Below are 105,982 nucleotides of genomic sequence, written 5' to 3'. Positions count from 1 at the left end.
GAGGACCATACTCCTCAGATACTGTCTAAGTTAGGGTTTTACTGCTGTGAACAGACCCCAGGGCCAAGGCAAGTCTTATAAAGGGACAACATTTAATTGAGGCTGGCTTACAGGCTCAGAGGTTCAGTCCATTATCATCAAGGGGGAAGCAGGGCAGCATCCAGGCAGGCATGGTGCAGGCAGAGCTGAGAGTTCTACATCTGAAGGCTGCTAGCAGAATACAGGCTTCCAAGCAGCTAGGATGAGGGTCTTAAAGCCCACATCCACAAGGCCACACCTACTCCAACAAGGTGATCAGATAATGAAGGGTAGGGTTCTGGGGACTAAGTTGACTTGTCAGCATTGGACAATGCTAAAAGTAACACAAAGGCCACCATATCGAGTCCCCAGTATGAAAGATAGGAAGCTTGATGAAGTTGTGTTAGACCAGGAAAGGATCTTCATTCACACAGAGATCCCAGTAGCAGGTGTTTACAAAGGCAGATCTTTAGTGTTTGATTCCCTGAGACAACAGCTCCTTCTAGATGCCAGACTGGCTTCTAACTTGCCATTCTCTCAACTCACTCTAAGGTATATCTATGTGGAGATTGTGCTACCCACATCTCCACTGTGTAGGAGCACATTTGAACTTAGTCATGAAGTGCATAAGTACACAAAACAAGGCCAGAAGACTCAGGTTCAATGATAAGCTGTTTAGAAGTCTGGTAGGGAAATAGAATGTTGTCATGGAAGACCAAACAGGCAATAAAGGCAAGTTACCAAACCACTACCTTTGTGGGTGGCTGAGCCCTCATACTGCAAGAGAGACTGGGGAGTAAAAGAGCTGACCTGGGAGTTTAGCATGCTTGTAGGACAGGGCTCTTGTTGAGGGAAGGAGGTCATTCTGGAAGGATAGTGGAGTATGGATACAGATTCCGAATGAGACCACTGGGGCCTCAGTAGAAAACCTTGGATTAGAGTCGGGTGTGGTGGTGCAAGCCTTTAATCCCAGCACTTGGGAGGCAGAGGCAGGCGGATTTCTGAGTTTGAGACCTGCCTGGTCTACAGAGTGAGTTCCAGGACAGCCAGGGCTGCACAGAGAAACCCTGTCTCGAAAAACCAAAAAAAAAAAAAAAAAAAAAAAAAAAAAAAAAAAAAAAAGAAAGAAAACCTTGGATTAAAGGAAGAGCAACCCATTACTGAGATTTCATGAGTACGGAATAATAATGTCCCAAGCTAGGATGGAAAGCAAGATCATGGAAAGATATCAATGAGAAAAATCAGTCTGAAGAAAGAGCAAGTAGGCAGAGGGCCACCTGTGAGTACAGACATTGGCTGAAAGTACCAAAGACACAGCTCAAAACGCTTCGTAGGACATGCTTCGTACACACACTCACACTTGTAATCAGATCTCAGGGTCACAGCAGCAATTGTGTGTTCACATAGTGGTTGCTCCGCAATGCCATCAGACACAGTTGGTGCAGCTGGGCGGGGGTTGGAGGGTGCGTGACCGGGGTGGGGGCGGGAAGGGACGGTACGAGGTGGGGTCAGGGCGAGTGGGGACAGGGGCAGGCCCATGGAACCCCGTGTCTTTATGGCCCGCACTTGTCTTAAAGCGCATGCGCTCATCCAGGCTTAGTGGCATGCTCCTTTAACTACAGCACTCAGGAGGCAGAGTCAGGCTGATTCCTGTGAATTCAACATAGTGAATTCCAGGCCAGCCAAGGCTGCAGAGTGAGACTCTGTCTCACACACACGTGCTGCATGAATTCCCCTTCTGCCCATGTTCTTTTCCCGCGGGTGGGGGTGGGAGGCAGGAGGAAGGGTGTGGGGTCGGTGAAGGGAGGATCAAGACAGGGTTTCTCTGTGTAAGCCCTGGCTTTCCTGGAATTTCTTTTGTAGAACATGCCGACCATGAACTTACATTCCACCCCTGCCTACTGCAACTAAAGGCACGTGTCACCACATTCTGACATTGTTTTTAATCTGTGAATGTGTGTCTTGTTAGGGGAGTATGACGACTTGGACCTCAGCTCCCGACAGAGCGGCACCTTCACCTACTCCCCTGATCCCTTCATGTATCTATAGTCAAGCCCCCTTGCGGATACCTAGATGGATCCCAGGGAGTTGCTACACCTCGATCACCTGCCCGACTTTGCCTCCTCCCTTCAGCCAAGTTCAGAGTCGCCCAGCAAGGAGCCCCCAGCGCCTCAGAGTGGTTGTGCTTGCCTGGAAGTAGCTGCCTGCCAAAGGAAATGTAGTATTGAAACAGGCTGACTCCATGACAGGTTTCAAATTGGCAGTCTAGGAGACTAGGCCTAAGAACTGGGCAAGCCCAGGCAAGTCAGCTAAAAACCCCCAGGCTTCAGGCAGCTAGTCAGAAACTAGAAAGTGCTCAGCCACCTAGCCTGAAGCAAGGACAATGGGGTCAACAAGTTTCCAGACCTCCACAGTAACAGATTCCAGCCCCCAAGCCCCGTAATGGAATGTCTCTAGAGATGGAGTAAGATAAAGGCCACCTATCCTGGACTTCCTCAGTAACGATTTCCAGCCCCCACGCCATGGTGATGGATGCCCTTAGAGATGGAGTAAGATAAAGATCACCTAGCCGGGTGGTGGTGGCGCACGCCTTTAATCCCAGCACTTGGGAGGCAGAGGCAGGTGGATTTCTGAGTTTGAGACCAGCCTGGTCTACAAAGTGAGTTCCAGGATAGCTAGGGCTACACAGAGAAACCCTGTCTCGAAAAACAAAACAAACAAACAAACAAATCAGATAAAAATAAAAGGTCACCTAGCCTGGTCCCCTAACTGCATTAAATCTAGCCTGTGAGCTCATTTGGTTGTCTCTCTGTCTTGGTAATGGGGAGATCCCAGTATGCTGGACTTCTGCAGAATAAAATATTCTTTGTGTTTACATACTATTTTAGTTTGGAGCATCATTCTTCGGCTAATCACAGACTCTTACAGTTTTCTGTAGCAAACCAACTCTCACTTCCAGCTAAGGGAGCATCCACTGAAGCAGCAAAAAGCTTTAAATGCTAGTGTCTCCAACAGGACTTCAGTTTGTTTTGTGTTGTTGTTTTGTTTTGTTTGTTTGTTTGTTTGTTTGCAATAAGAACCCCACATTTTCATTTTGCAGTGGGCTCTGTACACAGTGTGACGTCCCAGGGCAGCAGTGGTCACTGAAGCAAGGGGCAGTATTACAGAAAGAGGCGATACCAAGGCTTCTTTGCTAAATGGATAGAAAGAAAACATGAAAACCTTACATGTTTATGGCCAGTGGATGGGTGTGGGCTCAGGAGTCAGTGTCTTGGGTTCAAGCAGTCATTCTGTGACTTAGCAGTGGACCCTCCTAGACAAGAGGTCCAAAGCCACCAGCTTCTTGCCCTAGCTAGCCCCGTAAAGTAAAGGAAACAAATAGGTCAGTGGTACCTTAGGGTTAGTTAGGGTTTCTATTGCCATGAACAGACACCATTACCAAGGCAACTCTTATAAAGGACAACATTTAATTGGGTCTGGCTTACGGGTTCAGAGGTTTAGTCCATTATCATCAAGGTAGGAGCATGGCTGGTTCAAGGCAAGCATGGCACAGGAGGAGCTGCGAGTTCTGAATCTTGTTCTGAAGGCGAATAGGTGACGACTGCTCCCACTTGGCCAGGGGGATGGTCCCAAAGCTCACCCCCACAGTGACATACGTCCTCCAGCAAGGTCACACCTACTCCAACAAGGCCATAACTCCTAATAGTGCCATTCCTTGGGCTAAGACTATTCAAGCCATCATGGCCTCCCACGTGCTGGGACTAAAAGTGTACTTCACGTTGATGCTTGGGCCTGCTAACCACAGCAACTTTCTTTCCGATACCTTAAACCTTATATCCTGAGCCCTCCTCCTTTGCTGAATATGTGTTTGTTTCTTTGTTTCTTTTGAGACAAGATTTTATTTTATTTTTTTAATTAATTAATTAACTAATTTTTACACTCAGATTTTATCTCCCCCCCCCACTCTCCTACTGCTCCACATTTCATATCTCCTCCGCACACCCCTGTCTCCATGTGGATGTCCCCACCCCCCAACCCCCACCTGACCTCTAAACTCCCTGGGTCCTCCAGTCTCTTGAGGGTTAGGTGCATCATCTCTGACTGAACACGGACCCGGCAGTCCTCTGCTATATGTGTGTTGGTGGCCTCATATCAGTTGGTGTATGCTGTCTGTTTGGTAGTCCAGTGTCTGAGAGATCTCCAGTGTCCAGAGTAATTGAGACTGCTGGTCCTCCTACAGGATCGCCCTTCTCCTCAGCTTCTTTCAGTCTTTCCCTAATTCAACAACGGGGTCACCTGCTTATGTCCATTGGTTGGGTACAAATAACTGCCTCTGACTCTTTCAGCTGCTTGTTGGGTCTTCTGGAGTGTGTCATGCTAGGTCCCTTTTTGGGAGCGCTCCATAGCCTCAGTAACAGGAGACAAGATTTTATTATGTCTCAGGCTGGTCTTAAATACGTCATCCCCTTAACTCAGCCTATCAAATGCTAGGCTTACATATATGAACCATCATGCTTGACTCTCAAGTATTCTAGTGGGCACAGTAGGAGGCCTTTTTCACAGAGAGCTGAAGGAGCTCATGTCAATGTCTCCGTACTGGCTGGTTGTGTGTCAACTTGGCACAAGCTAGAGTCATCAGAGAGGAAGGACCCTCAATTGAGAAAATGCCTTCATGAGATCCCCCTGAGCTGGTGGTCCTGGGATTTATAAGGAAGCAGGCTGAATAAGTCATGTGAAGCAAACCAGTAAGCAGCACCCTCTACGGCTCCTGCATCACCCTACCGCTAGGTTCTGACCCTGTTGGAGTTCTTGTACCAACATCTTTCATTAAGGAAGAGCAATATGGAAGTGTGAGCTAAACAAGCCATCTTCTTCCCAGCTTATTTTTTGATTGTGGTGTTTTTGTCATAGCAACAGAAACCCTAACTAAGGGTTGTTCATGACCAGCCAGGGTCACAACAGCAAGATGTTGTCAGAATACCGCCGCCATGCAAGGTGAAAACTGTGAGCATGGACAGCAAAGGAGACCAAAAACAGCAGCAGCGCTCTGATAAATGACAGTTTTAATACTAATGAGATAGAACTGAATTGAAGGATCGAGACTGTACGTGTTTCTACTTCACTCTGTCCTAGACTGCTGTGTGTGCCACAAAAACATCTTCTCAAATGAATGCTCATGCTAAACCCAGTCTGGAATTGCTAATGTTCTGATTGGCGTACTTGCAGGAAGAAAGCAAATCATAGTTCTGGGAAAGCCGTGGGGACCCCACCCAGCACAGCAGCCCTCAGTCTTGCAGTTGAGGAAATTAAAGGCTACAGAGGTATAGCATCTCGCTCAGAATAACAGAATGGACACTGCAGTGCTTGTCTGTCATCTTAACTAAAGTGCCTGCCTGTCATGTGCTTGAGAGGAAAATGCAGGGCAATCGCACTTTTGAGGGCAGCCTACAGAGCAAGTGTGAGTCCAGTCTGGGTGCCATTCAGGGCTCCACAGTGACATCAAGTCTCAAACATGTAGATGATAGATAGATAGATAAGCAACTGAGTTGTTAAGAACACTGGCTACTCTTCTAGAGTCCTGGGTTTAATTCCCAGAACTCATATGGTAGCTCACAACTATGTTCCCAGCCCAACACGTTTGGCCTATAGAACAGTATGTGATGTTCACATACATATGGAAGGAGACACTCATACCCATAAAATAAGAATAAACCAATCAATAAAGAGTTAAAGGTAGGTAGGTACAGCTGGTAGACACAGCTGAGAGTTTAGACAGTGTGGGCTGCTAGACATGTGACAGAAGAACCCTTCAGCAAGCATCATCAGCTGGCCAAGCAGGCACATTGCCTCTTCTGACTTCTGCCATCTGGTCTTCTCAACTCAGCCCCAGACACTGTAGGGCAGAGGGCAGCCCCTCGAACTGTGACCTGCCTGAATACCTGGTCCACTTCATGTGTAAAAAAAAAATGACCACTTCATGGTGACTTTCAATTCCGAAGTCGGAATAGGAAGTGGCTTGTATTTCTTCCTACTACAGACTTTTGGATGGTGAGCTAGGAAGAAAAAAAAAATCCATTCCCAGTTTATTTTATCCTTACTCCAGGCCGATGAGTGCCAAAATACTCTGTTTGATTTCAAAAGAGAAATGAAATAAAACCTGGGTCTGAGTTTTAGATGGCTGCGGCATAGACTTTTTGAGGGGCGATCACTTGGCAATCTCAGGAGGACTTGTTAAATGCCATACAATTTCAGAGGGCAGTAAGCACTTGTGTAGTAGTGCAGTGGCCCAGGGAAAATCTAGGTAATTAATCACACTCATCCCTTCTTTCTGCCTCATGTACATTTTCTCATCAGGAGGTTTTTTGTTTGTTTGTTTTTTGTCGTTGCTAAAAATAAAAATATGACAAGAGACTTTATGTATAAAAATGTGGATATTTTAAAGTGTTTTTTTTTTTTAAATAAAAGTAAGCTATGTGTTTCTCTGATCTGAAGACCAACCTGGCTGACTCACTTTCAGTGTGTCCTACCTTAGCGCCATGCCCCTGCCTCACGATGTAGATGTCCTCTAAGGGCCCTTCTGTTGACGGCTTGCTCCCCAGACTGATGCACCTGAAAGATGGTGGAAGTGTTAGGAGAGGGAGTCTAGGAGAAGCCTGAAGACCACGGCGGTGTACCTGGGGGTGGGGGAGATTCCTGCACCTGCTCTTCTTCACCTTCACTTCATGGTCCTATGTTGTGTTGTTTTTCTATCATGTGCTCTGCCAATGGGATATGTGTGCCAATCCCATTTTACCAGAGCAAACAGGATCATGAATTATGGCTGCAACCTCTAACATAAATATTTTCTCTGTAAATTGATTATCTCCGGTACTTGCTATAGTAATGAGTAGCTTACTGTCCTAGTTAGGGTGACTATTGCTGTGAAGAGACACCATGACCAAAAGCAACTTTTTGGGGGAAGGAAAGGGCATATTTCCTTGTTTGTCTAAATGTAAAACAAACAACAAAACTCACGCAGACCTTAGAATGTCTCTCCTCGATACAATAAGAACAAGCTGAAGAAACAGAAAATCAGTGAGTTTTCTTAGCTCCATCACAGGACTGTGGTCACTGGATGAACCACACACGACACCTTGAAAATGGAAGAGGCCCTTCAACATAACAGCAGCCACGTCATATCTACAAGGACTCACACCAAATGCTCCAAATGATTCATCAAACCACACTACAACACTCCTATATATACTATGCTTTCCTATACATAGTGCATACCTCTAGAGGGTTTAACCAAGATGGCTACTAAGTAGTTGGGGTAGGCGGCTTCTGCTGTATGGGTCCCCTGAACAAAAAGATGATTTGCATGCAGGGAGGGTGAAGTACAAGACCTTATCCTGCTCCTCACAGCACTGTGCTGGTTCCAGCCTGAGACCCATTTGCTTCTGAATTTTCGGTAGAATGTGCTTAGACTGCGGTGGACCTTGAGACGGCTGAAGCCACGGGTGTTGGAGGGTTAGGTAGAGAATGCAGACTACTTTGCTTGAGGCTGAAGCCCGTGATAGGTGGAAAGACTTTGATGGCTGCTGGAGACGAGGCACAGATTAAATTGAGTTAAAAACTCCTGGGTGCCCTGTTGGTGTGGCGCACATTTGCTTGTTTTTTTTTTGTTTGTTTGTTTGTTTTTTCCTTCTGGGACTTTTACGGTTTCTCACTATAAAGACAGAAGAAAAGTCCTCTCATGGTTGCCTCAGCCTGAGAGACACTTGTGAAGGACACAGCCCAGGGGCACAGGCTCATGCCTACAAGGAAACCTGAGTATAGCACACACTTCCACATCACCCCAGTGAGCTTCTGCGAAATAATGGGACTACAGGTAAAGACATGCCAGGGCCAGGAGCTATGGAAGGAGGAGTTTCCAGGAAAACCTAGACCCTGAGAGAGACTAAGACAGAGTCCAGAAGGAAGGCAGGGTGGGAAGGAAATCAAATGGAGATGGGGGAAGGAGCCTGGCTGAAGCGGAGAAACTGAATTCCAACATGGGCCAGCTAGCAAGACGGCTCAGTGGGCAAAAGGTGCTCGTCCCCAGCCCTATAACCTGGGCTCTCCTTCATACAGCCAAAGAAGAATGGCACTCCCACAAGTTCCCTCTGACTGCCTGCCATACATGTACCATGGCAGGCACACGTGTGTGTGTGTGTGTGTGTGTGTGTGTGCATGTGCATACACACGTGTACATGCTAAATAAAATAAAGGGAAAAATTCCAGTAAAGTTATCATTTTCATGAGGCCCCCTTTCCAGCTACAAACCTAGTTTCCTAGGAAACCATGAACAGTAAGACATATTCTAAACCCTTCATTGAGGCTCCCCCTCTATCTTATCAGACTGCAGAATCCTTTAACCCTGATTCTAAGGAGAGGCAGGTGAATCTCTGGGAGTCCAAGATCTGACTGGGCTACAGAGTGAGACTTTGTCTTAGAAAGAAGAGTAAGAATTAAAAAAAAAAAAAACAGAAATATGAGGGTGGTATTCACATCAGAGTCCCTAGAACCACAGCTGGCTGTCAATCACTTCAGTAATATCCCCCTCTCTGACTGAGAATTGAAAGAGGGACAGCCCCCGTATCTGTCCTTCCCTGGGAAATCCCTGTCAGACCTACGCCTGGCACACGGGAAGCACTCATCTAACATGAATCAGTGGGCATATTCTAAACTACAGAACAGCAAAAAGAGATACTCTTGGAGGACCTGACGGTGGGGATGATTTTGCCCATTGAGCAAGAAGAAAAGGCAACACAGGGGACTGCCGATCACTCATCGGCATTCAAAGTTTTGAAATGGGAAAACTCCCTAATCAAGAATTTCTCATCCAGCAAGGTGATTGTCCAAATGCCCTGGAGAAGCAAAGACACCATTAGTAAACCAACACAGGAGAAAGTTACTAAGGAAGCGACTTTACAAGGAATGGTGAAAGCAGGTCTCCAGAGGGAAGGAAAATCTCTATAGAGAGGGTCGGAGAATGTGGAAAAGAACGCTATTCAGCTGTCCTTCCAGTGCCTTCCTGTTGGCAGAGTGGACTTATATCCAAGCCGGGTGCCCCCAAACCACGGGGAAGGTCCAGAAAATGTCCTACCTTTTGCGTTCAGGATATGGCTGCTTGCAAAGACAGCCCCCTTCCTTATGTGCTTCAAATTAGGTTCTCTGAAGCGCTCTTGCTTTCTGTGATGTGGCTACACACAGGCCCTTTATGGTCTTTTCCTTGCCTCCTTCATGAGCTGACTTCTTTTGTCTTCAGGGAGGAATGAGAATGTGTTTGCTAGTCGACCTTTTAGTTAAGTTCGCCTCTCTTCCTGGTGTCTGTGGCCTTGGCCAGCCTCCTACTCAAACCTTCTGGGTGCTATCTCAGCTCTCCTTCTCTGCACCAGAGCTTCCAGAAATACTGTCTTGAGAAGGACCGCCTTTTCCCTAACTCTAAAAACTCCCTAACCTGATCGGTACAGATGAGCTGGCCAGGGCTTCTCTGTGCTGCAGTGGTCCACAAAAGCCTTCTCTTATGATGTTTACATTTACATTTGCTCTAGATTTGGCCTTGACTTTGGACTGGTTACTGGTCCCAGCTCTCAGGGATCAGCCCGTGTTACCACCTTGTCACTGTTCTGTGATCCTGTGCAATTCAAACAAATTTCTGGGAAGGAAGTCCTGTGCCTTTCAACCTGGTACCATCAACAGCTCTTGCTCTGCCATTTGAACAGGATGGTCCCAGATCCTTGCATCTCATACTTGTGTGTGCTTTTTGCACACAGAAGAGCCTTTCCCTTAGTAAAAGATTCTGTTAGTTTCTTCCTGAAGCACAGGAGAGCCTTCTTTTTTGTTTGTTTGTTTGGTTGGTTGGTTTGGTTTTTCGAGACAGGGTTTCTCTGTGTAGCCCTGGCTGTCCTGGAACTCACTTTGTAGACCAAGCTGGCCTTGAACTCAGAAATCTGCCTGCCTCTGCCTCCCAAGTGCTGAGATTAAAGTACCATGGCCGGGCTGAGAGCCTTCTTTTGTTCTGAATACACTTAAAATTAACCTGGGATGGTATTAGATCTCCCAGCCTCCATTTCAGATGAAGAATTAGATATCTGGTCATTTATCTTTAGGGGAAAGGCTGTTTGCATTGTTCAGAAAAGAACAGTTTCAGACTGAAACAAAAGGTAGTTTTTGGAAGTTAGAGTTCTCCAGATTCAATGACCAGAGAGAGCTGTGATGAAAGTGGCTTACTCTGGGTTGAAGGTGTGCAAAATCCTGTCATTTAAAATTCTCTAGAAAGCTGTTTTACATTACTATGGAGGCCAGACAAGATTGTTGTATTTATTTACTGATTCATGATGCTAGCCAAATGTCCCCTCACCCTGTGTTCCAGGTGCTGGGCCTGGCATGGGTTCACTGCTGAAAGGCAGATCAGGGGACTGTGCCTCTCTCAAGGGGAATTTCTCAGCAAGACAGAATATTGCTAAAGTGACTGACAGCCAGCTAAGGTACTGAAAGTCTGATGGTGGTGTTACCCTCAAACTCCTGTCTATCTTGAAACACAGGATGGAATGTCTGCAGATGTCATGAAGATGAGGGTGCTCTGGAGCCTGGAGGGAAACTACACTCAACTCTCATAAGAAGGTGGTACGGGCCAGGGCACTTGCTCAAGACCTTGGTTTATGCCGGGCAGTGGTGGCACATGCCTTTAATCCCAGCACTTGGAAGGCAGAGGCAGGCGGATTTCTGAGTTCGAAGCCAGCCTGATCTACAAAGTGAGTTCCAGGACAGCTACACAGAGAAACCCTGTCTCAGAAAAAAAAAAAAAAAAAAAAAAAGACCTTGGGTTACATCCCCAGCACCACACACACACATAAAAAGAAAGAATGAGGCTACGATGGTGATGGTGTACGCCTTTAATCCCAGCATTTGGGAGGCAGAGGCAGGCAGATCTCTGAATTCCAGATCAAACTGGACTACAAAGCTAGTTCCATGATAGACCACAGAGCTGTCCAGGGCTGCAGAGAGAAACTGTCTCAAAAAAACCTACACATACACACACATACAGAGAGGTAGAGTGGAATCCTTACTGCCTTTGAACCTCCAGAAGAACCCTTCCTCTAAACTTCATGAATTGGACCTAATATGCAATGTTTCAGCATTAAAAGGTGGGCCCTTTGGGAAAGAGAGTAAGCCCTGGGGCTTTGGTTTAAAAAAAAATGCAACTAGTGTGTTTTGTGTGTGTGTGTTTTGTTTGGTTGGGGTTTTTTTGGCCTAGTGTTCTTAAGATGTTTACAAGGGAACCCTTATCTTATGCATTCTTTTCCCCTCCTAAGGTCTCCTGCTGGAAGCTCAGACAGAATCCTTAGCACAAACAGATCCACTACTTAATAGAGTTCTCAGCCTCCAGAACTGTAGGAAACAACTTTCTCTTGGGTATAAAATAATGAGTCATTGGTATTTTGCTATAGCAGCTCAAAAACTAAAAGACTCATTGAGATAGGCCACTACCCATTTTTCTTTTCGATGTCTTTAAAGAGAGCTATTGCTCTCTGGGACTAGGCCTTGAGCTCATTATGTAGTCCAGGCTGGCAAAATCCACAAAACTGTAACCTTTTAAATAAAACTTTATTAAGAGCATTTAACTGGCTCTAACATATACATTCTTAAGAAAACTTGGGACTCCTCTGGGCATTGTTCTAATTTATTGTTTGTTTACAATAAATTATTAACAATTTATTAATTGTTCTGGTTGGTATGTATGCATGCATGTATGTATGTATGTATGTGTGCAACCCCAGCTGGCCTCCAACTTACTAAATAGCCAAGGCTGACCTTGGACAACTGGTCCTTCTGATCCATCTTCTAGGGGCTAAAATTCTGGGCATGTACCACCACATCCAACTCACAATTGATACATTCTCAATGCTGGCTAAGGAAACAACAGGACTTTCCCAATTACTCGGGCCTTATCCTGTCTTTCAGCCAAGGCTCATCATAAATATTCTCCAACTCCTAAGGTTTTCGTGGGTCTTGTTGAGGTGAAAGTTAAAGACCTGAAGGCTGGCCAGCATTCTTCTCTTTAGTTGCCACGCAGCGGCGGAAAGAGCCGAGCGCGCTCGGCCGCATTCGCCGGCCCTCCTAGGCGACGTCGTCAGGGGGCGGGGCTCGTGCCGGCACGCTCGGCGCGGGGCATTGTGGGAAGGGCGGCCGGTGCTGCCACAGCTGCCATCTTAGGGACTCCGGGCCGGGCCTGCTAGGCCTTCGCGGCGGAGGCGGCCGTGTGCGTGGCGGGTGCGCTTGGGGCGAGGCGGAGGGTCCGCGGGCGGGGGGCCGCGCTTCCCAGCGGCGAGGGGGCGGCCTGCGGCGGGCAGCGGGCGACAGGCGGCGGGCGCCGCGCGGCGCGAGGATGGGCCGGTCGCGGAGCCGGAGCTCGTCCCGCTCTAAGCACACCAAGAGCTCCAAGCACAACAAGAAGCGCAGCCGCTCGCGCTCGCGCTCGCGGGACAAGGAGCGGGTGCGGAAGCGCTCCAAGTCCCGGGAGAGCAAACGGAACCGGCGGCGGGAGTCGCGCTCCCGCTCGCGCTCCACCAACGCGGCGGCATCCCGGCGCGAGCGGGAGCGCGCCTCGTCCCCGCCCGACCGCATCGACATCTTCGGGCGCACGGTGAGCAAGCGCAGCAGCCTGGACGAGAAGCAGAAGCGCGAGGAGGAGGAGAAGAAGGCGGAGTTCGAGCGACAGCGAAAAATGTGAGGGGCGCGCGGCTGGAGGCGCGGGGCGCGCTCACGGGGGCCGGGTGGGGCGGGAGCGCCGGCCCGGAAGTCCGAGTTGAGGGCGCGAGGCGGGAGGTTGGCGGGGCTGCGGATCCCCGGGCCCGAGGCGTTGGAGCGCAGGGCACCTGTGCGGGGGTCCGTCCCGGGGCGCGCCCGGCTTGAGAGTGTGGGCCCTTTCTGAACCTCCTTTCATACGGTCGTTCAAAGACAGATGCACAAAGTTGCAGCGGACACCCGGGGTGCCTCTCCGGCCCCTCTCTTTTTTGTCTTGGCCTCAGCCCCTCTAGTGAGCATGCTTGACCCTACTGTTGACCCTGCTGTTTGCCCGCCTAAATGCTTCTAGTTTCAGAGCGCTCTTATCCGAATTTTTCACTTAGGGCAAAACCGGTTCCCATCAGGGGACTGGACTTGAAATTTGGGGGAAGATCACGTGGTTTTGAGTGAGGCGGCTTTCGATGTGAAAGTAGGTGTTGATGACCCAACCAGAGTAAACTTGAACGTTGTGAAGTACTTTTTTAAAAAAGATGTGCCCAGCCCCCCTCCCCCCCCCCGCCCCAGCCACGTGGAGCAATAATACTAAGCATATGTGTTCCCTGTTAAGCCAGCCATCGTTTCCGGAGTAATTAACTGAAGACTTGAATAAGTGGTTATGAAGCAGGAACTAGGTAGTTTGTGTATATGACTTGTGTAGGGGTTTCTATTTTCTGCAAAAAAATAGAAGGCAGATTTTTGTGGTAGGCAGGTTTTCCAGAAGCCCCTAGGAGGGAGGTAAGGGATTGAACACAGCGAAGCACTGTAGTGGAACTGGGGTCTTGGCTTGTACTGTTTCTCAGTACACCTTGGCCACATAGAATCCTGTTAGGATCTGGAACAAGCCTGTAGCTTAGTAGAACATAGACATAGTTGTGTGTGACAGTTGACAGTTCTCCACGTGAAAACAAAGGAGTCATCACATTGCACGTGGACAGCATAGGATGAAATGAAACATCGATAGAGCTGTGTTCAACTATGCCATTAGCATTGAGAAGGGAAAGGGACAGGGCTGGCAGCCAATGCTAATACTAAATTCTCCATATCCACTAGACACTGCTCCAACGTGGTCTAATGTTTTGCAGAGAATACACTGAAAAGACAATGGAGATGGTGCCTTGGGAGTGAGGGAAAGTAGTTTGCTTACAAATATTGGTTGGCTAGTTCATTCAGCTAGTTTACTGAACCTTTAATAAGTGCCAGGGTCAGTTGATAGGAAGATGATCGATTTGCTCCTTCTGACATGCTCTAGCTCAGATGGCTGGTAATACTATAGTAAATTCAGCGGGAGTATCTCATCAGGAATGCAGGGTAGGCGATGGTGAGGCTGTCAGGCCTGTAGGGTGTGTGTGGACCAAAGGAGTAAGCTGTCTTCCTGGTTCCCTGAGAGAACAAAGTGGAAGGAAGAATGGAAAAGGAACTGACTGAAAAAGTATTGAGTATTTGTATTCGTACAGTTGGGTGTGGGATACAGGCAAAGCACTGGAGTTAGCTGTCAGGTTTATAGTGTTATTACTGCAACTGTTCTCTACCTTCCGTTGCTTTAAATGAGACCAGACTGTCAGGCAGTGTAGTTGAGAGGGAAAAGCAGGAGTCTGCCCTTGACACACCTAGGTTCTGTATATAAGAAAGAGCTTAGCTAACTAAGGTGGTGACAGACAGGGCTTTACTCTGTTAATAAAACCTGGGGAATAGATAGAGTGCCATGGGGACTATATAAAGAGAAGAGCAGTTGGTTCCAAGGATTGAAAAAAACATCAGGGAATGTATATTTGCAGTAAAAAAAAATAGTCCAGGGTGGGACATGGTGATGCTAAAAGTCTGTGAGTGCCTGGAATGTTTTCATGGAGTCTGGAGTTAGATGAGTAGACTAGTATAATTCCAAGGCCTTAAAGAAATCATTTGAGTTCGTCTGTGAAATGGAGTCCCATTTTATTGTGAAGATTGGAGATGCTATCAAGTACTTAGTTCTTTTCCTGAGAGTGAGTCAGTCAGTGTTACTGAGTATAACTGACCATGCTTCCAGGCACAGCTTGCTGAATAATTCAATAAGAAATCCAGTAATTATAATCTTAGTTCATTAAAATAATTCAATAACATAATTAAAAGGTGGGCTTTTACATTTTCACATTTTTTAAAAAAGATTTATTTATTTATTATATGTAAGTACACTGTAGCTGTCTTCAGACATCCCAGAAGAGGGCTTCAGATCTCTTTACAAATGGTTGTGAGCCACCATGTGGTTACTGGGATTTGAACTCAGGACCTTTGGAAGAGCACTCAGTGCTCTTAACCTCTGGGCCATCTCTCCAGCCCCCTTATTCACATTTTTGAGGAGCTAATTCACATGGCTCAAAATTGAATCAGATCTTCCTCTTGCCCTTGGATCTCAGCCAAGTATCGTGATCTCCCATCCATGTACTATACCAATATTAACATTTCCTATGTATTCTTTTAAGTTGTGCTAACTGCTGAAAAAAGATAACGAATAACCTGTAGCAAATCATATCATTGGCCTGGTAACTTCCTCCAGCCAGTGACGTCTGAGTTTCAATTCTTAGTGTTACCTGAATTACAAATCAGGAGCCCAAGAGTATCCCAGGTGAACTGGAATTCATGATTCTTAGGCAAATAAGCAGAGCTCATGTTTGAGGGTAAAGAACTTTGGAATGAATTTACTCCGTGAGCCTATATATTTCTGGAGCTTAGAGCTTTTAAGACAGTGGTGGAGCAGCACCAAGACCTCTGCGTCACTTTGGTACTGGTTCTCTTCCCATCCTTGCCTCACCTTTTTCCTGGAGAAACTGCTGGGTACAAAAGATTTAAGCCCATTAGATTGCGGGTCTGTTAAGGTTCATTATGTCACCACACAGCATTCATCCTGTTCAGTAGAGTGGCTATAATTTACCTCAGAAACAGGAGTTTTAAATAATGGCATGCTACATAAACACAAGTGGCCCAGTGTTTAGTACCTTGTTAGGTATGAAGTAATTAGTGTTTACTAGTAATTACTAAGCAATTCCTACAGGTTCCAAGATCTGAGTTTCCTTGTTTTTAGGATGTCTTAAAATACAGCATCAGTTCTACCTAGCGAGCAGTGCCCTCACTTAGCCAACCCTGGTTTGGTTTATTTAATCAATTACCATCTTTGAAATACATGAGAAAAATGAGGACCTGTTGCCACTTGATAAAACCTTGATCTTGATTCAATAACTTGTCCTAGGAGTTTCTTTAGCTAAGCACTGGGCTCCAGGGATGAGACAAAGATTAGAGAAAGGCAAGATTGAACAACCTCTCTTCCCCTTCCCAAGGAACCCGTGAGCAAGGCACTCTGGCACTGAGGGCAGCAGCTTTTGAGGAGAGGCTTCAGAGAATCTGTGAGTCTTTCTGTGAGATCAGGACCAGGGTTGCTTTGGCTGCCTTTTGAAGAACGATTGTTGGTTTAATGGAAGGGTTGGGCTAATGGTGTTGTTATTGTTGGCTTCCTGTTAACTTTGGCCATCAGTGAAGATGATGTACTCTAGTTGCCTAAATTGGTTGTCTGTGTGCCTGTTGGTTTTCTGAGTTTTATGTAGAAAGGGAGTAAGATAATATGGCCTTGAACTTTTTTTTTTTTTTTTTTTTTGCCACAGACTCTAGAAACAGATTCGATATTTATCTCTGGGTCCTGAAGATGCATTTTTAGTCTTTTTGAGAATAATAACCAAAATTATGTTCTGTGAGGCTTGTAGCAGTGCTGAGAAGCCCGGACCTTGCCCACTCCTCATTTATGGTGCATAAATAAGGTTATTGGAGGCATGCTGGGGTGCCTTACAGTTCCCCCAGGAACAAAGGGAGACCAGCAGCCCTGCTTTAGACTATAAAACCTCTGAGCTACACTTAGATAGATCTGACACCTTAGTTGAGCAGCTTATTACCTGTCACCTGCCCTCTGGTGTGATCACTGGGAATAAAGACTGCCATAGCTGACAGGTAAAGCTGCTTTGACTCTTGCTGAAAGTAAAAAGTTGAATGGGTTTGGCTTTTCATACCAGCCACATCTGTGGGTGGCATTGCTGTCTCTTGCTCTATTGCTTAGGGGGGGCTTGACTGCTTGTTCCAAAAAAGGGTCTTTTGCACTTTTACCAAATACCTGGTAAAGTGACTGAGAGCTTCCTGTTCTTCTGATGAGCTCTCCTAGGCCTTTATCTGCCTGCCTGCCTCCCTCCCAGCCTGTCTCTGTCATCTGAGTCTTGATGGGAGCTGCTTAGCACTCTCTGCCCCACCTCCCCCTGATAACTAAGTGGAGTTCCTTAGGTTTTACCACATTGAGCGTCATGATTTTATAGAAGGAACGGAAACTTTGCATGTGCACAGTAATCTTTGTTATCCTCATGTGGCCCAAAATACAGTTTAAAGTTGCTGTCGTAGTCCATCGTTCTTTTTCCTTTTCAGTAGATAGGAAAACCACTCTATATGATTGCTATTAAATTGAGATATGTGTTCATTGTCTTTGTTTCTCATGGGTAGTTTGTCATTTTAGAGGATATCTGCTGTTTCTTACCAGGTGGCTTGACAAAGGGCTTATTCTAATTATTTCTTTATTTGATAGGAAGTTAAAAAGGAGGGATGTGTTAAACCTTAGGCTTTCATACACTGTTGGAAAATTGTAGTTGGGAAGGAAATATTAAAATTACAGATAAGTCCTTACACTGTTGGAAATAACTAAGACCTTGAGGAAAACCAGACTTACTGTCCTACCTACTCTCTCTCGTAAAAAGGAGAGGTAAGTGTAGAAACTGAAATGATGGGATAAGCCCTTGGGTAGGAATTGAGTCGAAATATATCAGAGTGTTTAATGCTCATGTCACATGAGACTACAACATCTTATATCAGTTGAATGACTCTCATACTGTATGTCATACTCTCACATTGTATGTCAAATAGATTCTAAAGGTAAAAGTTGTAAGGTTTTTTTTTGTTGTTAATTTGATAATTTGGGGGAAGTATTAATAAATTGCCCTCTTTTGGTTTTAGATACATCATTAAGAACCTTTGAATTTGTTCATTCTTCACATAGTACTGCTTAGCCCACTGCTAGGTAGAAACATGTGATCAGAATGTGTGTCTTACTACTCTCTAGTAGCTATACTTAAAGGTCAGTGTGGTGTTAACGTGCTTCCAGTCTACCCAAAATATTTACATTTAACATCTGATTAAAAATGGAAGATCATTTCAGGTTTTTCCTCCTACCAACCTCAAAATAGATGTATGGGACCAGTGACTATCAAAATGTACAATTTTTCTATGACAGTCCTTTGGTAGATGTTTTAGAAAAAATTTATTTCCAGTCAATAAGCACACTGTGTCAATGGAATTAAAATAGTGAGAATACTAATATACTTAATTTAGCTTTGATAATACAATAGATTTTTACCTTTCTATTCTGACCTCCAGAACAACTTTAAAATATCCAAGAGGGAAAAGGCACAGCAGGATTAGAAGTTCAGAACCCAGAGTAAAGGCCACAGCTGTTAGTGGGTAGTCTCTGTTGTCTGCTCTTCACTTACGGAGCAGGCAAAGTGAGTGCAGCTTCCTGCAGCTCGACCTTGGATAGAGCCGCTTAAGTGCACCATGGGCTCTAGCAGAGGCAGATGCTGTTTCAGATCTACTGTCCCTAATAAATCTAATGATTTAGATTCTTTTATGCTAACTAGCTTTTCTAGATTTAAAATGTGTGGACTCCCCCCCAAAGATTTTTATCTCCATTTGAATTTCTGTATTACTTATCCTGGCTGCAGTTTTTTATCCATTCATTTATTTATTTATTTTAGTGTGGTGTGAAAACAAGCTATATAATTATTAAGGCTATAAGAAATGAGACTCAGTTTAGTAGTAGGTTTAAAGTTAGTTTTCTAATTCTTAGGTTCTTTAAAATATTAAGTTGTCTTTTCTACTTTTATTTGCTAGTCGGCAGCAGGAAATAGAAGAAAAACTCATTGAGGAAGAAACAGCACGAAGAGTGGAAGAATTGGTAGCAAAAAGGGTAGAAGAAGAATTGGAGAAAAGGAAGGATGAAATTGAGCGAGAAGTTCTCCGAAGGGTTGAAGAAGCCAAACGCATCATGGAAAAGCAGTTGCTCGAAGAACTCGAGCGACAGAGACAAGCTGAGCTTGCAGCACAAAAAGCCAGAGAGGTAACGCTCGGTCGTTTGGAAAGTAGAGACAGTCCATGGCAAAACTTTCAGTGTCAGGTGTGCCTCCTGCTCAGTCCAGAACGAGATGGAATGCGACTATCTTAATTCCTTTCTCATCTAAACTTACATGGCTGCGAAAGATAATTTTTTAGCCAGAAGTGCTGACTGGTACTTAAAAGTTACTTTCTTAAAACTTATTCAAGGATATTTTTGATCCGATGGAACTGGCTTACATATTTGAGAAGTGTTTGAAACTTTTGCCATGGCTGCAGGACTACATTCTTTTTTGGGAGGGTAGGGGGAACCAGGGAGTGGTAAAGGGAAAAGGCTAAAGATCCACCCGCGGTTGCATTTTCTTCTCTGTTATCACTCTGCTACCTAGACTGTGAGAGGCTTTGCCTTCAGTCAGATTACAGAGAGCAGGGTCTGACATTGAGTGACAGCACCTGCTTTTGATACGTAGGTTTTCTTACTGTTCTTTTTTCCTTCTGTTATCCTTCATCCTCTCCCTCAATCCTTTCAACACAGTGGACTAATCTAGCATTCTGATTATAAGGCCCTCCATTCTCCTAATGTGTTTCAAGGAATCTTTTAAGGAAAAATGTCCAGATTGTTCATCTTTTTTATTTATTTTTATTTTTTATTTTTTTAAAGTACCTACTAACAACTCCTTTTTTTCTCTAGAGAGTTTTGAAGGAACAGGTTGTCCTTGTCTGGAGTCAAGCTAAACACATGATTTGTTTTATCAGCAGCTGGAGCAGAAGTTGAAAATGTCTTTCTGTGAGACAGTAATTTGCTACTGAAGCTTTATGGCTTGTTTGCACTGATTACTCCAGGATCATAAAGTGTGGCGAAAGTCACAGAAACACTCAGGGCTAATTGCTTCCCAGCCCTGAGTGTCCATTCACAGTTTGTTAATAAACACACAGATCCCATTTGTGTGACACAGGGAATCTGTAGTTAATGTTTTCTTGAACATAAATTTGTAAATATTCGGCTTAAACACATGATTTACTGTCATTTTTCATCCTGGCGTTACTGTGGACAAGTTGACATTGTGTTAAATCTCTGCTTTCTAGTAAGCTTTGCTTGTACAGTGCATTTCCCTTGTCCTGTCTTAACTATATAGACCTGTCTGTAGTTTGTTTCACAGACTAAAATTCAGTGTATGGTATTTTTATTTGTATCAATGCCCTTAATAATGGAGATATTTTTGGAGTAATTGTGCTATCTTGTAGCGAGTTATTAATCATAGCAAGATTTTTTTCTCTTCATTTGCTTTTTGTTTCATATTAACATTTTTTTTTAACACGGACACAATCCTCTACAGTCTTTCCAAATACTAAAATCATTTGAGTATGTCTGCTGTGATCTGAACACTGCCCAAACCATCAAGCAATCTTCATATAGTTTGCATTATAAAACTTCATTAAATTCTCCAAGAAAAAAAAAATGACAGAATTTTATTTCCTGACTGTGCATCCCCTGGATTCCTGAATTTGAGTGCAGATTGTAGATGAACAATATAAGCTGCCTTTAGTGATTGTCAACATCTGATGTTAAGTCCATGCCCCATGGAAGCAGTCCTTAGTATGGATTACATTTGTATTTTTCACTAACAGTAAATGTATTTTTCTTATGAATTGTTTGCCTTAGGAATGATGAATTACATTTTTTGTTCCTTCTTACCATAAACATCTGCATCCCTCAGCTCAGCCTCCCTTGTATGTTGTTTCTTTATAAATGGTTGAGCTGCTGATGCAGGTATTGCCAAGCTAACAGTACAAATCATTTTAAAGAGGAAGCTGGCGCGTATGGCAGCCGAGGAGCACACTCTGCAGGACACTGGACAAGACAGTAAATACTCAACTTTTAATGCTGATTAAAGGAGTATAGGTAAAGAATACGTAGGTATCCATAATTGGTGAGACAAATATTCACTTTATTTATATTTTATATATATTTTTAATTTGGTAAATACTATCCAGTTTTGTAGTTGTCCTTGTTGATTTGTGTGATATTAAAGTATTAGTAATAATTGCCCGGAGACTACTAGGGAGGGTTTAGTCGGTTGCTGTTTTGGACTGGGAGGGGTGATTTAAATCTAGTGTTAGAAACCAATTTTTTAGTGGCTGCACAGTATATCATTGTCAGACAGAAAGGTGGCTGTAGAGCTGCCCTGTAAGTCAGATCAACAGAGCTGAGAGGAAGATTAGTAAATATTTGCTGTAGAGGCAAACACTTTATTTTTCTAACATCGCAACATGTCCTCCCCTTTAGGAGGAAGAGAGAGCAAAGCGTGAGGAACTGGAGCGGATATTAGAAGAAAATAACCGGAAAATCGCAGAAGCACAAGCCAAACTGGTGAGTGCTGTGCATTTGGGAGGCCATCTTCCATATCGAGTGGATTTGTGCTGAGTCATTAGATGAACTTGAAGAACCTTGAGGTTGAGTTTTGGAGAGAATTATAACATTTCAGTGCTTTAAAACATTTCCTGGAGGAGATATACTACTCAGTCCTAACACTGACATTTCTTAGACCTGGAAACCAACCATCAGGGAAAACAAAGCAAAACACCCAGGTTCTTTAGATAGCTGACAGATACGCGCTCCATCACTGGACAGAAGGAAGACTGTCCATTTAATCAAAGAATAGTACATTCTAGCCTCTGCACTCCCTCCGCCCCCCAGCCTTAGGTCTATATCTCAGGCTGGCCTTGAATTCCTGATCCTTCTGCCTCAACTTAGGTGCTGGAATTCCAGGTGTGCTATATACCAATTTATGTATTTTACTTCTTTTGAATTTATAATCTAAACAGAAGTACAGACTAAACATACCATTTAAAAACTATAACTGGCCAATATAAGGAGAGACTGAGTAATATACGTAGTTCAAAACTCCAAGAAAGATAGTAGTCCTGCAAGTGTAGACAACGACCCAAGAGACATTCTAGAAAAGTCTGAATTGAATGCAGTAGAAATAACAAGATCAAGAAATGTATTTGCTGCTGAGACTTCTGTTTAGGGGGAAGAGCAGGTTAGTTTCCTTAGAAACTGACTATTCAGAAGAGCACAAAGGGTATTTGGTCCTAGAGCATCTGTGACTGCAGGCAAAAGGAAGGAGAGGGCTTATTTCAGATTTGGGAGATGGACTTTAGGGTAACTGTCTGGCACTTTAGAAGATAGGATTGGGAACTATTTCTGTGAGGACATGGGAAAGAGAGCAGGTGGCTGCGGTAGGTTGTGCTTGACAATGGCCTAGATAGGCCTCACCTTGGTGTGGGTCTACCCATAAGAGTTACTACTTTACCCATATGAAGACTACGTTTTCTCTAGTTTTGTTGTTGTTGTTGTTGTTGTGTTTTGTGTGTGTGTGTGTGTGTGTGTGTAGATCGGTGACCACAGTCTAGAGGAAAAGCTACTGGCCAGTTTTCATTTTTTAAAGCCTGTTTATGAGGTCATGTTTCTGTAAGCCCTCTAATGCTTTTTTCCTATTTGTGGGTTGATGTGCACAGTTCTAGATGTCTGCTGGTAGATTGTAGGGAATGACATCATTCCCATGAATTGACAGTAAAATTCAGTTGAAAAATACCTGGACTTCTAGTGACTTTGATAAAAACTTTGGATATAACTCATTTATGGCCACTCCAATAATGTTGGGCTTCTTAGAAATGGCTGGTGAAGAAAATTTTGCTTGTAGAAAGTGGAATGTCCTTCCTGAGAGAGTCAAAGATGAATTGTCTATGAAGCACTTGAGAAAGGGAAGGAGAAGCAGTAGGTCATTGCATACACACAGAATTTCCCAGCTACATCAACTGTGGCGCTTGCCTGGCTGAGAAAGCAGCTGTGCCTGCTGGAATTTGTAATGAATATGGTTGTTCATACACTGTAGATAACAAGAAATAGGAAACATTCTAGCTGAGGAAACCATTCACTAAAATCTGTTGACAAAAGTTCATTGGAAGGAAGATAAGGAATTATGTTCTTGTAAATCATTTAACATAATTTATTGAGGAGACAGCTGATTGTAAGAAAAAGTTAATGGTTCAGGAATGTTTAAATGGTATAGATAATAGGATATAATTGACCTGATTGTGGTGGGGTGGTGTCCAGAAACTTTTCCAAGCTATCTTTTTCCGAGTTAGACCTTGGATAGAAGGAACATAAGCTAAAGAAGTAAAGTAGTCAAGGCATTGAGGTCAGTTAGGGACTAGCGTGTGGAGTCTCTGAGGACAGGTACAGAAAGGGCCTGATGCCTGCCAAGAAGTGTGTGTGTGAGAGCAAGAGGCAGGCCAGAGGAGACAATGGACCTGGTACTTATATTTCTGAAAGAATAACCGATTGTGAAAACTGAAGAGACCAGCTTCCTGATAACGCAAAAACATTCACATAATTATTTACATATGACATGATAAATTAACTATTCTCTAGGAAATACTCTGCGTTGACTAAGATAGAGTAATGGAAGCACTTACATGGTGATCCTGCAGATGTAGATGGGAATATGCAAGGTTCAGAGAATGCTTAAGTACATAGATATATACTACAAACCTTAAATTCTGCTTCTAGAAATGTATTTTGTAAAATTTACTCATGTGAAACTACATTTGCACACAGTACTTTTTCTTAAGAGTGAAAGATGTCCAGTCAAATAAGACTTGTTTGTTTGTTTGTTTGTTTGTTTCTCAGACAACTTTTCTAAACAGGAAAGACATAATGTACAAAGTGGCCAGCTACAATCTATTATAATTGGACATTAGCTCACAAAAAGCATATTCATACCTTTTAGAAGGAAGAAAGATGAGCCAATGTGTTGCTTTAGTTGGTATTTCCAAGTATAATTTACATCTTTTCTCCAGTTTGTACTTGTTTTTTTGTTTTTATAAGTAATGCATTTCATTTTTACGGCCATGTAAAGGTAGTTAGCAAGGGACGTACATTTAAGTCATCCTTTTGGTTAACTTTATCTTGGTGCCCTCATGGTAACAGTTAATTATGGAGTTAGTTCAGTGAGGAGTAAGAGGGATATTTTAGAGTTAGTCAGGTGGAATTTCTGAAAGCCACTGTTAACTCTTGTCTGTGCATTGCTTTCTCACGGGTTTTTCTATTAAAAAAAAAAACCCAAGTAACTAACATACATATTTGATTGTAAACTCCCAAATCCAAATGTGAGCTGGCTTCATTAAGTAGGTACACTCCTAGTTTTTGACCTTGAATTGACAACCGACTGTTTTCAAATGGTTTGAGTTATTAATGCAGAATTTTCGTTCCCTCTGTCTGTGTGTGAATGTGCATGCACTGGTGGGGACCAGAGGGGGCGCTGCTTGTTTTTCCCCAGTCACTTTCAGGTTTTCTGTGTTGTGTTTGTTTGTTTGTGATGGGATTTTACAGAACCTGGAGCTTAATCATTTAGCAGACTGGCTGGGGAAAGCTCTTGGGATCTGCCTGCCTCCACCTTCACCCTCAGTTGGAGCCCACAAGTTTGAGATGAATGCATACCACCAGGACCCACTTTGACATGTGACAGAGATGTGTGCTCCGACCCTAGTGCTGTGCAGCCACACTGAACATTCTCTCCAGCCCATTTTATTTTTTTTTTAAAGAAGCATTAACATTTTTTTTGATGTTTTCTCCGGGTTTTATGCTGTGCCTATAAAATGTAAGGTATTGTGCTAAGGAAGCAGAATTTTATGTTCTAGTTCTCTCTTTTTGAGGTGGATCTCAGTATCCCAGGCTGGACTTGAACTCCTGTGTGCAGTGTTACAGGCATGCTACCAGCAGATTTAGCTGTTGCTGTGGAGAGGGATGTCTTCTGTCTGGTTACCAGGAAGAATCCCAGCATCTGCCTATGCCTGTGTAGTATCCATGCAGTGTAGAGATTGACCTGCGCCGTCTCTGGGTCACTGTAGCTAGGAGTCATTAGGATAATGCATTTTGAGTAGGTGGGTGTTCAAGGTTTGAAATCAGTGCAAAGGACACGTCGACAGATATTTTTAATACTGAAGCAGGTTACTTCTTACCCTTGTGAGTCTATCACTGTGAGAGGTTTAAATCCCATGTTTGAAAGGCTAAACGATGTACATACTTAGGTATAAATTATTGCTCACTTTGCAATGGATAACTCTGAAAAGACTTCTAAGGAAAATAAAGGGTTTTGTTGTTTTGTTTTATTTCTGAGTGTATGTGATAGTAGACTGAGAAATTCACATACCTACCTAGTTCTTAGAATGTTTGGATGTTGCTTTATATGGTCAAAAACATGGGGAGTGCTTTTTGCTGGTGTGATTTAGTTATCATGAGAATAAGACTATTGTCAATTATTTCTTGTATGTCATCACGTGTGTCCTTTTAAGAGTAAGGTAGAGGGAGATTTTTCTTTACCTTATGACATAAATCAGAAGCTGAAGTAAGGACAGAGCAGAATGAGATTTCAAAATGTTTTCTTTACCTGTGTATGGTGGTGCATAGCAGTTCCAGGACATCCAGGACATTAGGGAGGTCTTAATCTCCATTTTTAAAAAAAAGTGGATTTAAAGATTTATGTGGTTAGACGGTGTCGTCCCTGGAGGCTACAGAAGCCAGAAGCATTCAAGGGCCTCCTGACATTTCCAAGGGAGTGCATTTCTGATAACATGCTGTGATGGTTTGTATATGCTTGGCCTAGGGCACCATTAGGAGACCTTGTTTGAGTAGGTGTGTCACTGTGGGCATGGGCTTTTAAGACCCTCATCCTAGTTATCTGGGAGCCAGTCTTCTCCTAGCCTCCTTCAGATGAAAATGTAGAACTCTCAACTCCTGTACCTTGCCTGCCTGCCTGGATGTTTCCATGCTCCCACCTTGATGATTGATAATGGACTGAACCTCTGAACCTGTAAGCCAGCCTCAGTTAAATGTTATCTTTATAAGAGTTGCCTTGGTCATGGTGTCTGTTTCCAGCAGTAAAACCCTAACTAAGACAGAAGTTGATAACCCGGGACTGGGCTATTGCTGTGATAGGCCTGACCGGGCTTTTTGGAAGAATGTGTGTGGACTTTGGATTTGGAAATTCTTTAACTGGGGCCTAATGGAGAGTCCTAGTAGGACTATGGAATACTTTGTTGCTGAGAGCGATTTGATCTGTGGAAACCTGGTCCTAGAGGTTTCAGTGGCCCAGAGACTGTTTCTGTGGTATTTTGGTGAAGAATATGGCTGCTTTTTGCCCTTGTCTGAAGAGTCTACCTGAGGCAAAAGTAAAGAGATTTTTATATGCATTGATAAAGGAAGTCTCAAAAAAGCCCAACAGACTTTGTTCTCTGGCTAAGTCTCATGAAGAGAATTTTGAACAATCATAGCAAGTTTAGAGAGGAAAAATATTAAAAAAAAATGGTTTGAGTATTAAAGGGGCACCAGGAAGTGACTGGAGCTAAATCCTGTGTTCAAGGGTATTAAATTGAATTAAGGGAGTGGTGACCTTGACCACCCAGCTAAGTTTAGGTCCAGGTATGGTAGTACAAACCGTTAATCTCCGGAGGCCAAGCCAAGCAGATCTCAAGGCCAGCCTGGGCAGAGTAAGCTCTAGGTGAAGAAAAACTTCAAGTACAGGCTCAGTGGGCCACACCGTTAATCTCTGCTTTAGGAGACAGGCATGCAGATCTCTTGAGTTCAAGGAAAAACTACAGAACAAGTTCCAGGATAGCCGAGCTTAGTCAGTGAAAGAGCTGGAAAACAAAGCTGGTGATAGTGTAATAGAACAAAGGGGCCATGTTCTAACTCCAGCAAGCCGCAGAACTCACCAGCTTTGGCCATGTGGCTCTAGCTTTAGAGTCAAGACTGGAAGTGACTATTGGGACAATTGATGCTGGGTAGATGGAACTAAGATTAGTGGTGATAAAGAAGAGACCAGCATCATTGAGGTGAAATCTTCTGGGGAGTGTTTTCTTAGGGCACGAAGAAGCTGTGTTCCAGAGATAACCAAGGTTTTTACCTCATGCTGCAGCTGGACTTGATAATGTGTAAGAATCACCCAGGTGGTACTGGTTTTGATGGCATCATGAAGAACAGCTGAGGCTTGGCGTGTGAGAGGCCAGGGAGGACTTTTGGTGAAGGTGCATCTCAGTTGCAGTTGATAGTCCAGAACTGAAGGGGCCATGCAAAGAAGTTGAGGCTTGGCACCATAAAGGGAGCCTATGAGAGGCTATTGGTGAAGCCTGGTTGCAGCAGAAGCTCCCAGTGTATTGGAAATGCCAGTACCATAGGACAGCAGCAGCAATGGAGTGGATCAGCCTGAGCTTAGCATGCTACAGAGGGCAGAGCTAGAGAAGTGACACCAGCCCTTTGGAGGAGCCCAGAAGGTCATGTGTGGATTCCAGATATTGGAACAAGAAGCTGTAACATTGAAATTGCCTTGGAGACCCCAAGAATTTTGAGATGCCAGAGCCATGGGCTATCTGCTGAGGAAAGTTCCTAACAGGGAATAGAACCAGCCCAGGAGAAAGAAGTTTGTTGCAGTTAACAAAGATGAAAAGGAAGTTGGAGATCTGAGAACCGCTTTGACAGCAACCATGGAGATGCAGAGTTTAGAGTTTGCCTAACTGGTTTCCACCTGTCTTGCTTTGGGGATTACAATTAAGTGGTATTGGGTGACTCTTAGAAGAGACCTTGAACTTTGGATCTTTAACATTGTTGAGACTGCTATAGACTATGGGGCTTTGGAGGTTGGACTAAATCTCTTTTTTATTGTTCTATGAGTGGGTATGGCCTCCGTAGACTCGTGGGGACCGGGGAGTGGAATGCATATGCTTGGCCCAGGAAGTGGCAATAGTAGGAGGTATAACCTTGTTGTTGGAGTGGGTGTGTCACTGTAGTCGTGGGCTTTAATACCCTAGTCCTATCTGCCTGGAAGACCTCTTCTGTTTGCCCTTGAAAAAGATCCAGAGTTCTCAGGTCCTCCTGTAAATGTTGTCCTTGGTCATGGTGTCTGTTAACAGCAGTAAAACCCCTAAGACACATGCTGACTTAGACTCCAGAATAAAGCTTTGCTTTGTGCTTCTTTTGGAATCCTGCAGAAACTGGAAGCTTTTGAGGCACATAATAGGAAGTACATAGTTGTTGCTGTTTTTTTAAGACCGTAGAAATGTGGATTATTTACAGGTGCTTCTTTAGTGTTCAGAAGTGTTTAAAATGTGTTATTTGAAACTGGAGGGAAGAGTGGTCCTTGGCTAGTTAGCTAAGCTATGTCCTACCGCTGTGTGAAAGGTAGAACTCACAGGGATTCTGAACCAAGTGTAAAGGTAAGGCGTCTCACCCCCATGGGACAAAACAAAAAAATAACTTTAAAAGAAACTAGCACATTTGGTTATTTAGGAGAGTCTGGGCTACCCTGATTGCAAAAGATGGTCACAGAATGTTGGATAGTTGGCTCAGTGGGCAAGAATAGATTTTGCACCTGAAGAGGATCTAGGTTCAATTCCTGGCAATTTAAAGTTCTCTGTAACTGCAGTTTTAGGGATCACTACATTCTCTGACCTCTGTGAGCACCAAATACGTTTGGTGCACACACATGAGCCTGCAAGCCAAACATAAAATCCAAAATACTGCGTTTTGCAAAGAACTTGCTCTAGAAAGGTTTTGTATCTAGACAGCTTTTTCCATGTGTTGCATAGGTCCCAGACCCATCTCAGTGATACTCAAGAATGAAGATGATTTAAAAGGAGTGGCAGGGAGGGCGTCCCCGTGTGTCTGGTGATGCTGTTGCTTTCACTGAAGCACTTTATAAAGTGCAGTTTACTTTGGTCTTGAGGTAGGACCTTTGTGAAGTACTTAGGGCTTGAGGCTGTGGATCCATTTTACTCCTTCTTAGTCAATGCTGATTTGTCATGGATTGTGATGTAGTCACAGGCTCCTCACTGGATAGCCAGCATCTTGAATACTGACCTGGAACTGAGAAATAAAATCCTTTTTTAAATTTACCCCATATCATTGTTCTAGTATCGCTGCAGGAGGGGCCTAGAACACTTAGTTTCTGAGGAGGTGAGACTGAAAAGGGACAGGGAATGTTAATGGGAAGGTGAACAGAGATTTGATGATAGTAGCCTTAAAGGTTAGTGTTGGGATGGAACAGATTCTTATTCTGGCTGAGAACCTGCTGCTCTCGTCCCATGCTTTAAATAGTGCAGACTGTGATTTTTGTCTTTTAAACAATTTTTGTATATAGTAGACACAGAAAATCCACACAACTGGAAAGAGGGCGCCTTTAAGGTGTAACCATATATATATATATATATATATATATATATATATATATAGAGAGAGAGAGAGAGAGAGAGAGAGAGACACTAAATGTTACTGTCGACATTTAAAAATGGACTTTCGGCTTACAGTCTAGAAGGCATGGTGACTGTTGGTACACTTTTCAATTTTTTCCCCTTGTTCCTTTAATCACTACGAATAAAAAATATTTCTTCCTTTAGATTGTTATAGAGTTTAGACAGTCCAGGAAAGAGTAGGTAATAGTTTAGAGTAATAGTGCAGTGCACACTCCTCAGGGGATGGTTGGTACCAGATATGTAATTTAGTGTGAAATGAAGTGACTAAGAAATCAGGATGAGAAATCCTTCTGTTAATGTATTTGGAAACACAGAATAAAAAGATGTTTAGATCTTGGTGCATGTGTTGATATTGCATAGATTGACTTGAAGAGAAATAAAGTGAGAAGATGGTCTTATGTCCATCAAGTACCAGTTAGATGCTTTAGAGAGAATTGATAAATTGGTCAAACCTTCCAAGTAGGGCTAGAGGGAGAAAGATGGGGGAAGACCTTCTGAATATGAGTGTGCCAGGGAGCTCTAGGCCTTGAAGAAAACTTCCAAGCATTTAGAAGGAAATGAATAACAATATACACAAAAAAGTTTCCCCAAGATAAAGAATTCGGGGTGCAGAAGATGAAAAGAGACATCTATATTTAGTATACAAGTTTTTTCTTTTTAAATGTGAAATAGTTTTTTTTTTTAATTTTAATGTTTATTTGATTTATTCACTTTCTTCTGTATGCATGTATATATGTGTACCACATGTTTGCTAGGTGTCTGGGGTCAACAGAGGGTTTTATTTAAATCCCAGGAACTGAGTTGATTAAGGGTTGTGAACAACCCTGAGGTCACTGGGATTTGAACCTGGGTCCTCTGCAAGAGTAACACACAAGTGCTCTTCACTACCGAGCCCTTAATGTGAAATGTTAGCACATAAAGTCAAAAAAAAACACTGAAGACATCATTTTCCTTGTCAGTGTTACAGAGCAAGGTCTTGAAGCTGTGAGACTGTTCCTCAAATCCCACTCTTAACTGCCATTCTAGGCAATACAGAATACCCTGAAATATCGAGAGTTGAAGTTTCAGACTGATTGAGGAGTTTACAAGTGATTAAGTTTGAGGAGTAAAGGTTGTAGAACAGTGAGCATGCATGCTCTTTTAGAAGGTGTGAGTAATGCTCTAGAGGAGGTGCGAACATTTTCCTCAGGTCAGCATAACTGAGGTGCTTATGTCTTAGCCTGTGTACAGGCTTGGCGCCCCATACCACCTGAAAAGTGTATGAAGGATTGAGCAGCATATCACATTTTAAACAGTTTTAGTTTGTGAGGAAGGGTCTTGTAGTTGAAGGTGACCTTGAATCCAAGATGCCTTTTCATGCAGGATACTATTTTCTTTTTAAACATTCTCCTGCCAAAAATGAGATTTACATTAGTACATATGCTCCAGGGAGGAAAATAAACACAGGAATTAGAAGTACAAATGGCAGAGCCAATCAAGTTTTGTGCCTTAGAGAGCTTACAGTCTAGAAGGCATGGTGACTGTTGGTGCAATCTTCCATTCTTTCCCCTTGATCCTTTAATCGCTATGAATAAAAAGTATTTCTTTCTTTAGATTGTTGAAGAGTTAGACAGTCCGGGAAGGAGAATGCTAATTCCGTTGTATAGGTAGGCTCTGATAAACTAGATGGTACAGAAGATGCTGGGAGGAACAACCAGGCCTTACCCTAAGACAAATACTTTCAGTTTTGTGACCTCTTTTCACCAGCCACTTTAAGGCAGTGGTATGCATAGTTGTAGGCATACTGGCTATCAACAGCGATCCTAATGACGGCAGTGTAGTGGACACTGACCTTGGCCTCACAGGTGTCCACTAAATGATCCCTTGTGGATAAGGTGGGTATTGTACTCTTTTCTTCCCCGTTCAAACCTTACTCATCACACAGGGAACAAGCGGGGGGAAGACAAGTTGTGTGGCTGGGCTGGGACGCTAATTAGAGGAGTCAGGGCTCGGGATACCTAGCAAGTAAGGTATCGGCGAGGCTCGCGGATAGACTAGACAGCAAACTAACTTTCCATCACTGGGGAGCCGGGTATTAAAGAAGGTGAGCTTGCCTAATTTGTGTTTGAGGATTCTATTTGTGAAGAAATGCGAATGCATGGGCACAGGACATTTGCCTACCTAGCTTATGTGTTAATTCACTGAAAAGGAAAGGCTTCTAATTGACTGCTTCTAGTGCTGGAGATTCATCCTATTGCTAGGTTATCCAAGGTGGCAGTCCTCCTTGTGCAGCAGTTCATAAGGGCATCTTAGACTGTGGACTAATTGAAGCTGAGACCAGAGCTCATTGCAGCATGATTTGCTAAGGCAAAAATTTTGCTACTGAATTTTTGCTCATGTAATGTAATCACATTTAAAGTCTTGTCTTTTGGTTTGTTATTAAGCAAAGTTAAGTTCCTCTGTCTAAACCTTACTTGTCCACCTTCAAAGTAGACTTTCAAGTTGTGATTTTGTTTTTCCAGAGTTCTTGAAATGCATGTTCAAGCATATATAAATATGTCATGGTTTTATTCTCCTCTGATGATAACACAAAAATAAGACAAAAATGAGAGTGTGTGAGAGTGTTTCTTTGTATTTTAAGTGGCACACGGGAGAAGACCAGAAGTAGATACTGAGTGCCTAAGCCTTTCCTGTCATCTTGAAATGATCTCTCTTAACAACCTGATACTAATCATTTCAGGTAGATTATGACTGCCCAGTGAGCCTCAGAGATCTTCCTAGCACTAGATGTCACCGAACCCAACTTCTTACACAAGTGCTGGAGATCTGAGCTCACATTCTCATATTTGCATAGCAAGCACTTTAACACCAGAACAGTCTCCCTAGTTCTGTTTTATTTTTTGCTTTTAAATAATATTCTATCTACATTTGTGAGTGTTTCCCTGAATGTGAGTCTATGCACCCACGTAGGTTCAGTGTCCACTGAGAACAGAAGAGGGCTTTAAATTCTCTGGGACTAGAGTTACAGGTGGTTGTGGACTATCATATAGGTACTGTGAATTGAACCTGGGTCTCTGGAAAAGTAGTCACTGCTCTTAACTGCTGAGCCATCTCTCCAGCCACCACTACCATCCCTGTTTTGTTTTTTCGTAAGTGTTCAATATTGTTTTACAGGTGTTTTATATGTTTTCTTTTAGCCTTCTTTGTTTTCTTTCTAAACTATACAATTAAATACTTTTGTAAAATTATGAATCTGGGGTCCTAGGAACATGGCTTAGTCAGAATAGAGCTTGTTATGTAAATGTGAAGATCTGGATGTGATCCTAGCACACGTGTCCTTCAGCTCAAGCTTGTCATTTCAGCCTGGGTAGGTGTGGACAAGGAATATCCTTGGGCCTGTTAACTTGCCGTGATAGCCCAGTCTTCCAGGCCTAACCAGGCCCATTGCCAGGGGGGTCCCAAAACCAAAGCGAAGAAGTCATTGAGGACAGCATCAAGTCTCACCCAGCTTGCATTCATACAATATTTATAAATTTCTCACATTTACAGATATGTTTATGAAACATTCCAGAAACTGAAATAGTTGAGTAAATTTTAATAGCTTTGAATCTAGCTGCTCTTCAGTCAGTCAGCATATCAGTCGCACATTGATAGCATCGAAAATTGTATGTGTGACTTTAAAGGGTTTTCATGGAATGACACTGCTCTTTCCACCTCACTCACAAGATCCTAATGGTTTTGTAGGTTCAACTCAGGTAGCATTGAGTCTGGGTGTCTAACTTGTCGAAGGTTTCACAAGTGCATGCACACACGGGAGGAAAGGCCTTTACTACATACACCTTGCCACCTAGCACTGGCACCCAGATAGGTGATTTATTTGAGATGGATGAAGCATGAAGGTTTTACGTCCGAGGTTAACATGGGTGTCTTCTTAGCCTGATGAACTGGGAGCTCACCAGTTTTCAGGTAGACACCTTGTTGCAGGTATTGCTGGCACGCCTGTTTGTCATTTATGTGTGGCTTATGAGAATCGGAATTGTAGTCCTCATCAGTGGTTTCATCCACAGATCCCTCTCTCCAGTCCCAGATGCATCATTCTTTCTGCGATGTGATGACTGGTAAATCTAGGGAAGATAGCGACTTGAATGACTTTTCTTGGTAGATTTTTAGTGGCACTTAACAGGGCATGGTAATTTCGGAAGTTCAGCTGTATTCTTTTGTTTGTTTGTTTGTTTCCAAAGAGATCACTGGGAATTTGAAGGCAAAGGGGTCTCTCGGTACTGTGTACAGGGCGAGCAGTCTCAGCATTTTAGGTGCAGAGAAAATGTATACCCTTTAACTAGTGTGCTGACAGTGGAGGTGAAAATACACTCAAAGCCAAAGAGAGTAAAGGTGCTTGTTTGCAAGCCCGATGGCCTGAGTTTGATGTTCAGAACCTTGTGATGGAAAGAAAAAACTGTCTCCTGTAAGTTGTCTTCTGACTTCATCAGCCATGTGTGGTATTCCTCTATGTTCTAAATAAATACACAAATGTGATCTTAAAAATTAGAAAAGGGGGAAAAAAGAACTTGATCCTCAAAGGATCCATGGAGTTTGGGATCTCTTTGGTACATGGTTTACCAGGCTACTGCAACAGTCGCCTAGAAGGAGGGCAGAGAATTCAGTGACCATCATTGCTCCGGAGTTTTTATCTGGCCCACCCTGAGGCTTCTAAGTTCCTCCCATTTTCCTCTTGTTAGCTACGCTTACAGGCCCACACTACAACACTACTGCCATTTTGATGCTCACGGGACATTATTTCACGTTTTGTGTTCCGTAACAGTAATAGTCATTTCTATCCTTTGCCAAAGGCCTCTAGTTACATTGCATTTTACTTGAGAAAATAGTATTGTGAGGACAGGAGTGACGATGATCAGAGACTGTTACAGATTTGTATGGCACCGTGTGGATGAAGATAAACTTGAGGGGACAGAAGTTTGGAATCAAATAATGGGAAATCACTGGATTTATTGTTACCATCTTAAAAGCAGCTTCAAGTAAAATAAGGCAGAAGCAATGACTGCAAATGTAACTTTGAAAGGAAATGGAAGGGCTCAAAGGACAGTGCATGTTGTAGGCCAATGTCAGATGGGAAAAAATGGGAGCATGTGCTGGTAACTGATGGAGATATTCAAGGGTTAAAACAGCCTATCTTTCTAATGACACTGTTGAAATTAAGGGTGCTGATTGATTGTTGTGCAGGCTGTCGCTGTCGTGGCACTGTCCCTGGCCTTTACCCTTTGGGTGTCATTCCCACTGTAATATCCAGAGTTACCAACTAACTGGTGCCTAATGTCCTCTAGAAGGGTCAAAGTTACGACCCACAAGAAGCAAGGCGGTTGAAGGGTTCTTTGGAAGGTTTGAGTAGGAGAGTCGTGAGAGTAGCTTGACTTCCCACGGTGATGAAGGGAATTGTGTAAAGAGCCATGCAGTAAGTCAACTGCTTGTGATTGACTGTTAACTCTGCAGCGGACTTGAAATTAGATAGCATTTTATAATCAGCTAGGCTAAAGCCTTTGCTAATTTTTTTCTTTCCAAGAAACTGGTCTTAGAACAATTCATTTTATTTTTACAGACAGGGTTTCTCTGTGTAGCCCTGGCTGTCCTGGAACTCTGTAGACCAGCTGGCCTTGAACTCAGATCCACCACTGCCTGGCTAAATTCTTAGTTACTGTTGACTTCATAATATAGAACTATAGTGGGGATTTTTAACTACAGTTCTTGTACATGTCTAGTTATAAATACAGTAATTGAGTAGATACCATATCTGCTGGGACTAAGTGTGTCATGGCTTTAAATGGTATATCAAGACAGAATCAAGTTTGTGATCAAGACATGAAGTCTATAAAATATATTTTTTATAACTGAAATAGAGAAAATAAATAGGATTAATTAAATAATTCTTGTTCCTCTACTGGTCTCTGTATGTTAGATAGATTTGTAGGTTATTACCTGGTAGTCGAAAGATACTGAGAGACAGGACTGATGGATCTTGTTTTTTACTTTCAGGCTGAAGAACAGTTGAGAATTGTTGAAGAACAAAGAAAGATTCATGAGGAAAGGATGAAACTAGAACAAGAACGACAGCGTCAGCAAAAAGAAGAACAAAAAATTATCCTGGGCAAGGGGAAGTCCAGGCCAAAACTGTCCTTCTCACTAAAAACCCAGGATTGAATGGCAAACTCTGAACTTTTTGCAAAGAAAAATGAAAAAACTTCGTATTGTAGCTTCATGTTGAAGTGGTTTTTTTGTTTTTGTTTTCTTTTTTCCTTTTTTTTTTTTTTTTTTTTAATTTGGAAAATCTGGAAAGTTAGCTTGTTCTAATAGGGGCTATGCTCTGCAATCCCTTTATTTTCCCTCTTTTCCTTCATTAAGTCAAGTCCTTATCAGATCATTGCTGTCTTGTAGACGTGGTGTATTTTGCACCTGTTGGGATTCTGTACTGGCTGGGCCTGCTGAAGAGCAGGTCACTTGGTGACTGGCTGGTCTGGTAAGGTGTTCACTGACCACTGACTTCGGAGTTATACTCTGTTTACTACGTCATAATGCTGGTTTTGCTGACTTTTTGTTTTTTTATGCATTTATAAAAAAAGAAAAAGTTGGTAATTGCATTGCAAAATTCCCAGGGTTTGACTGGACCTGCGGTGTTGTTAGAGCAGTGTCCTTGGGATGCTGTGGTTCTTGAGGTTCCTGACAACAGGTAAGGAAACAGTTGGTCACCTGCTACAGAAATAACCTGCAGTGCAGCATTGTCTCTCTCGGACTTTTGTTTCTTTCATTGACAAAATCAAACCAGCATTCCCCATTGTAAATAAATGATTTTGCTGAATAAAGTAAAGTCTTAAATTCATATGTTTAAGCAATTTTTATTAAGTTCTGTTAAGTCTGGAGGGTGGTTTCCTTTTAGAAGCCTTAGAGCTGTACTATATTTCCTCTGGTTCATACTTTTCACAGGGTTTCTATGTACACCATATATACTTGTGAATTAGTACTTACTGGCTATTTTTGCAGACACTACTTTATGCTGATAAAAGAATTATAACATCAAGTATTATCTTTGGAATATACTAAACCTGTGCCTCTGTTGTAGAAATTATACTTAATAAACACTAGAAAGTATGTTTTAAAAGTACAGAATATTGTTACTTTCAGAGAGGGTAGACCATCAGCTAGAACTTGGCTTTGTACATTCAAAATGACTAAAAATAGTCTTCACCCTAGCATGTTGGGCGGGATGAAAAAACTATTTAAATTTACTAGTCTTGGGGGCTTGGGCTTGCTTTGGGTATTTTTGCACGTGGAAACTTACATATAACCCAGTAGAATCTGCCTCATTTAATCTCTTATTTGTTGAAGTTTACTAGTGTTCAAACACTCAAGGAAAGGCTGTGAAATGCTATCTGAGGTGCGTGGGCATGGTGTAGTGGAGAACAAGGTTCCAGGGACAGGTCATCCTTTTCATTGAAAATGCTGCTTGAGATGAATAATTGGTGGATTATTTTGTGTTTGCATGCTTTGGAAACTGCTGTTGCTTTAGTTTTAACTCTTCACTGTGGTAAAGAAAAATGAAATCATTTTAAATATCTTTAAAGATAAAATTTTAAGTGGCCATGAGGTATATAGTGTGAAGGTTTTAGTGAACAGGATACCTTAGTACTCTCTAAGTACATGTCTGCCTCATTTACTAGAACATAACTTAGCTCAAATTATTTCCTGATTAGTATTTTAATGTAGCTCTTCAATTTAGAGTCATTGTTGCTCTCAGTTGCACATTCAAGGTTTGGACATGTTATTTAAAAGTTGCTTTTGCTCTGCTAGTGTTCTAAGCACTACTTGAAGAGTAGCCTGGGCTCCAAATACTTGAGATCAGCCTTTTCGTGCCTTTACTCTGTCACTCAGTTTCTTCTGCCACATGTGAAAAGAAATCACAGTTGCTAGGTGATGGAGTGTCTGGTGTTGGAGACTCGGAGATATACTGGATTGTTCCTGGGCTTAGTAACTGATTACTGTCGAGTGCCAGACTACAGGAAAGAAGATGTCATTGTCAATAATATGCACCCACCTTTTACTTCTAATGTAGTAGCTTGTTTCTTCATTTGTTCCATTGCTTTTGTATGCATATTATAAAAGCTAATCTTTCCCACTCTTAGCAGTTCAGATGTTCCCTAACTTACTAAATATAAATATGCCTTTAATTCAGTTTTGTTAATTCTTGAGTTACTTGAAATTCTTGATGCGTTATAGAATCATTGACTGTTTATTTTTATTATAGTATTTAAATTTTGTAGTTATTGCCATTAATATTGTGGAGTTTGCAGAAATCTCAACTGTATAAACTAAGCCTTTAAATTAGCTTGGTGTGAGGACTCTTTCATGCTTCAAATAGGGGAAGGGAACCCTACACGAGGACTTTAGTTTCACTTAGGATGTAGTAAATGAGCTTGTTGCTGTTCTTAATTATGACCTGGTCAGTTAATTGTACTGGCATATGTCTCTAGCTTGTGTGTGCGTGCGTGCGTCTGCTTGTGTGCCCACCTGCCTCTGTGTGTGTGTGTGTGTGTGTGTGTGTGTGTGTGTGTGTGTGTGTGTGTATGGCCATTTTTCTTCAATATACTATAAATGTACTGTAAGTCAGTGGCTTTATATTTCTCATAAGTTTAAGAAGGATAAACACAGAGTCTAGTACCATTTCACTTAATGTCTGAGTCATGCTTTATTTAGGATCCTCAGTTTGTTATTGAACATCCCATTCTGCTAGTAACTCAAGCTTCTGGTATTACAGTTGTCTTCAGTTCAGTTGCTTTTCACCTAGAGCTTTCACTATACTTTGCATTATTGCCCTGAGAGATGCCGAAGATGGGGCTAAAATCACCTGCTCCAAAAGTATTGTAAATACTTGCTATTAGGTTTAAAGGTGAGGTATGCAGATGGGTGTTCCCCAGCAGTAAGCCTTTTTTACCTTGCCATCTGTGAAGTGTATGTTGATGGTTTTAGAATTGAGTTGTCCTGGTGAAGGATGCTGTCACCATAATGTAGGTTTGCACTGGCGAATGCATGGCACCATACATACATTTGTAGCCAGTTGCCATCTGTTTGGCACAGTTGGGTCACTCTCCTTGTATGGCGTATAGTGAAATTACTGGAGAAAGTGGTTTTTGAAATAGCCCCAGAGCAGGCCAGAGTCCAGAGGATTCCAGTGTCAGAGCCCCTCAGCCCTATCTGTTAAAGCAACTCCCAGTGCTTGTTTTGTTTTGCTTTGTATTAGAGTGCTCTGCAAAATAATGTGGAGGTGCCACTTTGACACTCCAGACATTGTTGGATTGACCAGCACTATTTGAAAAGAACATGGCTCCTTCTCCAATCCTCAGACGACTGATTGGAGGATGTGGAAATGATTGTATTTTTCACACTTAAACTTTGAAACCAGTAAATTAAAGAGCAGTGCATGTTGATGACCCAGCCATTTCATACAATCATATCTTGTTCAATATCTCAGTACCTGCAGGATTAGAATAAAAGATGTTTCTTTACATGTGGGTGGTCCTTGGTTCTCTTAGGGTAAATGACTGTTCACTTGGGATTAATTGCCTGATAAGGACTTAAACTTGGGACTGGTTGGCTCTAAGTTCTCTTGGGCCTTTTATAGCATGGAGCTCTCCCTTTAACCTAGGTATTGCCCTCAGTGGTTCCATTTGTAGCTTACAAGCAATGGCATTTGACTTTGCATGTTCCTATCCAAGTACGTAATCAGTTCCTAGAGCAGAGACTTTGTTTAGAGGAAGGCCAGTTACCTACTTGGATTTGCCCACCACAATACCTCACACAGGTTGTTGGGTGGGCCTCTAGACCTCTCAGTTCACATTAGGAAAAAGGCTTCATTTTCTACTACCTATGCTGGTGACAGTAAACAAATATAGTACCATTACTGCATTTGAAGCATACTGTTTTTCCATTAATACATAAAGGAAAAGGTTGAACGAGAGCCAGTTGACTGCAACCCGTTCCTAAAGAATGTGATCGCGCTTTCCCTGCAAATGAACGATTTGGAGCTGTTAGTGTGGTCAAGTTGCAGAACAGTCTGAGGACCAAACTGGTTAGCATTGGCTTAGAAGCCTGGTGTGTCGTACATTTTTGCTGGCTAATAGATTGTTCTTTGTGAAATTTCAGCTTTGCTGCCACTCTGTAAGAAATCATTTATATTTTGTAATACATTGTACTTTTAAAATTCCCAAGTCTATTGACTGAGAAGCATCCTTAGCTTTAGGAACCAGCGACTTCCTCAGATTTTGTTGTCATTTGGCATAGAGTTGTGTCCTGTTTTCAAAGCATCCAAGGATTTAGTTGTGAAACGAAGCTCTTCTCAGAGACACTGCAGCATGCTTGCTGTGGCCGTGCTTTAGGATTTCTTCTATGGTTCTCTTTTGTATTTGCCTGGGATAATGACAAATGTAATGTTAAATATAAATGGCTTGAGGTTATGTTTTAATTTCCTAAATGACTGGATAAACAGTTGAGGACCAAAATGATATGTGTGCAGTTACTGACTCCATGTCCCCTTTAGAAGTCACACAGGATTATTTTTGATTTTTTTTAAAGTATATTTACGTTGTCCCCAAAGTAAAATGCCTTGAGTGTTAGGGTATCTGGCTTACTGAAAATGGTATTTTTAGAAGCTGGGTTAAAACAAGTGCCCTTTTTTCCTCTTCTCCAGTAAAGGTCAAATAGCAGCTCCTGTCAGTTTTTTCAGTCAGGAAGTTAAACATTACTCTGTGTGTGTGTGTGTGTGTGTGTGTGTGTGTGTGTGTGTGTGTGTGTGTGTGTGTGTAACCCTTGTTTAACCTAGCGTGAATCCCATCTCCCCACCCACAATCATATTGCAGGCATAGTTAAAAATAGTAATTACAGAAAAGGGTTTCTTAAAGCTGTATTTTGGTGTGTTCAATACATTGTGTTTTGGTCTTAAACGAGTTTTTCCAAACCAATTCGTAGTTGCAGTATACACTAACTTACATTAAGGTTTTTGAAAGTCAACACTTTTTAAAGCTCGAAATTTGTTTTAAAGAAGGATGAAGGGGGCGGGGGGGGTGTTGGGAGTAGTTAGTAACTAAATCATGGGGCTTGTTTTTAAAGATATCGGTGTGGAAACTGCTTAGTTCCATTTGAAGAAGTTCTGGTATTGATGGACAGCATTGTAAGAAGAGACGTGGTTAATTTTTGCTGGGCCATGGGCTGTACATGGGACTGTGCCTTCCACCTACTTTGTTCTCTCTGATAACGGGCATCTTAAGCAAGTGGTTTTCGACTTGGGAATATCTGGATCCTTAAGATTTGATCCTGTAACCGGTAGGCTTGTTCTGAAGTACGGAGAGGCAAAAGTGGGCGCTAGTGGGCGCTGTGGATCCGTAGAAGTCACAGCCGTGGTTCAGTTTTTCAAAATCGGTCTTGGGCAAGCAACCGAGTATCACAACTGCCACTTCTCTGACTGATAGTTGTCCGGGTCACACCTAACTTCCTGGCCACTGTGGGGTCGCGGGGTGTCCCGGGAGCTAGTGAAGAAAAGTCCTCCCAGACGTTGGTAGTGGAGCTTTGGAGGCGCTGTTCTTGCGGGGAGAGGACCGGAAAGGGAGCGGGCGCACGGAGTTGGGTCTCGGGGTCGGGAAGGGCGGCAGACTGGCTCGCACTGCCGGTGGGCTGCTAAGGCTCTCAGCCTCGTGAGAGTCTGATTTGAGTTGCGTCGGACCGGGCCGGAACACTTGGTGCCAGAATCAAGTTAGAAGGCCCTCAGTTAATGGCTCAGAGGGATCCGCCAAGTACCAGGGCGCCATACGCGCGAGGGGCGGCAGGGAGCGAGCGCCACAAGGCGGAACGCTGCGTCCACCACGTCTCGCCCTATCCTAGCGAGGGCACTCGCCAGCACAGGCACTTGCCGGGCGAGGTGACCCTGCTGGTGCGAGTGGCTAAGAGGCGACCAACCCTGTGCCCGGCGCCCAGCGGGGCTCGTCCTGGGGGCGGGGCTCACCTGTCAGGGGCGCCCTACCTCTGGGTGCCCAGTGTCGGGTAGGGGGCGGCAGACTGACGGGAATGCTGCCCAATCAGCGCGCGCTCGCGGCGCGGCGAGCCAATGGGCTGCGTTTGACTGGGCGGGGCCCCGCGTTTATAGTGCTCTGACAGCGCGCCCGGCGCGCTGACTCTCCGCGGCGGGGACAGAGGCACCGGTCGGATCGCGGAGCTGCGCGCAGAGCGGGTCCTGGCGCCCTCCCCGCACACAAAGGCCCGCGCGCGTCAGACGCCTGCGGGGGTTCCAGTGCTCTCCTGACTGCTTAGTGGCCGCGAGTTGCGAGGATTCAGGAGGCGCCCTTTATCTCTGCGCTCCAGGACATGGAACCGCGCCGACGCGGCGCTCGCTTGCCCGGGCCACTGCCCGCTGTCCTGGATCTATAGTCAGGCGGCCCCTCTCGGGGAGCAGCACCCGCCGCCTCACACCGACTCGTCTCTCCGCTGCGGGCCTTTGTCCCGGCCCAGTGCCCTCGCCGCGCCCGCCCTCCGCGGCTGGCCCGGCACCCTGGAGCCGCACGGGAGCCGACTGTCCCAGCTGCGTCCGGCGCAGCGCCCCGGAGCCCCGAGTCCGCCGAGCCGCCGCGCCCCGCGCGTTCGACCCCACCCCGCGCGCTGAGGGACGCGCAGGGTGAGCGCACCTGGCCTCGGCGACCGCGGGAGCGGCGCGGCGTGTCCGCCCCGGAGGATTGGGGGTCGCTGCCCGCGGCCGGTCCCAACGCGTCCCGGAGTGCGCAGAACTGGGAGCGGCTTGGGCATGGCCATGGCCCGGTCCAGGAGGGACTCTGTGTGGAAGTACTGTTGGGGACTTTTGATGGTTTTGTGCAGAACTGCGATCTCCAGATCGATAGTTTTAGAGCCTATCTACTGGAATTCCTCGAACTCCAAGTAAGTGGTGTCCACGAGCCTTCTCTCTTCCGCGGTGCCCTCGGCCGGCGCCCGGGGTACGCTGTATGGTCCGGGCGGGAGGAGGCCTTGGACCCTGTTTCTAGAACCTGGGGCTCCTGTCCCCTATCCCCCACCCTTCCACATTTCTCTAGGTGGGGACCGGTTGATCTTGAGAGCGCGGGTTCCAAGGGTACTCTAATTAGGCTCCAACCTCAAGTGCTCTAGGAGTCCCAAAGCCCTGGCGACTTGGTGGCATGCCCGGTAAGGTGTCTGATGGCGCTACCCGGCCTCCTTTCTTTTTCGAGGACGGAGGACGTTGCCACTAACGGGGCTACAGACACACATTGGCGGGCTCCGAGAGATGCTGCGCTTGCGAGGAGCGCGGGAGCCACGGGCCGGGGCCCAGCGAGAAGGCGACAAGAACTGAGAGTCTGGGGTGGTGGAGCGTCCCTTAGAGGAAGGGAGCTGGGCCCGGGGCGTCCCTGAGCCGGGATACCTCGGCGCCTTCTTGCTAGCCCGAATGTGCGCGGGGAGCTCGATGGCTCAGCCAGAGAGCTCAGGCGGCGAGCTCTCTGCATGTCGGCCTCTCCCTTCGCGTCGGAACTGGTGGTCTAGGTCCAGTGCGGCGCGGTCCACTTAGGTGGCTTAATTTTAACGACGCCTTCAGGGCCCTACCCAGTCAACGCTGCAGCCTTTGCACTTGGGGAATCGGGAGTCAGACTTGCTTTTAGCAAAGCGCACAGTCGGGAGAAAACCAGGCCTGAGACTAACTTTCAGGTCTGGTCTCCCTGAGTGCGCTCCTTGTTTCGAAAATGCTAGCCATCCCTTGGAATACGCAGCCATGGCCCCAGTAACCGTGCCTGGGTGCTGCTTCTTACCTCATTTCCCAACCACCGCCAGAAAGTGCTGTGCGGAATTCTGGACTCAGCCCTAGGAGAGCGTGGAGACGCGGCTGGCTCCTGGTTGGAGTCAGACCTTTCAGATTAGAAGCAAAATCAATGGCCTAATTGGAGTTGAGCGTGCGGTGCACGGCTTCAGAGTAGAGGTGAACGAATTGTTTTTGAAATTACCACATAAGCAAAGAATTGTACCTACTCTCTTGAAAGTGGTAAATTTCAAATTCAGCAACATAATTGACCAAACACGTTTCCCTTCGAAAGGGCAAAAAAATCTATAGTTGTAAATGACTCAAAACATTTTTTTTTTTTTTGCCTGCTGCCAGGAGGCCCTTGTTTTAAACTTACTGCGGCCCCCCTCTAACGTAGTCTTGATCTGTTAAAGAATTTTTTCGTTTTGTTTTGTTTTTTAAAGCAAGGTGTTGCATTTGCTCTCCTGGCGTGGTATCTTTGCATCCACACGGGATCTACAGGCACCTGGTGGTGCCCGAAGGCGCCTGGCTGGGATCTGAGCGCTGCAGCCTTTGCCATTCGGACTGGGGCCCTGGTGGTAGCTGCTGCTGACGCTCGCGGTGCCTACAGAGGTCACCCTTCCCTGCCGAATGCTAGCTATGAGCGCGCCCATCCCCCCATCCCTTCCCTGGGCTGCCTCCCTCTCTCCACTTTGCACTTTCACTCACAGCCTCTTTTGGGGAGGCCGAGTCTCCCCCCCCCCCCCCACTGCCTAGATTTAATATTTATATTTAAGTCTAATTTAAAGAAATTCCCATTAAACCCCTTCTGAGTAACATAACCATCTTTTCTGTTCATAGTGACCACTATACTTGGGTGTGCAGACGGAAGGATTAGAAATACTGATTTGTTTAAACAGCACTGCCACCAAGTGCACGTAGCACTTGGAGAATCATGTCTTTGATTTGAAACCTGTTATGTTAGGGAGGGATTTGATCTTCAACAGGATAGTTTTCCGAGCTGTGGCCACAGATGTATAGAGAGCTGCTAGGGCCCTGGGTTTTGGAGGAGCAGGCCTCCCTGTACCGTGCAGTTGTGTGATTACTCCCTGGCCTCCACAATAAAATGTCTTAGAATTTTCTTGAGGATGGCTGGAAGTCTTTGGAAAGCCTGTGGCTGAATGCTGTCTGTGAGATCAGAAAGACTTCTTCCTCGGAAGAGTAACACAAAAGAGCCTTTTAGTTTTTAGTGCCTGGCATCGCCTCCCTTGTTCACTTTTTCAGAGAAAAGTTTCTGTAGGTAAAATGTGGCAGGTAGGTAGCCAGACGCTTGGAAGCTTTACCTTACTTTGCATGAACAAGTCACTTGTCATGAAACAGGCATTGGTAATTAGATTTGTTTCATTCTGGGGTCAGCCTTTTTAGCAGGTGGTCGACACAGGGAGCATGCAGCAGCTGCTTGCTTGTAGAGCCCAGAGAATCCTTTGTAAACTGGAGTCTCCATAACTACTTTAATCACATTGCCTGCCATCCCATCCTGGAGAGTTTATGTAATAATCAGAAGTTCTGTGTACTCAAAGATTATGTGGCTGCCCTGTCAGATTAGTCACATTGTATCTGAAGATGTGGGCGCTGTTTAGGTCACTTTTCAACTATTTTTAAGTTCTGGAAAGAGTTGCAAAGCCTGGCAACCATTTCTAATTAACATTTCAGTAGAACCCCCTCCCCACTGTAGTGTCTTAGCCGGAATAAAGCGGTGCCTGCTTGTTGTGGTTTTGATGGGTAGTAGTTTCACTTGGGCTTAGCAACTCTACACTGGCAGAGGATTCTAAAAGAAATTACACCCTTGAATATTTCCTTCCAGTATTAATTTATGTCTGGTTTTTTTTTTTAATTCTATAAGTCACACATACATACTAGTTAATTTACAGAGCACTGTGCTTTTCCCATGCAATGTTTTTCCACACATAATACTGAATTCCTGAAATTGATTGAGTTGATACAAAAGAATGGCTGGATAATATCCAGATAACCTGAAACACAGGCCTCTCCCTAGTCAGGCTCTGAATAAATACAGGCCTGTCAAATTGATAAACTAAACTACAATGGATAGCACTGCTTAAATAACCGGTCAATAACGCATATACGCCAGCCTACCTTCTATTGTGTCTGAAATTCCTATTTTTGTAGATAAACAAATACAGATTCAGCATTGATTGAATAGCCCCTTGAACTATGCTCCACAGTTTGCATTTGGGCCAATCTTGTTGGTTTTAATATAGAGAGGGGGGAAAAAAGCAAACCAGAAAGCACCGGGGTTGGGATTGGTACTGCCTCACATCCACACTCCTCACGCTTTGTCAGGATGATAAACTATGGGTTGTGCGTTGTCCTTGTTCCACAGCAGAGCCTGGCAGAACACAAAGACAAATGTGGATGCCTTTTCAGATGAGAATCTGAGAGTCATGTGTCCTGGGACTGAACTTCTTAACCTCCTGCAATTACAGCTTCCAGCCCCCAAAGGAGAGTTGAGGCTAAGATAATTTGCTAGGCACTTGGTTCTAAATCTTTGACAAAGCTTAGCTCTTGACACTTGTCCTACTAATGCAAAGAAATGCAAATGACCCTGGTGGATCTGACTCGGTAGCTGGAGCTCGAAAGACAGGTGAATTTTAAGCATCCCCAGGAACCCCCTGAAAACCGCGTGTTGGAATGGGTTTATTAGCTTTCCTAGAGCCTCTTCGCACACTAAGACGAATCCTGTTGCTGGATCCACAGGATAGCCTCCTTCAGACTAGCACTGAGGGCCCTGCAGTAACTAAATCCTTGTTGTCTAATCTTCAGCTGAAATATTTCGGGTTGCTCTCCGGAGCTTAATCTGACACCTGACTTGAAGCTGCATTTCAGAAGGCATTCTCGGAATGGGAGACTATTCCAGATCCGAGCATGACTGCAGGGCATCGTCACAGAAGTGGGAGTGGCAGGGAACAGCATATATAGACTGTAGGCCCTGGGAAAAGAATTGTTTTAAGGAACAATATTTCTTTGACATTCTAATGAAAACTTTATTCTTAAAATATCTAATTACGAATTGGACACTAACAAGCCTCTTCTCCAAAAGATTATTAAAATGTCTCCAGTTACCGCCTGCCTTTGCTGCCTGCATAAAGAACCTGTTTTTCAGGCCACTTATATTCCTGCATAAAGAGAAGTGTTGGACTGTTTAAAATATTTTGATTAAAATATGCAGATCCGGTAGAACTGTAAGCTTCTAGAGAGAAGTGAGCTCTCTCTAGGTAGGTTCCCCTCCCCCCATAAAGGGGTGGATTAGACCCCACCCCCCACCCCCCACCCCCGCCCAGGCAAGGAATAAGAACAACCCCAAAGGAAGGCTAGCAAACGAGACGTGTTCCGAACAGCTTGGAAAAAACTCCTGTGGCTTCATTGTCTCTGCAAAGCCGAAGAATACAAAAGCAAGCAGTCAGCCCTTCTCCCGTGATGGGAGATGCAAACCGTTGACACGGCTCCCCTGTTTAACTTGTTTAATTCTCATTTTAAATTCAGCACTATACCAGCCGTGTGAACTCTGAAGATTTCTTTAGTAATCCATTTTGTAGTTCGGAATCAAAAACAAAGTGAAAGGGTCTGACACAATTTGCTTTTATTTTTAGGCAAATCAACCCTGGTCATAGTTAATAAGGGGATTACAACCCAGACTACGTCTTTACAGATGTAAAGTAAATCAAGGGCAGAGCATAAAGAAACGGATCCCTTTTGATTGAAGTATGGTAAAAAGGCATAGAGGAGCTAGCGGCAGTAATCTGATTGTATGGCAATAAAACCACCATTTTCTGTCTTTCAGATAAAAATAATGTGGTAAATCCATGCAGTTCATAAGATGTAAAGGCAGATAAAGGGGAAGCCATGGCAACATATAGATTAGCTTGCTGTTAGAAATGACACGTCCCTGAAAAGTGTGTGGGGCGAAGGCCCTCGCTCCAGGCTGTTTGGTTATGTGAGAGCCACACAGACCTGGGAACCCGGATTAAGAGTCATGAAAGCGCCACTTGTGGTCTGGGGTGGCCAAAGCCGAGAAAGGGAGCCGTGCAGTTCTTGCTCATTGGTGGGAGATAATATGGCCAAGGTAGCTTTCATTGACGGCCTTTTTATAGACCGAGATGGAGGCTGATTAAAACTCACAGCTCGCTGCAGTCCTTAGGGCCTGGAAGCTTTTCCTACTTAACTCTTGGCCTGACAGAGCCAGCCATTCTGTAGGATTAACTGCCCTTCGCCGCCCTTGCCTTCATCTATTTGGGCTTCAGGCAGAGACCTGCTGGGCAGCAACAGAGACCAGAAGGAGGATAGGTAGGCCCTGAATTATCTGAAAAGAAAACAGAGGCCTTTTGATTTCAGCTCCCCTCCTCCCCACACCGGGCGGAGGAGGTAGGGGTTGTATCTCTGCACTGCCAAGGCAAAGTTATGTTGTTGGCCCTTACCTGGGCCGCTAGCTCTTCTGTGAGGTTGGTTTTTTCTTTCCTGGAAACATTTAAGAAAAAGAAAAATAACACATTACCATATTGAAAAAAGTAAAATTTTAGTTTAATTCAAATAATCCAACCAGTAGGTCAAAACTTCGATTCCAGAGGTTCTGGGCCTTCTTGACCACTGTGATTGGTAATCTGCGAGTTGGCTGGGACAGGCTCCCTGGTGGAAATGACATGATTATAAAATGAAGGTGCTGACCCACACTAAAGGCAAGAACAGGAACTCTTGATGCTGTTGACTTTCTGTCACTGCCCTCTGTCCCCAACAGCTTGTAAGGGAACTGGACTTTAGTGCTGGTCTTCCATGCTACCCATTTTAGTCAATAGACAAAGTGAGCCATTGAATCCTTGCTGGGTTAGGTGCAGAGTGACACTCAGAATTGGTTCAAGCCACCAGAAAGGAAATATTTGTTTTATCGTCATCTTTTGGCATTTTCAGAAAGTCTCAGTATTTCTTCAGGACAAGGGCTTTCTTCATGGAGTGGGTCTTGGAGTTAGTTTACACATGGAATCTGGAAGCTGTTTAACAGGAACATGACAGGTGAAAGCCTCTTCTCAGTCTGCTTCCATGCAGATGATAAAGATCATCATTAAATAGCCTCTCTAGACCGGTTTCATCCACTTTCTCCCTGGTTCTCACCCTGGATCATAGTTTGGGGCTGTAGATAGGTACCCGTACCCTTGTGGTCTGTGTCTCTCGCTGCTCTGAGAAGTATGAGAGGCTTTACTGTTATATACCACTTTGCATACCCAAACACCTGCCACTCTGTGCCTTCCTTTCCATCTGAATTCTGATCGTATACCTAAAAGATCCATTGGATTTGCTGAGATTCGTCAAAGAGGAGGGACACCCCTAATTTATAAGCTGGTCACATCCTAGCACCTTTCATTCTCCGTGTGACAATGATTGCTAATGGCCCATTCAACTAAAGTATTTGCTTGTTAGCAGGGAACAGAGAATGATAAATGTCCAGCAAGCTTGCCGCCTCCTTCAGCTTTTCACACACAGACTGGTGCATATTTATGGCAGGCAACCCGACAAAAGGAGAAGCTGAATCGCCTTGGCCTCCAGCTTTCCGTTAGGAGCAGGGTTAAAGTGATTAAAGAGCTATGCAAGAAAGCCCTGCATCTGTTTACTAACCGTCCAGGGGCGAGCTCTTTACTACTTTTCTGGGCTCTCCATTCTATGGAACGTACCTGCATGATCTGTTTAGAAGTGTCCTCTGTCAGAATGCAGGGCCCAGACAAGTCGTGAGGAAGCAGTGCTGGGTTCCCAGGGCAGCAGCCTTCCAAGGGTTGCAGTGTGGAATCAGCAGGGGCTCATTCAAATATTTTCCATGAACAAAGTCAAACATATAATTCTGGTGCAGAGCATACTGGGTCTGTGATACATACTTGGCTGATTTCAAATTTTAAAACCACAGTGGGGAAAAAAGCTCTCTTAGAGAAAACAGGATCTTTCTGCCCAGAGTAGTTCTCTAAACAGAACAGGAAGAGCAAACGGGCCGAGTGAAGGAGATAGAGTTCATGCCGTCCATCCTCCTCAGCTGGCATGGGGAGAGCTGGAAATAAATGCCCAGGTGGCGCACTTTCCAAGTGCTGTGGCTGAGCCCCTGGTGAGCTACACACTCAGAAGACACCCTTCTCATAGGCATTGTAAATAGATTCTACACAGAATGGTTAAAAACTCCAGCTCATTTTCTCTGTTGAAATTCGGTTGTGTCACATTTTAATTACAGAATTTATATCACTTCTCTAATGGTGAAGTCCATCTCGGCACCAAGACATTCATCTGTACTTTTCATGAACACTTATCTTGAATCTCCCTGGAATATGTGTGAGGGCTCATTCTAAGTTCTGTGCTTGTGTGTTCAGGGAGTGATGAGGTATGTGTCTTGTGGGGTAGCTTGCTGGCTGGCCTGTCCCCTTGCGTCTGTGCATTTCATGGAGTTTCTCTCCTTCAGAGGCAAAGTTGCCTTTGAGATGGACCTCTTTCTTCTATGCACTCATGGGATAGCAGATGGGCCCAAGGCACAGCATGGTTGGTCACAGCACCTGATAAAACGCTTCAGTGCTTGCCTCCCCCAACCCACCGTGTGTATTACCTTACTGAGTCCCTAGCACATTCATTAATTATTGAATGAGCAGGATAAATCAGGCAAATCTCCAACTCAAAATGTATCAACTGAGAATTTACAAAATGTCATTTTCCGTGTAACTATCATTTGGATACTTTTAGGTTTCAAACAAACTCCTGTAGGCCTTGAATCTCCTTTCTGTGAGAAAACAGCTCATGAGGGTTCTTCTAGAAGCATCCTCTTCTGTAGTATGTACACCAAACCATCTCTTTCCAGCCTTCCTTTGCAATCCTGTAGGCTTGGCAGTTAACCCAAGTCTCTATGTACAGGGCAGTTTCCAGGCATGCGCAGGTGCTTACCACCTGACAAATCTGGAAGGCGAGGGCGGACTCTGCCTCATTGCAACAGTTCATTCACTTCTGACCCTTGTGGGCATCCAGTAACTCTTTGTGGGATGGGCAGGCACAGCCCAGGTTTACATGCCTGTGTCTTTATAACCTGCTGTCAGAGATCCAGTATCCACCCTCCAGATCTCCTGAGCTCAAGGTACCAAAGTCGGTTGCCTTCAGGGATTGTGAAAGCTGGTTTCTGGACCCACCCCAGAGTTTCTGATTCCTGAGGGCTAGGGTGGAGCTGAGAGATACACACTTTTAATGCAAGCTCCCAGATGCTACCAACTACTGGTGGTGGTGGGAGACCATATGGGAGAATGGCCTTGGGTCAACCTTTTTTGGAAGAGAATCTAGCAGTCTTCCTACTTTCAAAGGCTGTTTAGGACCCAGGAGGTGATCTGGCCTTTACCTTCCTTTTAGAGGTTACAAGGGCAGTGGTAACTTGGTTAATTAATTCAATAAGGCCCTATACTGAGAATAAAGTCAAAGCAGAAAATTCTCTTTACTTGATTTTTTTTTTTGGTGGGGGGGATTGGTTTTTTGAGATTTCTCTGAGTAGCCCTGGCTCTCCTGGAACTCACTCTGTAGACTAGGATGTCCTTGAACTCAGAGATCTGCCTTCCTCTGTCTCCCTGGTACTGGGATTAAAGTCATCTACCACTATCACCTGGCTCAATCTTTGAGATTTGAAAGCCAAATAGAAACAGAAACATTCCATGCTAGGATACCATGGTGTTGTATGTAGAGAGAGGGCCTGGGGGTCCGGGGAAAGGTGGCCAGTCCTGGCTAGGGAAGCAGTCCATGTAAGAAGAAACTTGAGTTTTTAATGAGAGCAGTATCTCTAAGCAGTCACGGCAGATTGCTGAAAAACAGTAGTGCGCAAGCCAGTTTCAGCCTAGAGTAGTGTCTGTAATGTGTTTTGTGTCTCTGAATATCCATAGCACAGAGTCAAATCCCATGAGTGGGAAAAACAGATCCTGTGAGACAGCAGCTCATTGATTTCAACAGCGTTTGTGATGTGGGGATTATCAATACCCATTGTTTTAAAAGTGAGTGTCATCATGGGCAAGTCAGGCAATTGATTTCACCAGGACGGTGGCTGACCAAGAGCTAGGGCTTTGGAGGTCACCTGTGTGAGCCAATCCTTGCTTAGCCATTTATTGGCTGTGCAGTTTAGAACAATATGCTCTGTGTTGCTCATTCGTCCACCTTTAAATTAGAGACAATCACATAGTAGTGGTGAGAGAGAGTAATAAAACAGTGGTCAGGATTAAATGTGTAAAGGGCCTGGCTCTGAGCTTGGCACATGAAACCAGTCAACATCAGTTACTGTTAGTCAAATTTACTGATGTCTACTGAGTACCATTGACATGCAAGGAAAAAAAAATAAAATCACTGTTAATGAAGCCTAACATTAGTATTTTAAGCTCTCTAATGATGTCTAGTTTTGTCTCTCGTCTATCACCAGGCTGGACCCTCTTTCTCTGCTCCCCCCCCCCCCCCCCGCCAGTGCTGTCTTAGAACTCAGGTGCATGTACAAACTCTGGATAGTCTTGTTCAACTGTTCAGCTTCTTTGTACAAAACCATTTTGTATATTCTGATAAAAGATGTCTGTCCTTGAGGGAATACATGAATCCAAGCTGAATTCAGGGATGGGCAGAGTGGCTTCTCCCTCCCTGCATTTAGAACCCTTGTTTCCTATTGATCTGCATTTTATATAACAGCACTCATTAAACTTCCTTGCAGTCACCAAAAGGAAATAATCTCATATTCTCCTCTTACGACTAGTTGGGGAAACTGGGACCGAACTGGTTAACCGAGTTTCCCTGGGTCGTTAGGAAGCTAAGATGCAGATCTGGCTGAAGTGCTCAGGTGTCTGGCTGTTCAGTTCTCTTACGATGACATACGAAGCTGGCTACGGGAAAGTTAAGGGTGTATTTGCTCAAAGTAATGCACACACGGTAGAGAAAAGACAAGTGTTGAATGTGGTCTTCCCGTGTCCGTCTGAACACCAAGTAATTCTCCTTTATCCTGGCTGTACAGTTCCAAAGAGACCCTGTGAAGCACACTTCTAACAAGGTCAGCCTGCCGGAAGCACAGTCATTGTCAGCCCAACTAAGAATGACTAGGCAGTTTTTATGGCACATCATATTAATGCATTTATTGTGTAGGAGTCCTTTGACTATCAACATTTTCCTTTTAAGAACTTAACTGATTGGTCAGTTCCCCCTTGGGAGAAAGTCTGGCTTCCAGAGTCATCTCCAGTTTGCTGCTGAATGTGTGTCAAACTAAGGAGATAGTATGACATCTTTTTTAGAGTCTAGTCACAATTAAATGCCATTTTATTTTGGATTTTGGGAACGGTGCCAGCTTCCAGCTTGTCAGAGCTGAGAAGACTCAAATCAAGTCCAGGCCTATTTCTACAGCAAACGGGGAGGCTGGCTTTCTGCCTGTGGATTCATTCAGTTCAGCCCATCTGGCTTTTGATGTTCTGCAAGTTTGGAGCAGTTTGTTTAAGGAAGCCAGGCGGTGAATATTGGTGGGCCTGGGGTTCTCTGGACTCCGCGGTGGCGCCTCTGGATTTGCATTTTCTCCACTGGATCTGCCTAAGACCAGAACAAACTGCCCGCCTGACAAAGCAACCCCGCATCTTCACTTCTAAGGCTCTGAAGCTCCACCGCATGGCATCATCTCAGCTCCTCCTGGCTCATTTCTCTCTCAGCTTCTCCCTGCCCAGTTCTCTTGCTCAATGGGAGCCTGCTGGAGTGACTCTGGGGTGTCCTGTGTCTGGGCCAGGGAAGAGAGTTACCCAAAAGCCCCATTTGTTCATGTTTCCACCATGTGACACGGTGAAGGGTAATCTGTATCAGTAACCAATTCTACTCCTCATTTCTGTTGCGTACTGGGTTTCTCTTCCTCTCTCTTCTTCCCCTTCTCCACTGGATGTGACAGGAGGAAGACAACTCCAGCCACTCCCAAGGGAACCTGTGCCTGACCCCTGTGCTGGAGCCTGGGAAGGAGGATGTGCTGGGAAGCTGCCATTTAGGGGCTTGTAAAGTCATCGCACACAACCTTGTAAACTGTGTTGTTGCTATGATTATTAGGCTTGCCTGTCAAGGAGATTCCCTCTCAGACCCACAAGGCTGAGTGCCATGGTCCCTTCCGTCTTTCGTGCACCTACTCCTTGTGTTGCAGAAGGCACTGTCTGAGTGCCTCTCTGTAGGGGAAGAGATGAGGGGTAGGACACGGTAGGGAAGGGTTTCTGCTTGCTGGACACCTCACAGAAGGGACGGCCTTCCTTAGATCAGAGTGAATTGATTTCTACAAAGGCAGAACGCTTCTAAATGAAGAAAGAAATGTATGCTGGTGGGGATGAGGGGTAGAGAGGTGAAGGGACAGTGTGCACAGCCAGCACTACTCCTGGATACCTGGTCTTGGAGTGGCAAACCACTCACTCCTTGTTAAATTTACACGTAGCTTTCATCCCTGTGACTTCACCACTGAGGTAAACGAGCAAATGGCTCTGAAACAACAGAGAACCAGCTGAAGGTGCCCTTTGGACCTTTCCTCTGTGAGAGCCATCTTTCCCTCTAGGGCCTGGCCTATAAATAACATGGGGTCCACCTTCCTTTATAGACTCTTGCTAAAAGCACGGCTGGAAACATGACCGTGCAGGTGCTAACAAATTACGGTTGGGAAAGAAGGCTGCAATGCCTCCTGTCACTGAGGTTATGAAATCCCAGTTTCAATCATGGAGCCGACCCGGTTGGTTTGCCAGCTGGCTAGTCTGGCACGTACCATTACCCCTCTTGCTTCTTCAGTGCACAGCCCCGATCCTCCAGCTCATGCTTTGGTCCTCAAGTCTTGCTGTAGCTGGCCACAGAAGTTTTGTGAAATTTTTTCTTTTCCTAATTGAAGGGAAGTGGTGTAGAATAGGCAGAGAATACTCTTAGGTCAATTACATAAATGAAGACCTGGGTTTGGGTTTGTTGTTAATTCCATAGCAGATTTAAATAGTAGTTTTGGTTAACTTGTAAAAGGGAAAACAAACAAACAAACAAACAAAAACAAAAAGACAAAACAGCTGTGGTATCTACATCACACAGCTGAAGTCTGACTCGGAAATGATGACCAGAAAATACATTTTCAACCTCAGTCTGTTACAGGTGTGCCCTTCTGCGGAATGAAAGTGTTTAGACAGTAAAAAACATTGCACAGATAGAATTGAAGCAAATACCTGTACTGTTTTCCTGGGAGAGGAAAAGAAACTGTTTAAACGGTGAGAATATCATCTTTGAGCGTTTCAAGATAAAATTTACTTTAGCTACCAGTATTTTGTTTAGCATCATATCACAAATAGGAGATTAATATAAAAAGGAGTCAGTTTTCATGCAGTTGTTACAGAGGTGTAAGCTGTGGCATTTAATGTCATTGTGACTCATTGGTGTAAGTTAGGAGGGAAGTATCCCCCGTGGTATGATTGTGGGATGCAGTGTGAGGTCATCGGGCCAGCAGGAAAGTCCTCTCCTAGTGCTTGATAACTAGCTTGGTCCCTTCCTCCAGTGCTCTGTCAGCTCCCACCTGCTGGAGCTGCTGAACTGGTTCTGGGGCTGTGCGCTTGCTCTCTCGCGGTGCTTGGATTTCTTCTCTTCTCATCTTTCGGCTCTTGAAAAGGTTTGGCTTGTGGTTGGTGTGAAGGTTGAAATGCACACCCCACCCCTCGCTGTCTCCCATTTGGAACACTCTAATGGTCCCCCAATTGTACAACCTGCTTTCAGGCCCCTGTTCTTATCCTTGAATAAATCGAGCTCAAGTTGCACAGGGCATTTGTTTTAGAAAACCGAAAGAAAGGGGGCACCTGTGAAAACAGGCCACTATTCCAACACACATGCACCTTCGAATTAAAGCAGAAAATGTCAGTTAAAGCCTCCAATTACTTCCTACTTCTTGAAGGTTTGGAGCCACTAAGAACGTAGGGGTGTGCTTGCTGGAAGCTTCAGGGTAATTACTTGTTACTCTGAGCCTGGTATCTGGTAACCTAGTTCTGGGTGAACCTGATACCTTAGAGCTAGCTGTACACCCCACTATTTCTCTGGTTTCAGAATAAGTCTGTGCAGAAACTTGTTCTCATGTTAAAGTGCCAAAGGGGGCAGTAAAGTGCTATTCACTAAAAAGGGGGAAAAATGATTCCCAGGACTTTCTTCTGGAAGCTATTGCAGTGTCTTTCTTGGGCGCTACTGTTTTACTTTTTTCATCTTATAACAAGCCCTTCTGTTGAGGACGTTTCTAGAACAACTGATTAATCCGCAGCAGCACTCTGGCAGTAAATGGAACTAACACACAACCGAATATTCCGCCCGCTTGTATCAAGTTCACACACTGCACGGAACATTCCAGAGAGGAGACTTCACCTGCTGGGGCATGCTGGCCTAACTGCATATGGAAATCACAGGTGCTGCAGAGTTGAGGCAGGAGACTGGCCTGGTCCTGAAAGATCCTAGGGTCTATACTTGGTGGAGGGTGAGCCAGCTTACACACTGCCGTCTCCTCTTTCCTCTAGCCTTTACCACTGAGTTAAAAAGCAACACAAGCATTTTATAAAGAAAAGTATGCTTCCCAGAATGGGACAGATTCCAAGTACCCTTGATATACAATGCTGGCTTAGTGTATTAATGTAACTGGGGTGCTCTTCCTTCTGGGATGACCCAGTGTGTAAAACTGGGTCCTTAAAAATGTCAGCCTGTTCCTGATTTTATCAGTGATGAAAATCTAGTTGTGTTTATCTCTTATTTTTCTGGTTTGGATAAATGTCTGTTCTAAATTTGTGGGCTAGAGGCCTGTTTAACACATAGGCCACAGTGTCACATGGTGCTTTCTAAGGCGTTGCATCAGAAAGTTAAAGTATCTATAAGCCTTAAACATTTAAAATGCTTTCCAAAATCAGAGCCAAGAAAGCTAGTTTCAAAAATATACTTCAGGTTTTTACATTTGCTTATTGTTTGAAGTTTTGGGGTCCCACTGGGCAAGCGCTACAACACTAAGCTATCTTCTCGGCTCTTTCTCTGTTCCTTCTTTCGAGACTTGGTCTCACTGAGTCGCCCTGTACTCACCCTGTAGTGTAGGCAGACCTTAGGACTGTGACCCGTTTGCCCTAGTCCCCCTGAGTAGCTGGGATTACAGACCTGTGTGTCTAGGCTCAGCAAGTTTAGTTTTTGAAGCTGTACATTTAAAAGTAATGTCCAGTTTGTTCACAAAATCACTGTTTGCTGGGAAGACTTTTGAAACCCACAGAAACTTAAAAATCACCATAGTTCCAAAAGTTTACAGGTAACTAACTGTCAGTGATGCAATGTTCTGTGAATGTTGGTCTCTGTGGTCAGTCCAGTGCAGGCCACATGGTTTACAGGTGGGTCTATCTGCAGGTGGAGTAAGTCGTCTGTGTGCCATGGTCATACACAGTCCTGGGTTGCCTTACAGTGGGGTGTCTTCAAAGAATATCTCTTTAGGTGGATCTGATACTACGGCTCGATGTTCAGACTCAGATAATTGTGGCATGAACCTTTCCATATGTGGTCCATGATTGACCAAAATGATGTTGCAAAGTGTGTGGTCACAGTAGATGTCATTTCAAAGGAAAAGAAGGCTAGAATGTTTTAGTAGACGGCACTGTATATTGATTGGCTTATGAATCTGGCTTTGCAATGTCCTGCACATAGGAAAACTTACAGTTTTCTGTGGCTATAACCTGGGTGCATCATCTGCTCCTTGAACTCTGAGGCCAGACTTCAGATGCTTATATCTGGCCTAATGGTGCAGAAATAGGAAACACTTAAATCAATTTGTCTGGCGAATCGTGTTAGGTACTGACTGACATTTTGTCATCAGGAGCTCTTGCTTGGCATTTCTAAGACACACTACTCCATCCTGGAGGAGTTTCACCTGACCTGATTCACCAAATGTGGAGACTGCCCATTTCTATGTATCGTGTGTGGCCACAGACACCATCAGCATTGAGTAGCTTGTTGTAGCTTCTACATTAGCCTTTGTGATTTGCCAATGTGAGGAAACACATGGAGTCATGGGGTGTCCGCACTTAGGTCCCTAATGTAGACACTAAAAGAGGAGTAAGGAAAATTGAGGTTTTCCTGGTGAAAGAGAAAAACTTCAGGTCCTCAGCTCAGTTGCCCTGAAGTATCTCATCTCCTATGGCACAGGGTCAAGGTCAGAGGCAAAGCTGGCAATAGATGTCTCCATCTGAGGCAAGGCTCCTGGTGACATGATTTGTTATGCCGATAGAAGTCACATGCTTCAGCCTTCCATCTCCAACCCCGAGTATGTTTTCACGCATTACTCCAACATTTGAAACCAGTCTGGTTCACACGAAAGCTTGTGCTTTCCCCTCTACTCATTAATTCTGCTGCACGGTCTCTGCCACAAACATTAAGGAATGTCAAGTCGTGGGATGCTAATCAAGAGCTTTTTTTTTTTTTTTTAACAATAAAAAGTATGAAGTTGAGATGTCTAATTTAAATTATTAGAGATCTAATTTAGATCACTAAATATTAATGTTTAATGTAGACCATTAGAGTTACTCAAAGTATTCTGCGTAGGACACTTTGTTAGAGTCTAGTTTGGCAAAGCACTTTTTCGAACTTGAGTTAAATCAATAGGCAACCCATGGGTAAAAATAGATTCTGGCATCATATCATTTTATACCAAGCCTCTGGCTTTGGAAAGCCAACTTCAGAGTTGCGTTTTTTTTTTTTCCCCAGTTCCCTTCTTTCCGTATTGGAGACAAAGTCATGGGATCTATTGTCCGACTGGAAATGATTCACTGGGGAAACTGTAGGAGTGACCTGTTTCTATTCAGTGCTCCCTGTGAGCCCTCAGGGACTCCCCAGGGAAAGTGGATGGGATTGGTGCAGAATGCCTTGGAGTGGTGTGTGGTCTCTGCCGGCTGGCAGCTAGGTGCTGATGCTGTACAAGTGATGTAGGTGACGACTGGTTTTGGTTGCAAGATGATCCTTACCCCGGTTTGCCAAAACAAGTCAGAGTATGACTCCGGCTGTGGAGAAGGTAGAGTTCTGTTGACTAACTTGGTTTTAACGGGTTTTATGGCTGCATGTTTAAGTGTGAAACTAATAGTATCTGCCTGTGTTGTTTGGAGTCCGTTTTAAGTTTACATCTAAAACACAGATTTTAGGTCGTTGACTCATTTCTTCTTCTTGGCAAGGGATACATGCCAGGTGGACACCTCAGAGAGCGCTGCATATCCCAGCCATTGTTCACAGGGCAGGCAGCTGGATGCCTGCAGTTCTCTGTGGGATTCTTGCAGGCCTGAGTGTGTATTGACTTTCCCTCCATTCCCCTTAACTTCATAGCTTATCAATGAAAAGCTTGATTTAGAAAAACATGTATTTCCCAAAACCAGATTTAGATACTACTGTGAACACAATGGGGACGAAGACAGGCAGGGAAGGGGCTTTTCCTATTGGATTTCTTCACTCTCCCTTGAGGGATTTACGTCTTATACAAGGTATACACTTGTGGCTTAGACTCTGGGGTTAGAGGTGCAGGGAGCAAGGCTCAGCTCTGCTTTAGACTGGCTATGGTTTTGTGATTTGCAGCCCTGGATGTAAATGGTAGCTGCCTTGTACTTTATACAAAGCAGAGTTGTTGAAAGCTATGAGGACCCAGAGAGCTAGGGCAAGAAACTGCCTGGGGACAGTCAGTGGAATGGCACCTTGGCTTGGCTTCTCTTTGTATTTGCCCTGGTGAAATGGCCTGGCTTCAGAGCGCCAGTCTTACCTGTGACCTACCTTCACTCTGGGGCACTTTGACTTCAGCATATGTCGCTGTTAACTTCTATTTGTTCACGCGTGTTTTTCCACTAGGACATCATTTTATTGAGCATTATGGTACAATAACCACTGGGCCTTGGGCCCTCACTGTGGAATCACACACATATGGGAACAGCCCAACTTCATGGAGCTGAGTTGTTAGCCCCTAAAAACTCAATCATCATCTGTTACAGTCCCTCAGAACATCTGGAAAAATATGCAGCTTGGTGGGCATATTGATTCACGTTTTATAATCCCAGCACTTGGGCAGTTGAGGCAGGGCCATCAGGTAAGTCTCATGTACATAGTAAGTTCCAGGCCAGCCTGGGTGGACTCTTCCCTTGGGAAGATATAAGCAAGCACCTTCCCCCTCCTCATAGGACACCAACGAACCAAAGGACGACTTTATCAAAGTCTAACTTGGGGGAACAATGAGGTTTTATGGGCTCATTTATAGACCAGGGTAAGGGATTGCCTACATGACATGGATGACCCCAAAGCAACCAGACTTTTGAACCAGACCTTCACCCTAGCATGGATGGCTACTTCTTTGTGGCTGCATTAATGGCTTTTGCCTTCAGTAGCCATTCATCGTTTATAAACACTAACTAGTACCTCTAGTGAATACAAGACCATGGGACAGAGTTACACGCAGCTAGCTGGCAGGTGAAGGAGCATTCGGAGTCCAAACGTGCATTGACCTTCCCTATACCTTCTTTCCATAAGGGGAATATCAGCAGGCAACAGGTCTGATCCACAGACTCTTGCAAGTAGTCACAGCTATTGTGATGAAAATGCTGGTCATGTTTGGAGGACCACACTCTACAACACGCTGTCTCACACCAAAAGCCCCAGTTTGGTCATTTAAATTCTATCGCCCTGGGCATTGGTGGTGAATGCCTTTAATCCCAGCACTTGGGAGGTAGAGGCTGGTGGATTTCTGAGTTCAAGGTCAGCCTGGTTTACAGAGTGAGTTCCAGGACAGTCAGGACTACACAGAGAAACTCAAACAAAACAAAACAAAACAAAACAAAACAAAACAAACAAAAATTCTGTCTCTCCAGCTCTGAGAAGGTGAGGGCTCTCCAGAGGCCTGTGTTGGGAGATCAGTGGCTTTCTTGTGGATTGCCATGCAGAGCCTCCTGCCCCCCTTAATGAACACTTGGAACAGCAACTTGTTAGAAGCACAAGATCAAATTCTGTAATTCTGTTTCAGTGTTGCTGTATTGTATCTTCCTTGAAGCTTTAGGAAGAGTAGATTTGGCCAGAACCCCACCATACATGTGTACTAAAACCGTAAGGTCCCACCCTTCCGCCTGTCCATTCATCAGGTTACCACGAGGCTCCGTCATCAAACTGTGCACCCTGAATCAAAACTAAACATCGAGGCTGATTTGCAAGATGAATCAAAAACTCATTAAATTATTTATGTGATTTGTTCCTGCAGAAAACATCATGAAAAGCACAGCCATTTGTGAAGCCGCACAGACTGGTGTGGTGTGCCCTGTGCTCTTGTCCTCAGCTTGTCAGGGTTAGGTCTGGGGCCTGGTGATCTGGTGATTAGAGACTTATCTGAGTATCAAGAGCCAGATCCCTGGGATGTCTTGGTTAAGCAGTGAGTGAGTGAATGAGTGTGTGTGTGTGTGTGAGAGAGAGAGAGAGAGAGAGAACAGTTTTCATAGAGACCTAGGAGAAATTTGAATGGAGAGAGAGCTTAATGAGCCAGATTTCAGACCTAAAGAATGCTATGGCAGGGGTAGGAGAGTATCCCCAAGATTCGCCCAGATACACTGGTCAGATGAGCTCACAAAGAACTGAATGGGTAGGCTCTTGGTTATACCTTGGTTAGAAAGAACCCTGATTCTGGAAGTCTGGAAAGTGTAGCTCAGACTTCGGTTTTTATATAGGAGATATGTACCAAGCCTCGCTAGCACTCATATGGTTTCCCACCGTGTCAGCTACACCAACTACTACAAAAGGAGAGGGGAGAGGGAACATGTGACACGGGATGGTAAGCCTTAGGTAGAAATTGGCCCTTGTGTTTGTCTGTTAGTTTGTATAAGTCTTAAGGTTTTCCCTTAAAGGTTGAGGAATAGGCATAAGAATCAAGAAGGTGAGCAATTTAATATTCCTGGAATTAGTGTAACACCTAACACCTATCTCCGCGCGCCCCTCCTCCCTGCACCTTGTGTTGTCCTGCTAAAGCCACAGGACACTTCAGAATCAGTGTGGGGAGAAGAAGGAATGAATGATGTCAGGCCTGGTGGAACTCAGTTGAATTTTATCTAGCAAGAAGAACCAAGGGAGAGTGGCCTTTAGAAGTTCCCTGGGGAAGTTCTTGAGACCCTGGGGTTGTATTTTCACAAAGTCTCCTGAGAATTGTAGGGAATTCTTCAGCAATATACACAGGATGTTTTAAGTTTGTCACAATTTTATAAATTCATTTTGAGTTCTGCTTAACAGAAAGAGTTCATTATAGATGGATCCCGCTCCTCACTCAAAAAAGTTTTTCTTCATATTTCCAGGGCAGGGCTAGTACACATGGCGGTGCACTCTAGAGTCAGAGGATGACTTGGAAGGGCTGCCTCTCTCCTTCCACCATGTGGGCTCCTGAGATTAAACTCAGGTCCCCGGGCTTCGTTTCAATCAAGCACCTTTACCCACCGAGCCATCTCACCTGTTCCAGTGTTGTTTTTAAGTGAGTGAACAGTAAATATCATGTGCTCTTGCTAAAGGGACTAATTTAGCTAAACAAATAACAACAAGACACTGATCAGTAGACCACCCTCTTTTTTTTGTCATCATACAATAACATCCAAGGAAGTAACAAGCAGTTTTGGGTGCATGCATTTGTGTGTGTGTGTGTTCACCTTTAGAAAGTTTCAGCAATTTCTTATTATCGTCATCATCATCATCACCATCGTCAGAAGTCACAGTGGTGGCTTTTGGAAACGGAGTTTCTCTGTGTAGTCCTGGGTGTGCCGCTGATGGATTTTGTTTGTTTATTTGCTTTGCTTTTAAGATATGAAGTTGGGAGGGAAAGGGAACATATATGGGGGTGGGTGGGGACAGGGAGGAGTAAGTGGGACCTAGAGGGAGGGAGTAGAACATGGGTAAGACCAAGATACATTGTATACATGTACAAAATTAAAAACAAAGTTTAAAATATCAGTCTTGAATATGAGTCTACATTGTGAGCTGGGCTATCTGCTACTTAAGTTGGTGTGGATTTGAACTTTGGGAGCCCCATCATCCTTTTCTCATCTGTTGCTTCATCCTGGCCCCAAGGGTCATCATGGCTGGTGGGCCTCTCTGGCTAAATACTGCCCGAGCCCAGGCTGTGAGCTCTGGGAGGCTCTGCTTTGTTCCGGAGCTTTAATATTTTAATGAGCCTGCAGGTTGGCGGCTCTCTCTGAGTGTGCTGTTAGTGTTAGCACTTGCAGAAGGATGTTCATTAAGAAGCTCTTGTTTCAGCGCCTCAGAGAAACTCCCCATTAGGGAAGATCTTTCAGCAGCATGGCCAGCAAGAGAGGAAAGGAGGAGAGCTTTTAGCTGGGAACATCCAAGAGATTTTGTATCCGTAGTCTTAGTTCTAAGGATTTGCTTCGAAGAATTAATTGGAGCAAATACATCTCAAGGGAGGGGAAAAAGGGAAGATTTGTAGAGCAAGGAGGGTACTTGTTGTCCTCACAAGGAGAGGGCTCTTCATCTTGCAGCTGAATCAATACGACACTAATTATTTCTGGTTATCTTTTATGGGTTTGTAAGACATTTCTTTTGTTCTGTGTAATAAAAAACCCATTGTTTGATCAGTGACTGACTAATTATGATAAGTAATTTGAAACATTCTTGATGAAACTTGTCTGTTAATTAACATCAACAGCGCATGGAAACTACCAGGACAACAAAGGCTCCGTGCATGCTCTGTTCCTGGAATTGATGGGATCTCTCTGGCATGCCCAATAAACCGAGCTGCCAGTGGTTAAAAAATAACAAACAGGTGGGAAGGTCTGACTCCCCACCAGGGGAAGAGCTGCTGTAAAGTTGCACAGAAGAACATTGGACTATTACAAGGGCGGGTGAGGACAGGGGAAGAAGAGTTCCTCCCTTTGTTTCGGGGGTTAAGCCTAAGAGACCCAGGAAGGCTCTTTGCCCCAGGAAGACACCTTTGGTGACTCAGCACAGTGCTGAGCTGCCTTGCTTGAGGTGATTGGTAACCCCGGGCTCTTTGATGACTGTCTTTAAGATGTTCACTTTTATCAACTCAGTGGCTTTTCTTTTATGCTTTTTAGATTTCTACCCGGACAAGGCCTGGTACTATACCCACAGATAGGAGACAAATTGGATATTATTTGCCCCAAAGTGGACTCTAAAACTGTTGGCCAGTATGAATATTATAAAGTTTATATGGTTGATAAAGACCAAGCAGACAGATGCACAATTAAGAAGGAGAATACCCCGCTGCTCAACTGTGCCAGACCAGACCAAGATGTGAAATTCACCATCAAGTTTCAAGAATTCAGCCCTAACCTCTGGGGTCTAGAATTTCAGAAGAACAAAGATTACTACATTATATGTAAGTATAGTTCTCTCTCTTTATTTTGTAGGAATTAGGATAAGCTAAGTAGGTTTGTATTCATTTCTGTTTCCCTTAAATTACCACGGTAAATAATTTGTTGAGAAGCTTTTTTTCATTTATTTTTCTTTTAAATAATTGAATTTTGGGACCCTGTAGTAACAGTATTAATTAAATATAACTACTCAGCAGGGGTGAACCTGCCAGGATTCTTACAGTGTTAAAATAAGTAAATTACATGAAGGGACTCAGCATCTCCACTAACTAAACCATCTTTAAGGACCTTGGGTGAAGTTTTGATAGGTAAATCTGTGTAATGCTTTTTCTCGCCATCCATCCATCTGTCCATCCATCCATCCACTCATTCATTACTGTGCATTCGGTTCTAAGAACTGTGTTTCAGAGCCAGGACTTGAGAGAGCAAAGAGTAATAGTGGGACAGTTCGTATCAGTCCAGACAGGCAGAGCTCAGAGCCTGGAAGCATGGGGTTTTCAGAGAAACACCAGCAGTCAAGCAGAAGTGGTCACATTGAGTCCTGATGAAAAGGAGTAAGGCGTGGGTGTGCTGCCTGAATGACACCCCGTGTCTGTCATAACGCTGTAGCATTATTTCAGGAATAGAGGATAGATATCAATGGAGATATACCTGGAGTGCATTTGTGAGCTGTGCCATTGTGGCACATGCCTACTGTGCGTACGTTACAGCTAGCGCCAAGCAGCCTTGTTCCCAGTGTGGATGATCTTGGTAGAGTGGAGTCTGGTACACAGAGACAGCTGCTCACGGGATTTAAACAGTGGATTCTGGTTCAGTTGTTTGGGGTCTGGGACTCTTCTTTGTGGGCTTTTTGTTGTTTTAAATTGTGGTGTTTAGGATGATACTCCCGATGCATGCTGGCAAGTACTTGACCCCTGAGCTATAGCCATAGCCCTGGAGTTACACTCTTTGCTCTTTCCTCGGCCTTCAGTTCCTTGAGGTGCAGTGGGCCCCAGGTTGGATGCCTTACCATTATCATTAGATTGGAAGTCTGCCTCTCTCCTGTTATGATCTGCTCTTGACACTGCAGAAGCAGCAGCTCACTGTATATTCATCTAGTGTTCCTTGGTATGATTAGCGATTAAAGCAAAGGTGGTCACAGACAGTCATTATCTTGTCTGTTGTTGCTTCAAATGCCACATAGACTAAGAAACAATTTTGAAACTAACACGATGCAGGATACATAGAGAATACATTTCTAAGAGCAACAAAAAGAGAAAAAGGAGAAAGTAGTAAGTTAGATATTTAATGGAATAATTACCATAAAGTGAAAATAAAAGCATTCTGGTATGAAACGAGGCAGATGGGGTGGTAAGATAATAGGGCCATCTTTGAAGATATAAAGTAGTTACAAGGTAAAATAAATGGAAGCTAAACTTTTGGAAACACACACACACACACACACACATGACTGAAGACTTTTAATGGGTGCCATGATCCAGCATGACTTTTATAGAGAATGAAACTGTCCCTTTCAGAAACTTTGAATCTTCCCTGTTCCAAGTGAGTGGAGAAAGAAAGGCCTTAAGAGATCGACACTCCCAAGATGGGGAATACCCAACCCTGAAGCTGCATGCTTCTACATTCTGAATGATGGTGTTGAAAATCCTAGCTTCCTACCTAGGGCAAGTGGGAACTTGGTAAACATTCAAGGTTTAACCTTCCATTTGAAATAATATACACACATAAAATGCAGCTAAATGAGTAGTTTACCAGCTTCTCTTAGTGCATCATAGTGTTCATGGGCCTGTCATAACTACTCTTTCACGATGTACAGGACGTTTAGACTTGCGCATACAGTTTAATTTGTAGTTAAAATAGCAGTCTGCCCAACACTGGCACCTATTGGTTTTGTTTGTTTTTAGAGAACTCATTAGGCCACATTAATGGGTTTTTAATATGCTTCTCACTACAGTGGCCCTCAGAACTGTCCTTAGAGTTAGGGTTTTCCATGTCCAAACATGGGGTGGCTTGTAATTCGAGAGGCTATAGCAAGATGAGCTCAACCAGAAAGCCATCCTGCTCTACACACAAGATTGCTCTGTATTTTCAATAGCTAGAAACCATCTTTAAAAACATTTGGCTGTCCTGTTGCAAGCAATAAAGCACTGTGGGAATGTTTCTTCTAACAAGGTATTCCCAGGCCTGTGAGTGGCTCAGGACTTTTCCAGGAAGCCCAGTGCTGCTTGAAAGGCTTCCCCTACGTCACAGGCAGAAGAGATTCAAATACTTAGCAACATGTAGAAGCCAGTTTCTCACCCACACCGTAGAGCGTCCATTGCTGTACAAGTTCCCTTGAAAGGAGGGAAATGATAAGATCAAATTTTAAAATAGTACCAAAACAGCCTAAGGACTTGAAAAACTCACCAATTTTCCTATCAAACAGATGTGTACAGGATGCACGCGCGCGCGCACACACACACACACACACACAGTACATTCTTTTTTTTTCCTCCAGAAGGAAAGTATGTACAGGCAATAGTCTCTACACCAGTACATTCATAAAGAGTGCTGGGTAGCACAACAGGAAAAGCTCAGATTCACAAGTATATTTTTAATACTGCAAGCGAATGATTTATTTGAAGATAGGAAATAATGTCAGTATTTGAGTTTGACTCTAAGTCTTAGCATCCAGCTGGTTGGCACTTTGACCCCAGACAATGTCAGGAGCATCATATGGTGGTTTCCACTGGGGGAGGGTGTGCTGTAAAAGCAGCTGTGGTTGGAGGAGTGCTTGCTATACCCCAGTGGGGAAGTACACACAGCTCTGCTGGTATTGGGCTGTCTCGCAGAAGTGCAGAACCTCATGTCTGTTACCTGAGTTTGACGGAAGTGACTTCTATTTCCTTCTCTAGAACATTCTTTTATCACTATTGTCCCGTCTGTGATGGTCAGACCTACAGACCTGGTCACCAATACTTCCCAGTTACAGCTGACAGGGTCTGGTCCCAGTTTTTTAATAAGGATTTTTCATTTGACTTGTAGTGCTACCCAACTTGAAGTCACTCACTGCATCTTTGGGTTTTATAATCAACACAAGTGTGTAATTGGAATGTATTCTATACCCACCATCTCTCCACTGGGTTCCCTTAAGAAGTGACATGATGGAACTCTAGGCCTCCTCACTAACCTCCCTGCACACAATTGCTTGCTTTGACAAGTGGCAAAGTGACATATATGCAGTGCCTTCGTGTTTAGAATTGACTTCTCAAGCGACCTATTTCAGTAATCAGGCTTGGGCTTTATTTACATAATAAACTCTTCTAATCATATGCGATCCTAAGATGGGGATGTTAGGACCGCACAGTCTGAAAATCCCCCTGCTCTTCATTACATTCAGATCCTCAATGGCCTAAAAAACAGAGCTTGGATTTATATAACCTGTACTTATATTTTTATCATGTCTTTCACTTAATTGTTTATGAAGCAACTGCATCTCCTGATATTATCTGCCCATCATAGACATTCACGGTTGGATATATTATTTTAAACAAGCTGTCCGGTCTCTATTGGGAAGGCATATCTACTCTCTGAGTACCCAGCCTTCATCACTGAAGTTTTCATAGAGAAACTATCCAAGCTTCTTTAGAGCTAGCGAGCTGAGACAGCAAGCTCCTTCTGTTGGCCCTGAAGCCCTGAGGCAGGTGCTCTGTGCTGGGGCCCGACTTACAGATTGTACATAGATTGGTCACATGAGTGAAGGTGGAAGCTAGTGACCCACACTGACTTCAGGGGTGCAGGAGCCACCACAGGGCTATGGCCTGACCTCAGACTGCTCCTTGCCTTTGGTCCTATGTGGTTTGAATGTTGTTTTATTGTATACCCATAGGCAGATCACAGTCTCTTAGCATCTTCTAGAAGTCACTATTTCTGACTTACTGTCACTGAGTGCCTTATTGAAGTCAGCTTTCCATATCCACCCTGCCTTGCTGAGCCATCAAGTCTGGGGGAGTCCTCCATTTCTTAGGCCTCTTCACTGAGAGAGCGCAAAACTGGGAGGCTCCACATACACTGTTGGAATGTTTTTAAGTGTACATTCCACTGCAGAGGTGGGAAAAAAATCACAAAATAAAGAGAAATATTTGCACAAGTAAAAACAAATAACAATATTAAAGAGCCAATATGATAGTTTGCTCCTTATTTTGGTGGAGTGTATGTTGCATATCTTTTTTTTCTGGCTTTGATTTGCTCGTTTTGGTGATGGCTGTGGGGAGTTACACTAATACACTGAGTGTCCTGAACTGTCTGTCTCTTTAGAAAATTACTAAATCCCAGAGCAGCTTTCAGATGCCCCTTGTCGTAAAGATAGCTTTTAGAACACGTAAGAGCACATAGCAGCCATAAACAGATTATGGAGTTTATTCAGTGGGTTACTTATGTATGGGAGGTGTCTAGCAGCCATGCTCCTTCAGCGGGTTATTTATGTATGGGAGATGTCCAGTGGATACTGGAGAGCTTTAGTGATCCAGAAACTACATCCTGTCTTCCTGTCTCCTGGCTTAGGGGTGAAAATTTGTGTTTGATAATGTCATTGCACCCAGTTGCTGAGTGGAGGCATTTAAGCACATTCCCAGTTTCCTCCGTAGCTCTTCTTGTAATGGAACTTCCCCAGAGGCCATTACTATAGAAGGAACAGAAGAACAGTACATGCCACGCTTAGAAACACAGTTGACCCAGGCGCTGTGAGTCCAAGTCTGGCCACCTTGGGCTTTATGTGCCAATATGTCTTCTCTTCCTTAAAATCGTCATGAGCACACTTGCTCATGGGGTAAAAACATTTCCCATGAGGACAAATATGTCAGGTGGCTAGTGTCCGTGTGTGGCTACCAACCAAGAACAAGTTAACAGTGGAACTGAGAGGCAGTAAAAGGCTGGAGGCTGAAGGCAAAAGTGGGCTTCATGGCAAGAGGGGTTGCCTGGGAAGGATGGGTATAGAAAGCATCCTTCATCTGTAGTCTGGGCATATGCAAAACCAGAGTGTTGTGCAGCCTCAGTCACTCTGGGCATCTCTACTCATTAGCAATTCCCACTCTGTCTTCTTTGACTGTCACTAAAGCCCTTTTGTTCCCATTGACCAAGAAGCACACACTTATGTGTGGTTTGTTCCAGAATCGCCTGACCTTGACAGCAGGTTCTTTTACAGACCCTGAAGGCTCAGACAGGGAGGAGTGTTGATACACCTACAGTTGGGGCTCTTACTTTCCAGTTCATAAGACTCTCACAAGCTCTGCTTCCCTAGGACACAGGAAATATCAGTCATCGTGCCAGGGCAGCCCTGTGGCTTCCATCTGTAGGGAGCCTCTCCCAAGGACCTGGAGGGTCCATGTTGAATTTAGTCTAAAGAAAGCTCAGTTTTGCATCTGCCTATCTGAGACTGCACCAAGATACTCGGGACTCCCAAGTCTAGCAGAGTCATGGCCACCCGAATGCTAGCCTGGGTGGTGCAGAGGATCAGAGGATGAGGCTGCCCTGGGTAGGATTCTGTTCACAGCCATTGGCATCTCCTGGGAAACAGGGACCACACACTCATGTAAACCGGGCAGATATAGGCCTGCCATTACCATCCCCTGCTCTGAAAGTAATGACTGACCCCAGCATGAGGAGCAAAAATTGAGGAAGAATAAACACTGAATACAAAATAAGTAAGATGAGAAATAAAGGACTTCACATAGCCAAGAAGTTATTCAGGAATTATTCAGAATAAAACTGTCTTTATTATTTCATAAAACTCATCTTTATATCTCTACCCTTGTATTTATAGCTTGTTAACGGTTCACATAGATTTATAAATAATTGAACAATGCTAGAGACCCAGTGCATAAAAGAGGACACGTTTCTTTCTTAACAGCCCTTAAATATTCATCATGAAGATAAAATTTTCAAGCAAAATAAAACACTTAAAAAAATAGCCAAGAGGCATAGACAGACATTTTGGAGGGGAAAAAAAAAGATTACTTTGAGAAAAACTGATTTATATAGTTCTTAAGAGGCTCAAATTTATTCCTAAAGCGCTAACTCTGAGTCTGGATGTGTTTGATCCTTGGGGGAGTGCTGTGACCTTCATGCCTGCCTCACTTTCAAGTCTAACAGCACAAGAGATAGAAAATTTTCACTGCTGTGAAGAAACCCAAACAGTGTTCATGGCTTAGAACACTTTACATGCCATGAAATATCAGGGCCAAACCCAATATGGGGCTTTCAAACCCTTAGGTCTCCATTGAAAGGCTCCCGGGCCATATGTGCACCGTAATGAGAACATGCAGATGTACATGATATATGTGTAGGGTTAGCAAAGAAAGTATGCATAGAAAATAATAGTGATGATGGTATCCAGTCACGCAAAGCACATGCATGACAGCGCAGGGGCTCAGACACGTTGCATGCTTACACATACATAGAGAGGGAAAAGGCAAGAGACAGGCACAATACATGTGCAACTGTATTAAGCTCCTGCAATATAAATAACAAACTCCTCTTCTATCAGACATATGTTGGTAGTGATGCCCTATCATACATTATATAACATATAACTAACTCAGTCATATATCCTGAGTTGAACTAAGAAAACCTACGAGAGTATAGGTAAGCTGGGTGCTGTGGCATGTGCTTAGTTCTCGCTACCCAGAAGACCAAGTCCAGGAGTTGAAACTAACTGGGCAACATAAGACCTACACCTACAGGGTAGAAAGGTGGGAGAAACACCCTTGTTCGCACTTCAAATTCTTCTATTTTTAAATCTACTAATAGGTTTAAAATCTTTTTGGCTTTTTTTTCCCCATTAAGGTTATACTAGATTGATTTTATGGCATTAGCAAGTACTTTGAGCTCATCAACAGAAGTTGCTAAATAATAATGTAATTAAAATCAAGTTAGTTCAATATAGGAACAGAGACATTAAGAGTTATTAAGCTTCCTTGGCTAAGTGCAAGTGCTGTGTGTGTGTGTGTGTGTGTGTGTGTGTGTGTGTGTGTGTGTTAGATGGTGAGCGAGTTGATGGGTGGATATATGGATGGTAGATATGTAGACTGTTGGATATATGGATGGTGGATGTCAGTTGAGAAGATAGGTGGACGGTGGGTTCATGTGTGGGTGGGTAGGTGGATAGCAGAATGGACTGATAGATCAGCCCAGTCTTGGGCAAGAACATAATCGATCTCATATAGAGAAACCAGATTATGTGTTGCTGAATGCTAACTTTGCTTAAAAGTCACTTTGCTTTAGTGAATGAATCTAGCTTTCCTCTTCCTTCTATTAAACCATGGACTGAAGTTAATTCTTTCATTGGAAGAAATGTCTGAGAATCTGCCCCTGATTCTTTGAATAGAGAAGAGGTGTCCTGCATGCATGAGAAAGGCTCACACAGAGGACAGATTTAAACAGGGGCACTTTATCATGGTTACTGCTGGCCTCTCAATGGTCAAAGCAAATAATGTCATGACCATCTAAACTGTGAGGCCACAAGAGCACTGCTGCCTCTTCTGAAGAGTCCCATCCGAAGCCGTCAGCAGGCATCAGTTCAAGCGCTACAGAAGCTGCTCCCACCTAGCCATGAGCTCTCCTCGGATGGATGTTTTCTACTTCACTCCTTCTGTAATGACTGGGTCATTGAGATCATTGCCTGCAATTAGTGACAGTCAGGCGAGCGAGAGGATTGTGGGATGTCTTTCCCTAGCCCCACTGACCATGGACATTTCACACTAACCCGGTTCCTAGCTAGATAGTTCTGTGTTGCCACAAAGATATTTTAAAAAATCAAGAATGTTAAGAGAGAAGGAACCAGAGAGGAGAGCATGAGTTGTGTGCTACAAATAACCCAGTCAGCTGCGCACGGCTCATGATTCAGGGCATTTTCGTGACATGTTATCACTGTCTTGAACAGGAAGTTTGTATTTTAAAAATCTGGGGTTTTAAGTTAATGGACAATAGAGAATTATGTCTTATCTTTAGAACTATTGTATCATTTTTTTTAAAATGTGACTTTAGTCATTACTATTGAAATGGTCATCTGGCAACCTATTTTTAAAACACAATTCTCTAGTAGTTTTAATTCAGGTCAATGGTGACTCCCCTGTAGAGGCAATTGTTACTTTATTGTAGGTTATACTACCCTCATTCTAATTACTATCTCTGCATTGTAGCAGTAACAAACACCCTAGAATGTCTAAAATAAGAAGAGTACTTTGTAAATGACATTATTTTTAAAAATTATTATTATTATTAATTTTTGCCTAATGAGGAGTCCTTGCCTGTGCAAATCACCACAGAGTTAGGAGTAAAATTTTATACTAGAAAGCAGCATTTTTTTTCCAACAGAATTCATTAAAAAAAAAAAAAAACAAGAGACTGAGTTAGTGGGGGCAATATTTTGAGGGAAAATGCACAGCTTCATAAGTGATTTTCCATACTGAAGCATCTTTTGAGTTAAACCAGGACCAGGGGTAGTTTATGGTCGGCCTTGCTTTCACTTTTCTCAGGACAGTGTCAGGGTCCTGGACTGAGCCAAGAGGGTACAGGCTGAACAGCCCTGACCTGAAACTCAAAGTCCAAACAAACCCCAAAACTTTTGGTACAGACAACTCTGTACAAATGTCCAAAATCCCAAAAGATTCCACAGTCTGGAAGGTTTGAGGGACTGAGCGTTGAGACGTCTTGCTCAGCCCATTGCACAGCCTAGCCTAAAAGTCACTATGTAGACCAGGCTGATTCACAGAGAGCCAACTCTTTCTGCCTCCCAAGTGCTGGGATTAAAGGCGTGCACACCACCATACCTGGTCCTCACCCCGTTTTCCTGATGTACTCTCATGTACGTCCTCGCACGCACGTGCACATGTGGGCATGCACACACATTCTCACACATACCATATAGACCTGTCGCACTAGCGCACGTGTCTGCCATATATTCCTGTTCCCCTCGTGTGAGCCGCTCTCTTTTGAGGACTACTTTTCAAAGGTAACTGACTCATCCAGGATAAGCACGCACTTAACCTTCGTATAGTTTTCCGTGGTTGAAAGGGTTTAGGAGTAACCCATGATAAATCTTAGTTTCAGCTATGGCTCTCATAATTAGATACTCCAGCTGTTCTCCCATATCAGAACAGCTTGCTAGAAGACGTGTCCAAGTGGGTACATTTTTAAAGACTTCTGTTTCTAAAGTGTCAATGAACCATCCCATCGTAGTTCATTTGAGGTGCTTAAGCTCAGAAAATAAAATTAAGACAGCCCTCGAAACACACAGAAGAAAACCTATCTATTTGCACTTCATCCAAAGCTTCCGTCATTCCTTAATGCTGGACGAGAAGAGGGGGATATCTAAGTTTATATTTTTTTTTAGATTGGCTTTTCCAAAGTCATTTTGCCCAGTGCACGAGCCAAGAGATTGTGTTATGTGGAAGCTACTGGGCCAGTTAATCTCCACGTGTGAATGGCTGCTTGGCGATTGTGAAAGGCAGTAACAGTGACACAGCTTTAATGGGAGCAATTCTTCCTGGGAGCTGAGCTCGTGTTGCCTTAGATGAGAAACACACATGTCCTCCATCCCCCATGCTTTATGGTGCCTAAGTCTGGACAGTCTCCTACCTGCAAAGAAAGTTCATCAAATGGGAGTGGAGGCCCAGCAAGGAACCCAGCAAAGAGTCACGCTGGGTGCTTTCTTGTTGTGTATGTGTTATGTGTTTTGTGCTTTGCTGAATGAATGTTCTTGTTGTGTGCGTGTTTTGTGTGTTTGTCGAATGAATGTTTCTCTTTGAGAATGTCTTGCTTTGTGTTCTTGTTTCTTCATGGGACATTTATATTCTTGTTTCTTCACCGGACGCTTTGAGGGACTGGGCTATGATGCTTTTTGCTCAAGGACAAGGCAAGCTTGGTATTATGGGGTGAGATACTCTAAGACAAGGAAGGCTGAACTCCTGCTGTTTAGCCAGATTCCTCTTATCTCTTTGGAAATCAAGGAGATGCATTCCACTCTTTCCCTCAGCAGGCACAATGGAAAACATAGTTTAGAAAAAAGAAAGAGAGAGAGAGAGAGAGAGAATTTCCTCTTCTTCCCAGGGCTTTGAACTGATGTTTGTTTCAGACATTGTCTCATTGTCCTTTTTAAGAACAGGCATTGATTTTTGGCTTTTCCTGGACATTATTATTTCTGTGTTTAGGACTTTTTCTCCTTCTGTGTCAGTTATCTCAGAGAATGACCTTGCTAACCGAGCCATGAAAACGCATTAACTTGGGCTCTAGAGACTGAATCCTGTCTCTGTGGTATATACTCTGAATCTGTATTGTACTTTTTTTGGAATTTAAACTGATACTGGACTAAGTGGGAAGATCTTAGCTTCCCAGCTTGTACGTTGACATTAAATAACTGCATCTTGACCAGAGTTTTGTTTCTAAACTTGTATGTCTCGTGCTTTTTGTTTTATTTTGTTGGCACTCAGAGATGTGGCCCTGGTGGGAGGACACGGCAGTCTGGTCCTGTGTGTTGGGTGACATTAAAGTCGTGTGTCTCTCCGGATGATGCTTTTTCTGTTTGCCAGTTAAGCCCCTGCTAGGGTTTTTTCAGATGCCTGTGCTGAACTTGGGGGAAGGCTGTGGCATTAGCATGGCCAGTGTGGGGTATAGAATGAGCTGGCAAGGGCGGTTCAGATAGAATTGGTGTTGACAGAGATTCTTATAAAGTACTGACTGTTAGTTAATCAAAGATACTCCGCAAGATCAGCCCTGGGTAAGGACACAGCTTCTGTGGTTTTCCTGACTGCATGATTATCATGTGTCTCTTTGGTGAGCTTGCTTTGATTTGTTGACATGTTTACTTTCAAATGTCTGCCAATCTACAAGTCCCACATGGCCACTTGAACTAGTGTGACCAGAGGACCCAAAGATGTGCCATTTGATGGGATTGTCCTGAATCATACACTGTCTCTTTGGGAACAAGGCCCACGTGTGGGCTATTTCACCCTCCACTTGAGGGTCCTACTCTTCTCTACTGGACACAGTACAGCCAGCATCTGTAGCTTGGCTTTGAAGCAGAGCAGATACACCCACACAAAGGCACATTGAAATGCAGTACCCATCTTTGTGGGGATGGTCCAAGACTCAGGCATCTTCTGTCTATGTGGTCTATTTACCAGCTCCCAGCTCTCTAGCACTCTGTGAGCTCGTCCTATAGCCAGTGTCACTGCCCAGAAGATCTGCAGATAACTGGAAACACAGGCATCTCAAACTCTGTACAGTTGGTTTGTTGTTTTTGTGTTTTGAGACTGAGCCTTCTTATGCTTTCTGCACTGTCCTTGAACCCTCAATCCTCATGTCTTAAGCTTCCGATGGCTAGGACTGCAGACATGGATGCTACAGCCAGTTCAGGGTGCTTTTCTGCTGAGCAGTGACCTTTGCTCCTTCCAGAGGACACAGGAAAGAGTAGTGATGCTCTGAGTTAGACCCAAAAAGCAAGAGCTTTTAAAAGACAGCTATAAAATGCCCAAGTATCTTTTTTTTTCCTTTTTTTTTTCTTTTTGTTTTTTTTTTTTTTCGAGACAGGGTTTCTCTGTGTAGCCCTGGCTGTCCTGGAACTCACTTTGTAGACCAGACCAGGCTGGCCTCGAACTCAGAGACCTGCCTGCCTCTGCCTCCCAAGTGCTGGGATTTAAGGCATGTGCCACCGTGCCTGGCTCCAAGTATTTTTATTAAGCCCACCTCCCAATAGGATAAAGTTTTCAAATAATTTTTAATCTAATAAGGTCTATTTTCCTCCCAACTAAGCCAGGGGAGAAGAATGTCTGGGCACTAAATAAAAGCTTAGGTATAACAATGTTATTTTTCCTGTCTCTTGGTGATTAGATGCAATTTTCTCCATTTGGTGATACAATGATTGTGGCCACATTAGATAGTGCTGGTGGATTGATACAAAGGAAAACTAAGCATAATGAAGTAACATTTATTTTTACTCTTTAAGTTAAAAATTCTCAGGGACTGCCGGGGCCTAGCAAACACAGAAGTGGATGCTCACAGTCAGCTAATGGATGGATCACAGGGCTCCCAATGGAGGAGCTAGAGAAAGTACCCAAGGAGCTAAAGGGATCTTCAACCCTATAGGTGGAACAACATTATGAACTAACCAGTACCCCTGAGCTCTTGACTCTAGCTGCATATGTATCAAAAGATGGCCTAGTCGGCCATCACTGGAAAGAGAGGCCCATTGGACACGCAGACTTTGTGTGCCCCGGTACAGGGGAACGCCAGGGCCAAAGGGGGGGAGTGGGTGGGTAGGGGAATGGGGGTGGGTGGGTAAGGGGGACTTTTGGTATAGCATTGGAAATGTAAATGAGCTAAATACCTAATAAAAAAAAATTCTCAGGGACATTCAAATGAAAGCTATAAATAGTTGTAAAACTATCTAATGAAATGGAAATAGATTTTATTTCCCAGGTATTAGCAATTCTCTTGTTATGCTTCAACGGGAGTGCTGAGCCTTTTAAAGCTTCTGGGTTCCAGGTTGATGGGGGCAGGGGGAGATAGGGGACACCAGCACCCTGTGATGTGTTTCAGTAACTCATGGCCAGGAAGCAGGCACAATCAAGACCAAGCACAGGGCCATTGTTCCAGTAGGGGCAGGTCCACTAGACTTAGAATTATTCTAACTTTTGAGGACCTGTAGAAAATTACACTTAGATCAGATCTAAGGCTTATATCTCATATAAGGCTTTTATTGCTGTGTTATACTCCTAAAGATTTCTGTTGGTAGGAACATCCGAAAATGGATTTTTTTCAGTGACAAGTTGTCAGATGGCAGTCCTAGCCATATTAGTTACTTCTGTTGCAGCTTAAAGGAGGAAGTGCTCCTTATGGCTTGCAGTTTATGGGGATACCAGCAGTCAGTCCCATGCCACCTGAAGGATGAAACTGCATGCTCACCTCTAGAGGGACTGGAAGCAGTGAGAGGGTCTGACCTCAGCTGGATTTCTCATTTGCCCATCATCCTGTCAGGGACCCCACCCCAGGCACTAGATGGTCCCACTCACACGAGTGTAGGAAAGATCTGACCACCTCAGTGATCTTTGTCTGGGAAGAGAATCTGACACACTCAAACAAGTGACCTACAAAGTTCCTGATCCAATCAAGTTGACATCCGAATTAGACCTCACACTTCCCCATGACCGTTACCTTTTGTGGAGGCATATGGAACGGTGCCATACAATTCACTCATTTTTAACAACAATTGATCATTTCTTCCCAGGCTCTACTTCTGACTTTCACAAGTCCCAAGTTAGCTTAAAAGGGTCTACCCCCCCCCCCTACCAATAATGATATACCACCCCTCCCCCACCTTCATTTCTTCCCTTTTTTCTCTTTTGTCTTTTTTCCTCCCCCCCTTTTTTTTGTTGTTGTTGTTAATCAAGGTGGGGGAAAGGTTTCAGCTTTTAAAGATGTGAATTGGTTCCCTTTTTTTTTTTTTTACAACCTCTCTCCCTCCCAGGGTTCTGTGGTCTCTAGGTGCTAAAGTACACACTGAAATTTGATTTGAATTTCTTTAGAGATCTTTACTACTGGGAGGTGGTTTGCTCCATCTTTCTGGCATAAACCTGGAGAATTCAGCTCTGATTTGGAAGAGGGAGGCACTGACCTGCAAATTTAAAAAAGTATTTATTTAGGGTTGGTGAGATGGCTTAGCAGGTAAAAGCACTGACTGCTCTTCCAAAGGTCCTGAGTTCAAATCCCAGCTACCACATGGTGGCTCACAACCATCCGTAATGAGATCTGATACCTTCTTCTGTTGTGCCTGAAGACAGCCACACCTCCCCTCCCCCCAACATATCCCATTCCTATCCTCCTTGACTGCTTGTAGTCCTCCTCCTTCCTGTAGTCCTCCCCCTCTGTAGTTCTCCCTGCCCCCTGTAGTCTTCTCTGCCCCTGTACTCCTCCCTCCCCCTGCTCAGCTTTTAGTTATTACTGTCCTTTGTCAGATGGGTATTGAGACATTTAGCAAGAAAAGAAAAGTTGTTTATTTAACTTTCAATAGGATGCACTTTAGCATGAAGCACCTTATGTATTTGTGAGTCTAAAACTTGGCATTCTCCTCAGATTAAGCGAACTAGACATTTGACAGGTGGTTTAACGAACCAGATCACTTTTCTACTTTTTTCTCTATGGAGACTTATCCTGACTCCCAAGAAATGGTGTGAGAGAACTCTAATCAATAATTGGGGATTCAGCATTGCCCTAGATCACTCTAGAAACAGCGCTCAAAGGAGGCCCCCCCCCCCCAAGTCTTAGGAGAGAGGCTCTGAGGCTGAGCCACTGTTTTTGCAGTAGAGAAAGAGGAGGAAGATAGTAACAATCACAACAAAGGCCCTTTATAGAAAGATGTTCAGAAGCAGTCTCTCTAGACTGTTATTTTGACTTCTCTGGCAAACGTTTTCTCCAGTCTGTGAGTGGATAGATGCTGTGTAGCTTACTGCAACTCCCCAACAAAGTTCTTATGGCAACTAATGGCAACTATTAGGTATTTTCCCAAAAACACTTAAGTGTTAGCAACAGCAAAGGAGATGCGGTTATGAGCGCTGACTTAGGCACGCTCTCAGGTAAGCACAAGATATTTATACGCAGAAAGGGCATCCTTTGCTTTTAGGGAAAATAAGAGCATAGAAGTTGATAATCCTAGAACACAGAAGAAAATTTGTGTGTACTTTTTATCAGTTACCCAGTGAGTGCAACCTTTTGCGCCAGAGGCATTTAGAAGTGTTTGGTGATGATAATATGCTTGGAAAACCAAAACAGCCAAATCAAGAGGAGTTGTGAGCACACCTGTCCGGTTTTCATTCTCTTCCGAGTGTAGTGTTTGTAGACAGGACTTTGATAGCCAAAGTGGAAGGTGATTGAAGTTACAGACGTGTATATGAAACACTTCTGTTCCTTGCCCCTTGAACTCAAGGGGAAGCAGTGTCCAGCGCATTCCACCCTCTCTTCCTACTCAAACGTGAACTGTAATTGAAAGCCTGCTCCTCATTACACGGATTGACAGCCCATCTCTTTACAGCTTTAGTTTCAAAGCCATTTAGAGATTTTACCCGCCTAAGGACAAACAGCTATGTGTGGAGATAGAACATGGCTGCTTTAAAAGACAGAAAGACACCTTGGTAGAAGGGATGTCTTTCCTCTGGCCCCTCATTGTTAAGGTGGAAAGAGAATCCACTTGGCGAATATGGGATAAGGTGGTTCCCCCACCTGGTTGTAGCCGAGTTGTCATGGGGCCCAGATGGGAAAGTGAGTGTGCTAACTTCTGTCCAGCTAGTGTTTCCTCCAGCAGAAAGCCTTGCTGAAAAGGCTCATGGGGGTTGCTGATAACACGTGCTTGCTGGCATTTACAGAGTGAGAAGGCAGACTCAGAAGACCAGAGTTGTAGGATGCTCCTTCAGTACATTCCAGGCTGGAGAAAAGAGCAAGGGCGTATGAGAAGGCTTCCCTGCCAGTGTTTGCAGAACTTGGACGATTGACAAGCAGAGCATCAAGTTAATTGTTCTTGAAGCAGGAAGTCTGGAGTGGAGGAAGCAGGTGTTGGGAGATGATTGCCGAGTTTTGAAATTACCGGGTTAGCTCCTTTGTGCTTTCTGCTTTTGGACCCCTCTCAGTCCGTAGGCATTTGGAGGATGCTGTCCCTTTTACCTGTCGAGGAATCCTAAATCGGATGTGCATGGGAAAGGGAGGGTTTAAGCCCATTTAGAAGCAGGTAGCATACGTGCAGCAATGTTTCCAGGATCCATTTCTCTTTGTTTCTGTTTCTGTTTCTTTTTGGCTTTCAGCATCCCATACATTCAGAGAACTTGTGACAAAGAGTGAATTCTTATTTTTCAAATTGGTTTCAGACATTTCATGTTCATGTAATCTTGCCTATTGATTTCCTGATTTTTCTTTATTTTTTTGTTTTGTCCATTTTATTTTTAATCAGCTACATCAAATGGGTCTTTGGAGGGCCTGGATAACCAGGAGGGAGGGGTGTGCCAGACAAGAGCCATGAAGATCCTCATGAAAGTTGGACAAGGTAAAGATCATCTGCTTCTTTGTGAAGCCACTGTGACCTGGTGTGTCCCCAGCTAGTGTGGCACCAGGTGACGCTCATTGTCACCCCTCCTTTTAGTTTTGAAGGCAGACCCTTCTCTGCACTTTGAACCACTGGCAGAGTGTCCCCCAAGGTGAAATACTCAGCATTTCTTATTGGAGATCTCTCTAAAAGTTCAGGTCAGCAAGACAGAGTGTCTCTGTGTTACCACAGATATGCATGTTTCTCTTTACAATGCAGAACACCTCTTTGAAAAATCAAAGTCTCCAGTATGTAAACAGTGGTTCTGCAGCTTTGTTTCATTTTCAAATCTGGACAACCAAAGAACCATGTTTCCATGTAGAATAACCTATTGTGCAGAAAGAAAGAATTATTCTTCTAATTAGAAACCGGTATAGTAGTCAATCAACTTGCTCAGTTAAATTGAAATGTCATCTGCAATGCTTTGACTGCCAAATGCAAGAATCCCTATAGTTTCCACAGATGGCCTCCCAATCTAAACCTCCAAAATAACTAGGATAACTGTTCTGATTAAAAAGGAAGATTATATTCTTGTATTTCACAGTGTTTTGCATAAAGAGTCTTATGTTCGTTGCTATTCGTGCCTCTTGAGATATGTGTGCAGCTCTGAAGCTAGCTATAGTCAGATGTCTGTGCCATGATTAATCACTTGTTCTTCATATAGATGCAAGTTCTGCTGGATCAGCCAGGAATCACGGTCCAACAAGACGTCCAGAGCTAGAAGCTGGTACAAATGGGAGAAGTTCAACAACAAGTCCCTTTGTGAAGCCAAATCCAGGTACAGTGGTGTGGTGTATGTGTGTGAGTCTGTGGGGTGCATTGTGTGGCTCCTTGAGAGAATCCTCAGAGCACGTCTGCACTGGTGGGGTTCACCTCAGCCGTGCTGCCTGCGCGCTGCGCTCAGTGAGCCGGTATTAACTTGGCCAATAAGACAGACTAATTTATTCCCATCAAAGTCTTACAGTTACAGTAACAGAGCTCGCCAGAAGTGTCAGTTACCAGTGACGCTCCACCAGACGGGTTTTCATTGGCTGATGCTGTCTCCTGCTCACTGCTGACACCATCCCAAAGCCGATTTAATGTATATATAATTTGTGCCCTAATCCCTGTCTAATTACATCTAATCCACAAAGAGCCTCAAACGATCCTTTTCTGAATTTTAGAAAACGCTGCCTAATGTCATAACTTCCAGGTGGCTGTTCTTAATGTTTTTCACATTCTGTGTATAAAAAATAAAATATTATAGGGCTTACTAACCAAAGGACACCATGCTCTGTAAAAATCGGCTCATTTTCTCAACAGCCCTGCTTCCGTGTGCTGATGTCGTTGTAAGGAGTAGTCAGTGCGCTGAGGATTCTACACACACACACACACACACACACACACACACACCAGCACTTTTGGACTAGGGATCTGTGTGCTGGATAGAGGTGATGGGAATTTGGATTTATGGTAATATTCTGTCTCTTTCCAAGAGTCAAGAAAGGAAGGTTCCCCCCCCCCCAACTTTCAATGACAAGATGTGTCAAATTCTTGTGACAAATTGATAAATGGATAGTATAATGGTGCCAGGCAATTCTTTAGTGCTAACATTTGGGTTAGCAGTCTGTTCGGTGCCAGAGCGTCTGCTGCCTTCCAAATATATTTTAAGTGTAAATCAAATAATACAACCGAGTTACGAGTTGAAGCCTTTCCCGGGTCCCATCACTCCTTCCTTTCTGGCGCATCGCTGCTGGTAGGCAGGGCTTCTGTGGAAGGCGGGCGTTTAAAGACGGACATATAACACCCAGTTTCCAGCATGAGGGAAGAGCAGGCCAGGCCAGGGCTGCACCATGCTCTGGAGTAGCTGCGTGTGCCTTTTTTCCAGCCGAGCCTGGTGCATCACCGGGAAGTGCAGAGGCTAGGACGGCCCAGGGCTTGCTGGCTGTCTCGCCATTCTGCTGCCGGTGACACAGACAAGGAAGCAGTTGGGGATTGTATGAGCATTGGACCTTGAGGCTCCTTTGCCCTGTCTGTCAAGTTCGCTCTGAGGGTTGAGCGTTGGACATGCTTAATTATTACATTTCGGGGTTTCTGCAAGAAACAGGGCACACCCAGGACTCTGGTAACTGGCTCTTCTTGCTCCTGTGCAGGTTCTAGCACCGATGGCAACAGCGCGGGGCATTCCGGGAACAATCTCCTGGGTTCCGAAGTGGCCTTATTCGCAGGGATCGCATCAGGATGCATCATCTTCATCGTCATCATCATCACTTTGGTGGTGCTGCTGCTCAAGTACCGCAGGAGACACCGCAAACACTCTCCACAGCACACGACCACGCTGTCTCTCAGCACACTGGCCACGCCCAAGCGAGGTGGCAACAACAATGGCTCGGAGCCCAGTGACGTTATCATACCACTAAGGACTGCAGACAGCGTCTTCTGCCCGCACTACGAGAAGGTCAGCGGGGACTATGGGCACCCGGTGTACATCGTGCAGGAGATGCCCCCACAGAGTCCTGCCAACATTTACTACAAGGTCTGAGGCCTGAGACCTGCGCCTCCCAAGGGAACTCGCACCTTGTTCTTGGGCACGCAGGGACTGCCTGAGCCTGGCTGTGGGGGCAGGATGCCTCCTGGAAGAGCCTGGATCTGGACAGTTTTGTAGTCTGTAGCTTTTCCGACCCTGGGGACCACAGACCCTCCCCGGAAGCTGGAAGACTGCTAGGAGATCCCCACTTGGACTGCCGCGGCCCCACGCGGACCTCCAAGCCATGCACCCAGCCACTCAGGCCTCTGCAGAGCCCGGGGAGGACACGGTAGGCTATGGATGGCGCAGCAGCATCTTAGGAGAAGGTTGCGCACCAGGCCGGCCCCTGCCTCCACGTTTCCTGCCGTGCACACTGGACTTATCACTTGGACCTCGGGTTCAGTAAGGTTTTCAAAGATCTCTAGTGTTTAGTCCTCACTCACTCACTCACTCACTCACTCCTTCTCTTGCCAGGGCTCTGCAGCAAACTCCCTAGACCCCTCACTCCACGTACTGCATCATTACGGGACACTCACCACAGAGTCCCAGCTCCACCCTTTACACCAAGATCAAATTAGATGGGTATTAGGTACAGAAGAACCCTGCTTGCCTGGAGGCCGGGTCAGCCGGGAAGCGCAGATGTGTGGAGGAGTGAGGAGGTGCTGGCTGCCACGGCAGGTCAAGGCTGCTTGCTGCCCCTGGAGCATAGTAGGGATGCAGGAAGGAAATAGATAATGCTTTGGTTTTTCTGAGAGGACAGAGACAGGTGGGAGGTGACTGACTGGTGAGTGGTGGGGAGCCTTTCACTACCACACAGCTATGCAGCAGGGAATCAAAAGTCCCTCTCCTGCGGGGAACAAAGGGGCCATTGTTGTGAAAGGACCAGCTAGAGCACAGAGGGAGAGGGCAGGCCTCCGGTGAAGTGCTGGGGCAGAACTGCAGAGGTACTGGAAATAAAAAGCGCAGCGCAGAGCTGTGGGAGAGTCCGTCTGCTTTGGGAGATGTTTTAAGCAGACTCAGCTGCTATATTACCACGTTTTTATTAAAAACACAGGGAAAGCATTTAGGAGAAGAGCAGAGAGCCAAATCTGACCTAGAAGTTGAAAAGCCAAAGGTCAAACAGGCTGTAAGTCCATCACCACTGAGGTTATTGGAGAATTCTCATTAGGAAAGGCAGGTCAGATTCCCCAGGCCCCATAAGTGCCCCTTCCCCCTCCCTGATTGAGCCTTACACGTTGGTTTTTGGTTTATGGCCGTGCTGTCCGGGCTCCAAGGCAGTACCCGGGCTCCATGTCAAAGCAAAGCACACATGGCCCACCTCTTAGAGTCCTTGAGATGGAAGTAAGTTATGCCGCGGAAGGAAAGGCGAAGATAGGACATATTTATAATAGGTGTATAGAACACAAGGGATATAAAATGAAAGATTTTTACTAATATATATTTTAAGATTACACACAATACACACCAGAAGACGTGGAGTTCGGTGGTGGTGGTGGTCGTGGTGGTGGTGATTAAAGTGACCCCAGCGCTTAGTGCTTTAAAAAGTGAAAGATTGGGTAGCTACTCCCCGAAACGTACCAATAGCAAGAAAAGTATCCATAATGAGAGCAAATGGCAAAAATAACACGGTCCTGCGGGAATCTCGCAGAACCGTAGACTAGGAATGCCAGCCCCCCAAATTGATGTGACCCTGCCCCGGGTTAGACAATGATAAAATGCGCTGGCCTTTATTTTCTGTGTTGGGTTTTCCCTTGCCTTATGGGCTGAAGTGTTCTCTAGAATTTAGCAGGTCACACTGAGGGGATTCCAGTTTAACTGTGGGTCCCTCCTCCTCTCCTACCCCATCCCTGCCCTTCCAGAGAATAACAGGAAGCCTTCCTTTTTTTTTTTTTTTAAGTGCTATGCAAAAGAGACATCTTTAACAGAGTCCTGTTACTATGGTAACATTTTGCTTTCTGAATTGGGAGGAAATAAAAATTGTAATGACAGCATTTGAAGGTTCTCAGACCTCCAGTGAGTACCTGCAAAAATGAGTTGTCACAGAGATTATTCCCTACTTCTCAAACCTGAAAATGATGTTGGTTCGATGTGTGTGTGTGTGTATGAGTGGGTGTGTGGTACATGTGTGTACATATATGTATAATATATATCTCCAGTATATATTATATATATCTATATCATATTTCTGTGGAGGGTTGCCATGGCAATCAACTGCAGTACATATGTAGTTCTTTCCATCACCCTAACCTCTCCTGCGCATTCACACAAGAGTTTCTTGTAAGCCATCAAAAGTTAATTCTAGGGGGAGAGGGATGAGGCGGGGAGACATGGGAAACCGTCTGATTTTAATGAAATCAAATGTCTGTGTCATCGGTTGGCTACGTTTTGGTTCTATGCTAAACTGTGAAGAATCGGATGAATTGATGAAGAGTTGAGTTACCTGCAACCCATTGAGAAGTGTCCTGTGCGTCTGTTTTGTGTCTGGTGCAGAAAATGACAATCTACCAACTGTCCCCTTATTTGGAGTTGGTTCAGCTTTGGAAAGTTACTGTAAATGCCTTGCTTGTATTATCATCCCTAGTCACCTGACTTCGGAGCTTGCACCATCGTGTTTTAAGTGAAGACGCTGTAAATAGGTTCAGATCTTACCGTCTATGGATTCGGGTGTTACAGTAGCCTTATTCACCTTTTTAATAAAAATACACATGAAAACGAGACAGTAATGGCTTTTCTTACCCAGATTGTGTACATAGAGCAATGTTGGTTTTTTATAAAGTCTAAGCAAGATGTTTTGTATAAAATCTGAATTTTGCAATGTATTTAGCTACAGCTTGTTTAACGGCAGTGTCATCCCCTTTGCACTGTAATGAGGAAAAAAAAAAGGTATAAAAGGTTGCCAAATTGCTGCATATTTGTGCCGTAATTATGTACCATGAATATTTATTTAATTTCGTTGTCCAATTTGTAAGTAACACAGTATTATGCTTGAGTTATAAATATTTTTTCTTTGTTTTATTTTAATAGCCTGTCATAGGTTTTTTTTTTAATCTGCTTTAGTTCCACATGACAGTTAAGCCCCAGAAATGAGATCCGAGCAGCCACATTCCACGTCTGTTTCAAAATGAATTTGTTCTTAAAAAAAATAAAATATTTTTTTCCTATGGAAAAAGCGCCTTCAAAGTATTTTCCTTTCCTTTTCATTTTTTCTTTTGATTTTCTTTCTTTTTCTGTTGTGTATTATGATTTCCTTCCTTTTGTTATTTCCCAAGTCACAGTTACCCAGAGACTTCTGCTCCTGGACCCTTTTATGCCCATCTCGGAAGACAAGTTGTGCATGTGTTACAAATAAAGTTTGATTAAAGCCCTGACATCCATGCAGGAAATGCCTCTGGTTGCACCTGTGTATTGCACAGTGAGCGCGGTCAGCCACACAGTGAACCCTGAGAGAAGAGGGAAATAATGTATTTGGATTACATTTCTGTGTCAGCCAACCATTTTGGCAGGTTAACCCCAAGGTAACAGAGGAAGTCAGATGGTCTTCATAAAATTTTACCTAGAGGAAAACATTGTAAAACTGAATTAAGGCAAGCCAGAGTCCAGCAATGAGATGCCTCAGCTGGTGACATACCTACCATGCAAACATGAGATCTGATACCCTGTCCTCCTCCCCATGAACAAGCTGACTGGGTTGGCCTGTACCTCCTGGGGGAAGACTGGCCAATACCTTTGAAATAAGGTCTGGTGGAGAGTCAGGGAAGGGAAACAACTGATGTCAACCTGCGTGGGTTGTATGAACATCAGCACAGTAAGAGTATGCCCACGTCTGTGCTTATAAGTGCATATAACACACTTTCGAAAATAAAACACATTTCTAACATGCTCCTTTGACTGCCCTGAGGTCTTGATCTTTGTACTCAAAAAAAAAATATGTGTAAACAGGAGTGGAACCCACAGGTGGTTAGCATCATTGCTAGATCAGTAGATAACCAATTAACTTCAGTTAATCCTTGGACCAAGGAGAGATAGAACTTGGTGGGAAACTTAAAAAAAAAAAAAACCTTGCAGGGGCTTTCAGAATGCTGTGCTTTTCCACCTGCTGGGGCACAGCAGTGGAGTCTGGGAAATCCTCTGGCTTGTTTACTGACCTCTGGAAATCTGTGAAGCTTCTGGCTAGCCAGTACTGGCAGCTGTGAATGAGTGGAGTGTAAATGTTGTCGGTTACAGACCAGCAGAAAGCCCTGGGAGGCACAGGTCTTAGTCAATTCTTGAAAGTTTTATCTCTAGCATTTTTTTTTTTCCTGAGCCTCCTGAGCTGCAATTGGCTGCAAGTTTCATGACACCACTTATAGTCAGGTTACTAACTGGGACCCTCAATCCTGCAGACCAAGCTTGGTTTGGCTTAATGTGGGCAGAGAGAAGACAAGAGTGGCTTGTGTGCCCACACAAACGTCTTCACAATTATTGATTGCTTCCCACCTTTCTTCTGAGACAACTCTCCACACTGAGTTAGCCAGGGCCAGTGATGAGAGAAGTAAGGTGTGTCCATGTGGTTTTTCCCTTCTGCTTGCACTAAAGATTGCATTAAGAAGCACCTTGCAGAATGGTATAAGGAAGTGTTCTTCATCCTTCTGAAAATCCCCAGCTCCATCAGCTACCCCCCAGCCCACAGTGTCTTTCAGATTATCTCTCAGTATTATCAACTCTTTTTCTTCTTCTTTTAATCTGAAAGTTTCTCATTCAAACACTGGTGGGGTTTGCAGTGGAAAGGAGAAAGGTTCTTAAGAAAATGCTGCCCACTGAGGAAGTGCTGGTCAGCTCTGTCAGATTCCAAAACCAGCTGAGAGAAACTGGCTGAGAAGCTAGGAGAGGAGTTAGCCATTGACGACAACGACGATAATATCCAGAGTTGTCACTTCAACTGTGTGTAAAAATGGACAACTGGCTTACTCATTGGTTAGGTTAGCGAAAAAGTATTCAGGTGGCTCACAAGAGATAAAGCTTCCTCTATTGACACAAAACTTGAGAACTTGTGTGAGCTTGGAAATGCTCTACCTCCAACCTACATCTCTATCTCTTGACCACTCCTCAACTTGGTTGTTTGATGCGAGCTTTGTGAGCCAGGCCTCATGGTAAGTGGTGGTGGGTTTGCTTCCGCCAGCCTCTCCTTGCCTTCTTTGCAGACTTGCTGCAACTCAAGGCTGAACTCAGTCTGTGTTTCTTCTCATGATGGAACTGAAACATAGCTTTTACTTCTTCTTATTTATACTTGTGGGTCTTTGGTCTGCAAGAGAAAAGTGTCACTGAAAATGTAATTGCTAACAGAGCTATTACTGTCTATGTACCATTCGTTTCGAATGAAGAGATTAGAAGGTCTGGAAGTATGTGCGTTGTTATTGTTAGAGGCATACGAATTCTGATTTTGTTTTTTAAGCCCAAGAATAGTAAAGGAGATGAATGTCTTCAAAGAAAATTGCTTCAAACCAACTGGGATCTTTAAACTCCACAAAATTCCTCTTCAGGCATGTCTTTTTTTTTTTTTTTTTTTTTTTTTTTTTTTTTTTTTTTTTGATTTTTCGAGACAGGGTTTCTCTGTATAGCCCTGGCTGTCCTGGAACTCACTCTGTAGACCAGGCTGGCCTCGAACTCAGAAATTCACCTGCCTCTGCCTCCCAAGGGCTGGGATTAAAGGCATGCGGCACCACGCCCGGCTCAGGCATGTCATTTTTGTGCCCTGGCTTTATTAAGACACCAATATAAGAAGTTTAAAAGTTGGAATTAATTTGTAACTCTAGGATCCATGGTGTGGAGAAAGACCAAGGAAGAGCATCTAGCTCTGCATGTGTGCATCCTACTAGGTCCTGAAGTACAATGTTTGGTCTCTTCAGTTTTTGACTATTAATCTGTGCGTTCATTCGAGATTCAAGAGATGAGATGGCTCATCGGGTAAAGGTACTTATCCATTTGAGGACCCCCACGTGGTAGAAGGCCTACAAGTTGTTTTCTGACCTCCACACACACAAAATCACTATATATCTGTAATGATATTTTACAATGATGTGAGATTTCTCTGACAATAACCCCACATTCCTCTGATTCACACGGGCCATGCTTAGATGAAGCCTAGCTTGACACTGAAGAGGGAAAACTTTCTGAGGTTAGAGCACCAGTGACATCTGCAAACACTGCCCTGTCATGTGACCTGGATTATGGCTGCTCTGAAACTTAGGCTGGCTACCTCTATCATAAGCTCTTATACACACTGAGACTCCCTGGAGGAGGCCCTAATTTGAAAGATAGTTGATGAAACAACAGGCCAAGGCAGCATTTCTAGCTTACAAGTAGAAACACTTGCAGGTTAGCAAAGAGCACAGGCTCTGGCCATCCTCAGATAAGTACTTGTTAGAGTGGCCCAAGACACGGGAAATTAACCCACCCATATAAGTAGATTTTTGCTTATCTACAAAGTCTAGAAGCCTCTGTATGGTGCTCTCTCTCTCTCTCTCTCTCTCTCTCTCTCACACACACACACACACCAATCTATTCATGTATGCAGCATGCATCCATTATCCCTTATTATATACTAGGCAGTGTGCAAAATATTGGCTATTGCAACATGAAAGACAAGCATCCTCCTATTAGGCAATTCAGAGTTCAGTCAGCAATTCAGAAACTTCCATGAATAACAATTAGGCCTCTCAGATGCTGGTAAAGAAGGAAATGATAAGGCTGGTAACCACAGTGTTTACATTCCTTCAGCATCTTTTTAAAAATGTATTTGTCTATTAGTACTCCTCTTGTCATCCATCTCTGCCTTCTCTGTCTGCGGCTGTTTCTTTCCTTTTAAATCTTTCATTACATATATACCAACTGGCTGCTAGGATGCTAAATTTAGTCCAACTGTTCTGTTCTTTTAAACGTCTTAGGAGCCTTAAGAGCCTGCCTCTGGCCTTAAAGGGCAAATAAGAAAGTTTGCAGTTGGTTTCCAGCCCACATTAAATGTGGATATGTATCTGAAAGTGTGTTTCTTGGCTACACTTGATGGTTTCCTTGGTTCTGGGGAAAGAACTACAGAGAGTGTTCTGTCTGCTACCAATAGTTAGTAGCAAGCTCAAAAAAAAAAAAAAAAAAAAGAATGGGATGAGGAGAAAAAAATTGAATAGATAACTAGATAGATGGTAGATACATAGATGACAGATAGATAGATAGATGATATATAGATAGATACACAGATAAATAAATAGATGATAGATACATAGAAACATATAGATACATAGATGCATAGATAGATACATGGATAGATACATGATGGTAATGAACATGATGGTAATGATAGATAGATAGATGATACATAGATACATTGATACCTAAATACATAGATGGATCTGGAATGTATGCCAGTAGCACTGGCTCTGTACCACCCAGCCTTTCAGCTCTGCAACTAGGTGCTTCCTACGTAGCCCCACCCTGTGCTGCCCTCCTCCTGGTAAACAGGGCTGGAAAGTCCAGGGTTTCCTACCAATTCCTAAAATAGAAACAATGCAGATGAAATAATGGCTGTGTTCATCATACCTTCACTCTCACACTGCTGGCTTGGTGTGAGGAAAAGATAAGCTCAACCCCTTTTCCAGGGGCACATAGTCGGGGCTGAAGGTGTTTATCATAGTTATTATACAGAGAATTTACAGTGAATTTCTGTAGACTGTCTTCTGGATGGGAGAGAAGCCCTGACTACCACCTCCAATGAGGAGGTGCACTGGATTCTGGAAGACAGAGCTTCCTGGGGCTTTGCTTTACCCATCTCTTGCGCCATACTCCAGGGACAGAATCTCCTTGCAGGACTTGCTGAAAGAATGGGAGACTTTAAGAGTTTGTATACAACCCGGAACACAGGCTCATAAATGCCCCAGCCTTGATCATTGTCAAACAGGAGTGGCCATTGTTCCCTGGAGGGTCTTCTGGGAGAGCAACCGGCAGCTACATGCCTTGGCCTTGAATCACCCACCTCCTCAAGGGCCTGGAGAGAGTGGGTAAGTCACATGGTTTCATGCCGTAATGCTTCTAAGACACACTTTAGCTCTAAGAACAGATTCTAGAAAAAAAAATGAATGTTTGAGAAACCACAATAGAACTGTTTAAGTGGCAACTCTAGCAATGCACATACGATGATGATCATGGATATGGAATGGTGGAAGAAGCGGCCCCAAAAGTGCTCAGTGAGACCTCCTACCTACCTTTGCTTGTACTTTCATGAGTTCTTTTGAGAATTATATACAGTGTATACTGATCCACTCTCATCCCCTGCCCTAACTTCTAGTTTCTCTCTTTTAAAATAATCTACTGAGCTCAATGTGTGCTCCAGATACACCTGTTGGGGTGGGGGAGGGGCGTCCATTGTGATGCAGTTGGTTCCCTGCCCCCAAATCCTCTTCTGTCAACAGCTCCTCAGTTAAGGAGTCAGGGTGCACGAGTCCCGTCTCTGCAGGGTGCTGACTGGCTTCATCCTGTGCAGGTCTTGTGTAGGCAGTTATAGATGCTTCAAGGTCATGAATGTGAAGGTCATGAATGATAACCAGAAGCTACTGGTTAATCACGGTCCCACTTGACCTCTGGCTGTTGTCCTCCTTCCACCCCATCTTCCCCATGGTGGTTGAGACCTGTGGATACAGATGCTCCATTTGTGGCTGAGATGACCAGGATTCACTGCACCTTGACCAGTTGCACCTCCCATCTTCTTAAAGCAAAGAGCAGACACCCTGCTCAAAGACTTCTCCAGCAACCCTGTCACCAGGATATTTGTTCATTTCAGATGTGGATGTCTGAATGCTGGCATTGGAATATGGATGTTTCTGAACTCTCCCCCCATAGCATGGCAGAAAGACACTATCTGAATTCCCAATTCTGTGATCTTTTACTTTGAAAACTTTCAAAGAAAACAAAAGTTTTTTTTAAAAGAAGTCTAGAATCCAGCTTACTGTATTTTAATCACAAGTGCATAGCCTGTGTTCTAGCACACTTACATAGGTGTGTGTACAATCTTATGCATTTTACATGTAAAATTTGGCTCTTCCCTCATCCTAGCATCTCAGAAGGAGGAATGTTCCCATATAACAACAAAGTCACTTATATCTAGCAGACACCCAAAAGCATTTCATAATATGACCAACTACTGAGTCTATGAAACTCGTCGTGGTATTAAAAAAAATTTTTTTTCAGTAAAAATCTGCTGTGAGATTGAGTTTTCTAGAAATGACAGGGAAGCTACACCATTATACCTCGCCAACATGGCTGCCTAAACAAGACCTGAGCAATGACAACACCAATGGACAGGTAACATGGAAGGAGGATCTCACTGGGTCCTACTCCTAGATAAAGAATTCCAGGCAACCAAGTTCTGCTAAGTGAAGGAGAACCAGTCTTTCCCAGGGATTATCTAATACCAAATGGTCAGCCCCGAATCCTATATATACAAGTAACACTAAACATATTCAGCACATCTGTGGAAACTCCACCCTTGAGGACCCACATCTGGAACCAGAAAAAGGAGATTAACGGCTAGACACATAAGTTTAGAGGTACACACATGGCCACATGGCTCTAATTGTATGTTCACTGTATGTGTCTCTCTATGTTCCTCTGCCACATACACATGGTCATATGGTTTTACTGTATCTTCACTGGGTGTCTCTCTCTCTCTTCCACTCACTTCAAGAAGCATAGAATAAGTTTTAGGGACACAGGCAGAGCTGATCTGTAAGCAGGATCATGCTATACAGCGTGAGGGATATTTTCTAAAAGGAATATGCATCTAGAATCATTCTGCCGTTTGGATTTAAAAACAGGGATTCACACTGAAGGAAGCCCAGGGTGACTTAGCGCTTACTGTGTAGTCCAGGCTGATCTCGAACTTGTGCAATCCCCCTGCCTCAGCTTCTTGAGTACTGACTAAGATTATAGGTACAAGCCATCAAGCCTAAATTTTCTTTATTAAATAAATGACTGAGAACTATAACTGAGATCTATAAAAGCAGTTCTATTAACTAGAGAGAGACAGAGACGGAGAGACAGAGAGACACACAGAGAGATTCCTGTACTTGAAGCCAGGCCCTGGTTCAGTAGGTCTGGGAGTGGCAGCGCATTTCCCCCCCAGCAACCGTATAAACCACCCATAACAGTTTGGAGAGTTTTCTCCCATGAGAATGGTTTCCTTTTTAATAAGGCTCAATCTCTTCAATTAAAGGATTAAAGAGCTAGCATAATTCCTCTTAGCAGCTAGGAGGATGAGCAGGGCTAAAGATACATGTGTTTGTACATCCCACCAGTCTTTCCATGTAATTCAGATCTGAGGACTGAACTTGAATTTCTCCCTTCTTAGACACTGCTCTGCACCCACCCACCCACTTTGCCAGGGTTTTAAAAACGGGCTAGTCTCAAACGATTTTGCACAAGCACTTACTCTGATCTTCACTGTCCTCCTGGGTCTGATTTATGCATTCAGACTTCAGACGTCCTGAGAAGACGTCAACAGGCAGATCAGCAGAGGCTCTGCTCGGGGAAGCATGGGGCTGGCTTCCTTCTCCTTCCCAGGGGAGGCCTAAGCATCTGGGAACGTCTATTCCTCCCACCTCCTTGATCACTCATTACCTTACCATGTTTTGCTCTGGTGTGGAGCACAGGCCCAAATTGAAACCTCAGGTTCTCTGTCTCTGAATTTCAATTGTCTAAAAGGATGGACAGCTTGCAAAGGTGACTCAGGAAACTTGTGTCCTACTGGAGTTCAACAAAGTTTTTTCCTGCTCTTTCCAACGCTGCTGCAGCTAGCTTATAGCAAGTTAATACAGAAATATGCCTTTTGGCCTGGAAAACATCTCTAACATTTGAGCTGTGCCTCATCTGTCCAGATGTTAGACTGGCTTTGGTCATGGCTCCCAAGGACAGAAAGTAAAAGCGATTTTTTTTTTTTTAGTTCTTTTTCACACCATGAACCCTCCCCCTCCCCCTGCCCCCTCTCGTTCCTTGATAGGAACTGAGAAGGCGGGCTCAGCATTTGATTATTTAGCCAAGCACAGGCCATCAACAACTCTGTAAGGGGAGGAGAAGCCAGAGTGCATCTGTTTGCTTTCAGATTCTCTTTTCTTTCTTGCCAGTTCGCACCATTGGGGAGATAGCTCAACAGGGCTGGTTCTCTGTGGTGTAAGCTGCAGGAGGTTTCCACAGCACGCTGTGCAAACACATTAGGGGAAAGTCCTGTTGTGAGGAAGAGCAGCCTTGGCTGGCCAGCGCCATCTCCCCCAGCGTTAGGCATCTAGAGGTATGCAGCCCCCTGAAGGGCTACACATCCCCACCCCTCTCAGGCATCCCTCACACGGAGCAGTCTGCAAGCTAAATGTCTCCAAGGCAATGCATCTGACAGAGGAAGGGCTTCTTAAAGAATGCAGTGCCACCCTGAGCCAGCTTTTGTGACAGATACACAAAATAATTGTGTCTTTGTGTGTGTGTGAGCATGTGTGTGTGTGTTTGTGTGTGTGTATATATGTATACACATGCAAGCATAGCGTGGTGCGTACGAGTGTATGTGTTCACATGTCTTTAGATGTGTCTGTACATGTGTGTGAAGGCCTCAGGTCTCTGCAAGTGATCTATCATCTATCTTCCATTTCTCTTTATTTTTTTGAGACGGGGTCTCTCACTAAGCTAGTAGCTTGCCGATTGGCTAGGCCGGACAGCTAATATGCTCCAGGAATCTGCCAGTACTAGGATTAGGGGTACATCCTGCCACATGCAGCTTTTACATGGGTCCTAGGCATCTCAACTCAAGCCTTCAGTCTAATAGAACATCCCTTTACCCACATACACAGCCACCTCTTCAGTCTCTCAAGGTGATTTTCTGTTGATGGTGATTCAGGGAGAGGCTCTGGCCTGCCACTCACCAGCTCATGAAAGCCACTTTATCTGCTGAAGCTTTGCTTTCTTCATGAAGGAAAATGGGTATATTAATTAATACCCTACTTTCTGGGGTGGGGTAGTGGGGGGCGGTCAGTATAAACAGCGTGTGCAGACTGAAAGGTAGTATGGACCCCATGAGGACCTCTGACCAGAGGCAAACCCCAAGGCCAGGCTTCACAAAGGGCCTTACTCTTGAGCACCAGTTATTGCCACTGGGTTCTTACGGCTGCATGTCTCTAGTGGAAAGGGCAAATGTTTTATACATCTGACTGCTGATGCCAATATACCCTTTACACTAATATACCTCTGACTCACACCCAAGCTGAGATCTGGTTTTTCTTGGTTTGTACAATAAACCAATAGTTACAGTAACTATGACGATGTAAAAACATACACCTCTGTTTGCAGGTACCTCTATGGAACACAGCAGCTAGGTCAGCAAGAGAGCAGGGCTCTTGCAAGGATTGCAAGGGCTAAGGGTACGGCTTGAGTTGTCTACCAACAGCCACTTGCTTCCAGTCTTAGTGAATGTCAATGTATCTGTTTTGGTTGCAGCCACAGAAGCATAGTCCTGTAGGGGAGTAGAGAGTGGAGCATCTTCACAGACTATTCGATGAATATGCAATCCCCTCCCCCCATCCAAAGCATGGGCTGGGTTGTGTATCCTAAACTAAGATGTTCAAATCCAGTGCCTGGGTGCTTTCACAGTGTTGTTACTCAGAGTATTTACAAAGAAACTGAGGTGAACTGAAGTTCCTAGAGTAGACTCTAACACAGGATGACGGAGTCAGAACATACAAAGGCAGACAGGAAATGGGAAGAGGTGTCTCCTGCTTAGAATTCTAACATTGTAGGAGGGGGCAGCCAACCATTCGGCTCCTCTGGACCATATTAGACGAAAAAGAATGTCTCAGGCAGTATGTTGAGACCGAGGCAGGAGGACTTTTACACACTTGAGGTCTTTCTGAGGTGATCCAAAGCTAGCTTAAGTTGCAGAGTGAGACCCTATATAGGTAAAGAAAAGTAACAAAACATGAAACACAAAAATGTCCAAAAAGGTCTTGTATAAGTCAGGGAGAGACTCTCTCTTAACTCTATCCAAGACACCTTGACCTTGGACCTTTGTCCTCCAAGGCTGCACCCTGTGAGAGAGTAAGCCCCCATTGTTAAGGCACTCTGATAGTTGGCAAACTCATGCTCTCAACACCCTTTCCATTAAGTATTCTAAGAGGGACCTCTCCTGTGTTCAGTACTTGTTTGCTCAGCACACACAACTCTGAGCAATTGTCCTGGTAGCAAGAGAATTCTGTGCTTTCATAGAAAGTTGGGCACTAGTAAACAGATGACAGAAATCTTCATCTAGGGCCAGGTGGGATGGGGGTCAAGCTTTGTGGTCCACCAGGCCCTAGTGATCGCTCTACCTTGGTGTCATTGGGCAGGCTGGGGCAGGTTGACAAAGGCCACAAGTAAATGGCTTGGAGCAGGGTCCCACACTTTCCTGACAGAAACTCAGGGGCCATGTTGATAAACCCCAAGCCCAAAATCTTCCAGGTTAATATGACTCACGTATTCTATGACTTTTTTTTTTTTTTTTTGAGAACTCTAAAACCTATAAACCATTGAAAGCAAAATCAGAAGATAGCAGTGAGCATTCAGTGGACTTAGCACCCACTGTGGATAAAGCTGGGTGTTCCCACTTTCATTTCCATATGCCTAGTATGACAGTCTGCCAGGGCCCTCCTCTCTTCCTTTCTTTCTCCCTCCCCATCCCACTCCTCTCTTTCTTTCTTTCTTTCTTTCTTTCTTTCTTTCTTTCTTTCTTTCTTTCTTTCTTTCTTTCTTTCTTTCTTTCTTTCTTTCGACAGTGTCTGGAAATGAAGTCCAGGCTGACCTCAAATCATGGCAATCCTTCTGCTTCAGCCTCCTCAGTACAAGGATTACAGGCATATATCTGGTTGTATCTTCCTTTAAACTGGTTGTTGCTTTTAACTAGTTCCCTCCTTGAAGAGTTAGGTAGGGTCGGAGGTATAGAGATCAGGGCTAGAGCCATTTTCTAGGGTGCACACAAGGCCCTAGGTTCGAGCTCCAGGACCACAAATGAAATAAAGTGAAGTAAAATCCATAGCATGTGTCCATTCTCTCATTGACGCGAGTGGACACAGTTTGTCCTGTTTGGGGAAATGAGAGCACCATTCTCTTCTAACAATGACCCCCTGGGCAGAATAAAGCAGTGACAACCATGCCATGTAAAAATACAGAAGCCCATGTGTGAGGCTGGGGACAGTCTGCTCTGAAGTGGGGCAGACAGGCAGTGTCTTTATTTTGGACTTCTGGGTGATCCTGGAGCTCAGACAGTCAGATAGCTCAGAGGTGAGGGCCTCAGATTAAACACTTTTTGATTTGCATTTCTGACCTGACTCTCCCGCTCCATGACCTTGGACTTTCTCCCAAACTATGGAGCCTAAATATTTTCTGTGCAAAGTGGGGTTGGTGGTAGTTTCTGCTTACTGAGATAGAAGTCAAGAGTAACTGTGCTGTGGATGTGCCATGGGGCACCCAGCACTCACAAGAGCACTGGTTGACTAAATGAGGGTAGTTATTCATGTGAAGGCAAGATGAAAAGCAGAGCTTTGGTGAGGGTGAGTGATACAGTAAAGAGAAGGGAATTGTCCACAGGGACTGTTCTGTCACATCAGCAATTTGATTTCAGAAAGAACTCTAAGTAGTCAAGAGTGAAACTTGTATCTCCCAGCTTCACAACACTGGGACGTTTCCTTGAACATTTTTTGCCAATGATTCATGATTCCAAACTGTATGATAAATAGGTAACAAAACCACACAGTCATAAAACTATTTGCACAGAGGGTTGGGGCTGGAGATCGGTCAAGCATCTGCTGGGTCCAGCACAGCCTGAGAAGTTTCTGGATCCAGAGAAAGTATCAGGGTCACATTGTAACCTTAGACTGAGAGGAAGCTTGACTAGCAGGTCTCTCCCCGAGGACTGAGTCTGTGTTCACCGGGTCTTAAAGTCTGTATGTATCAACTGCTTGTACATTTCTATGAAAAAACTGTTACAGAATTTCGTTTTTTGTTTCTGTTCAAACTATGTTTTATTCAAAATATCCCCAGTATGTTTCCTGTTAACAATATACAATATATGCCTGTATCTAAATGTCTAAATGTCCCTGTTGCCTCATAAACATTCAGTTTTGATGAGTTTATGCATCAGTCCAAATACATTTATGTAAAATACAATTCAGGTGAAAATGTTTGTAGCCACCAAAACAGTTTCCCTCAAATGTCACAAACATTTATTAATCTGCAACTGGTCATAAAGGACACAAAGATCAGGAGGTGGTCAGCCCTCTAGGTGTCTGAGTTCTAACCAGAGAGAGGAGGAAGAAGGGTCTGTATTCACCAGCATGTCCCTCCTGGCTGGGCTACTGTAAGTCACTCCAGGCCAGATGCCTGTGGATCCTTCTAGGAGGGGTACCTGAGCTGGAGAACAAGGAGGCCTGCTGCCTTCCTCCTTCCTGTTGACAATGAGGTGAGGGCTCCATTTTTCCTTGTCTGTGCTTTAGTCTGGCCAGGAAGATAACATTGCACCACGAGGGAGCCTGACTAAGGACTGTCATTGTGCTCAAAAGCCAAGTGATAAGATGAATTCTAGATAAGGTTAAGGGGCCAGTTCCTCATTCTCAGGTGGGGTCAGGGTCACTTCACTCAAGCCCAAAGCCGTGCAATCCGGCCCAGTTGGGGTGGGGAGGTGTTTACAAAATTCTTACGATTACAGCCCAATTATGTGTTATGGTGTTATATTGTGCATTCTTGCTAGCACACACACACACACACACACACACACACACACACACACACACACACACACACACACAGACACACCATGCAACTGAAACCAAAGCTCCATGAAACATTGTTATATGTACGAGTGGTATAATCTGATACTTTGTGTAGATTTTCATTTCACCATGTGTCTGTGTTTTAAGTAATTCATTACATTTATTTCATAATGATCTCAGAGAAGCTGTACGAATCTCATCCCCAGCCAGGTTATCAAATGTCACATAGCAGTAGAAAACATACTGTTACCTCCATTTGGTGACGTTTTTTATGCTAACCTAGGACCTAAGGATGGCTTTTAGCTTGTGGAAATCCTCCAGCCTCAGCCCCTCAAGTGCTGAGATTGTGCCTCGCTACTATGATAATCTTTTTTTTTTCTTTTTAACTTAAATTCTTTTTTTTTCTTATTAAAATCAGATCACATGGGCCAGCCAGGTGGTTTAACAGGAAAGGCATTTGGCTCCAAGCTTGATGCCCTGAATTTGACTCCACCCATGTGGTGAGAGGAAAGGGTGAACTTTCATTAGTTGTTCTCTGACTTCCAAACGTGCTGTAGTACTTCCATGCCCTGAGAAACACAAAAATAAATAAGTAAATGTAGTAACTCTTCCCTCATAGCACATTCCAGCCTCTGATCCAGTGTCCCCGTGTCCTTGTCGTCTGTAAAGTAAATAACAGTATTGCAGTTTCCAGTGGTCGTCTCCGTGACTGGGTGTGGTCACGTCCACCACTGCCTGCAGTTGGCTTCTGTGCTGGCCATTGTTGTAGAGTTCCCACAGAGTTGATCTAGTGAGTGGATAAGCACTGAGCTTTAAAACATGATTATTTAAGTTTAAGAACCACACCCAAAGAAGGATGCTTCCTCTCAGCTGCCATTTCATGGCAGGATGGAGAGTTATAATTGAAATATACAAGAGTACACTATCAGCCCTTACAGCATTTAGCTTAATGTTCACCAAGTCATAGGTGACGACACTTCGAATTTATTACCCATATAATCTGCCAATGCAAAGAATATTGGCAGCAATCTAGGCCAACCTGGGCAACGTCCGCAGTAATGCCACAGTTATAAGGATGTCTCTGGTGGGGACCCAACTGGTCCTTTAAGTCCCTAGACATAGCAACCTGAGCCCCAGGGCCCTGTGGCCAAGAAGAAGAGAGTGGAACTCAGCCTTGTGGCCCTGCGAATACACCACTGGATAAGCCCTACCTTGAATGGGTATCTTACAACAAACCTTTGCTGTGACAGCAGGAAGTTGTCATTTACAAAGTTCACACCCAAGAGCCAACTGCATGGTTGGCTTTTTCTTTTTAAACTGTAAACAATATAATAGTCTTATAGGCAAGACAACTTAGGTGGCTTGCATTCATGTCTGCCATTGGCTATATGTAGCCCCAGACCACAAGTTGAGGGAGCCTGGAAGGTGGCGCTCCTGAAGGAATCAGAGGAGCCAATTTCACCTGCAAACAGTGTGCAGGTGAAGGGAGTGAGACATTCCTCCCTCTTATCCCAGCAGCAACCTGGCATCTGATAGCTTTGTGACTCATATTAGGTCTGTGAACTCAGACAAGAAACACAAGCAAACCCCACAGCTCCCTCTTCATCTGCACTTCCCCTCTTCGGCCCCCTCAGCTTCTCACCTCCTGCTGCCATTGTGAATAGAAGCAGGGTTGCTTCAGCTGATTCAGAGAAGCCCATGTTGAGCCCACATGACTCTGGAAGGAGGTGATTCTGTCAAGTCAAGATCCTGGTTAGTGGGGGCAAGTGGGTTTGGTCAACCAGGTGGCTCCTGCAGAAGAGCCTGGAGTGTGCGTGGTTACCCCAGGAAGCTGAGTCAGAGATGGGATGAAAGTCCTGGGTGAGAGAGTGAGACAGGCCTGGAGCCCACACAGTGCACTAGATAAGCAGAGACGAAGGAGCCTGGTGTTTGTAAAGTGGAGTCTGCCTGCCCCACCTGCTCCTTCCAGTTCCTGGGGCACAGATGACTCAGAACTTGGCAGGACTGCCTGCCTGGTGAACCCAAGCTGCCCCAGGAACTGCTGTACCCCACCCTCTGCCTCACGAACTCCTGTCTGCTCAGCGAGGCAACTCTCCTTCAGGAAGTGGCACTAGCTACTTCTATGAAAAGTGTGTCACCGTGTGGCCAGCCAAGAAGGAACTCTTGATGAGTTTGGTGGTTCAGGACACTTTTAGCAGTTTGGATAAGTCGTGGACTCCTCTCTCCTGATGACAAGATTTTAAAATCCATAAAATAAAGTGCACAGCACATCACAAAGCCAACTATTTTGAAACTGCTCTCAAAGGAAACCAAATATCCTGAAATATGTTTATCAAGTGTTATATTTGCAATATAATGTAAGACACTTGCCTCTTTCCCACACACTGAGTAACCAGATACCCTCAGTGCAGTAGTGACTACCCGTGGCCTGGTTTTATGCTTGCTGGTTTTCTTTTTTTTATGGTGCTGGTAGACGTGGAACCCAGTGCCTTTTGGATGCTAAGCAGGTGGTATACTGCAGAGCTACAGCCCCATCCTACAGGGGCATTTCAAAGTTTTACCAACAATCTTGACCTGCTGCGACCAAGCAGTATCTAAGTTACAAACAAATGTAACATTTCCCATGACACAGTCGCGAAATAGCACAGCTCTTGTGCAGTTGGAGGGTGGGAGAGAGACTTACTAAGAGAAAACACTCTTTGATGCCTCTGACTTATCAATCAAGGCCACGAGCTCAGTTTTTCAAGTTGCCATCCGGGATGTGGAAGCCTGTTAAATGGTAGAACGCAAACTTTGGCCACAGAGGCCCCCTTGCTTTGCTCTCCTCTACTTCCCGCAGAGCTAAGTGCGCTATCCTTCGCTCATCTCCTCTTCCGACTCTGTCTGGACCGTCCCTTCAGTACACGAGGCCATGCTCTAAGGCTGTGGTCCACTGTGGACCTCAACCTGCACACCTGAAAGTTTTCACCATTTCATTCACTGTGGGAGGTGCGCAGGGCTAACTGAACAAAAAATCGTGACTTGCTTCTAAATATTGGTGTGGCTAGGCCTAGTGGTGCCAACCTGTCATCGCAGCTATATGGGAGGATGTAGCAAGAGGATCCTTGCTTGGCTTACAAAAATAAGTGTACAGCCAGCCTGGGTGACTTAGCAAAATCCTGACTTATATAGCACATTGAAAAAAAAAAAAAAAAATCTAGGAAGTAGGTCCATGTGGTAGAATGCTTGCCTAGCACGCATGAAGCCCTGTGTTCAGTTTCCAGTACAAAAAAAAGATAATCAACTCCTATATGAAGCTTATGTCAATGCATATAACCACATACTCATTATGTTAAAATGTTCATAGATAGGACAGGAGAATACAGGCTTCAAGGGCCTTAGTTAGATGGGGAATCAGACAGGAGATTTCCTTGTTAAATCTCAGAGGACCAAGGAGCTACTTCAGCACACAACCTGGGAAACGGATGGGTCATTTGAGGCCTACACACAAAGCTGCAAACAGAGGAGACTGCAGCCGTCATCGCTGGCAGATGAAAGAGAGGAGAGCTGTTCTCTGAGGATGTTTTCCCTCAAATGGGATGAGGAAGGTTCTTGTGAAAGTAGTGTGGCAACCACTTCTCCTTGTCCTTCATAGGCTCGAAGAAACAAAGGTGTTTGTCCCCGAGTGTCTTCAAAGTATTTCAGATTTAAAATGGCTGGACTCACACAGTGGGGTAGATCAAGTCAGCCTCCTTGTGCTTCCTGCTTTTCTGCCTGAGGTCTTCGTGGTTAACGCATCCGAAACCAGGAGCAGCACTGGGGTATAGAGAAGCACCCAGGAGCCAAGGGACATGTTGCTATTTTTTGTTTGTTGGTTTGTTTTTCGAGACAGGGTTTCTCTGTATAGCTCTGGCTGTCCTGGAACTCACTTTGTAGACCAGGCTGGCCTCGAACTCAGAAATCCGCCTGTCTCTGCCTCCCGAGTGCTGGGATTAAAGGCGTGGGCCACCACCGCCCGGCATGTTGTTCCTTTTTTAAAAAATTATTTTTGTGGTATCCTATCTAGGATTTTTTTCTTAATGTAGCACTGGATGGCCTGAAACTTACTATGTAGACCAGGCTACCCTCAAACTCACAGAGATCTGCCTGCCTCTGCCTTCCAGGTACTGGGATCAGAGGCATATGCCACCACAGCCGCCTTAGATTGGATTTTTATCTGGACTGAACAAGCCATGGAACAAGGACACATGGCTTAAAACGCAGCCTTGGAGACAGAGCTTTCTCCCACCTCCGCTGACCCCCCCCCCTCCACCGTCCTCCCCCTCCCTCCCCCAGCTGTCCCACAGTGTTCCTTTCAAGGTCTCCTGTGTCTCTCAAACCCCACTGTGAAGTGCTTGAGAGCTGCTTCTGCCTCCGCCTTACAAAGGGGCAGGGCTCTTGGCTTTCATTGGATTTCAGTTCTCCAGGCTAGAAGCAAAATAAAACTCACACACAACATGACAACCAGAACCCATACAAAGCAGGGCCCAGTTATTTATCCAGTTTTAATCCATCACCTCCACTCTGCCACTGGCCTAGCCCATCAGCAGGTACTTGGAGAACTGACAATTCAGCGTCAGGACCTCTATCTAGATGCCGTCTCTGCACCAGGCTCCCACGCTGCTTTGTGGATCAGCAACTGGGATTTCTCCCATGTCCTGGCTGTGAGAATCTATGGGTGGCATCCAGCGCTCAGCTCCTTCGTGTGGGCGGGGCTCAGTGAGGAGCTGGCATCATTCATGCACCAGCAAGGACACATCCTGGTGTTTGGATTAGAGTCCTAGAGACACCTGGGAATGCTGCCTGCACCCTGTGGGAAATGCTCTTTCTACGGATGAAATATGGAAGTTTTTTCTTTTTTCTTCATCCTGAGTACATGAATAGTGTCCAAAGTGCTTCCACCGAGGCTGTACCTGGAGAATGCAGAGTGCTAACATGTATGTTAGGATAATATTTTAAAGATTTTAATAAGTATATGTTAATTAATTATTTAATCAGTATATATTAATCATATATTAATTAATTAATAAACAGTAACAGGGGTCATTATGACATTTTAATACATATAATGTATTTTTATTATACTCATCTACACCCTGTCCTTTTCCTTTTCTTTCAAAAAGATTTTATTTAGTGCATGCATGTATATTTATATGTGTATTTGTGTATTAATATGTGTTTGTGTGCATATGTGTATATATACATGTATATGTGTATACATGTGTGTTTGTATATTATGTGTACATGTAAATGCATGTGCATACATGTGTGTATGTGTATATGTGTGTGTGTTTGTGTATATGTGTATATGTGCATGTGTTTGTGTATATATATATACGTATTTATGTATGTATGTATGTATGTATGTATGTATATGTGTGTGTGTTCGTGTGTATGTATATATATGTGTATACATGTGTGTATGTGTGTACATGTATATGTTCATATACATACATGTGTATATGTATGTATGTATGTGTATATATGTATGTGTTCATGTATTATGTATGTGTATGTGTACATGTGTATGTGTATATGTATATATGTGTATGTGTATATATGAATGTGTTCATGTATACATGTATGTATATGTGTACATGTGTATGTGTATATGTATATATGTGTATGTGTATATATGAATGTGTTCATGTATACATGTATGTATATGTGTACATGTGTATGTGTATATGCATGCATGCATGCATGTATGTGTATAAGTACATGTGTGTTCGTATGTAAGTGTATGTGCATGTGTTGTCACATGCATGTGGAGGTCATGCAACTTTGGCAGTCTCATATTCTACCTCCTGAGGCAAGTCTCTCCTTTACTCTTAACCCCCTTCCAGCCAACTCTCTTGTCTTCACTCTAGTCCAGGTTTTTGAATGAGTTCTGGGCATCAAATTCACCTAGTCAGGCTCTCAAGGCAAGTACCTTTATGTGCTGAGACATCGCCTCCTCCCAGTTACCCTCTCCCACCCCTCCCCCCGACACCGTGTGCATGCGTGCATGTGCATGCGTGCGTGTGTGTGTGTGTGTGTGTGTGTGTGTGTGTGTGTGTGTGTGTATGTGTGTGTGTGTGCATATGTGTGTGCGTGTGTGTGTATTCCAGTGAGTTTAGCGGGGCTTTCTCACAGGAGCATGGGCGAAGTTACCTACAGGAGCATTATCTCCTTACTAGTGGCCACAGCTCTGCTCCTCCAGCAACCAAATACCACAACAGATCCCCAAGGGACACTTAGGCCTGTGGACCATTCCACAGATCTTAGGATAATTTCATGAACAATTTGGTCTTTTTTTCCCCCCCAAAATGTAGCCTTTCTTGCGTTCCACACTCTAAAGGTTTGCACACCGTGACCTGAGTCTAAACAGACAAGGGAGCCCCAGGCGCAGCATGGAAGGCACAGATGTCACTCTCCACTCTCAGGAAGGTCAGGTCTGAGCCTCCTCAGAGGCTCTTGCTACATTCCACCTGTCCCCCTCCCCGCCCCTCCCAGGCGGCAGCTTTGGGGATGGCTGGCCTAGAAGAGCCCTCACCCAACCTGTCTCCCAGTTCCCTGATCTGATGTGCTTTTTGTCCCCTGGCATTGTTAACTGAGGTCTCTTTTTGACATAGTTAGTTCAGACTTCATCTGAAGCAGCTAATGGCAGTCTCTGTGCAAACTAGCAAGTCCAGGTAGATTGGCAGATCAATGTGCTAATTGAAAAGCACCCTGGTCACCCACTGCCTTGCTCTGTCGCCTGAGAGTTTAAGGATGGTGTTTCTAAAATTAGTATCAGCCAAGGCTGTGGGGCAGGATGGAGAATGAGAGATAGGATTGCCCATCATTATAAGGGAGGCCTGGCATTTGCTTTGAAGCCAGCAGACTAGCAGGTTTCTGAAAACTCAGCATTTTCCTTTACCATCCACTGGGCTAGCTACCCTTCAAGGAAAACACTGGGACATCTCACACACTGCTTTAAACCATCGAGCAATCGAGGCAGGACTCTGGGTAGGTCACTCAGTGAACATTAAGAGCTCTCTGCGAAGCACTTGTTGGCTCTCACTCGGGTTGGACTTATAAAAGAGCAGCTCTCAAAAGCCCTGAATGAAAGGGCTTAAGGTGGCCTCCCCCGCAGAGGGGAGATGGCAGCAAGGCAAAGGGCAGGTCAGAAGGGTGGCCGGAGATAATGCGATGTCACTCACTCTGCTCGGGAGCTGTCAGGCCCGGACACGCTGCGGGAGAGACAGCCACAGCTCCTAACAATCCGATGTCCAAGGATAATGAAACGATGAGTCTATTTCACACAATAGGCCTGTCAAGAGAAAAGAGTGGAAAGCAGTTCTTACTGGTCTTCAAAGTATCCATTTCCAGGTGCTAAGTGGTAATTAAAGTCAGCAAGTCAAGTAGTAGCATTCAGTAAAATGAGATTGTGTCAGAGACAGCACAGAGACCGGGATTAGCCTCACTCCCAGGGAAAGAACATTTCAGCCAAGAAGATAATACCATGTGGGGGGACTCTTGTACTCTCAAAAGGGAAATTCATTTTATATTTAATCACAATTCTTCCTTAAGAGAAATGTCTGTTTACCCTTAACATGAAAAAAAAAAAAGATAAGAAAAAAAGAAAAAACTGCCTACCATAAAGACATTCTTTAGTGAACTTTCTTCTTTACTCTTCATGGCTTGTGTTTCTATTTGGCTAGGTGCAGAGACAGTTTTCATCAGCCGTAAATGAGCTGACTTTCAGCCAGTGCACAGCACATCACCCTTTTCTGTGATTTCCAGGAAGCTCAGAAAAGTTTGACCCTGCATTGAAATTACTACTGTTTAATCTTTTTTGTAAACTTAGCATATAGAATTAGATTGTAATAGTTTCACACACGTGTATCACTTTACCCTGTCCATATCCTCTCTCCTTCTTACTCCTCCCCCCCTTGGGAATCTTTTCCTCACCCCTAAACTATACTGGAATGTCCCTCAGATAGATTCTTAAATCTGAAGTTTGCGTATGATGGAGCACAGGTGATCTTTTGTTGG

General features: G+C 44.3%; 2 protein-coding genes and 1 non-coding gene across 7 annotated transcripts; all 3 read left to right on the top strand.

The window, feature by feature from the left end:
* Positions 1-12,197: 12,197 nt before the first annotated feature.
* Positions 12,198-36,451, top strand: Arglu1 (arginine and glutamate rich 1). Of its 3 annotated transcripts, none has more exons than XM_006508760.4 (5): positions 12,198-12,497; positions 12,642-12,771; positions 18,775-19,000; positions 21,281-21,364; positions 35,332-36,451. In XM_006508760.4, exons 1-5 carry the CDS (start codon positions 12,431-12,433, stop codon positions 35,494-35,496), a joined length of 672 nt encoding a protein of 223 aa, XP_006508823.1. In that variant the 5' UTR covers positions 12,198-12,430; the 3' UTR covers positions 35,497-36,451. The 3 variants fall into 3 exon arrangements, with proteins under 3 accessions (XP_006508823.1, XP_006508822.1, NP_789819.2); XM_006508759.4 differs by having other exon boundaries at positions 12,198-12,582; positions 12,637-12,771; NM_176849.3 differs by having other exon boundaries at positions 12,211-12,771; positions 35,332-36,172.
* Mir7654 (microRNA 7654) lies at positions 12,586-12,655 on the top strand. Its single transcript, NR_106114.1, has one exon. It is a non-coding gene; the product is annotated as a microRNA 7654 (primary transcript).
* A 5,054-nt stretch (positions 36,452-41,505) lies between the features above and the next one.
* Positions 41,506-85,513, top strand: Efnb2 (ephrin B2). 3 transcript variants are annotated; one of them, NM_010111.6, is made up of 5 exons: positions 41,506-42,264; positions 63,259-63,542; positions 79,508-79,600; positions 80,304-80,417; positions 81,772-85,314. In NM_010111.6, exons 1-5 carry the CDS (start codon positions 42,134-42,136, stop codon positions 82,158-82,160), a joined length of 1,011 nt encoding a protein of 336 aa, NP_034241.2. In that variant the 5' UTR covers positions 41,506-42,133; the 3' UTR covers positions 82,161-85,314. The 3 variants fall into 3 exon arrangements, with proteins under 3 accessions (NP_034241.2, NP_001355228.1, XP_011240338.1); XM_011242036.3 differs by lacking the exon at positions 41,506-42,264 and adding an exon at positions 55,733-61,664 and having other exon boundaries at positions 81,772-85,513; NM_001368299.1 differs by lacking the exon at positions 79,508-79,600.
* Positions 85,514-105,982: the final 20,469 nt, after the last annotated feature.

This window comes from Mus musculus, chromosome 8, assembly GCF_000001635.26.
Source record: "Mus musculus strain C57BL/6J chromosome 8, GRCm38.p6 C57BL/6J".
Lineage (NCBI taxonomy): Eukaryota > Metazoa > Chordata > Mammalia > Rodentia > Muridae > Mus > Mus musculus.
Note: the sequence above shows the minus strand (reverse complement) of the source record. Positions and strands in the feature narration are given on the sequence as shown.

Excerpts from the sequence above, each read along its gene's own strand:
- Efnb2 (XM_011242036.3), top strand. The coding sequence starts at position 61,534 with ATGACTTGGAAGGGCTGCCTCTCTCCTTCCACCATGTGGGCTCCTGAG. Across the intron at positions 61,665-63,258 it reads TGTTCCAGTGTTGTTTTTAA|ATTTCTACCCGGACAAGGCC; the intron begins GTGAGTGAACAG and ends TATGCTTTTTAG. Across the intron at positions 80,418-81,771 it reads CTTTGTGAAGCCAAATCCAG|GTTCTAGCACCGATGGCAAC; the intron begins GTACAGTGGTGT and ends GCTCCTGTGCAG.
- Arglu1 (NM_176849.3), top strand. The coding sequence starts at position 12,431 with ATGGGCCGGTCGCGGAGCCGGAGCTCGTCCCGCTCTAAGCACACCAAG. Across the intron at positions 12,772-18,774 it reads TTCGAGCGACAGCGAAAAAT|TCGGCAGCAGGAAATAGAAG; the intron begins GTGAGGGGCGCG and ends TTTATTTGCTAG. Across the intron at positions 19,001-21,280 it reads CAGCACAAAAAGCCAGAGAG|GAGGAAGAGAGAGCAAAGCG; the intron begins GTAACGCTCGGT and ends CCTCCCCTTTAG.